The following is a 134,395-nucleotide window of genomic DNA, read 5'->3' as shown; positions in this document are numbered from 1 at the left end:
TTACCATTAAAAGAGTTAAGCATACATTAATACAAAGGTAGAATTGTAAAATTTAAAACAACACTACGATTTAGGCTTCAGTATTCAAGTATTTACCAAAAACTCAATATTTTTCGTAGGGGTTAGCCCATAGATTTTGAGAAATTTCAAAAAATATGACAATATTGTTTTAATGCCTAGTTGCATCCTGCACTAACATATGATGTGTTCAAAGAGGTTTGGCCTTTGTCGTCTCCGTTTATCAAGAAATAATAATTTTATAGTGGTTATTCCATCGATTTAGGGATATTATGAAGTTTTATAAAATTATTTGATAAAAACATTGAAAGATGCTCATTTTACCATGAAAAAGAGTTTAGCATACATTAATACAAATTAGAATATGGTATAAATTTTAAAACAACTAAAGATTATAGGCTTCAGTATATAAAGTATTACCAAAAACTCAATATTTTTGTAGGGGTTAGCCCATAGATTTTGAGAAAATTTCAAAATATGACATATTGTTTTAATGCCTAGTTGCATCCTGCACTAACATATGATGATGTTCAAAGAGGTTTGAGCCTTTGTGCGTCTCCGTTTATCAAGAAAATAATAATTTATAGTGGTTATTCCATCGTTTAGGGGTATTATGAAGTTTTTACTAAATTAATTGATAAAACAATTGAAGATGCTCATTTACCATGAAAAGAGTTTAGCATACATTAATACAAATGTAGAATATGGTAGAATTTTAAAACAACACTAAAGATTATAGGCTTCAGTAATAAAGTATTTACCAAAACTCAATATTTTTGTAGGGGTTAGCCCATAGATTTTGAGAAAATTTCAAAAATATGACAATATTGTTTTAATGCCTAGTTGCATCCTGCACTAACATATGATGATTTTCAAGAGGTTGGAGCCTTTGTCGTCTCCGTTTATCAAGAAATAATATTTTATAGTGGTTATTCTCGATTTAGGAGTATTATGAAGTTTACTAATTATTGATAAACATTGAACGATGCTCATTTACCATGAAAAGAGTTTAGCATACATTATACAAATGTAGAATATGGTAGAAATTTTTAAAACACACTAAGATTATAGGCTTCAGTATATAAAGTATTTACCAAAACTCAATATTTTTGTAGCCCATAGATTTTGAGAAAATTTCAAAAATATGACAATATTTTTTAATGCCTAGTTGCATCCTGCACTAACATATGATGATGTTCAAAGAGGTTTGGAGCCTTTGTCGTCTCCGTTTATCAAGAAAATAATAATTTTATAGTGGTTATCCATCGATTTAGGGAGTATTATGAAGTTTTATTAAATTATTGATAAAAACCATTGAAAGATGCTCATTTACCATGAAAAGAGTTTAGCATACATTAATACAAATGTAGAATATGGTAGAAATTTTAAAACAACACTAAAGATTATAGGCTTCAGTATATAAAGTATTTACCAAAACTCAATATTTTTTTAGGGTTAGCCCATAGATTTTGAGAAAATTTCAAAAAATATGACAATATTGTTTTAATGCCTAGTTGCATCCTGCACTAACATATGATGATGTTCAAAGAGGTTTGGAGCCTTTGTCGTCTCCGTTTATCAAGAAAATAATAATTTTATAGTGGTTATTCCATCGATTTTAGGGAGTATTATAAGTTTTTAAATACAATGTCATAATATGGTAGATATTTTAAAACAACACTAAAGATTATAGGCTTCAGTATATAAGTATTTACCAAAAACTCAATATTTTTGTAGGGGTTAGCCCATAGATTTTGAGAAAATTTCAAAAATATGACAATATTGTTTTAATGCCTAGTTGCATCCTGCACTAACATATGATGATGTCAAAGAGGTTTGGAGCCTTTGTGCTCTCCGTTTATCAAGAAAATAATAATTTTATAGTGGTTATTCCATCGATTTAGGGGTATTATGAAGTTTTACTAAATTAATTGATAAAAACCATTGAACGATGCTCATTTACCATGAAAAAGAGTTTAGCATACATTAATACAAATGTAGAATATGGTAGAATTTTAAACAACACTAAAGATTATAGGCTTCAGTATATAAAGTATTTACCAAAAACTCAATATTTTTGTAGGGTTAGCCCATAGATTTTGAGAAATTTCAAAAATATACAATATTGTTTTAATGCCTAGTTGCATCCTGCACTAACATATGATGATGTTCAAGAGGTTTGGAGCCTTTGTGTCTCCGTTTATCAAGAAAATAATTTTTTATAGTTTTATTCCATCGATTTAGGGAGTATTATGAAGTTTACTAAATTAATTGATAAAACAATTGAACGATGCTCATTTACCATGAAAAGAGTTTAGCATACATTAATACAAATGTAGAATATGGTAGAAATTTTAAACAACACAAAGATTATAGGCTTCAGTATATAAAGTATTTACCAAAACTCAATATTTTTGTAGGGGTAGCCCATAGATTTTGAGAAAATTTCAAAAAATATGACAATATTGTTTTAATGCCTAGTTGCATCCTGCACTAACATATGATGATGTTCAAAGAGGTTTGGAGCCTTTGTGCTCTCCGTTTATCAAGAAATAATAATTTTATAGTGGTTATTCCATCGATTTAGGGGGTATTATGAAGTTTTACTAAATTAATTGATAAAAAAATTGAACGATGCTCATTTACCATGAAAAAGAGTTTAGCATACATTAATACAAATGTAGAATATGGTAGAAATTTTAAAACAACACTAAAGATTATAGGCTTCAGTATATAAAGTATTTACCAAAACTCAATATTTTTGTAGGGGTTAGCCATAGATTTTGAGAAAATTTCAAAAAATATGACAATATTGTTTTAATGCCTAGTTGCATCCTGCACTAACATATGATATGTTCAAAGAGGTTTGGAGCCTTTCGTCTCCGTTTATCAAGAAATAATAATTTATAGTGGTTATTCCATCGATTTAGGGAGTATTATGAAGTTTTACTAAATTATTTGATAAAACAATTGAAAGATGCTCATTTACCATGAAAAAGAGTTAGCATACATTAATACAAATGTAGAATATGGTAGAAATTTTAAACAACACTAAAGATTATAGGCTTCAGTATATAAAGTATTTACCAAAACTCAATATTTTTGTAGGGGTTAGCCCATAGATTTTGAGAAATTTCAAAAATATGACAATATTTTTTTAATGCCTAGTTGCATCCTGCACTAACATATGATGATGTTCAAAGAGGTTTGGAGCCTTTGTGCGCTCCGTTTATCAAGAAAATAATAATTTTAGTGGTTATTCCATCGATTTAGGAGTATTATGAAGTTTTACTAAATTAATTGATAAAAAACAATTGAACGATGCTCATTTACCATGAAAAAGAGTTATACATTAATACAAATGTAGAATATGGTATAAATTTTAAAACAACACTAAAGATTATAGGCTTCAGTATATAAAGTATTTACCAAAAACTCAACATTTTTGTAGGGTTTAGCCCATAGATTTTGAGAAATTTTCAAAAATATGACAATATTGTTTTAATGCCTAGTTGCATCTTGCACTAACATATGATGATGTTTAAAGAGGTTTGGAGCCTTTGTCTTCTCCGTTTATCAAGAAAATAATAATTTTATAGTGGTTATTCCATCGATTTAGGGTATTATGAAGTTTTACTAATTAATTGATAAAAACATTGAACGATGCTCATTTACCATGAAAAAGAGTTTAGCATACATTAATACAATGTAGAATATGGTAGAAATTTTAAAACAACACTAAAGATTATAGGCTTCAGTATATAAAGTATTTACCAAAAACTCAATATTTTTGTAGGGGTTAGCCCATAGATTTTGAGAAATTTCAAAAAATATGACAATATTGTTTTAATGCCTAGTTGCATCCTGCACTAACATATGATGATGTTCAAAGAGGTTTGGAGCCTTTGTGCTCTCCGTTTATCAAGAAAATATAATTTTATAGTGGTTATTCCATCGATTTAGGGAGTATTATGAAGTTTTACTAAATTATTGATAAAAACAATTGAACGATGCTCATTTACCATGAAAAAGTTTAGCATACATTAATACAAATGTAGAATATGGTAGAAATTTTAAAACAACACTAAAGATTATAGGCTTCAGTATATAAAGTATTTACCAAAACTCAATATTTTTGTAGGGGCCCATAGATTTTGAGAAAATTCAAAAATTATGACAATATTGTTTTAATGCCTAGTTGCATCCTGCACTAACATATGATGATGTTCAAAGAGGTTTGGAGCCTTGTGCGTCTCCGTTTATCAAGAAAATAATATTTTATAGTGGTTATTCCATCGATTTAGGGAGTATTATGAAGTTTTATTAATTATTTGATAAAAACAATTGAACGATGCTCATTTACCATGAAAAAGAGTTTAGCATACATTAATACAAATGTAGAATATGGTAGAAATTTTAAAACACACTAAAGATTATAGGCTTCAGTATATAAAGTATTTACCAAAAACTCAATATTTTTGTAGGGGTTAGCCCATAGATTTTGAGAAAATTTCAAAAAATATGACAATATTGTTTTAATGCCTAGTTGCATCCTGCACTAACATATGATGATGTTCAAAGGGTTTGGAGCCTTTGTCGTCTCCGTTTATCAAGAAAATAATAATTTTATAGTGGTTATTCCATCGATTTAGGGAGTATTATGAAGTTTTACTAAATTAATTGATAAAACAATTGAACGATGCTCATTTACCATGAAAAAGAGTTAAGCATACATTAATACAAATGTAGAATATGGTAGAAATTTTAAAACAACACTAAAGATTATAGGCTTCAGTATATAAAGTATTTACCAAAACTCAATATTTTTGTAGGGGTTAGCCCATAGATTTTGAGAAAATTTCAAAAATATGACAATATTGTTTTAATGCCTAGTTGCATCCTGCACTAACATATGATGATGTTCAAAGAGGTTTGGAGCCTTTGTGCTCTCCGTTTATCAAGAAATAATAATTTTATATGTGGTTATTCCATCGATTTAGGGGTATTATGAAGTTTTACTAAATTAATTGATAAAACAATTGAACGATGCTCATTTACCATGAAAAAGAGTTTAGCATACATTAATACAAATGTAGAATATGGTAGAAATTTTAAAACAACACTAAAGATTATAGGCTTCAGTATATAAAGTATTTACCAAAAACTCAATATTTTGTAGGGGTTAGCCCATAGATTTTGAGAAATTTCAAAAATATGACAATATTGTTTTAATGCCTAGTTGCATCCTGCACTAACATATGATGATGTTCAAAAGAGGTTTGGAGCCTTTGTCGTCTCCGTTTATCAAGAAAATAATAATTTATAGTGGTTATTCCATCGATTTAGGGAGTATTATGAAGTTTTACTAATTAATTGATAAACAATTGAACGATGCTCATTTACCATGAAAAAGAGTTTAGCATACATTAATACAAATGTAGAATATGGTAGAAATTTTAAAACAACACTAAAGATTATAGGCTTCAGTATATAAAGTATTTACCAAAACTCAATATTTTTGTAGGGGTTAGCCCATAGATTTTGAGAAAATTTCAAAAATATGACAATATTGTTTTAATGCCTAGTTGCATCCTGCACTAACATATGATGATGTTCAAAGAGGTTTGGAGCCTTGTGCTCTCCGTTTATCAAGAAAATATAATTTTATAGTGGTTATTCCATCGATTTAGGGAGTATTATGAAGTTTTACTAAATTAATTGATAAAAACAATTGAACGATGCTCATTTACCATGAAAAGAGTTTAGCATACATTAATACAAATGTAGAATATGGTAGAAATTTTAAACACACTAAAGATTATAGGCTTCAGTATATAAAGTATTTACCAAAAACTCAATATTTTTGTAGGGGTTAGCCCATAGATTTTGAGAAAATTTCAAAAAATATGACAATATTGTTTTAATGCCTAGTTGCATCCTGCACTAACATATGATGATGTTCAAAGAGGTTTGGAGCCTTTGTCGTCTCCGTTTATCAAGAAAATAATAATTTATAGTGGTTATTCCATCGATTTAGGGAGTATTATGAAGTTTTACTAAATTAATTGATAAAAAATTGAACGATGCTCATTTACCATGAAAAAGAGTTTAGCATACATTAATACAAATGTAGAATATGGTAGAAATTTTAAACAACACTAAAGATTATAGGCTTCAGTATATAAAGTATTTACCAAAACTCAATATTTTTGTAGGGTTAGCCCATAGATTTTGAGAAAATTTCAAAAATATGACATATTGTTTTAATGCCTAGTTGCATCCTGCACTAACATATGATGATGTTCAAAGAGGTTTGAGCCTTTGTGTCTCTCCGTTTATCAAAATAATAATTTTATAGTGGTTATTCCATCGATTTAGGAGTATTATGAAGTTTTACTAAATTAATTGATAAAAACAATTGAACGATGCTCATTTACCATGAAAAGAGTTTAGCATACATTAATACAAATGTAGAATATGGTAGAAATTTAAAACAACACTAAAGATTATAGGCTTCAGTATATAAAGTATTTACCAAAAACTCATATTTTTGTAGGGGTTAGCCCATAGATTTTGAAAATTTCAAAAATATGACAATATTGTTTTAATGCCTAGTTGCATCCTGCACTAACATATGATGATGTTCAAAGAGGTTTGGAGCCTTTGTCTCTCCGTTTATCAAGAAAATAATAATTTTATAGTGGTTATTCCATCGATTTAGGGTATTATGAAGTTTTACTAAATTAATTGATAAAACAATTGAACGATGCTCATTTACCATGAAAAAGAGTTTAGCATACATTAATACAAATGTAGAATATGGTAGAAATTTTAAAACAACACTAAAGATTATAGGCTTTAGTATATAAAGTATTTACCAAAAACTCAATATTTTTGTAGGGGTGCCCATAGATTTTGAGAAATTTCAAAAAATATGACAATATTGTTTTAATGCCTAGTTGCATCCTGCACTAACATATGATGATGTTCAAAGAGGTTTGGAGCCTTTGTGCTCTCCGTTTATCAAGAAAATAATAATTTATAGTGGTTATTCCATCGATTTAGGAGTATTATGAAGTTTTACTAAATTAATTGATAAAAACAATTGAACGATGCTCATTTACCATGAAAAAGATTAGCATACATTAATACAAATGTAGAATATGGTAGAAATTTTAAAACAACACTAAAGATTATAGGCTTCAGTATAAAGTATTTACCAAAAACTCAATATTTTTGTAGGGTTAGCCCATAGATTTTGAGAAATTTCAAAAATATGACAATATTGTTTTAATGCCTAGTTGCATCCTGCACTAACATATGATGATGTTCAAAGAGGTTTGGAGCTTTTGTCGTGTCCGTTTATCAAGAAAATAATAATTTTATAGTGGTTATTCCATCGATTTAGGAGGTATTATGAAGTTTTACTAAATTAATTGATAAAAACCATTGAACGATTCTCATTTACCATGAAAAAGAGTTTAGCATACATTAATACAAATGTATAATATGGTATAAATTTTAAAACAACACTAAATATTATAGGCTTCAGTATATAAAGTATTTACCAAAAACTCAATATTTTTGTAGGGGTTGTTAGCCATAGATTTTGAGAAAATTTTTAAAAATATGACAATATTGTTTTAATGCCTAGTTGCATCCTGCACTAACATATGATGATGTTCAAAGAGGTTTGGAGCCTTTGTGCTCTCCGTTTATCAAGAAAATAATAATTTTATAGTGGTTATTCCATCGATTTAGGGGGTATTATGAAGTTTTACTAAAATAATTGATAAAAACAATTGAAAGATGCTCATTTACCATGAAAAAGAGTTTGCCATACATTAATACAAATGTAGAATATGGTGGAAATTTTAAAACAATACTAAAGATAATAGGCTTCAATATATAAAGTATTTACCAAAAACTCAATATTTTTGTAGGGGTTAAGCCCATAGATTTTGAGAAAATTTCAAAAAATATGAAAATATTGTTTTAATGCCTAGTTGCATCCTGCACTAACATATGATGATGTTCAAAGAGGTTTGAAGCTTTTGTTGTGTCCGTTTATCAAGAAAATAATAATTTTATAGTGGTTATTCCATCGATTTAGGAGGTGGTATTATGAAGTTTTACTAAATTAATTGATAAAAACCATTGAACGATGCTCATTTACCATGAAAAAGAGTTTAGCATACATTAATACAAATGTATAATATGGTATAAATTTTAAAACAATACTAAATATTATAGGCTTCAGTATATAAAGTATTTACCAAAAACTCAATATTTTGTAGGGGTTAGCCCATAAATTTTTAGAAAATTTCAAAAAATATGACAATATTGTTTTAATGCCTAGTTGCATCCTGCACTAACATATGATGATGTTCAAAGAGGTTTGGTGTGTTTGTCGTCTCCGTTTATCAAGAAAATAATAATTTTATAGTGGTTATTCCATTGATTTAGGGAGTATTATGAAGTTTTATTGAATTATTTGATAAAGACAATTGAAAGATGTTCATTTACCATGAAAAAGAGTTAAGCATACATTAATACAAATGTAGAATATGGTAGAAATTTTAAAACAACATTAAAGATTATAGGCTTCAGTATACAAAGTATTTACCAAAAACTCAATATTTTTGTAGGGGTGTTAAGCCCATAGATTTTGAGAAATTTTTATAAAATATGATAATATTCTTTTAATGCCTAGTTGGATCCTGCACTAACATATGATGATGTTCAAAGTGGTTTGGAGCCATTGTGCACTCCGTTTATCAAGAAAATAATAATTTTATAGTGGTTATTCCATCGATTTAAGAGGTATTATGAAGTTTTACTAAATTAATTGATAAAAACAATTGAACGATGCTCATTTACCATGAAAAAGAGCTTAGCATACATTAATACAAATATAGAATATGGTATAAATTTTAAAATAACATTAAAGATTATAGGCTTCTGTATATAAAGTATTTACCAAAAACTCAATATTTTTGTAGGGGTTAGACCATAGATTTTGAGAAAATTTTAAAAAATATGACAATATTGTTTTAATGCCTAGTTGCATCATGCACTAACATATGATGATGTTCAAAGAGGTTTGGAGTCTTTGTGCTCTCCGTTTATCAAGAAAATAATAATTTTATAGTGGTTATTCCATCGATTTAGGAGGTATTATGAAGCTTTACTAAATTAATTGATAAAAACCATTGAACGATGCTCATTTACCATGAAAAGTAGTTTACCATACATTAATACAGATGTAGAATATGGTAGAAATTTTAAAGTAACATTAAAGATTATAGGCTTCAGTATATAAAGTATTTACCAAAAACTCAATATTTTTGTAGGGGTTAGACCATAAATTTTGAGAAAATTTCAAAAAATATGACAATATTGTTTTAATGTCTAGTTGCATCCTGCACTGATATATTATGATTTTTAAAGAGGTTTGGAGCCTTTGTTGTCTCCGTTTATCAAGAAAATTGTGATTTATAGTAGTTATTTTATCGATTTAGGGAGTATTATGAAGTTTACTAAATTAATTGATAAAAACAATTAAACGATGCTCATTTACCATGAAAAAGAGTTTAACGTACATTAATACAAATGTAGAATATGGTAGAAATTTTAAAACAACACTAAAGATTATAGGCTTCGGTATATAAAGTATTTACAAAAAACTCAATATTTTTGTAGGGGTTAGACCATAAATTTTGAGAAAAATTCAAAAAATATGACAATATTGTTTTAATGTCTAGTTGCATCCTGCACTAACATATGATGATGTTCAAAGAGGTTTGGAGCCTTTGTGCTCTCCGTTAATCAAGAAAATAATAATTTTATAATGGTTATTCTATCGATTTAGGGGGTATTATGAAGTTTTACTAAATTAATTGATAAAAACAATTGAACGATGCTCATTTACCATGAAAAATAGTTTAGCATACATTAATACAAATGTAGAATATGGTAGAAATTTTAAAACAACACTAAAGATTATAGGCTTCAGTATATAAAGTATTTACCAAAAACTCAATATTTTTGTAGGGGTTAGCCCATAGATTTTGTGAAAATTTCAAAAAATATGACAATATTGTTTTAATGCCTAGTTGCATCCTGCACTAACATATGATGATGTTCAAAGAGGTTTGGAGCCTTTGTCGTGTCCGTTTATCAAGAAAATAATAATTTTATAGTGGTTATTCCATCGATTTAGGGAGTATTATGAAGTCTTATTAAATTATTTGATTAAAACAATTGAAAGATGCTCATTTACCATGAAAAAGAGTTTAGCATACATAAATACAAATGTAGAATATGGTATAAATTTTAAAACAACACTAAAGATTATAGGCTTCAGTATATAAAGTATTTACCAAAAACTCAATATTTTTGTAGGAGTTAGCCCATAGATTTTGAGAAAATTTCAAAAAATATGACAATATTGTTTTAATGCCTAGTTGCATCCTGCACTAACATATGATGATGTTCAAAGAGGTTTGGAGTCTTTGTCGTCTCCGTTTATCAAGAAAATTATAATTTTATAGTGGTTATTCCATTGATTTAAGGAGTATTATGAAGTTTTATTAAATTATTTGATAAAAACAATTGAAAGACGTTCATTTACCATGAAAAAAAGTTAAGCATACATTAATACAAATGTAGAATATGATAGAAATTTTAAAATAACACTAAAGATTATAGGCTTCAGTATACAAAGTATTTACCAAAAACTCAATATTTTTGTAGGTGTGTTAGCCCATAGATTTTGAGAAAAATTCAAAAAATATGACAATATTGTTTTAATGCCTAGTTGCATCCTGCACTAACATATGATGATGTTCAAAGTGGTTTGGAGCCTTTGTGCTCTTTATCAAGAAAATAATAATTTTATAGAGGTTATTCCATTGATTTATGAGGTATTATGAAGTTTTACTAAATTAATTGATAAAAACCATTGAATGATGCTCATTTACCATGAAAAAGAGTTTACCATACATTAATACAAGTGTAGAATATGGTAGAAATTTTAAAATAACATTAAAGATTATAGGCTTCAGTATATAAAGTATTTACCAAAAACTCAATAATTTTGTAGGGTTAGCCCATAGATTTTGAGAAAATTTCAAAAAATACTACAATATTGTTTTAATTACTAGTTGCATCCTGCACTAACATATTATGATTTTTAAGAGGTTTGGAGCCTTTGTTGTCCCCGTTTATCAAGAAAATAGTAATTTTATAGTGGTTTTTCTATCGATTTAGGGAGTATTATGAAGTTTACTAAATTAATTGATAAAAACAATTAAACGATGCTCATTTACCATGAAAAATAGTTTAGCGTACATTAATACAAATGTAGAATATGGTAGAAATTTTAAAACAACACTAAAGATTATAGGCTTCGGTATATAAAGTATTTACCAAAAACTCAATATTTTTGTAGGGGTTGTTAGCCCATAGATTTTGAGAAAATTTTTAAAAATATGACAATATTGTTTTAATGCCTAGTTGCATCCTGCACTAACATATGATGATGTTCAAAGAGGTTTGGAGCCTTTGTGCTCTCCGTTTATCAAGAAAATAATAATTTTATAGTGGTTATTCCATCGATTTAGGGGGTATTATGAAGTTTTACTAAAATAATTGATAAAAACAATTGAAAGATGCTCATTTACCATGAAAAAGAGTTTGCCATACATTAATACAAATGTAGAATATGGTGGAAATTTTAAAACAATACTAAAGATAATAGGCTTCAATATATAAGGTATTTACCAAAAACTCAATATTTTTGTAGGGGTTAAGCCCATAGATTTTGAGAAAATTTCAAAAAATATGACAATATTGTTTTAATGCCTAGTTGCATCCTGCACTAATATATGATGATGTTCAAAGAGGTTTGGAGCTTTTTTCGTCTCTTTTTATCAAGAAAATAATAATTTTATAGTGGTTATTCCCTCGATTTTGAGAGTATTATGAAGTTTTATTAAATTATTTGATAAAAACAATTGAAAGATGCTCATTTACTATCAAAAAGAGTTAAGCATACATTAATACAAATGTAGAATATGATAGAATTTTTAAAACAACACTAAAGATTATAGGCTTCAGTATACAAAGTATTTACCAAAAACTCAATATTTTTGTAGTGGTGTTAGCCCATAGATTTTGAAAAATTTCAAAAAATTTGACAATATTGTTTTAATGCCTATTTGCATCCTGCACTAACATATGATGATGTTCATAGTGGTTTGGAGCCTTTGTGCTCTCCGTTTATCAAGAAAATTATAATATTATAGTGGTTATTCCATCGATTTAGGAGGTATTATGAAGTTTTACTAAATTAATTGATAAAAACCATTGAACGATGCTCATTTACCATGAAAAAGAGTTTAGCATACATTAATACAAATGCAGAATATGGTAGAAATTTTAAAATAACATTAAAGATTATAGGCTTCAGTATATAAAGTATTTACCAAAAACTCAATATTTTTGTAGGGGTTAGCCCATAGATTTTGAGAAAATTTCAAAAAATACTACAATATTGTTTTAATTACTAGTTGCATCATGCACTAACATATTATGATTTTTAAAGAGGTTTGGAGCCTTTGTTGTCTCCGTTTATCAAGAAAATTGTGATTTTATAGTGGTTTTTCTATCGATTTAGGGAGTATTATGAAGTTTACTAAATTAATTGATAAAAACAATTAAATGATGCTCATTTACCATGAAAAATAGTTTAGCGTACATTAATACAAATTTAGAATATGGTAGAAATTTTAAAACAACACTAAAGATTATAGGCTTCGGTATATAAAGTATTTACCAAAAACTCAATATTTTTGTAAGGATTAGCCCATAGATTTTGAGAAATTTTCAAAAAATATGACAATATTGTTTTAATGCCTAGTTGCATTCTGCACTAACATATGATAACGTTCAAAGAGGTTTGGAGCCTTTGTGCTCTCCGTTTATCAAGAAAAAAATAATTTTATAGTGGTTATTCCATCGATTTAGGGGTATTATGAAGTTTTACTAAATTAATTGATAAAAATAATTGAAAGATGCTCATTTACCATGAAAAATAGTTTAGCATACATTAATACAAATGTAAAATATGGTGGAAATTTTAAAACAACACTAAAGATAATAGGCTTCGGTATATAAAGTGTTTACCAAAAACTCAATATTTTTGTAGGGGTTAAGCCCATAGATTTTAAGAAAATTTTAGAAAATATGACAATATTGTTTTAATGCCTAGTTGCATCTTGCACTAACATATGATGATGTTCAAAGAGGTTTGGAGTCTTTGTCGTCTTTGTTTATCAAGAAAATAATAGTTTTATAGTGGTTATCATAAACTCAAAACAACTCTTTTTTTTTTCTTTGGTCGCAGTTTCCAAGTTTTCTTGAGAACTACTATAAGTAATCATGATTGAACGATTTCTATTTTATTCTTAACAAAAGAAGGGGATGGGGGAGCAAATGCGAGTAAGCACATCACATGCAACTGCCTTGTAAATAAGCGACACTGCCAAAAGTATCAACTAATATCATATTCCAAATATGTTTTTGATTTTTCATTTTGCTCTAGTATAATTTACTTTTTGTTGGGCTTATGGGTTGTGAGAGGACAATGTTTAAACCCAGTACATATCCAACTTAGTTAGGCCCCCATATATCCATCTTTATGGTCCATATAATTAGGTTATTTAAAAAATAATAATAATTAAGATGCAGCTATTTTCAACAATCATATAGCTTTATTTTAAATAAATCCATTCATCAAAACTGAAAATAAAAGAACATACATTTTCTACGTACATGTTCTATGAAATAGTTCAAAATCAAATAGAACAATTATAAACTTTATTTTCTTTATGGACCAGTAAAACTATACATCAATTAACTTACAGGTTAGAATAGACTAGTACATCGTTATCAAGAACTGGTTTAACCATCTAAACAATGGATACTTAAGTACTAGACGTCTGAATTTAGGGGACTAACCACTTGGATAATGACACTCGATTTAAAAGAAAAAGAAAAGTTATCAATTATCATCATTCATCAACAGTATGATCCAAGAAAAGTGAGGGTACTTCTGTAAATCCAACTCCATTAACTCCTTTAATTGGGCCCAGAAAGGCCTAGTTTTAAACTTTGCCAACACATAGATCCCAACGACGGCGTTTCCAACCGAAAACTTAATTAATTAGATTCTCTCTCCTTCTTCATCTCAGGCTAATGGGTATCACTGTCAGTGGAACCGTTGAGGAGTCTAATATCCACTGTGACCTACTCTGCTTTTCAGCCTCTTTGGTCATTGATCTTGTTCGAAGACTTTAAAGGACAACCCTCGTAGAACAACAAGAGTAGGTTCGGTACTGATCGTTCATTTTGAGGCTGACGTTTATTTTTCCTTTTTCTTACTCCATTTATTTTGATTTAAAAAAAAAATGTCTGCTTTTGATTTTTGTAGTTAGATCTGGCTACTCGCTCTTGCTCACCATCTTCCATCTCTGATCGCTGATTTTTTTTTTTACCAATTTCCTCAACTTAATTGCTTTCAAAGGTTGAGACTTTTTTTTTTTTGCTTTGGTATCTGTTTTCATCAGAACTTTACCTGCTCTGTTTTTTCTTCTTGATTTGGCTCTGCTTTGTTCAAGATCTCTGCTTTTGTTCCACTTTATTTAATGGGCTTTTCCTAGTTTTGGAATTAATACATGATGAATTGGTTTCAGCCTCTACTGTGTTGTTAATTTGCTGTGTAAGGCTTAGCATGTTACTTTGCTTGTGGAAAGTCACAGACTTTGGCTGGTTCTCTCTCTGCAGGTGTCTATATTTAGCAACTTACTTACTTCAAGTTTAGACGCTTCTTGCTCTCTTAAGACATGGGAAAGACACCTGGTAAATGGATCAAGACTTTGCTTCTCGGGAAGAAGTCGTCACCAAAGTCTAATCTTGTTGTGTCGGCGGTGAAGGATGATTTTTCAAACTTATCCCTTGACCCTCCTGTGGCTTCATCACAACCGGATGCAGCAGCTTCAACTGCTCAACATGTTGTTGCCCCAAGCAACGGTGATGATCTTGAGTCAATGAATGAGTTGGATGAACTCAAGCTTGGACAAGCTGCAAGTAAGATTCAGGCCGTTTTCAGAGCTCGTCAGGTAGTATATTCTTGGCTATTAGCTTATGGTACTGATGAATTGATGATGATGATTGATTGGTGAACTTGTAATGAAGGCACGTAGAGCGATTCGGACCCTCAAAGGTATCATCAGGCTGCAAGCAGTTATCCGTGGTCACCTGGTCAGAAGACAAGCCGTTGCTACTTATTCATGTATTTGGGGTATTGTGAAGCTTCAGGCGCTTGTTCGTGGCCGCATAGCTAGATCTTCTTCAGACAGTGTGATTCAGTGTCACAAACCACCTCTTACGGTAGAATCTCTTCACCACTCCTTAGTGTTACTTAGTTGCATGTTATTTAACTAATCATGTAATGTTCTTTTTCTTCTATTAGGAAGTTAATGATTCCGAAGCTTTGCAAGTGAGCATGTGTAGTTGGATGAATAATCCCTCAAAATTCATCATTGTCAATAAGGTATTTTTAATCCCTAACTATGGCTGCATCACAGCATTGGTTGATTGTTTCCGTGGGTTCTTTCAGCTTCTGGCTTCATCACCAGCTGCATTGCCTCTGAAGATTCAATATGGTGCTGAGGAACCTAACTCAGCTAACGTTTGGCTTGAACGCTGGACACAGTTGCATGTTTGGTCTCCTCCTCCACGAGCAGCTAAGATTCTTGTTCCACAAACTAAGACGAAGAAGCGAAACTATCAAGCAGTGGTTGATTCAGAAAAGGCAAGGCCAAAGCAAGTTGTCAAGAAACAATCCGGCTCAATTAGTGGAAAGGTCTCTAACCGTTCTTCTACAACTGAAAGTGAGAAACCTAAACGAAGTACTGTGAGGAAGGCTTCCGCTCTTAGTAAAGATCCCCTGAGAACTGAGAGTGATAAGGCGAAGCAAAAGTCAAGAAAGAGTAGAAGCGCCGCCTCAAAGGAGGAGGTTAAAGAAGAGAAGCCTAGGCCTAGTCTCAAAAGGACTTCTCTTTCGAACACGTCGTTGAAAGTCACCCGTAAATCTGCTGAGAAGAAGAAGGATACTGTGGATTCTGTTCAGATAGAGCCTGAAGTGAAGGTTTCAGATGTTGTTGAAGTAGGAGACGATGTTGAGTCTGCTGAAAAGGAGAAAGATGCTGCAGATTCTGTTCAGATGGAGCCTGGAGAGAAAGTTTTAGATGTTCTTGAAGGAGGAGGAGACGCTATTGAGTCATCTGTAAAGGAGATAGAAACGGTAGAATCTGTTCAGATAGAGCCTGAAGTGAAGGTTTCAGATGTTCTTGGAGGAGGAGACGCTGTTGAATCAGCTGAAAAGGAGAAAGATTCTGCAGATTCTGTTCAGATGGAGCCTGAAGTGAAGGTTTCAGATGATCTTCAAGGAGGAGAAAAGGAGAAAGATACCACAGATGAAGTTCCTAAGGAGCTTGATGTCGAAGAAGAAGAGAAATCACCGGAGGAAGATGAACTCAGAACTTCAGAGACCATTGATAAAGGTGAAGAAGACCTCAAATGCTCAGATGTGAAGGTAAGCTCTGAGAATGGTAATATTGCTTCTGATAACTCAAAGCCAAGTGAAAGACGAGTGTCACCGCACAATCAAGATGAAGGGCGTACACATAGCGGGAGGAAAATCCCCAGCTACATGGCCCCAACTGCATCTACATTGCGGCGCCATTCTCTGCCTTCTCCAGCCAATGGTAAGCCGGGTGTTACTACTACTATCTCTCCAAGGGCTCACAAGCTTCTCCTAGCCTCGGCCAAAGGATCTATGAACGGCGACAAATGTGCTTCTTCTTTGAAGAACAAAAGTGGTATGCAAGACACACATTTACACAAGTCTCTTTAAAGCTAAAAGTTTACTCACATCAATAACCTTGTCATTTTGTTCTTGATTGTTTCAGACAAGTCAAACAAAACCGAGTGGAAACGGTGAAGGTTCAGGCAAAAGAGATTTCATCTCATTGTCATATACAATCAAGCTTAATTACTTAGTGTGATCTTTCTCTTTCTCTGCGTTTGGTTTGGTTTGGTGAGTTTAGAGAGTGTTTTACTCATTAGTTCATGTTCATTTCATCATTTTCATATGTTACTTCAGTTTACTCTATGTTTGACAGACACATAAAAGGTTTGAGTAAATAGTTCTTCTCTGTATAAATCTTTTCTTTTACATACACTACACATACAATGCAAAGAGTATGAGGTATATACTTTCATCTTACACGTGGAGATTGACTGTAAGAAGGCAAAGGCGACGCACCAGGAGTTACGTTCAGCAGAGGCCGGTCTTGACTATATCTAACCGGAGATTTCTGCATTATAGCAGAGGAATAACGAGCTTTTGGAGATTCCTTGTGTTTGGTTCCAGGTTTAGCAGCGGATTCTAGCTGTTCCAATGTGGATAAAACCACTGACATTTTCGGTCTTAGCTTCGCCTCGGGGTTTAAGCACTGCAACGCGAGGGTAGCAGCTGCATAAGCTCCCTTTTGTGGATACTGCCCGCCTAGTTTGGTGTCCATTATTCGAAAAAGCTTCCGCTTATCGTCAAGGTACGGTTTAGCCCAGTCCACGAGGCTATACTCGACTCCACCATTTGAAATGTCCATGGCACGTCGTCCTGATATTAGTTCCAGTAGTACCACGCCGAAGCTGTACACATCACTCTTTGCCGTCAATCTACCTGTAGATGATGAAAATGAGCTTTCCGAAAATGTCTCAAGGAACAAAAACACTCGGAACAAACCTGTGGCGACATATTCAGGAGCTGCATAGCCCTGAGTACCCATGACATTTGTGGACACATGTGTAGCATCACCAGTAGGACCTGCTTTCGCCAAACCGAAATCCGAAAGCTTGGCATTGAACTCCTGCATTTTAGACACAAAAACGGTCAAGAGAGTCAAAGAGAATCAATCCCAAGAAGTGGTTGAAGAGAGAGTCTTGGTCTATTTACAGCGTCAAGTAGAATGTTAGCAGCTTTGAAGTCTCTATATATCACTTGTGACTTTGCTTCATGAAGGAAAGTTAGTCCTTTAGCTGCACCTACTGCCACTTTCATCCTTATTGCCCATGTAAGTGGCTGCGCACCACCTGCAAGAAACCATTGACCACGACGGATTAAAGCATATATACTTCAAATCAAACTAAAGATTAGTTTATATTACATTAAAAACATACGTCTAAAAAGATGATTCTCCAAGCTTCCTTTAGGCATGAACTCATATACAAGAAGCCGGTTTTCGCCTTCTGAGCAGTATCCAATCAGTAATACAAGATTTGGGTGAATAAGTTGACCAAGATAGTTCACTTCAGTCTGAAAAAAACAGCAACAAAACCTCAACAGTCAGCATGAGAAAAAAACACACATCAATCACAGCAATGGAGAAGATGAACCGGGGCTTACCAACCACTCTTTATGACCTTGAAAGCCTTCAGGCTTAAGCTTCTTAACAGCAACAACGATACCAGAACCAGGTCGTGAAGCAGCGAGAGTTGTTTCATCAATCCATCCTTTGAATACGCAACCAAAACCTCCTTCTCCTAGTAGACTATCAGGACGAAAGTTCTTAGTTGCGTTCTTTAGTTCGTTGAAAGAGAAATCCTTTAGATTTGGCGATGAAAGTATCTCTCCTTCTGTCCTATGCTGCGTTGGTATTGATCCTAAACTACTGTTCCCCGTGCTGTAAGAACTTGTGCTTAAAGGAACTGTGGAACGGCTTGTATTGCTCGAAACTTTTGAGGCTGAGGAAGCTATAACAATGATCGATGAAACATCAATACAAGTCATAACAGAGAAAATCAAAAAGGCTTTAGAGGAAGTATTTACCAGAATTATGGCTGCTGTTATCCACTTTAGCTGATGAATCTAAGCAATTACCCATTTCAGATTTTTCTTTTAGAAAAAAAACTAGTTTAGAGAAATAAAAGCTGCTTGAAATTCTAGGGCAGACAAAGCTCGTGTTCTTGTGGAACAAGGAAACAGATGATTAGGACAAGAACAGAGCGTCAAAGTAGCAATTACAGAGAGTTTCGCCGGTGTAATGTCTGCTAATATAACGAAAATATTAAACAACTATAAAAGGGAGAGAGGAAGGACGAAGGAAGGGGGAAGAAGAATATAGGAGTCATAAGCAAAACAAATCAATAATACAAAGTCTCCGTGTGCTTTTGTTTTATACTCACGATAATAATTTAGTCAAGTTTCTTATTTTCGAATGTGAGTGAGTCCCAGATTCGCTTTTTTAATTTATGACCTAGCAGCCATGGGACAGAAGACTTTATTAGTTCGGGTTGCCTCATGCTCACGCCACTACGTCCACGACCGTTATTAATATTGTATGAAGAATTATTTTCCAGTAACTGAGTGGTAATTATTACAAGAAGAGAAAGTGGCGGTGGTGGTCGCCGGCAAAGAAAAGTCTTGTTCCCATCTCATTATCTAGTTATTTTCTTCCGTTTTTAGCAGTCAGGATTAATTAGAACATGACAACAATGTTTAAAATTGCGCTTGCGAGTGGTGGATATACTAAAAAATGAATTTTGAGATATACATATATATATACTAAATGAAAATACAAAATAAAATCAATAAGCTAAAAACTATTTAAAATATCACTCAGATTTTTCTAACTATTTATTTGAAATTTTATACTACAAGAGGTTATCCTTGACTCATTAAATCGTGTACTACAGTTACATATTGTTCTGTATATGATTTTCATTAATCTCAACTTATAGGAGTTATGGAATAAACAGAAAAGGAAAGTTCTTTTTTTACTTTGTTGACGTAACAAAATCGGAATTTGTCTGTTTTGCTTGTTGTTTATTGTTTTTTCAGCCAAATACGGTCTTCCTTGACGACCAAAATATTATTTTTATTGGGGGACAATAAAGGCGGCGGACTGCCTATATCGTTGAAATTCTGATGGCTAACTTTTTTTAATAATAACTCTAATGGAGATTTTACAATAATACTTACGGTTTGTCACCGTCGATAATCAGTGGGATTCCCCTCTTTAGATTTTATGTTTTCGAAAAACAAATTAATTATGTTTCAGAAGTTTTGACGTACATTTTCAAATCATGAAATATCAAAACAATAAGTGGGTTAGACTTTTGTTGCATGTGTCTCATTTACTAAAGTGTTGTGCATATAGCACAAGATTATCGTCGTCATTATTCAACAAAATAAGAGGTTAGTTTGAGTAGCAATTTATGAGTAATAAAAGAAAAGTTTTTTTTTTTGCCATCTATATTATTAAAAAGGCAAAAGTCCAAACAAACCATACAACATGGCCCAAACCATAAGTTTAAAAGTAAACGGGCCAAACAAAAACAAAACCCTTTAACGACAAGGCCTCCGGCCCAAACTACCAGTCGGATAAAACACACCATAAGACGCGTGTTAATTAACCGAAAACAGGAGAACATGTGTCATCATCTCAACAATAAGGAAAGACATGCATCGCCTGAACATCTAACCGTCACCGATCTTGATCCAAACAGCGAGGTTACCGCCGGCGAAAACAGAAAGAGACCGCGAAATTCGCCGGACCACGCCGGAATCATCACCCCAACACCAGAATTAACCGGGACCTTTAACAGAACCACCGAAACCACCTCCAACAACTGTATTGGAAGTTACATGGATTCAGTTTCTTCAATCGCACACGATGAAGAGAATCAATCGAAAGAATCGAGATCTCATCCAAGCTCAGGTTCCCATCACCATAACGAACCATTGATAGACCTCGGCCACTCCCCAGGAAACCAAACAAACCACCCCATCTCAGATTTCTCGGCGATCTCCGTCAAAGACGATCGCAATACCATCAGAATCTCTTCACCAGATCCAGACGTCGGATGGTTCCGTCGAAGGAGACGCGAACTACTAGAAGCAAGGCGGGCTACACGCCGTCGAGAAGACCGCCGTGTACCAGAAACGATAATCATAACACGGTGAAGGAACCACCACAACTTTCATCTCTCAAAATTCTCGGAGAGAGAAGAGAGAGAAAGTCTACCATTCTCTTTGTATGGATAACAAAAGAAGTTATCTCGTATAAAGAAATATCATATTATCATCAACGCATGAATAACCAAACTCGCAGTTAACGGTCTTGCAAAAATTACTAGTGTTTTCTTAAATCTTAAATGTGGATATCCATGGCCATGCATTGACCCAAGAAACGACTCGATCTATATTCACATTACTGTTGACCGGAAAACTGAAAGACGTGTGAATATTGAATATTCTTAATTTATCAGGCGCATGTGGACATCACCAATTTGACATTTTTTTCCAGAATTCGCTATAGAAAGTAACCTTGTAAAGTTGACAAAAGTAACCATGTAAAATATCATATTATCATCAACGCATGAATAACCAAACTCGCAGTTAACGGGTCTTGCAAAAATTACTAGTGTTTTTTTAAATCTTAAATGTGGATATCCATGGCCATGCATTGACCCAAGAAACTACTCGATCTATATTCACATTGTTGACCGGAGAACTGAAAGACGTGTGAATATTGAATATTGTTAATTTATTAGACGCAATGTGGACATCACCAATTTGACATTTTTTTTTTCAGAATTCGCTATATAAAGTAACCTTGTAAAGTTGACAAAAGTAACCATGTAATTTTCTTATTATAGTACTCCATCGGGAATGTTGTTATATTTGATATATTAGAGAATGTGACCAAGATACTTGTATCCAGTAATATCACGAAATCTCTTATATCCGCTCAATAGAAGTCAGCTTATACTATACATGTGTAAAATGAGTAATAATCACTCTTTTGACTTTTCAACCAGAAGTGGTTTCCGAAAGGATTATGTTTATCATATAAATTAATTCTTATCCTCCTCCTTTATGAGTTCACTAGATTCTAACCCGCACACTCGTGCGGGTAACATTTCATTTATAGATATAAAATTTTATATTATTTTGTATCTAATAATTTATAATAATATATTACTGTCATTTTAAAAATAACTTAATAGATTATATATAGTTCTAAATATTAAAATTTAACATATGTTAACAATTTTATTTTTTGTAAAAACTATTACTTAATTTATGAATATTAATCATTTTAAAAGGTGAATGATATTTTAGTCACTTTAAACGGTGAATGATATTTTATTTATATATCTTAATGAAAGTATTTTTCAAAATATATTGGTTTACCAATTCAACATAATTTTAATATTTTTGCACAAAAAACATAATTTTAATATGTAATTCATTAATTACTTCTATTTTAATATAATGTAGAATATACTTATAAAATTTATAAAATTAGCATATAATTTCATTATTTTGTTTATAATAAATTTTTTTAATTAATATTAACTTATAATAATATTATACTACTAATTGCAAAATTAATCAGTGCATTAGTGAAAAGAATATTTAAATTTTTAAAAAGATTTTGTTAGATTTTTTCTCAACAGATTTGGTTATTCCTAAAACTAAAATTTAAATTTATAGTTAAAATGAGAATTTGTTATTAATATCTTTATAATTATTTAGAAATGTTATACATTAAATTAACTAATGTAAACAATTAAAAAATTATTTGAATATATGGACCTAGACTTTTAGTATGACTATTTTGTAGTAGATAAAAATTGTACTTCTCTTTTAATATAGAAGATTATGTATATTTCGAGATCTAGTTTTCGAGATCATATTTGGTGTAGTAAAACTTGTAGATTATGTATAAACTTTGAAATAAATATACTAATGAAGACAAGAGTAATAATAGAAGTGCTTTTCGGAGAAATATCTCGCCAAATCTAGATTTATTTGGCAAGATACTTACTATGTTCACAGATCAAGAGTTATTTGGAATAATTTTGCAAGTATATTTTCGTATGTCATTTTCTTATGTTTTGTACTATATCTCTTTGATGGTATGTAAAAGAATACCGTATGACAATATGAACTTTCTTATGTTTTCTAATATATGTCTTTTTGAAATGTCTATCAAACTCCAAATCACATGTTGTAGTTAATAATATAAAAATAAAACAGATTCCACTAAGGATGTATATAGCAATTGGTGAATAAGATAAATGTAAATGTTTTTTAATATGTTATGGTACCAAACATGTGGTTAGTAAATTAAAATGTAAATCCTTTTAATAAGTGAATCATTCACGTGAATGTGACAAAAACAAAATATAAATCATGCGGAGGATAAATGTTTAAATATGTTGTTACCAAATGGTTAGTAAATGAAAGGGTTAATTAAAAGGTTTAATTAGATGATCTTACTATGATTTTTTTATGGTAAATAAAAGTGGTACTTCTATTTTAACAGAGAAGATGACTTCTATGTTAATTAATTTTACTAGCATTCATAGTATACAAGAATTAAATTACTCAATAGCTTAGGGTATTTATTCAACCAAGTGTTTGGAATCATTTGATTTTTAATGAGCTTTAGATGAATTTACATAAATTTGATATGATTTGTTCAACTATTCTAGAATCTTATATAAAATCATGAGATTTATATTATTTTTTATAACTATGAAACTCTCTTTTTTTTAGTGAATAAATTTAACATTCTTCAAAAAAAAAAAAAAAATATGAAACTCTCAAACACTCTAGAATCAGATTTGTAATTGAAACTTTTACCTCTATTTTAGGTCGATTTTATAAAACTTGAATTTAAAATATAAAAAAAGGAGTTATGGAATAAACAAAACGAAGATTTTATTTTTATTTTGTTGACATATGAAAACCAGGAGTTTCTTGGTTTTGTTTGTTGTTTATTCCCTTTTCAACCCATTATGGTCTTCTTTGTTGAAACTGTGATGGCTAATTTTTCTTGATGATAAATTTGATGGAGATTTTACAATAGTCCATATATATAATGTCTGAGTCACGATACGATCGATAACCAGTGGGATTCCCTTCTATTCAAAATTCGAAAATGTTTATTATTTACTCTAAGAAGGCAAAAAGGGAATGCACAAGGAGTTATGACAGCAGAAGTCGATCTTGAGTTGACTATATCTTACAGGAGATTCTGTATAGCAGAGGAAAGACGAGCTCATAGAGATTCCGTTTCAGTGTACTTTGTTCCAGGTTTAGCAGCGGATTCTAGCTTTTCTAATGTGACTAAAACCGCTGACATTTTAGGCCTGACCTTTGCCTCGGGGTTTAAGCACAGCAAAGCGAGGGTAGCAACTGTGTAAGCTCCCTTCTGTGGATATTGCCCGCCTAGTTTCGTGTCCATTATGCTAAAAAGTTTCCGCTTATTGCCAAGGTACGGTTTAGCCCAGTCCACAAGACTACATCTGACTCCATTATTTGAATAGTAGTCCATGGCACGTCGTCCTGATATTAGTTCCAGCAGTACCACGCCGAAACTGTACACATCACTCTTTGCCGTCAGTTCACCTGTGGATGATGAAAAATGAGATTTCAGAAAGTGATAGAAAACTAGAGATTTGGGTTCTTGGTTTAGTCTAGTTTAGTACCATGTAAAGTGAGTTTACAGGAACAAACCTGTGGAGATATATTCAGGAGCTGCATATCCCTGACCACCCATGAAAACTGTAGCTACATGTGTATCATCATCTCGAGTAGGACCTGCATTCGCCAGACCGATATACGAAAGCTTGGCATTGTAGTCCTGCATTCAGACACAATCTCAAACTGTTAAGAGTCAAAGAGAACCAATCCCAAAAAAAGTGGTTGAATAGAGAGTCTGGTCTAATTACAGCGTCGAGTAGAATCTTAGCAGATCTGAAGTCTCCATATATGACTTGTGACTTTGCTTCTTGAAGAAAAGTAAGCCCTTTAGCTGCACCTACTGCCACTTTCATCCTTATTTCCCATGTAAGTGCCTGCGGACCACCTGCAAGAAACCATTGACCCGAATCATATTGAACAGTCCATATGCTTCAAAACACAAACTAAATATTTGTTATATTACACAGAACATACGTCTAAAAAGATGGCTCTCCAAGCTTCCTCTAGGCATGAACTCATGTACAAGAAACCGGTTTTCGCCTTCGGTGCAGTATCCAATTAGTAATACAAGATTCGGGTGACTAAGTTGACCAAGATTGTTTACTTCAGTCTGAAAATAAATAAAAAATCTCAACGTCAGCAAGCAAAAAAGACACATTAATCAATCAGGGCAAGGGAGAATATGAACCGGGGCTTACTTACCAACCAATCTTTACGACCTTGAAAACCGTCAGGCTTAAGATTCTTAATAGCAACAGCGATACCTGAACCAGGTCGTGAAGCAGTGAGAGTTTTTTCATCAATCCATCCTTTGAATACGCAACCAAAATCTCCTTCTCCTAGTAGACTATCAGGACGAAAGTTCTTAGTTGCGTTCTTTAGTTCGTTGAAAGAGAAAACCTTTAGATTTGGAGATGAAAGTATCTCTCCTTCTGTCCTATGGTGCGTTGGTAATGATCCTAAACTACTGATCCCTGAAGGAACTGTGGAATGGGTTGTGTTGCTCCAAACGTTCGACGCCAAGGAAGCTATATATAATAAATGATCGGTCAAACTCAAACAGAGAGTTGCTAAGAACATCAATACAAGTAAATATAACAGAGCAAATTGAAAGGCTTGAGAGGAAGTATATACCTGAATTAGCATGTCGGGTGTTATCCACTTTAGATGATGAATCTAAGCAATTACCCATTTCAGATTTTTATAAAAAGAAGCTAATTTGGAGAGATAATGCAGACAAAAGCTCGTGCTTCTTGTGGAACAAGCAAACAGATGATCAGGACAGGAACAGAGCTGCAGAGTAATGTCTGCTTAGCCAAATATAGACGCTAATATAATGAAATGGTTAAACAGTAAGAACCGAGGATTATAAGCAAAACAAATCAATTAAACAAAGACGCCGTGTGCTTTTTTTTGTCAGTGAGTCTTTTTAAAAATATTTTTTTGTCAGCGAGTCTTTTTTTAAAAAGAATTTTTGTCGGTGAGTCTTTTTTTACATTTTATAATCTTTTTTTTTTTCCCTTTTCACTGAAGTTTATTAAAGGAACTTAGCCCAACAAAACTAAGTCCACATGCTATACAAACCAAGGTCAAACGAAAGACTAAAGAAAAGGCCATCAGGCCAAACGAAAGAGCCTAAAACAAACGGACCAAACAACATTTTGTTAACTATGGGCCTGACCCATAGGAGAAACCCGTTGTAGAAGGAAGCACACGTAACCCACCAGATGTCTGATCATCTCGCGATCGAAGAACACGTGTGAAGTCACGAATCCCTTCCTTCCACCGGAACCAGAGAGAAAAACGGCAGAACTCCGCCGACGGTGAAAACGAACCACAAGAACCAACAGAATGGTCTTCAAAGAGGCTCGAATCAAGGAATCTATCTGGCGGATCTACGAACCGACGAAAGATAATCAACCACCTACAATCGATCTTACATCTCCGACTACCATGCAAAACCAAACAGACATCTTTAAAGATAAAGATAAGCGTAAAGATGCAAAAACCCAAAAACGATTGGAAAGAAGAATCGTCAAAGTTTCAGAAAGAGAGGCAGTGAGAAGAAAAAGAACAGAGTCGTAGATCAAACGGATCCGGAAAAACCCGGACTTGAGCCGACGATAGCGATGCTAGAAGGAGCCATCACCTCCCGGAGACAAAAGCCAGCCGTCCACGCCGGAGAAGAAGGCGAAGACGCCGGAGACAGAGACCGGTCGGATGAAACCGAAACCGGGAACAAAAAACAAAGGTCTCTCTCACTCTCAAAACAAAATCTAACCTCTCTGAAAGATTTTTTAGAAGATAAGAGAGGAAGAGTGTCCGAGAGAGAACTCTCTCTCTAGGAAAGGAGAGAGAAGCCTTACATTTTATGATCTAGCAGCCTAGGACAGGAGACTTGTGGAAATTCGAGTTATATCCGGTTGCGTCATGCTCACGCAAGTACATCCACAGGAAGGGACGGTGGTGGATAAAAAGTCGTCTTCCCATCTCATTTTTCCTTTTGTAGCAGTCAGATTTAATTAGAACAATCAAACGTTCAAAATTTTGCATGCGAATGAGTTCTTGAGTAAATACTAAATACTAGATTCAAAATAAATATAAATTAAATCAATAAGCTAAAAACTATATTTAGATATCTAAGAGACTAAGAAAAAGCATTCATGGCCTTTTTACCATTTGTTTTCGTTTTAATTAGAATATTTTATATTCACAATTGTGACGTGAGGGAACAAGATGGTTTCGATTGCTCACGTTATACAATTATGTAAAATATATTATAGCTTATTGGTCTGAATACTTTGATATACAATTATGTAAATAACCTTTTAAATTATTATATTACTTACTCCATTGCGAATGTTAGGGAATGAGACCAAGTGACTTGTATCCAGTAATTACTCAAGAGAAGGGAAGCTTATACGTAATGTACTATACATGTGTAAAATGAGTAACAATCACTCGTTTCACTCTTCAAATCAGAAATGGTTCTCTCAAAGGATTGTGAGTATTGTTTATCATATAACTTAGTTCTTATTCTCCTCCTACTCTATGAGTTCATGACTTCGATGTTCATTAATTTTATTAGCATTCATAGTATACAGAAATCAAATTACTCAACAACTTAATTTGAGTAACATGGTTAAATATATACTCCCTCCGTTCCTTAAAGATACATATTCTAGAGAAAAATTTTGTTTCGAAAAGATTTATTTTTTTACATTTTTAATGCATGTTTTATTAATTAATTGTAAACTTCAAAAATTTTAATTGTACTAATTGATTTTTTATTGGCTTAAAATTGTGGAAAGAAGATAAACACAAAAAAATATGCAAATTTAATGTATTTTATTAAAATGTGTGAAAAAACTAGAATATTGATTTTTCAGGAACAGATGGAGTATTAATTAATAGTTACACCAGTATGGTTTACAAAAAAAAAAAAACATGCATTAGGCATTGTACATGCATTAGGCATGGGTACAAAAAAAAAAAAAAAAAAAAAAAAATGGTTTACAAAAAAAAACATGTTTTTACTGCATGGAGGGAGTTTCATTAGGCATGGGTACTACGAGCTAACTGCGTGATGTTTTTTTGGGTAGAGAAACACGTCACGTAGTTCAAGCTTTTATCGCAGATACGGAATACAAGTGTGTGACCTGAGTCACCACGTCAGTTTATCCATCCAATGAAATAATCACACGTGGAAGATCTACGTGTTTCTCGCGCCACCGATACTAATAACTTCCCGTTTTCACTTTAGATTAATCTCAAATTAAACCGAAACTACGATTCGTCGCCGGAGTATAACCGGAGAATAAAAAAAAACGATGGAAGCTCACGGTTCCGGTCTCCGGCGAGTTCTCTTGTTGTCATTCTGCGTCGCCGGGATCTGGGCTGCGTACATTTACCAAGGCGTTCTTCAGGAAACCTTGTAAGTAAAATTTCTCAAAAATTCGAATCGATCACGGTGGTGATGCGTTTCTGTGATTGGATTTGGAACTTGTTCTTTGATCCAAAGGACTCAAAACTTTAATGGTTTGTTTGTTAGGTCGACGAAGAAGTTTGGTGAAGATGGGAAGAGATTCGAGCACCTTGCGTTTCTGAACTTGGCTCAGAATGTTGTTTGCTTGGTTTGGTCTTATATAAGTTAGTTTTAACCAAATGCTTCTACTTTTGTTGTGTATATAGCTAAAGAATTGGATGATGAAGCTGAAGTATTTATTTTTATGAGTAGTGATTAAGCTGTGGTCCAATGGAGGTAGTGGTGGAGCTCCATGGTGGACTTACTGGAGTGCTGGTATTACTAATACCATTGGTCCTGCCATGGGCATTGAAGCTTTGAAGTATATTAGCTACCCGGCTCAGGTAACTTTATTCCTCTTTAGGTTTATATTTTGATTCTCTGGGGAAATTATATTTGATGGCGACCTTGCTTTACGTAGGTTCTGGCAAAATCTTCTAAAATGATTCCAGGTGACGTGTCTATAAAGAGTGTCAAATACCATTTAATACTTTTAAACATAATTGCTCCTCGACAGCTGTTTAGAGTCGGGACTTGTTTTTTTCTTTCATGTAGTTATGCTTATGGGTTCCTTAGTTTATGGCATAAGATACACTTTGCCTGAGTATCTTTGCACCTTTCTCGTTGCGGGAGGAGTCTCCATGTTTGCTCTGCTTAAGGTAAGCAGCTCTATAATTAGGATCATTTGTTATGATTTGTCTCAGGAACATACTAAGCTGTCTTTTGAATGGCTTTAGACAAGCTCGAAGACCATCAGCAAGCTAGCAAATCCAAACGCCCCTCTTGGTTACGGACTTTGCTTCTTGAACCTCGCCTTTGACGGATTCACAAACGCCACCCAGGATTCCATTACCGCAAGGTTTGATTCCTGACATGATGTTATAACTCTCTTTCTATTTTTCAAACTCAATGTAAATGTCGCCGTACATGGATACAGGTACCCCAAAACCAACGCATGGGACATAATGCTGGGAATGAATTTGTGGGGAACCATATACAACATGGTCTACATGTTTGGATTGCCACACGGGAGCGGATTCGAAGCTGTGCAGTTCTGCAAGCAACACCCTGAGGCAGCATGGGACATTCTCATGTACTGTCTATGCGGCGCAGTGGGACAAAACTTCATCTTCTTGACAATTAGCAGATTCGGGTCTCTAGCTAACACGACCATCACCACAACCCGGAAGTTCGTAAGCATCGTGGTATCCTCTGTTCTCAGCGGGAACCCATTATCCTCAAAACAATGGGGATGTGTCTCAATGGTGTTTGGTGGTTTGTCTTACCAAATTTACCTGAAATGGAGGAAGCTGCAGAGAGTGCAGAAGAAGAAAAAGACTTGATGCAAAAAACTAGAATTTTCTTCAAAATTTTGTTGTTGGTTTGAGAACTTTTTACTTAAATATATAACACAAAAGAGGTAGTCAGTCACATTAGCAATATGTAAACCAGTGCACTAGAAGAAACTTATATATATGTCAATCCAAAATCAAAGCATGATTCCACTCATTATATGTCTTTACAATAAGTTTTAACATTCTATTCTCTTCTTTCACAGCTGTGAGAGAACAACAACAGAGACAAACAGGTAATAACACTCTGAAAGACTTCTTTTATATCATATGTTGATAGAGAGATTATGTACAGAGATGATGAAGAAAACAAATCAAGAAATCATGGGAAACTGCCTCAGATGATGTATCTGAGTATGACCCTTAAGAGACAAACCAAAGAATTTTTTTTTCTTAGGACAAACTGGTGGTGCCTTCCTTTGTGGATATGGCTTCCTTATGTTTTTAGTAAGAGAAGAAAAAAAAGAAATCTGAAGAATCTGAGTATATGGCAGATTCTTGAGAGCCTTTCTTTGTTGGGGGTTAGAAATGTTACCGTTAACATTCTAGGAACCAACAAAGAAATTTATATAAATAAAAAACCGTTGAGGAGGAAGGAATGCAGATCATGGCATGCCCGCTTCACAAAAAACTTCCAGGCCGATATGGCTGCAGACACCTAAAGCAAAAGTGAGAAAGAAAAAACTACGTCTTCATAGAGACAAAACCGCGGTTTTAGGGATGATGATGGATCAGAGAGATGGTTGGTTGGTTGGTTCTACAAGCTATGTAGAAGGACTCTTTTGCAAGGGGGTGGTTGTGAAGGATTAGCACTTGGACATGGAGATGAGGACTCAATCCCAAGTGTTTTTAGCAGGAAGCTCCTCTCCTGCAAAAGCAATCAATCTTTTAAGACTCAAAATGTCTGATCATATCCTACGTACTCTTTGAATGATGAATGTGTGTGTGTGAGGCTTACACTTTCAGAGAACTGTGGACTTGGGATGCCATCTGCTAGAGACCTGAACAATGGTGTGACCTGAATAGGGGAGCTGAAGTTTTCTTCTTCGCCCGAGGTGGGCATATTCTCTTCAGGATTTTTCAGGACATCACACGTTGAGAGAAACTCCTCTCCACTTTCCTTATGTTCTGTCTGAGGAGGATCAGGCAATGATGGTTGTGTTTTGTCACCAGACTGGTCCAGCATGATGGTTGATCCTGAACTATACTCAGAGCTAGCTGGTGAATCATGGAGATCAGGTTGCCTAAACAAACATCAAAATGAAAATGTTACACAATCAAAACCTTGAGTATGAACATAAACATGATGTGGTAATTGAAAGCTAATATTCACCTCAAAGATGGGTCATTGTCTTCATAACTACTCCTCAAATCCCCTATAAGGTCCCTAAACTCCTCCAGTTGAAAATCAATGTCAGGGAATCCATATCTCAACAGATCATTTTCCTTGCCTTTATTCAGAAAATCCTGAAGGACCTAAACATATATAACAAGAGCTATCAGAACATTTAGCTATTTTCATATTTGTTGAGAAGTTGTGGTTTCTTGGTTTTACCTTCCAAGCATTCTCCATGCTTTGTTCTGTGTTGTCTGCATTCACTTTCTGCGCCAAGGAGCTTAAGAGTTCAGCTTGTTGCATCAAAGCTGTGACTTTAGGATCATCTTTCTTAAGAAACATCCCTTCACCATCACTCTCCTTCACATTGCTTGTTTGATACTGTTCTTCCAAGCTATCAATACCAGTGGCATTGCATGCCAATACCGAGAATGGAGATCTTGTCTGCTGATTCAGACAAGCCTCAACGTTTCCGTAGTTATTCATCTCTGTAAGCTCTAGAATGTGACTTCTCCTGTATAGAGTAGCCAACAAGAACATGAATTTGTGATTGAAAACACTTATGTTTTACTAGATCAAATAGGAAACAAACTTACCTTGTTCTCTTGGCAATAGGGGCTTCATTGTCGGCTTTTTGGGGTGTACTAATACCGTCTAAGAACAACATTCTCTTGTTGTTTGAGTTGTTCGAGTTGGCCATAGCTTCATGTTTGGCTCTCTTCTTACAAAGTGTTGTAAACCTGTTCTTGACAGCATTATCCGTTCTACAAACACACAGAAGTACATAACATTAAATGAATCACTCTGGTCTTATTATGATGACTTCAAGCACCATTTGAGCGGTTATTCTACCTGCCTGAAACCACCTTTGCTATCTCAGTCCATCTATTCCCAAACACTCTTTGTGCCTAAAAAAAAAAAACACAAGAGCATCAAGATCAGATATAAAAAACCAAACACCAAATCTGGAATATTATCCATGTAAAAATGAAGTTTGTAAGTGAATCCTACCTCACACAAAAGCATATCTTCTTCAGGAGACCAGCCTCCTCTCTTGAAATCAGAGTTTAAGTATGTATACCATCTGCAAACAAAAGATCCATAGCTGTATTTTAAAACGTAAAAAAAAAAACTCTTGTGTTTCTAACACTAAAGGAAACAGATTATATTTTTTTTTTTGATAAATAAAAAAGAAGTTAAGCAGACTATAATCTTTTTCACCAACCTTCTTCTGCATTGTCTTGTGCTTTTATCCTTAAACTTTGATGCGATGATCGCCCAACTAATATCATTAAAAACACAATGGAAGCAACAACCCAACATCAGTTACAAAAAAAAAAACAATAACAACAACAACCCAACATTCTTTTTTAGAATCTCTCTTTTTAAAAACCAAAACTTTCTCAGGGAAAAAAAACAGAGGAGTCAAGTGAATAAAAGAGAAAGCTCTCACTTTTCAGTTCCATGAAGAGTAATCTGGTCTCTTAGTATAACATCCTCCTGCAACTCCAGAAACCCATTTCAGAAAACAGAGCAAAAAACAGAGAGATTCAAGACAGACATGTATGTATATATGTATTCATCACACACCTCTGGTGTCCAAGTAACAATATGACGTTCCTTCTTCTTTGAATCTTCGTTATTAATATTCTTCTTCTTTTTCTTCTTCGTATCTTCCATTTTTCTTCTCCTCTTTCTCTCTGTAAGTTTAGTGTTTTCTTCGACGCTCCGTTGCCTTTTTATAAAAATCCAAGTCCTTCTTCCAATCACACACCCACAAAGACTTTTTCCTTAGAAAAATAAAAAAAATAAAAAGAAAGAAAAAAACAAAACCTAATGAAAGACAAACTCTGAAAAGGAACTCACTCAAAGACTCTCTCTACTATATATCTGCTTTATTTATTATTCTCCACTGGTGAATCTGTGACTAAACTCCTCTGATGCGAAATGTTTTACAGAGATGGAGGTACGTTAAAAAGGAAAATGGGTTCTTCCTATATATATAAGAAAACAAAAATCCCAAGACATGGGTTTGTTTGAAAAATATTTTTTTTCTTTTCTTTTGAAGTCATTCACGGTCCATGAACACATGGGTTTTACGTTTTATCAAATTCAAAATGCTAGTAAAAACAAAATATATTAAATTAAAAGAAGTCTTGGTTTTAAGATATTTAAAGAAAAGACTTAAAATAAAAATAAAAATGAAAACCAACGGATGGGTGAGTAAGTGCGCGGGTATGAAGGAAAGTTTGAAAAAAATGAACGCTGAAACCCATGACCTTGTTCTCCATTACTGCCACCCCCTCTTCACCATTTATGATCCATTGTCTCTCTTTTGATTACACTATTTGTTTAAATTTTCTTTAAAAATATTTAAATTTGTAGGCAGCTATGCATTTTCTGAAGTACTATAAAACAAAGAAACACTTGCCATTATGTTACGGTAGTAGTGTCTAGAGTTTTGTGGAGAACATGATTGCTTTATGGGTTTTCCTACATTGAATTATGATGTTATGTGGTTCAATATGATTGATTTTAAATCATAGGTGTAAACAAAATTATGTATACCAGGAAGGACATTATATGTTTTAATAAAAGTATGTTAACGTTCTGTAAAAAGAAAAATGGGATGTATGATAACGTTTTAGTTTCAAGTACGATTCTTTGGAAAGTAATCTTTAAGTTGCTTGAAGGCCTTTACTCTAATGCTTTCTCGTAATTTCATCAAAAAACTATGTTTATTGTACATTTTTTATTTATAAAAATTAGATTCCAGTTAGTAGAAGAAAAAGCTTTTGACAATAGAAATTAGTCAAGTGGATAGTAACACGAAATACTATATATACAGAATATACATTTTTAGTTTAAGCTGTGAAAACTATGAGTATGGGTTTGGGGAAAAGAGACAATAACATGTAAGAAAAGAAAATATTTTGGATTTGGAAAAGAAATACTATAAATCATGATCGAGATTGGCAACACGTCGTTGGTGTTTTGTTAAAAAAGGGTACATGACAACTTACGTGACTCAACGGCCATTATTCATTTGGATCGATTCTTATAATTTCAAATTTTTAAAATTTCAGAATTAATTTCTGTTTAATCTCAATGCATAAAAAGTCATGTACAATGAGCTGTTTCAATTTAATTTAGACCCCAAACAGAAGCGCCCACCAGTCACGACGAATGCAATTAATTTTGGTAACTACTTGCTACTCTCTAGTCTTTGGTCATTTAGTGTGTGTGTGTCTGTGTATAATTGAAATAAATAAATATAATTCAAATGATTATTCTTTCAGTCACCCCTTTCTCCTGGATTTATCATTATATCTACTCTTTCGAGAAAATAGATTAATTTTTTTTTTTTGATAATTCTGGTATCTGGGCAGCCACATTCCCAACTATTCCCCGAAAGGGGTCCAGCGCTCCAACGAAAGGGATGTTAAATCCGTTGTGGCCAAGACTCGAACCCGGATGACGGACAGTACAGCTGTACCTCCTTTACCACCAAGCTACGAGCACTTGGTTAAAAAATAGATTAATTTATTTTAATAGAAATAGATTAATTATAATATAGTGAGCATATTTCATAATTTTATTAGTATATATACAATAGTATAAAGGAAATCGATTATCACAGTTTCGCTAACTGTTCCAGTAGTACTTTAACGAAGATGATCTCTTCCAGTATTTTTTCGAAAAATCATTTGTTGACAGTGAACAATATACTTAATGATTTATGAACTGTCGATATTTAATTGGAAAATGAGGGCCAAGCAACACCGTCGGCGCGTGGTGCCTATTTGAATCAGACAGCGAAGCATTTCTGACATATCACATTTTATGAACAGTGGCTGTAAGAAAAATGTATATATTTTTCTTACTGTTGCTTAAATTCTCTTTTGTCCACACCCTTTGTGTATTTATATTCGCATTTAGTCGATTCTCCAAACTCTATAGTTTATGGTATCTTCTCAGTGTCTGTTTTGTATTTTACTTTAACAACCAGTGCAATTAAACGACGATAGTATCGACATACGAGATAAAAAGAGGGGACTTCTTAAAAAGTGTTTATCCAAAGTTAAACATTCTCTTTTGCTGTTAATGGAAATCACTTTTTATAAGATTGATGTGGGTTTTTCTTGTCATAATATATAGTACAGACGTTTAATTTTGGCAAGGGTTATGCTCTTTTTCCACTCCACCTAGTGTATTTTTTTGGGCTAAAAGAAGCTGAAAATATTGACAATTTTTTTAAGGGCTGCTCTTCTTCCTTCCAAGGTGGCTCTGTGTAATCCATGCTGTATATTTAGATGTTTGTCTGTGCATGTATATGTACGAACGTACGTACGCGTTGTATCATTCGGCCATGTAAACAGATCAACGTACGTCTGTAGAATATAAATATTTCTTTTTTTAGAATATAAATATTTCATTAAAATGAATTACATTTAAAATTAACGTAACTATATCAACGGGACCTATTTATATTAATTAGTTGTTTTAAATCACTACATAGGACATACATAGTATTTGTTATAGAATATGACAGTGAATGATGATAATGTATCGTATATATGTGTATTATAGAGACGGTTGTAACAAATAAATACACATGTCAATTATATGTCCATTCTCCAAGATTGAATCACATGAGCATTTTTCTCGGTAATTGACATTGCATATCAAGGAAAATTCTTAGGTTTAAATTTTAGAACATAATAAAAGTATGTCTACAATTAGCTTAAAAGAAGTGTTGTTTTAGCTTATAATACTATTATATCCAAATTTGTAGCATATATTTGGAGAAATTACTAATTATTTAACGTCCGGAGGTCATCATTTCTGAGCTCGACGTCTGTTTCCAGTATGTGGGTTATACTTTCATCTGCCTGCTTGCTCTAATAAATTAAAAGATTTGTCAATGGATCATGCAAATCGCTTTGAAAAAAAATCCTTATTTTATTTTTATTCACATGTAAATGTTTTCAAAACATATTATATTAAGGGTAATTGCACCCAGTAGACAAAAAAAAAACCAAATTCATTAACTAACTAAAAACACCTCATCTCTCCTACTTTCTCTTCCTATCTCTTTCTACTCTCTCTCTCTCTAAAAATCTAATTTCTCTTTTTTTTTTGGCTATTTAGCAAATAAGCTCTTATATTAATCTTAAATTACTGCAAGCCAAATGCAAAGACATTTCTAACTACGACAGTCATTCATCTTGAAAATCACTTCACTCTAGTGACTGACTGCTTCATCCTGTTCACTCCACTACTATGATAATGACTTGATGTACATGCATCATCCACCACATTTCTCAATGCATAATCATAATCATCATCACCATCATACCAATCAAATAAAATTATGTTTACGCGTAAAGGTGGATGACTAGTTAGTTGCATAAAATCGTCAAATATTTTGAAAATGAGGGATAAACATTGATGCATGTCAACGAATACACAACGTACCTTACGTATAAGTTTGCTCGTGATATCGAGATAAAACATTATATATTGTTGAATCCATACGACGATGTATAATTTGTTATTATATTCATGGAGATCATCATTTACGTTGCGTGCGTAATGCATGCAACTAATTAGGTTAACAATGTTTGTAGAACGTAGTTTGAACATCCTGTAAAAATCAGCAAAAAAACTAGTCTCAAATAAATATTGCTGTATACATAAATGTTATGGAAAATGGGTCGGTGGTGTGAGAAATGCACACAAGTACACAAACGATAAGAGTTACAAGAAGCCAGAAAAGGACTAAAGTCTATGATAAATAATGGAACCCTATGCAAAAGCTTCCCTTTCTATTTCACATTTTACACTACAAACCCCAGTCACGGTTTTCCCTTTATATTAATCCTACAAAGTTTAAGTCTTTATAATATTCGATGACTTTTTAATTTTCTTTTACTGTTGATCTTTTTGTAATATTTTTTTTTTTGGTAAAAGTCTTTTTGTAATATTTATATTTTAAAAAAAAAAGACGAAACACATTAATTAATCGGATGCTGATTTTGTATTTGTTTGAATGTGTCTTGATTCTAAGGTGTAACGCGTCATTTGTTCTTTCGTGTTTACAGTATTTTTTCTTTTGTAATAAATATTCTATATCAAATCAAAGTTTATGTGACAACGTTTGACATGATGGAAATAAAAATAATAAGTTTTTTTGGTAACAATAAAAATAATAAGTTAAACCAAGAACTTAACGTTAAAGACTCAGTAAGGAGTTTCAATAATGTAAACCTAACGAAACAAACTGCATCGATTAAAATAAAAAGTGCTTGTACATAAAATCAAGATAGTCATGTTGTAAGTTTGTGTGAAATACTCATATGATAAATGTATACATTATGATGTTAGTAATATGAAAGTCGAGATCAGCTTAAATGTTGTAATTATCAGCTTAAATGTTGTAATTAATGTATACATTATATATCTATTAAGGTTTGATTTGTCTTGAATATATTCAAATATATGGTTTTTAAAAGGGGATAAAGAAAAGTATTCCCTCCACAACACGGGTCGTTCTCAGTTCTTTATGCCATTTTGTGTGGCTTTTTGGATCTACTGTGATTGCGAGTGAACATACATCTTCCATCAGCATCTACAGTCTTATTGGATCAACACCTAATGATTTTGTGTACCACCTATTATCTCTAATATATATAGCTCAGTGACTGTTATATACCCAAGCTAATGCAACTTGACCAAATCTTTCATGTAGCCACATATATAAATATAGCTTGGCATCTCTTTTACTTTTTATTTTCCTTCTTCAATGTTTAATTAATGTACTTAAAATAAAAGTCAGTTATATTTCTTACATCATATATTTATTAGTTGTTTGAAAAGACAAGACAAAGTCACAAAGTTTTTAGTGTGGCATGTGTACCGGTCTAGAACCGAATCGGACTTGCCAACACTTCTCTCAACTTTGTAATTTACAATAAATCGCTGAATCATTTCGTTTTATTGTAACCTCCCAAAATTTATGTATCTGATTAACATATACGCCTTTGTATCACGAGCATAAGCATCACTAAGAAGTTAAATTTGAATTTCATATTCTAAACAGTTATATAAGAAAAAGAGAGATAACTTTCTAATACATACAAACCTTTAAAGTACGTTCACATAAGTGATTGATCACTTATGGGTCCATTATAGTACAATAATACAATTAAATGAGCTAGATACATTGAAATTAATAAAATAATATAAACACATTATCGCTTCCAAATTATAGTATATTTATATTGAAGGTATTTTATACTCTATTGGAAAGATTTTATCAAAATTTTATTTAAAATTTTTATCAAAAAAAAAGAGTATGGAAATGGGTCCAGTTAGAAAAAACGAGATTGAATGAAAGAAAATTTTCAAGGCTATGGCCAACCCTATGCGGACTTTGCAGCAAATATTTTTGACTAAGTCCCTGACAATATCGCCAGTGGAAAAGATATATTTACAGATACAAGATATCTATCATATAAGTATACACAGTAGGTTCACATATATTATTTAGCTTTGTTTCCAAAGAGTAGTTCCATCCTTATCCCCATCATGAAAGCAACATTACAATGTATGGTCTACTTAGCATGCATCAAAAGAAAAAGAATTGAGCAGTGGTATCTCATTTTCCAAGTTCTTACTAGCTTAAATATAAAGTTATTTATTTTTGCTTCTTTACATGAATTAGGCCATTGTGTCTTGGTACCATCGACTTGTTAAGGCAGTTTTACTAGCTAATGTATTACGTAATTATTTAAACGTTAGTTTCTTTTTCCTCAAACATTGTATATTCTATATAAAACGTGAAAGTGTTACAAAAAAAAACGTGAAATTTTCGCTAGCAGATAGGCCACAAAATTGGCTTCTCTTTTTTTTGGGGTCAAAGCCACAACATTGGCTTTATATTTCTAATTGTGTAAGATATATTGAATGAGTCTATAGCTCTCTATGCAAAGCTACTCAACCTCGAAGAAGACCTTTATACGCTATTATTCTCTGTGTTGACACAAAACTAATGATCTTAGCTTAGGGTATGGTTTAAATTACTTGGTTCAACTTCCGTTTCATAAGTTTCTTACCTGGAAGGTTGTGTACACGTGCCTCTTATTAGTTACAATTAGGGGTGGACACTTTACTTGATATCCGAATTGGCATCCGAACCCGATCCGAAAAACCCAAACCGAAATCCGAACCGAAGTAGCAAAATACCCGAACGGGTATTGAATAAGGAGAGATTGGATATCCGAACCCGAATGGATATCCGAAGATAACCAAACATATGTATAATTAACCTTATATTTCTAGTTTACATTTCTCATTTTATATAAAATATTTATTTGATACTACACATACTTTAAGTTTACGGAAAAAATTATTTGATACTACACATACTTTAAGTTTACGGAAAAAATGATTTGCTACTCACTTAAATGCATGTCAAGTTTTTTATTTCAAAAATTAACAAAAAGTTACATCCAAAATTTTTTTAAAAAATAACTAAATTAATGCCTTTTTAGTTTTAAAATGTTATGTCACAATCTATTAACCATTCAATCTATTAAAAATAAAAAATTAGTTAACTGAAAGTTATATTTTTAAATACAAAAAACTTGAGAAATGAAAATTTTAATTTTTTTTTCAAAATCTAAATATCCGAACCCGATCCGAAATAACCGAATCCGAACTAAAAATACCCGAACCCGACCCGAAGTACAGAAATACCCGAACGGGTTCTACACCTCTATACCGAAATACCCAAAAATCTGAAATACCCGATCCGAATCCGAACGGATACCCGAACGCCCACCCCTAGTTACAATTTTGCAATTTAATGGAAAACAGGATATAAACTATCTTCAATATATATATAAACAAAAAAAACTATCTTCAATATATTTTACTGTATTCTTTTTTTTGTAAAAAAAAATTCATATTTAATGCATAAAAAATACATATACGAAATTTCACTCATAAGTTTTTAGAAAGTTTGGAACAAGAAAGAGAGTAAACACAACTCTAACGAATGATTCAGTTAAGAATCATAATCATCAAGAAATTTGAAGACATTAATCAGTGGTTGTGGTTTCCTCGGCCACGATGGCCTTTACCTCTTCCACCAACCTTCGTTTATCCCATATCTTGAATATTTTGTGTAGGTTTTATTGATCTTCCTTCTCTAGTCAAGTAACTATAAGTCTTTCTAACCATATCATAACCAGTCTCTTTCCCATAAGAAACCGGAAGCTCCGGCTCAGTGTGAATTTGTTGATAGTTATGAGCGAGAGGAGTGTAAGGACCAATAGGTTGCTCCTTTTTAGAAGTGTAAAAACTTTCCAAAATGATAATTTGTGATAGAATTTCTTCCATAATCTGAGACTGAGATGACGCAACATTTGCCGCTACCAACATAGGAAAAATATTTTAATTCTTTGAGCAAGGGACAATATTTACCTCATGCGAATGTGTGAGTGAACCAGCGAAAGCAACCTCGGACGGTGTAGTGTCATGAGACTCAGTAGGAGGCTCTTGTATAATTGGAGGGTGGGGGAGACTGCAATCCTGGTTCGAGACGGTCAATACGTGCACTTGGAGTGTTTTTGCAACACTTTATCTATGTCTACGATTGGGATCTCTTCATTGGCAACCTCAGTTTCTTTTGCAGTATGATCTTCTAGTGGGTTAGGAGGAAGTAAACATCTCTTCTCCTTATGGCCAAGAGCTCCACATCTTCCACAAGCACTAGGGATCTAAGAATACTCCACATCGACGAAGAAGATATTGCATTGCTTATCATCAAGCACAATCATGAGCTTCAGGAACAGTTTGTCTAACTCAACTTCAACTAGTTTTTTTGTTTCTCCCATATTTTTGGGTCTAATTGAGGCTTGTGTGTAAGCATTACCTCTCCCAAACCTGAAGCTATACGATTGATGCCTAATCTACAGAAGCAAGAATTCAGTATATTCTTAAGGGTCATCCAAACCGGTATTGTAGATATCTCAAGATTTTTTAAAGAATTGATGGGACTCCAAGGGGCCACAAAAAAGAGACAGTCATCGACATGCCACACACCCTGTTGAACAACCCATTTACGAGTATTTTCATGAGAGATATAGAATAAAAGCGATGAATCTCCTAATTTTCAGCAAAATATCTTACATTCCCGTCCCATAACCTATTCAAGACATACTAAATAAGATCCCACATGCCGACTTGAGCACCTATGGAACTGTCCTATTATGTATTGCTCATTATTCTCCGGTTTTAGGTTAAAAACCTTAGAAGGAATAGTCACCTGAGGAGTGTCATATAGTTGGTAGGTTGGTTCAGCCGCACGATAGAAGTTTCTCGAGGATTGATTCATCCGGACAGCCCATGGAAACCGAAGGCTTCCATCATCTTTGAGAGTCGGAGGTAGAATTTTTTCTACAGGCAGTTGAGGCGCTGCTTGAACGGAAAACAACTTCCCCTTCTGTTGCTTCTGGCCAATTTTAATTGTTTCACCTAGCGAAGGCCAGAAGGAAGCAATTTGGATTTTTACAGCTTCAGAGATTCCGAGCCTTGGAGTGGCTGGTTCAGAAGGAGTATGTGGGGGTGTGAAGCGTAGTGGCTTCGATCAAGCACCTATGGAACATACAAAGGTGGTATCTTTTTTCGGATTCAACATCATTGTCTTCTTTTTCACAAATCACATCGATAACAAAATCTATTGTGGTAATGTTTTCTCGGAAACTACATTGAGCTTTTGGGTGAAAGAACCAGAAGGAAGATGAAATTTGGTGGTTGCAACGACTAATATTGCAGGAGGTTGAAAAGGTGATGGTTTGAGGAGGAGGGATGGTAGTTGTAGAAGCAGGAGGAGTGGGGGTGGTTTCAGTAGCAAGAGGGAGTACGGCAGTGGTATCAGTAACATGAGGAGGAGCAGTGTCAGAAACCGGTGGAACATCAGATTATGTTTCTTTCACCAACGAAGGTGGAATAGCAGGAATGATGGGTTTCAGACTTGCTAACCAGCGTCCTAGATATGGCCATCGAAGGTCCGGGTTAGGAGTCTGTGGCAGCGCAGCTTCGCCTTCAGCGGCTACACCGAAGGACTTTGGTTGAGCTTCAATAATCAGATAGGGAGGGTCTTGCGGGTTCTCGTTGTTTGAATCCATCCGAGAACGATAGAGAGGACTATGCAGAAGAGGATAGGTGACTCTGGTATCCAGAGAGACCCAGTAGCGGCGACTCTCGACGGAGAACGCCGATGAAACGAGCAGGTCTGAATTTTTAGGTTTTTTCTTTGTGAGTTGCGGGTTGGGAGCGCGTACAAGGCGCATGTTATCCGATCGCTGGTTGGGGGCGCCGATGAATCTATATTACTGTATTCTCTAAAATAAATAATTCCTTAATAGTTAATAGAGTTATAATCTATTCTTTTTTTAGCAACAGTTAGAATCTATTCTGATTTCTTTTAAATAAAATTTAACAAATTTTGGAATAAAAATAAAGAAATTGTATATAATATAAAGATTTATTTTAGAAAAAAGAAATAAAGATTGAATGAAATAGATTTACTTCTATATACTATTATAAAATTAATATAGAGATGCGTTGAAATTTTTCTAAAGATAAATTAAATTTCACTCTCATAAGTTTTTCAGATTTATATTTTTGGTATTTTTTCTTGATTTATATTTTGTTCTTACTTCTACAAAAATTTCGATTATGTACAAGCATAAGTGCAATATAGTAAGTGAATATGGTGACTACAAATATGTAACTAACTCGATTGTGTGGAAAACAATACTAGCATGTATCTTGATTAAAAACACATAATAAAAAGATTAATCCACCATATATTACTAATTTAGAAACTAAACTAAACTAAGAATAAAGTGGGCATTGATGGTGTTAGTTGTTGGAGGGAATGGCTCAAGTTCCCAAAGAGATTAATTATACTTCTAATGAGATGAACGTTCGTGGGGCTTTTCTTTTTATGATCTCATCATGCCAAGTGGGAGCGACCTCCAAATCACATACCATTATACCACTAAGGCAATAACCTCCACGTGGCTACCAACATATATTTACATGTAAAACAGATTTACGAGGACAGAAATAAAATTATTAAAACTCAGGGAAACCTACCAACTTTTATACTCTTCCTATCCACTTGATCAAGTTTTTACTTGTTAGTGTGAATTGGTTTAAGCTAAGCAACTTCTAAGTCTAAGGCTAAGGCTAAGGCTGCAACTGGTTATTCTTAATAGGAATGCTATGAATAAAAAGAATGGATATTTGTGGAATAAGAAAAAATGGAATGATAAGTAAAATGGAATAGAAACTGAAATTAATAATGGAATTGTTGATTCCATTCATTCCATCTTTCACGAAGGTTTATATTATGGAACAAAAAGAATGGATTTTACAAAGGATTTTTGTTTTTGATTCATTCCAAAAATGGGATGTGTGGAATTGTTTTGGAAAGTTATTCATTGTGACTGGTAAATATTTTTTGGAATCTCATGGAATGATGCATTCCAAACAAATCTATTCCACAAAATATATTAGTATATTTGAGTGTAAAACAAATGTCATAAACTAGACTTTGTTATTTTTGTCTTGTTTTTTTTTCTGCTTTATACAGCCACTCGTTCCTATTTATATAATTAAGTTAGTCATCATCTCCCCTATTTAATAAGGAAAAAGAGCTTTGCTCTAAGCATATAAAATTATTTCAGCATATATATGTGTGTTGATTGGTAACTAAGAATATATATAATTGATATCTGGATGTGAGATTTCAAAGTCGGGAAATGATAATTCGTACTCTATAGCTAGTAGTGTGGTTCGATTGTGACGGTTGAGGACTGACATATCGACATAAAATTGTGTCGTAATTGTATAGTAGATAAAAGTATGAAATTTGGTACTAGCTAAAAATTTAATAAAAGGAAATAAATATTACTTGTATACTAATATATCAATTTGAATATATCTATACCATTATATGTGGAGCCATTTTAAATTTTCAATTTTCACGTTAAAAATTAGAGTGGTTAAATTATTTGCTATAAATGATTGTAAGTTAATATAATCAAATTAGCCAAAAAATATTTTAAATTTTATTAGATTAGATAATTAATATAAAACTAATATAAGAAAAGTTTGACAAAAACTTAAAAAACATATTTCAAATAATAAAAGATAACTTATGTATATACTTTGTTGTTATCTGAAAAAAAATCAAAATTAAGTAATATAAATATGCATAAATAAATATAATTAAATAAAATGCATTTTATATAAACAAAATAGAATATTGAGCGGTTTTAAATATTTAATTATTATTAATAAAAGTATATTTACTTATTATTAATAATAAAAAATAAAATATCTATAAATATTCAGTTTAAACGTTTTGAGAATATGAAAACAATTTATCATGTTGATCTTTTAATTAATAATGTATATATTAATAAATATCTGTAAAGAAGTATGATTTTATGTACGAACGAAATACTTGGTAAGTATTACAAAGGACGCAGAAGTTTGATACAAGTAATATCTATTCTGTTAAAATAGAGTCCTACTTTTTATCTACTTAAAAAGTTGTCATTTAAGTTTTGGATCTATTTACCATTCATTAGAAATTAATTAAAATTAACATCTCTTATAATTTGATTATACAATATTTATCTCAAACAGTTTCCTAACATTAAACTAATAATGTTAACAAAAACAGAAATGATTCTTTGATATCTTTCCAAAGTTTAAAAAACTTTCGAATAATAATATGACAAGATAACATTCTTTTGTTTCGTACACAAACAATATTACAAAATAAAAATATATATCTAACATATGCTTAACCCTAAATTATTTACTGAATATATTTTAATAATATAAAACACAGTAATCAATTATTTCAATTAAATGAACAAAAAAAAAGAAAAAAAACATTTCCACCATATCTTAATTAAGCGGGATATATTACAATTATACTATAATATCTAACCAAACATAACTTAATCTAATTTATTCAAAATAGCAAAATTTATAAAATACCATTGAATCATGAATTCTTAAGTTAAAAGTAACTCATCTAAATGCTTTTATTTACTCAAAAACAACAAAATTTTACCTTAAAATTTATAAAATACCTTTAAATAATAAAATATTAATTTAAGAACATAAAACATGAATATAAATGTATATAAATCCGCGCATAGCACGGATTAAAATCTAGTTTGTTATAATTATTTCAAGGCTCTTAAATTTGATACAAGTAATATCGATATTATAATTACAAGGTTCTTATCTACTGCACATATCAGTGAGCACAAAATAGGTCATATTTTCTCTAATAACAATGTTCTAACTTTTTTTTTGTGCGTGCAAAAACAATGTTCTAACTTTTGACCAATTCCAAGTCTAACAATTAATATTTGTTAATTTAATCTCTAAACACCAGCTTCTATATACTACGATTAGGTCGTGCTCGTGGTATTGGGTATCATGCCGCTCCATTGTCATCATTACGCTGCCTTTAATCTTTAACTCGCCACATCGTATCGTATGGAACTCGTGTTTTACTTAACAAAATAAAACTTAAGAAAAAAATCATACCAAAAAACTTTTAAAGAATCTCGGTATGAAAGAAGACGAAGACTTACACTTTTGAAGACTAATATCAAAAAAAAAACTTTTGAAGACAAATGCTTTACGTGAATCTTTATTGCGTACACCATTAATGGGAGTATGGGACTTACCTAGATTACTATCATAAACTTAGTAATAAATCTATGGGGCTTTTTTGGTGGAAACACAAAAATATTAATGCGTTTGTCTATTTTCATTAATGTGAACTTGTATTTATCCCCATATGTAAACATGAGAGATAAATAATCATATAAATTCGCCACACGTGTGCAAGCAAAAAGCGATTGAGATTTTTTGGGAGGTTTTATTCGGAATTACTGTTAACATATGTAGTTGAAAATATTTACGTTTAGTAGAGGTTAAGTTGCATGGGATTCCTACAATCGCATGGGGCCTCACTTCATAAATTTGAACCAGCTTTTCTAGAACCCTAAAACTACTCCTCTTGTTCTTTTAAAATATTTTATTCATGTGTCTACAAGGCTACAACGAAAAGCTTCAAGGAATCCGATGTCCATTTTAAATTCTACTTAGGTCTCCGTAATTTAATTTAATTATACTTAGGCTTTAATAATATACTAATGTTTCTTATTTTCATATGTTACTCTAGCTCCATTGCCTCTCCTAAATTATCTTTGTTTTTACTGCCATGTATCTATTTTCTTCTTATTTAGCTAAGAGCTAGCATATACGTAGACCGATAGACTCCTTCCGAAATTCGTTAGAGATCTACTATGTAAACCGCTATAGATATCAATTTTTTTAATTTTATACTGGGAAAATAAACTATAGAAAACAAGACATTCTTGCACACTTTAAGGATGCCTGTTAGGATGAGATTTGACTAAAATTCTACTATGCGCCGGCCATTTTCTGTTTACTTTTTCAAAAGACTGACCAATTCAGATTTAACCACTTTCCTTTTCTGGATAAAGTTTTCTTTGATTTGGTTAAAGTTTAACCAGTTACATGGTATGTGCATTCAACGTAAATGAAAAAGATACAGATGTGCACGTATATGTATGTGCAGGCTATTCCCATGCATGTGAAAAAAATGTGACTTAAAAGCTTCGGGAGAAACTAGAAAGAGAGGAATCTTGCGTCTTTATTGAAAGTTGAAAGTTGATACAGCCATCTATTTTATAGTGTATTCATAATGCAATACACAATTTCCAACTTTCCATAAACTCACATTGTGACCAGCTTTGAAGAATTTTATTGGTGCGCTGTCCCGTATTTGAACTTGGATCTAGCTAGTCAGATTCAAGCATTTCTGCCCATTGTTTGAATAGAGAGTGGTGAATTTAATCTATTGAAGTTAATCATGATATTAGCAAACACTGAAGCACTTGAAGAAAATAATATGATTGTTATTTCAACAGATTACTTGAAATATTTGAATTGCATCCCGTTATTAGACATGAATAACTTGTTTCTTATATTTAATATTTCATGGAATGTACGTAAAATAATTTATCTTATTACTGAGCTTCACCATATCAATGATACACATAATTAAATATCTCAATGTAAATCGTCATAATTAAGGAGTTACTGGAAATAATGTATATATGAATTAACCAATAAAATAAAGTATAAACAAGTATTCCATTTGTTTCATAATAAACGTCATTTTAACAATTTTTTCTTGTTACACAAAAAGTGTTATTTTAGAATTACAATGTAAATTAAATTTTTTTTTTCATTTTGAAATTAATTGTAAATTGAATAAATAATTTATTTATTTCAAATATTATTGATCAAATAAATGTAATTAATAACAACATAAATACATTTCAATTATTTTTTAGTTTATAAAAAAAATCAAATGACACTTATTAAAAAATGGAGTGAAGAATCAAAAATAAGAATGATACGGTCAAAGTTGGAAATTGTGTACGACTACCTAAGATTTGATGAGAATGTGTCAGACATCAAAGTGAAGGTAAAGTTCTAACTCATCTCTATCAACCAGCTCATCCACTCACAAACCTATTTAGTATAATCCATTTATTTCTCCAATGTAGGAGTATACTTTAATTACTAACAAATTTAATTGGAATCTAATGGTGATAATATATGGTCAAAGAGACTGCATCTGGATTCTCATGTTATGTAAAAACAATTCGCGTGATATTGCCATACAACGAGCAACTGGTCCGACTCATCTCGGTAAGTTCATCAAGATAAATTGATCCGGTTACTGGTGAGAAATAAGGATGAGAATGTTTGAACAAAAAAAAAAAAAGGAGAAAACAGTCATAAAAACCTTAAACTTTTAAACTAAAGCCAAAAAACTTTGAATTCATGTTTGAACCAAAAAATACTTCAATTTTTAAATATTGGTCATTTTAACTCTTATTTTTGTTGAATAGACCATTTTAGAAACTTAAAAAGTCAACAGTTAAACTTGTAAATGTCTGTTAATTTGCTAAACGACGTTGTTTTAAGAACTGATTAAACATTAATGAAATGATGTGGTTTTACATCATCCTCTCTTTCGCGAAACCTAAATTTTCTAATTTTTTAATCTGTCAATTTTCTAATCTCTAAAATCCAGAACCATTGATAATGAAAAGGATGGCTAGGACGATAGAATTACTTTGGTACGTCGTAGTGAAAAATCTTAAGTAGAAAGTGTTTGGAAAACTACGATTGAACAACATAACCAAGTCGGTACTAATGAGAATGATAATGAGGTTGATAATAATGATATTGGTGTCAAAGAATTTTTTTTTTAAGTAGTATTTAAAACGACATTGTTTAGTAAGTTAACAGACTTTTGCCGTTTAATAGTTGACTTTACGAATTTCTAAAATGGCCGAGCTAACAAAAAATGAGAGTTAAAAGTTTTTTGGTCTTAATTTGAAAGTTTGGGATTTTATAGGCAATTTTCTCAAAAGAAAAAAAGGATGGGAACGTAGAATCAGATCAGCCAATGGATACACGACTAATATAGTATAAATATGAATTAGTTACACGATCTTAATAGTTTGACTAGCTTTTGCTCAAAAAAAAAAAAGTTGCTAGCTTCATTATGCGTGTATACTCCTATAGATTCTTAAAATGCACGGCAGTAAGAAATATCCATGCCGTTTCTCTTTACCCAAACGAAAACTACTCGCTGTTTCAATATAAAGTAAAAGCGCGCTTATATCGTAAACACGTAGTTCTCCCACATAGAGATAACTATGATAGAAAGATACAGAGAACATGAAAACGGCTCGAATTCTACTGAACAATCAAATCACAAAAGATTTAAAACTTTATCATTTTGCCAAACATTTTTCAGAAGCCTTTAGCACCAGATTCTTTGACAACGGCAGGTTGATCAGCCATGGATAAGCAGTACTTAGCGATCTCTCTGAACTTAGGAACGCTTCTCAGATCCACCTTCGTCCCGTCTCTCAGCGTGATGATGATGTCACCCCATTCTCCTATGAACCTCGGCACAACCTGGACGTCCTTGATCACCTTGTACGAGAAGTCGCTCCGGTCTTCCCCGGTGAGCCCCGATATCACCGTCACGCGGAGGTTGGTGAACCTGTAACGGAGGTTAAACGCTCGAGACACGGCTGCTAGCGTTAGTGGGAGCCAGAGGATGGTTAGGCCTAAGACGAGGTTGGCCAGTAGATCCCCGTAGTGTGCTCCGCCGTCGAAATAGACAGTTTCTTTCTTCGCTGCCGGTTTGGAGTCGGAAGGAACGGCGGCGGAGGAGGAGGAAGCTAGGAGAAGTCTTCTGTGAGTGTGTTTTTGAGGTAATTTGATGGAGGGAAACAAGGAAGAAGCGGGGAAGGAGAAAGTGGTGGTGGAGAGGAGGAGCGATTTGCGAACGATGATGGTTGACGGCGGAATTGAGGAAGCAGCCATGATAAAAGCCTTCTTGTTCGAGTGGAGTGAGCGAGAGAGAGGATAAGTTCTGTGTTTTTTGCATCCTATCATTGGTACATATTGCGCCACGTGGCCAAAGCTCTATCGAAAGACATAATCCATCCGTATGAGTCCACGTGGCACGTCTTTGTCTATAGTATTCGTTTTGATACACAGTTTATAATCAAGCCAGTAAGTTTATTCATTATCACCTTTGCATCACATGCATATTCACAGATGAATACGGTTCTGATCAGTTCGTCGGGTCTATTCACTGCCTTGGTCCGCGGCTACCGAGATCAGACGCAGCCTTAGCCGCCCGCTCCAACGCACCGGACAGCCAAAGAGCTCCGCTGGAGAAGTAACTGCTATTGACAACGCTACTTGCAGCTGCAGCAGCGGTTCTTCCCGTGGCAGAGACGGCTGATTTGGCTTTGTCTGAAACATGGTACTTCTGGTCGGTCAATCTGACAGCTTCAACCCCAGCGAAGATTTTGTCAGCGAGACCGAACCTCTGGTCTAGTTGAGATACCCTAGCAGCTGCCGCAGCTGATACACCGTGGGATTCGTCAAAGGCTTTGGCTTTGGTTAAAGCGTCTTTGCCTAACACGAAGCCAGTGGCCAGCATTGTTTTCACCACTTCTTGAGCTTTTGTCACTGCTTCTCCGGCGTTGAACTCACCTCGTTGAGGATGAGGAGGCTACATGATTCAAGAACAAATATGAACATGAATTGTTTAGAGGAAAAATGTAAAAAGAGATTGATCATACATGTGAGTTAGCTTCATCTTCAAAGCTCCGCGGAGTCGCGTTCCAGAAGTCGAACTCCTGGTGATGCTGTCCCCAACGAGTGATGCAAACGCGCTGATCCAATATCGTTGCTCCCTAAAGGTATCCAAAGAAATGAGTCCAAAAACAAACAAAAAGTGAATCAAATTCTAAACAACACTCACAGTGAGTAAAACAGCAGTTTCTTGAGAATAAGAATCCTTGAACATCACATAAGCAGTGCACGCTTGCTCACCAGACCTTATAACAAACACAACAGAGATTCATCGTTCTGAATCAAGAAACCAAAAAAATAGAATATCAAATTCGACTCACTTGACAATATCAATATGTTCAATTGCACCAGAGAAGGAGAAGAATTCCACGAGATCTTTCTCAGTGACAGCTGGTGATAAACCAGTAACTTCCACACCGTATCCATTTTGATGATCCATCTCCTTCTTCACTATCCTGCAACTAAAAGCCCTAAAAATTCATACATAATCCAAGACTTCTACAGATTCATCAAACCTAGGGAGCTAGAAGAAATCGAAACGAGTGATAACCACACATAACGACTAAGCTTTTACATGATTTGAAATTTTCAATTCGGTATTGCAAATTCGCATCGAGAACATGAAATCGTTGATTCCAACATCGTATTACTATAGATCTAGAGAAGAACGACGAACTTACCTGTTGTTTGACCAACTCGCACGCAGAGAAGCTTGAAAGAGAGAGAGTGACGATAGTGATGAGCTAACTGATTGATGATGGGAGGGACTAAAAGTGTGAACGCGGTTTGAAATGTTCGAGAGATCTTAATGGGCCGTATTATCTTCTATGGGCTTAGATTATAAACTAGTTTTAATGTATACAGTTACATGTACGGTAGGCCCAAAAAGGGTTGAGATTATTTCCCGAGTCCAGTCCCGCAGTAACCAATCAGCTCATCATCACGAATTGTTAAGTTAACACCCATAATCACAAATTGTTATTAGAAAATTTTAAATGTTAAAATATTCTTTGGTGATATTAATCATACTATAGTCCATATTCTAGCACATAAAAAGAATTCATGAATAAGAGGGCAATGTTCTTATAGCCACTTTTAAGTTTTTATCACAAAAATATTCATAAAAAAAATTAAAATAGTCATTTTTTATTTTGAATTTTTTTATTTTTTTTTTCATTTGAAACCATATCCCCAAAACTCTACCATTTAACTCTAAAGCCTAAATATAGATTAGTTAAACCAAAGATAAAAATTTTAAAAGATATATCATAGAAAATTTATCGTAATAATAAGAGATAATACATTGTAGATGATTGGTTGAACTGTAGATGTAGGAATGTAGTTGTAAGATTTAGGTTGTAGTTTTTATTGTTGTAGCTTTGTATTTTTTGTTGTAAAAGAATACTACAGTTCTTAAAGCATTTTAAGAGTTGTTTTAATAAAAAAAAAAGTAAAACATGAACAAAAAAAAAGATTGTAAATGCTGTATCTTACATCATGATTGGTCAGAATTAGTATTTTAAAAATAAATAAAGCTAAAGTCTTAAGTTAAATTTCAACCAATCATCACGATTGTTAGTTTCTACTTATTCTTCTTGAAACTTTGCTTTTCATGTACATGATGGATAAACCTTGGATGTTATCCTTCCAACCGTCCAAACATGTAAAAGTTTTCTCGTGATAATGTTCTTTTTGTATATTGACTTATGTAGCCTACAGATAATTATAAAATTATTCATGTATGTGAGAATTACAAAGGAAAAGAAAGTTCACTAAAGGAGAACGAAATCAAAAAGGAAAGGACGTCCGCCTAACATTTGTCTCTGATGTATTGGTAAAAAAACGCAAAGAACATTATTATTCTTGCGTATGGTATGAGCCGTTGGCTAAATCGATACTTACGTCTCTCTTTCTCCATCTCTCGTTGTTCTCTCCATGGCCACGTGTGTCATATACTTAGCTAGTAAACATTTAAGATTAACTTGAATATATATATACTCAGAAACATTCTTTACGTATGGACCGGATCGTAGATGATTCACGGTTGTATCTTTTGACCAAGCTGTTATGTAGTTTCATGCAAAACAAAAGTTCATGGTTAGAAATACAAAATTATAGTTTGAAAAATTGGAAAGAAACCTGAAGAAGGCCAGACTACAAGAAATAGGTGAATATATATGAGTCCAGTAACCATTATCCATCCTTACCATATTTGGTTAAGAACAGAAAATAAAAAGGTTTGACTATACATGGTCAATATACTGATGTATATCCATTCTATTGCTTAGTTTTTTTTTTTTTTGGTCTAAATGTTAATTCTATTGCTTAGTTTTCGGTGGAATTTTAATTTCATAGTGAGGATCGTCAAATAAAGATTTTGATATTGAGTTGACGTCAATTCGGAGTTCTACAACGTGTTTTATCAATCCTACCTAATTTTCTTAAGTCGTAATTTTAGTTTTGTCCTTAATTGACTCCGTTTAAATTGGTCTATTCAAAGAATCCCAATTCGAGTTGATATCTCCCCTCTTTCCTCAACCATGATTAATATTATAACTTAGTTATACTGTTATCTTGAATGTGATTCTCAGTTCTTTTAAGCTTAGTCGTTGATAACACTTGCCATGTTTCACTAATGTATTTATAACATAAATGTATTTATTGGGGTTAATTTTCTGAATATTAGTTTGTCTGTACATGTTTTCTGGCCGAAACAAGAACAAAATATTATTGTATGTTAATCATGTATTGTTTTTACACGTCTTAACCAAATGGCCACAGATTTAGAGTTAACCAAGAGTACTGCAACTTACAATAACGACAATAAGTGTTTTCTTATGGCGATCCAAAAAATTGACTACGTTGATCAAAGCGCGTTTACTATATAAGAGTCATAAGACATACTATTATTTTACATTATCCAAATAAATGGCATAAATAGAAAAATAGAAGACTATTAAATTACTCGGTTGCATTCATTCTTGCATAAACTTTGGTTTTACGAACAGCTAGCACGTGTTGGAATTATACTTTGATTTGGATGATAAGGCATTTGCAAATGAGGAGAAAATAAAGGTATTAGAAGCTGCCACGTCATATTATACGAAACGAAATCATTCTAAAATAAATTGCTAATACTACTTTTAGATTTTTTTCTTCCTTTGGCAAATGAGAAGAAACGATATATTTGTTAGCCTAAAATCGTTGGCAATTTTGTCTTTTTTTCCTATAATAGTGATTACAGATGTAGCGTGGGCTGTCCTTGGGATGGCACTCATCAAGTAATTAAATGAGAAAGTAAGTAAATTATTCAATTTTTTTAGTGATTCTCTTTAACGATGTTATATTTATACCCTAACGAAACACAATACTCAGAATTTGGATAACACTTTAATTTCACATACATAATTTAGGAATGTTATGTAATCCATCGATTAAGACTTAAATCTTTTCCTCTGTAACATTAAGAATCTTAATACTAATGTGGAAGTGAAAGGAATGTGAACACACGATACAAACAGGTCACGTGGACAGCTCTTCGAACTTCACTTTCAGACGCAAGTCACCGAAGATACGCCCAAAAATACAGTCACCTATTTGATCATTTTTGCAAGAAAATTAAAAAGCAACAAATATCCTTTTTCCAACCAATGTTCATTTTTTTTTTTTTTCGAACCTCCATTAATTTAAGAAAACCAATCAACCAGAGTTAGGAAGCCTTCGCAGAGCGGCCTTAGCTAAGGCATCTACTTCAGCATTGTTTTCCCTTGGGATGTAACGAAACGAAACAGAAGAAAACGCATTACACAGGTGATAAATATCAAACATAACTCCTTGAGCTTCTACTATCCTCTCGTGTGATGTGATGGCCATGATCAGGGACCTGGAATCCGATCGAATGATCAGATTGCTCAGACCCATAGACCGAGCTGCCTTCAGGCCAGCTTTAACCGCAAGAGCTTCTGCAACTAAGGCAGAGCCGACATTGCTACGGTTTGATGAAACTTGATGGAGAAACCTGTCATTGCGGTCCTTAAAGATGCAGCCAAATCCTCCGCCACTGGTGCCAGCATTCCACGCTGCATCTACAAAGCCTTGCACCTCCTGGATGACATAGGCCTCCGGAGCTCTAACACGTCCCTCCTTAGTGGACCCCTCTCTCTCTCTCTCTGAGCTGCTTGCCATATTCTGGCTTCTTTAATTGCAGTACTAACCACCTCCTGCTCTGAGACTTCTCTGTTTTCAAACACAAATTTATTCCTGCCAACCCAAAGGTACCAGAAAATCCAAGGGTATAGAGCAACCTCACTGAGTCCAGTTGGTGGTAGGTTGATAATTCGTCTACTTGCTTGCAGCAGAGAGTCCGCAGACGTGATGAGGTTTGGATCAGGTATATATAATGCAGGAACTAGGTCCCAAACTCGAGTAGCAAAAGGGCATTGCAGGAGAACGTGACGTTCAGTTTCCATAAGGCCGCACCTTTTGCATCTCCCTTGAACCTCCATTCCTCTCCTGAGTAGATTAGCCCCTACCGGAAGAGCATTACTTTTTATTTTCCAGAGGAAGTGCTTTAACTTTGGGGAGGTTTTAACTTGCCAAATACAGGGATACCAGTTGAAATCCTCTTGCTCTTGGTCTTGATTAACCTTACACAGAGCATAACCCGATTTGGTCGAATAATTCCCGGACCTTTCTGGTAGCCAGACCATCTCATCCTCCATTTGATATTCACTAGGAATCATTTTCTTGATCAGTTCCTCATACTGAGGCAAATGCAATCTAATTGCATCCAAGTCCCATTCCATAGAGTTAGCTTCTAAGAGATCAGCAACTCTTAGATCTTTGTTTGCTTCCGTCGGGGGTCCTATGGGGCAAAGTGGGTAGGAGGTTGAGAGCCAAGGATCCGACCTTACCTTGATGTTTTCCCCCGTACCCACAATCCAGCCCAAACCTTTCAGGAGGACTTCCTTTCCTGCCAAAACACCTCTCCATCCATGCGAGGCTGAGTTGGGAGCTGCTGCGGTTAGGAAGTGGTCAGTGTGGCAATATTTACCAATCAGCGTTTGGGACAGCAGGGAGGTTGGGGACATTAGAACTCTCCAAGCCAGCTTTGCAAGCAAGGCATCATTGAACTTTTCAATTTCCCTAAAACCTAAGCCTCCTGCTCGCTTCGGTAGAGTGAGTGTACTCCAAGAGACCCACGACATCTTTTTAACATCCGGTTTGTCGTCCCACCAGAAGCGGGTGAGGATCATTTGTATTTGCTTGCAGAGGGATATGGGTAACTTGAAGCACGACATGGCGTATGACGGCATAGCCGCTAGGATAGCTTTCAGCAAGACTTGCTTCCCTGCGCCATTAAGATATCTCGATGTCCAACTGTGGGACTTTTGCCAACCAATGTTCATTAAAAACGGAAAGAGAACAGAAAAGCTATGTGAAGATAGATATGATTCATTATGTATCATACAATTTCACTTTTAAGCTAGGTTGCATGGAAATTCGGATGAAAATCTGTTTCACGTTTTAGAAATGTTTTGAAATCAGAATCTCTCGGAAACTTGTGAAAACTCATTAGATATTTGTTTTTTGAAAATCTCATTTTGGAAACTCAATGGAAACTTGTGATTCTGTTTTAGAAACGTGAAGAAAATTTTTAAAAATAAGTTTTGTAACTTATATCTTTATTTTGAGTTAAACTACTTAATATTTAAGTATTGAATTTTAAATTTTTTTATTGTGATTTATGTGTTTAATTATTACTTATTTTATTTTCGTGTACTTCGCATAAAATTGTTATTTGTTGATTTATATTATTAGATAGACTAAACAGAAGAAAATAATTGTACTCGCATGTTAATCATTTATATATATACATATATGTATGTGTATACATATGTATATATTTATAAACGTTTTCAAAACGTTTCCATTTCTTAGAGTTTTAAAAATCATGTTTCCACGTTTCGAAACGTTTCGTTTCCGCATATCCTTTTCTGCAACCTATAGCTTTTAAGGTTAAATGCATTTCTGCGATATTGGTTGACCAGATCGAAATATTAAAACTCATAGTTATTGACCTGTGATTCTCACACTTGGTCAACTTTTGAAATTTCAATAGAAAACACGTCCACAAAATTTATGGAATTAGTGCCTATTCTACATCTTAAATGTCTCTAGACTAGTGATGACAAAAAAAAATGTCTCTAGAGTACTTTTTATTGTGTTTATTAAATCACATAATTCTAAGTGGGTTTCATGAGATTTGTGTAAACACCCAAAAAATTATTTTTTATCACAACCCAAACACATTCTTATTTCATTTTTGGTCAGTAAAGTTCATGCATTTGAACCCTTGGCCTTATGAAACAAACAAAAGAGCATGGACAATAAACACATAATCAGTAGAAGAAGAAATTAAGAGGAAAAGAGGTTCGATTAGATTAGTCATAAGACATGAGTACTCTTTAGTCTATACTCTTTAGTCTTTACCAAGTGATAAAGCACTTTTGCTACCGTCCAAATAATGTTTTAAGATGGCTGCTCACACACGTGGTAGTTAATGAGTGGATTAAAGCTGGCAAGATCCACAAAGTCACAGCTCAGAATAAATTATACTCAATAATCCTTTAGTTGCACGCTATAATCTTTCGGCGCGACTCAAGGTTTGATTTATAAAAAATATATAATAAGTGGGTAAAAATATGAAATATATGCGTCGTACCATATGAGCTTCTAGTAATAATAACAAATGGAATATTTGGTACAATTTGCTGGTCCGTACTCCGTGTTTAACGAAGGTGATAAAAATGATCGACTCTTCATTTATAAAATCCTCAGCCCAATTCTAGGAAACTGTTGGTGCAATTTTTGAAACGTCACTAAAGATCATGCAGAATAGTCCACTGTTAATCCGGGAAAATCATCGTCATTGTTGACGTAATTAATTCTGATGATAAATACTAGTATATCATTTCTCAACTTGAGGCTAATCTATATCTCTATAATATGCTTTGGAAAATACCTTGTTTTCAACGATGAAATAAGACGTGTAGCTGAAGAACATAAGATAAAACACATGTCAAAGAATAGGGACGACGCATAATATAAGATAAAAGAGCCCACCATATAAGTTTTTCATAGGGGTCAATGGATTAACGCCCACCACATAAGTTAAAGTAACGGCAGTAAATCTCGGTAATATTTGTAATAATAAATAGATAAGTATTAAATTAAACAAGACACTAATTTCATGGTTTATGCGCAAAAACATACGCCCACGTGCTCCGTGAACCTAGATTTACTTTGTCGACAGCTTTCTCGTATTCCTAATTTCTCTGTTCAGCTCTTCTGTTATACTATTACATACTTTCTCGTACAGTTTTTATTTTAATATATACTATTATTCTTTTATTTTTAACGTACTGAAGCTATATACTCGAAAACATAAAAAAGATTATTATATTCGGTGAAAAAGAAGCATTATATTCCTAACAAAAAAACTGTTCGGAATGCATATAATAAAGTCCTTTATTTGCCCTCCAATTCAAGTTGATAAAAAAAGTTTTCCTTCAATTCATATACCACTACTATATTCCACTGAAAATAAAATCAGACGAAACTAAATATATCTGGCCTAGAATAGTGTGGGTGAGATAGTTCAAATGCCTTTTTGTTTTCTGTGATAGTACAAATGGAATTGTTTGAAAGAGAATTTAAGTGTAGAGTACAGTGGTACTCTGTTAGGATGGAAAATTGAAAATGTACCTTATATAAACAAATCATATATAAAAATTGTGAGATGACAATAAAGTATTTATTTGAAATAATATAAAACTGAGCATCTCTTTATTTGTAGAGAAACAGAATATGGAGAAGCCTATGCAAATTTATATTACAATTTTTTTAAAAAATATGACGTGCATATTACAAAGCAATTTAACATCCTTTGACCAGATGAAAAAAAACAGGTAAAGTACTGAAACTTTTAGAACATTTATACCGAACACTACAAAACAAAACTAGAAACAGTTTCGATTTATTGATTTTAATACGTTAACAAGTGTGAAAAAGAGAGAGATAAAAGTTTATCTAAAATTATTTGAACTAGGTCCAAATCCGCACTACGCGCAAATAGTATTTTGATTTTTTTTTTCATATTTTTGTACTATTATGTCAATTGTTTAGTTTTATAAAATGTTATATTTTTACTGTAAATTTGGAATTAAAATTCTATTTTTTCCTTACTGTAAAGTAAGTTAATTGAATCTTACCACAACACATTATACACGAAGATAATATAGTTGGTCTTTATATTCTTATTTGGTGTAATATTGAAAATTTTGATGGTTTGTTTAAATAGTTTTTTTAAATTATATATTTTAGGATTGATTTTCGTGACTATATTCTATAATTGTCTAAAAAAAATTGTTTGTCCCATATAGACATCTACATAAATATGGATTTCTGATAAATTTGTTCATTGGGATATTTAGTTTCACTTTCAACTTTATTCTCTTTTTTGACACCCTCATGCTAGCTTGTGGGGTTAGCCAACTTGGTGCAAAAGGGTTTACAAAAGCAGATCGAGATGCGCGTGATCGGACACCTTTTGCTAGGCTATTCGTACGGAATTTTAAAGATCTAGGAATATAAGCAATAAAAAGTTCAAAAAATTCTTTGGATACAGCCTGTATTTCGTCGAGCTCCGAGTCCAACGCAGGCTAATCTTCCTCCTTTTGAATGAGTATAACCAGTTGTTCACAGTCGATTGAAAGACCATCTCTCTGTGTCCAAACTTCATTATCACTTGCATTCCCATAGAAAACCTTCAGCTTCCGCTTGCAGTGGTGATTTGGTGCATGTATATCGGTCCTTGCTTCAAACAGCATTGGAAAGTCACCATCCATTAACACAAAGCCAAGTCCAGATATGTCTATTTCATTTATCCAGGATGTCTAGCAGGAGCGTTTCTTTACGGAGGAACAGTTGTGTCCGTTACCTCAACTCTCATATCAATCTCCATAATCTCGTCTATACGTTGAGCTATCCTCCAACACTCTGCTTCAATTTTATTCGCTAATGGGAAAGACATAATTCCTACGATACTATTAATGACTGTTTTTTTTGTAACACCGATACGGTAAACTTATGTTTTATTTAACAAAACTCTTATTTTAATTTTGTATTTAAGAATCAATCATATTTTATATTATCCATAATTTTAGTAAATTTGCTTATTTGTCATGTTTTTATTAGGTTTTAGCTAAATTATTGATTTATTATTTATTTTTAGCTAAGTCACTAATTTATTAATTTAAAAAATACCCTTAGTTAATATTATATATATTAAAAATAAATTTTATTTTAGTAATATTAAATTTCTATTTTATATTAAAATTTAGTTAGTTTTTCTTATTTTTCATATTTTATTAGGTTTTAGACTTTTAAATAGGTTATTGATTTATTATTAATTTCTAACTGATTCGCTAATGTGTTAATTAAAATAATACCCTTAATAAATTTTATATATAGCTAAAAACGAATTTTATTTTAATCATATAAAATTTATATGTTATATTAATATTAAATATTTGATTCTAAAATAATATAATAAAATTATAAAAAAAATTTAAAAATAAGATAATTCTTATATATATTTTGTTGCTATCTGAAAACAATATTTTTATTATAAAAGTTAAAAAGATACAAAAAATTATAATTAAATATTATTCAATAAAAAAATATTTATATAAATATATTTTCTAAACTATTTCTAAGATATGAGTGTTTTAAAAAATTTACCACGGGATGTTTAGAATACGGGATTATGCTTATGAGAGAGTGGCTTGGGAGTGGGCTAGGAGATGGGTCTAATGGGCTGCGAATTGTTGAATTTTTTTTTATTGCAAGCCCACTTCGTGATGACCTGGCATATTGATTGGTCTTGAATATTTGTACACATGTGGATAGGCTTAAGAAGCAATGATTTAGCTCCTTTTAAATAGTTTTTATTTTAATCATATAAAATTTATATGTTATATTAATATTAAATATTTGATTCTAAAATAATATAATAAAATTATAAATTTTTTTAAAAATAAGATAATTCTTATATATATTTTGTTGCTATCTGAAAACAATATTTTTATTATAAAAGTTAAAAAGATACAAAAAATTATAATTAAATATTATTCAAGAAAAAAATATTTATATAAATATATTTTCTAAACTATTTCTAAGATATGAGTGTTTTAAAAAATTTAACACGGGATGTTTAGAATATGAGATTATGCTTATGAGAGAGTGGCTCGGGAGTGGGCTAGGAGATGGGTCTAATGGGCTGCGAATTGTTGAATTTTTTTTTAATTGCAAGCCCACTTCGTGATGACCTGACATATTGATTGGTCCTGAATATTTGTACACATGTGGATAAGCTTAAGAAGCAATGATTTAGCTCCTTTTATATTGTAGGACTATATAACGCCATGTAGAAAGAAAAAAGTTTTTTTCTTTTACATGGGAAAAAACTTTATTTAAATTAGTGAATTAACTAATACATTTTCATCACTTTAACCCAAAGAATAATTTAAACAAAGAGGAGAGAGTAGGGCTGGCAAAAAATCCGGATCCGAAAAACCGAACCAAACCCGATCCGAAAAAGTAGTACCAAACCCGAACCGCAATTAATTAAATATCCGAACGGGTTCAAAATTTTGGTATCTAAAGAACCGAAACCGAACCCGACCCGAACCGAAGTATCTCGGGTACACGAATGTAACCGAAATAGATTTATATATCTAAATATATTACTTATTTTTAAATTTAATATATATTACAAACATCCAAAATATATAAGATATTTTTAAATTGTCTAAAATACTTGAAAATATACATAAATAGTCAAAAGTAAATGTCTAAAATAACTAAAATATATTCAAAACACCAAAATGCTTGAAATATGTATTGATTTTCTATCCAAATATTCAAATCAAACCAATTTATATATTATTTTTAGGTATTTTGACATATATTATACAAATTTATATGTAATATATTATTTTGTTTTTTTAGATTTTGACAAATTTTAAGCATATAATGAATATTAAAATTTTTAAAATAATTTAATTGGGTTATCCAGACCCGAACCGAACCCGCAAAGATCCGAACCGAACCCGAACCGAAATTTAGAAATACCCGAATGGAGCTGAAATCTTTAAACCCAAAAATCCGAAACTCGATTAGATCCGAACCGAACCCGAATGGGTACCCGAACGCCCACCCCTAGGAGAGAGAGAGAGAGAGAGAGAAACGTTAAACAGAGAGATAAAGAGAGAAAGTTGAATTTGAGCTCCAAAAAGACTCATACCGCTTCTTCACTCTGATTCGCCGAGAGAGAGACGACAGAAACGGAAACAGAAAATTTATAAACTTTCTTCTTTCGTTAATCCAATCAAATTCAATCCGTAAGTACCTTTCCCTTGTTAATATATAATAATCTCTTCCTTTTTTTTTCTCTCTTCTTCTCCGCTGAGGAATCTTACCCAGATCGAGATCAGCCATCCCCACGGTTTGATTTATTTTTTTTCATTTCTGGGTGAATTGGGTTTCGAAATTGAAAAAATCTGACTATTGAAAGCTGACATTTTTATCTCTGGGTTTGTTATTTGGTGGTTGGATCGGTGTTTCTGAATCCATTTAATCGTTATTTATCGAAAATGAGAACACTTTGAATCGAATCTGATTACTCTGTTTCTCTCTGCATTGGTGTGATTGAAGATGGTGGAAGATCGGACGTATCTGTTAGCGAGAGTTTTCTCATCTTCTCGTCTCTCAGAATCCAAGTGGCTTTACATGCATCCATCTGAAGAACAAGACTCCTCTGAATCTAACCTCAGAAACGGCAAAAGAGCTTTCGATGATGATGATGATAAGCTCAGACAAAGCAAATCTCTCAAACTCACGAGATTGTCAATTCACGGAAACGCTTCAGACCAACAACAACATGGCGATGGTGATTCGCTAATCAACGACATCGGCAGGGACAACTCCATAAGCTGTCTGCTCCGTTGCTCCCGGTCTGATTACTCCTCAATCGCTTCCCTAAACCGGAGTTTCCGGTCTCTGGTTAAGTCCGGAGACATATACCGACTCAGGAGACAGAACATGATAGTTGAGCACTGGGTTTACTTCTCCTGCCAGCTCTTGGAGTGGGTCGCTTTCGACCCCGTCGAAAGACGTTGGATGAATCTCCCGACGATGCCTTCGGGTGTCACTTTCATGTGTGCGGACAAAGAGTCACTCGCTGTCGGAACAGACTTGCTCGTCTTAGGCAAAGATGATGACTCTTCCCACGTTGTGTATAGATACAGTCTCTTGACCAACTCTTGGTCTCCCGGTGAGAGGATGAACTCTCCGAGGTGTTTGTTTGGCTCGGCGAGTCTAGGAGAGATCGCTATCTTCGCTGGTGGGTGTGACTCTTTAGGAAAGATCAGTGACGTTGCGGAGATGTATAACTCCGAGCTTCAGACGTGGACTACGCTTCCTAAGATGAACAAGCCGAGGAAGATGTGTTCCGGTGTCTTCATGGATGGGAAGTTCTATGTGATTGGAGGGGTCGGCGGCGGTGAGGAGTACGATTTAGCGACCAAGAAATGGACTGAGATACCGGAGATGTCGCCTCCGAGGAGCAGGGAGACGCCGGCGTCGGCGGAAGCGCCGCCTCTTGTCGCGGTTGTGAACAACCAGCTGTATGCTGCGGATCATGCTGGTATGGAAGTGAGGAAGTATGATAAAGAGAGTAAGAGATGGTTTACGTTAGGGAGGTTGCCTGAGAGAGCTGGTTCGGTTAACGGCTGGGGTTTAGCGTTTAGGGCGTGCGGCGAGAGGTTGATAGTGATTGGTGGACCTAGGAGTTCAGGTGGAGGGTTCATTGAGCTGAACTCTTGGGTTCCAAGTAACGATAGAAGCCCTCCTGTGTGGACATTGCTTGATAGGAAACATTCATCGAACTTTGTTTACAATTGTGCAGTGATGGGTTGCTGACAAAGTTGAGGTTATTTTTTTGGTTTTGCAAAGTGGAATCAAGATTCTTGGCTGCTTAGGGAGGTTGGAAGTTGCAGTCTTTTCTTATTCATATGGCTATAAAAGATTTAATTCAAGTTCAATACAAGTGTCTTGGTTTGGTGGTTAAACAGGTTTTACAATAACTTGGTGGAGAAAGTTCAGAATCTTAGAGTCTTTCAATTTTGTTAATGTTATCGAATTTGTGTTTCTAAATACAATGTATCTTTATTGAATTTCTCGAAATATCGATTATACAACATTCATTTTTTTGGGCGAGAGAAATTGTATCCTGTATTTTTTCTTGCAAGTAATACCTTAAACTCATCCAAAAAGGTTTTTTTTTTTAGTTTGATGGAAATTGGTGAAATAACCAAAATAAAAATCAAATTTAAATTATAGAAAGAAGGTAGAGAGAGATAGAAAGGGAGAGAAGAGAGTTTTGGTTAGTTGTTTAATTTGAGTTTTTTTTTTGGTTATAGGATGCAATTTTTTTTTTGTAAACTTATAGGATGCAAATTCTCTATTTTGATTCTCTGTTTTGTAAGTTCTGGACCTCTTATTGGTTCTTTCTTCAAAAAAATGGTGCTCATGAAAATGGCAGTTTGAATCGACTTTGACATGTAGAGGGACGGGGCTTCTATTAATCTCTATTGGATTACTTGGCTTAATATAACTAGTGAGATATTCCTTATATATTAATTGAAAAACATTATAATATTCTTTTGTAGCCATGTATTATTACTAGAATAATTTTTACAATTTTTATAGAAATAAGTTGGTCGATCTAAACATATAATAAACTTTTTATTAAACTAACCATGTTGAATTTTTTTTTAAACAAACCATAAATTCACTATTAGTGTTCTTCATTATTTTCTTAAATAAAAGTTACCGAATTGTTTAATGTTGGTAAAGTATATATGACAATTAATGATTTTGAATAATAAAAAATTTACAAAAATTAGTGTATATTTTCTCATATTTGTTTAATTTTAAACTATTAAAATAAATTGAGCAACCATATTAACTATATAATAAAATTTTAGATTTTTCTGTTTATGGTATATTTTGAATTTTTTTAAAATGACTATAAATTACTAAAAAAATTAAAAGTCTCACATTCAAATTTTGTGATCCATGGTCTAAATTTTTGTTATGACAAGATACAAATGATTACAAAATCATATAAGTAGAAAATCACATTTAATGAGTATTAAAATTAAAAGATATATATATATATATATCCTTTTTAATTAAACTATATACCATATAAAAATATTTTAATTTAAAAATTTACTTTGAACAATTTTTTTATAAAAATTTTAAATAAATATTGACAACTTAATTTTAAATTACTAAAACTATTAATCCCACTATGCAAAATTTGTTATCAGTAATTTAAAGTTTTTGCTATAAAAGATACAAAATAATTAAAAAAACCATATGAATAAAAAACATCATTTAATAAATATTAATATAAAAATATACTATATATATGTAAATATCATTTAAATTTAATTATATACCATATCAAATAGAAAAATATATTGTTTGGTTTAATAAAATTTATTTATATGTTCACACTAGTTACTTATATATGTAATAATTAATAATTTTTTAATTATTCAATATATATTTTTATTTCATAATATGTAAAAAATATATAATACATAAAATGATTTTTATATATAATGTTCATTCCCCGTACGCGGATTATAACTTAGTTATATCATAAATGTTAAAACTGACATCCACCTAGCATTAGGCGTAGGCGTGGCTAAGCTTTACTAATTTAAAATCCAGGCTAGTTAAAGAGATATCAAAAGAAACATGTTATAAATGAAATAACATTCCAATCACCTATCTCTGTTAGAAGTTGTAATGTGTATATCTATTTTTTTTTTTTGTACATCTTTTACTTAGAAAATGAATAAACTGAACAACAAATTAAATCTTCAAGAATCAAACAATGTTTTACAATTAGAAAATTACTGTTGAGAAACATACATTCCAGCTTATTTGACCAATTTAAGTTCTCAAATCCTTTGATCTCGTTAGTTCTGCGGTAAGTAAGAATCAAAGGTTTTCGCTATGAGATTAAAACTTGCAAAAGAAGGAAATTGGCCAACATAGAAAGAACAGTATCATTACATAAGGGTTCAGAATACTGAATGTGTCCAAGTAAAAACTCTTTTAAGACAATGCTTTCAAGGATAAGCAAGAAGTTTTAAGGATGAGCAGACAACAGTTCTGAAACTTCAATAGGTTGCTGGCAAAAATGCAATTCCTGGCTGACGGTTAGCCAAAGGTCAATGGCATGAGAGGAACTGCAAAAAAAGAGCAAAGACATTGTCAAAACTCAAAAACAAAAGACGTTACGATAGTCAAAGAATCAAAGAGTGGTAATAGTTTCAAGCATCAGTAAGATACCTTAGCATTGACACCATTGGGAACAACACGCTTCTCTTGCCTCAACTTCGTGAAGTCTGCTCTGTTAAACTTCGTGAAATCCCTGGAACAAAAAGTGAAAAACTTGATGAGCTTAGTCACAAGATTCTCAAAAACGAATGTGAAAGGATCCATGCATATACCATTTCCTGCTGACAATAATCTTTTGCTAACAAAATTAAGATTATTTTTGTTTTCCAAAGTAGAATCAAGATTCTTGGCTGCTTAGGGAGGTTGAAAGTTGCAGTCTTTTCTAATTCATTTGGATATAAAAGATTTAATTCAAGTTCAATACAAGTGTCGTGGTGGTAAACAGGTTTTACAATAACTTGGTGGAGAAAGTTCAGAGTCTAGAGTCTTTCAGTTTTGTTAATGTTGTCGAATTTGTGCTTCTAAATACAATGTATCTTTTTGGATTTCTCGAAATATTGATTATATAACATTCATTTTTTTTTGGGCGAAAGAAATTATCCTGTGTTTTCTTCTTGCAAGTATTACCCTAAACTCATTCAAAAAGGTCTCCTTTATTTTGATTCTCTATTTTGTAATTTCTGGACCTGTTGTTGGTTCTTTCTTGTAAAAAATGTAGCTCACCAATCATCCACATTGGTCCGTAGTCCGTAGATGCCAGCCACAAGAGATAGCCTCAAGAGCTAAGCCTCTGGAAACCCTTTTTTGTAAGACAAACCTGGAGACCATATAAAATGTGGATTCGACATATCAGGACATTATGTTACTACACTAAACATTTATCACCGTAACTAAATAATTATCAGATAGCTATTGTAGTTGGCTATAAATAGTACGAGGACGAATATATAATTCTTCGTCATCATGCATTTACTGGGACCGCACTAATAATAAAACAAGCGCAAAACATTTTTTCCATAGATATAAAACCCAACATGAGGGTAACAAGCACAGAATAACAGGGATTCTCAGAACAAAAATCGAGCAAAGAGTTAAAATAAAACAATTATATAAGCGATAGTCTTTGCCAAACTCACATGAAATGGTATTCTTAATCGTTTCGAATACAAACTTATCTGATGAGCATAACAACTGTTTTACACCGTCTTTTCTTTTGTTGCTAAAAACTATTTTACACTGTAGCCTGTAGGGTAGCTTTGCAGATCTTTGTGAATCTGTTGCAACTGATGGTTATGGCCTTTTAATTGAGAACATTTCTTTGCCAACAGTAACATGGACACTGCGCCATGACTCGGCCATGGAAGATTTCTCTTATTTAATGCATATTAAACTTATTAACAAAAAAAAAAGATGAAATATTGTCATAACTTGGTGATGAGTTTGTTGCAGTTCTTTTATTGGTCAGTGATTTGATTAAATGTATACACTTGTACACCAAAAATATAGTACTAATTTTAGATCAAAAAGTTGATTCCCCTTTGTCCAAAAAAGATGATTCCATAATTTTTTTTTTTGGAAACACATTTCAATAAACAAAAAAGTTTCTATCATAGTGTGCAAACAAAACTATTACTCGTGGATGTTCATGGTTTTCGGTGAAACAAGTTAAACCGACATACATAAATTTCATACTGCAATTATAATTGTCGATTTTTACAATAATAATTCATTCTTAGAGGAATGGTCTATTAATCTAAATAAAATATACTGAGAAATATACTGAGAATGTACACAAATTTTTAAACCACTACTAGTTTTAACGCCTCAATTATTAATTGCATGCCAAAACAAAAAAAAATTATTCATTGGATTCTTCGGGATTTGATGTCGCATTATTATTTTTTTTTTCTCGTCTGATGTCGCATTATTTAACTAGCTCGTGATACGGATGGTGACACAAATCATTAACTCCTACTCTATTACTCTCTCCGTTTCAAAAAAATACATGTTCTAAAAAAACAACTTGTTTGAAAAAGATATATATTTTTTATTTTTAATACAGTTTTTATCAACTAATAATACAAAATTGTAAAATTCAAAAACATTAATTGCATTTTAAAGTCCTATTAGTTTAAAGTATATGAAATATAAAATTATAAAATTATGTATTTATAACTAAGTTTTACTCTTTCCGTTCCACAAAAATATACTTTTTAATATTTTCTCACATATTAAGAAAACACATTAAACTACCATAATAAATATATCGTTTTCTGTAATTTTTAATAACTTTTAACCAATAGTAATTCAATAAAATTAATTTTTTTTTTTTAAATTTACAATTTTTCATAGAAAACACAAAAATACATCTTTCTGAAACAAATTTTTTTTCTAAAAAGTCTATCATTAAGGAACGGAGGCAGTAATATGTTTTATTAAAAAGTGTAAAAATTCTAAAACATGTACTACCTCCGTATCACTTTAAGTGGTGTTTAAAGAAAAAAATATTTAAAAATAATTGATGTTCTCACTATTTTAGATAGAATAATGTCAATTGAATTTTGTAACCAGTTACGAAATACTGTCCTTTTTTCTTATTGGTTAAACTACTTTCATCTAATGATATTTTTTGTAACCAATGTAAATTGTTTAAAAGTTTGTATTTTCTTAATTTATGTACAAAAACCTTAAAAACCACTTATATTAATACAAATAGAGTATTATTTTGAATCAGAGGGAATAATTAATAAGAACTGCAAAACTAACATGCAATCGATAACCAGCCAAATGCCATATGCTACTCCCTCCGTTTCATATTAAGTGTCGTTGTAGATAATTTTTTTTGTTGCAAAATAAGTGTCGTTTTAGCATTTCAATACATAATTTATTAACTTTATCGGTTGAAATATGGTTAAGTCTATCGGTAATGATGTTTTTATATTAAAAAAATATGCAAAATTAAATATATTTTTAATCTGTATGCACAAATCTAAAGTGACACTTAATATGAAACATATGGAGTATAATTTAGTAACGAAATACACATAGTTTTATAAAAAAAATCTCATTAAGTTATTTACTCCCTCTGTATCAATATAAGTCATTTTTAAGATTTTTACACTTAGATTAAGAAAATATAAATTTTTATACAATTTACATTGGTTACATAAAAATATCTTTAAATGAAACTAGTTTAACCAATAAAAAAAGACAGTATTTTATAATTAGTTATATAATTCAAATGCTATTAAATTCTATATAAAATAGTGAGAACCTCAATTATTTTGAAACAAAATTTTTTTTAAACACCATTTAAAGTGATACACATGGAGTATACAGGTTCTCATTCTATCAACTGAGAAAGCAGAGATGGAAATTGTCTCAGAAAAGTTGTTCTTGCCCTTTTGCTTTATCCTATCATGTTTCTTTATTTTTACTACCGCAAGATTCCGACGGAGATCTCCCCGATCTGCCACGCTGCCTCCTGGACCTCCTAGGTTACCGATCATAGGTAACATATATTCACCAAGTCGGTAAACTCCCCCACCGTTCATTCGCGGACCTCTCGAGAACATATGGACCAATCATGCATCTAAAGTTTGGATGTTTAAACACAGTAATCTTAACTTCACCAGAAGCTGCAAGAGAGGTTTTAAGAACACACGATCAAACCTTGTCTGGCCGTAAGTCTCCTAACGCCGTACGGTCCATCAGCCACAACAAAGTTTCTGTTGCATGGATTCATCCATCGTTGGCTCGTTGGAGGTACTTACTGTCGAATATTTTCTATGTTTTTTTTCTTCTTCTTAAGTTTGGCTGCTAAAGATTTGGATTGTTTCGATCAAATGTATATTAGTTCTATTTGTCGTTGGCTTTTAGTAGTTAGATTATTTTATTTACATTTTAAGAAAATAGACTATAGTTATGGTGTTCCAACAAAAAAAACTATTGTTATAAGTTTTAACTTACAAACGCAAACTAAAGACCATATAATGTTTAGTTGTTGCTGGTATTTGCATTTGTTTTTGCTGAATAAAATACTTTCTTTATATTTCATGTAAAAATAGTTATAGGTAAAAACATTAATATTAGAAAGATTATTTTTTGAAAAGTATTATTTAATATATAGGTTCAACCAATTATTAGAAAAACTACATAATTTCATCTGTCACACAATATTCAATAAATACAAAAGTTGCATTGAAATATAAAGGGAACTACTTATATTTTGAAACAAAAAAACTACTTTTATCTATTACAATAAAGTTACATTTTGTCACTTCTTATGATTCCACCTCATCATTCTTATGTTTAAAATTGGACACTTGTCCCTTTTACTATCTCCTCATCCTTTCTATTTAGGCTCTCATCACTCTTTCTTATTTATGTGTTTATAAGCCTTTACAAAATGTAACTCATATGGTCCGTTTTCGTTTAGGGTTTTTTTCTATTCCCCGACACTCAAGCAATCACCGATGTTCCTCTTTTGATCTTCGTCTCACGCCGGCCATGTCTTCTCGAGTTTTTTATCTTTCCTTTTGTTTGCCACTCATGGACATTTTATTACAAAAAGCCCAACCACAGATTTTTAAGCCCTCTTCTTTCTTTACCTCTGTACTCAAACCGAAAAAGACACACTGCGCTTCGTTTTTTTTGTTCTTTCGACAATCGACGGCGAGTAACACATTTCCTTTGCATTCAATAGTTGTAATGATCGCAATAATAATCATTAAACCAGTGTCTCCACTCCCTCGCATCGATTTCTCATACACCCTTTCATGATAACATATGAAACTTTAGGATTATAAATACGGACGGAGGAAGGACATGATAATCATATCTCCCAACAAAACATTCCATACTTTCCCTTTGAAGCTTATCTATCATTAAATCTGACGTTGAGAGGCTTGGAGTAGAGCTTAACCAAAGAAACCATGCCATCTCTGCACGTGACGCCATTAAAGGTACACAAGTTCTTTGCTGGCAGACCAATATGGGGGTTGATTCTCAAATCTTATAAGCTGATGTATTTCTATGTACACATACTGAGATGGTGATGCTTGAAGTGAAAGAGAGAAGATAGATAAGAAGGAGAGAGTTGTTACAAATCGATATTTAGAAAAGTTTACAGACTCTCTTTGTTTTTGAGCGAAGGGTGTGGAAGTAAAAAAATATGAACGGAAAATCTAGAATTTTAGATCGGCCATTAGACTGGAAGTGTTAGTTCAAGAAATATATTGATAAGCAAAGGACAGAGAAAATAAAGTCAAAACACACAGACGGCTATGTACTCACGTTCCATGTTACCTCTTCTGGTTTTTTGTTATATTATCAAAAACTTTTAACGTCAATATTAGTAACATATACAAACAAATAATATTTTTTTGAGAAAACAAACAAATAATGTTCCTTAATTATCGTATGTATTACAAACAAAAATTAAATAACAGACACAATCAATTAATAAAATAATAGTATAAGAAAATCCTTAATTTTAAAGGAACCTTTTTCTAATGGAATGTTAAAAAATGAGAGATTTGTTACTATATGATAGGTGTCTAATAGGTGAGATTAAGAGATGTGATTAAGTCTTTGATGCAGAGAGAATATTTAGAATAAATATCTTATTTATTTAGTGTTTTGTTTAGAATTTATTTATTATTAAGATCATTATCTCTAAGGTTTTAGGATTTTTATGTTTTATTATATATAGTCTTTGAAGCTATGGTTTTATGTAGTTTATGAGTTGATTGATTATTAATAAAATTGAGAGTTCTCTCTTTGTTCCTTGTTTTCGGTAGATCATTGGTGATCTCAACGAATTTAATAAGACATTGATCTTAGGCATTCTTAGACTAAATAAGATCCTTGTGTTATCCTAGTTTTCCGGGTATTCTCAGAATCAATGGATCTCTAGTTCTATCCTATAAAGCTTCCGCTACATCAGTTGATATCAGAACTGTGTTTCTTTGATTTTTTAATCGAAGAACGATTCTGGAATCATGTTGAAGGGGAACATTTATTTTTCGCAAAAGAAAACTTGTTTTCTGAAAGCGAAGAAACGGTTTACGTACATATTGTTGGTGATACAATTTTTGATACCTATGATGAAGATAATTGCAACTTCATCAGAGATCAGCTATCAAAAGACGTCATCATGCATACAACTCAACGCACGATACCTATTGAAGATGTCCACATATGCGGCCACTTCAATCTCCTAAAAAACGGCATGTTTACGAGAAGTGTGGGAACTCACGAGAACAATTGGATAGTGGAGATTTGGTCTGATTATATAAAGGATCACATCAAGACAAAAATTTAGTTCCATGTGAGGTGTTACGCTAAGGTTGTTTTGAAGATTAAGGTGATGGTGCGAATGAATTATATTCTTTTATTTGAAAAATATTATTTATGGAAAAGTCGCAAAAGATTGAAAGTTCTCATGAAGATTTCAAGTCTGGAAAGTTTTGAACTAGAAGATCACGATTAAGATTTGAGGACGAATCTTAACCGTGATCTTCTAGATAGGGCTACACTAACACATTTACAAATACATGTTATCTCTACTGTATCCAACTTCACCGCATTTGACAGTACGTCATCAAGTATAAATATAGAGCTAAAGAGACTTTACATCATAATATTTTCTTTTCGACATTCTCTTTAGGATCTAATCTTTCTCCGAAACACCGACTCTCACAAATAACCAATTCCAAGCTTCTAGAAGACTTCAGAGGTTAAGGCTGCTGAAGTTAGTCAAAATTCATTTTTAATACATTAGAAATTCTATAAATTAATACTCAATAAATTAATATAAAGTTCTGCTCCCAAGTTGGACCGATTCAAAGACATAAATCGATAAAATGATAAAATAATATTTTTTTAAAAAAATCTTATGTAAATATATGGCCCCCTTTAAATCATAATTAATAATTTATGTATATATTACATTTTATATAAGTACAAACAAACAATTGTATTGTTTGCTTTGTAATAGAATTATCTCTATATTTTACTAACACTTCAATATATTTCACTAATATTTAGTAAAATTATATCTAAACATGTTTTCTATACACCAAATAGTATAATAAAAATAATGTGAAAGTTAAATTTTAAAAATTTAATTAATATATATACAGTAAAATCAATTATTTTCTCTTTTATAAAAAATATATTCTAAAATAATAAAATCCAGAAAATAAAACTTTTTTATAAATAAATAAATATCATAATCCCACCATTAATAATTTATAGAGTTTTTACTATATATGATGTAAGACTAGAGAAAGAAGATGAAAGAAAACATAAATCATTCTTTAACTCGACATAGGCGATTTTGCTGTTTCTCACTAACAATCATATGCTATACTATCAATATAAGCTCCATTGACATAACTTAAAGCAAACATCAGCTGGGAAAGGCAAAATTGTGATCGTCCAGAATCCATGTCACCCCACAACTGTTGAGAACTCGAGATCTAAGTCGTCCATTCCCCAAATGCGATCAACTTCCAAATGTCACCACACAACTGTTGACACATTGCAGGGACCACCACTGAAAATATGCATATATTTTCAGTGGTGGTCCCCGCAATGTGTCAATGATTTGCATGTGGTAAAGAAGGTCACCAAAGTCTTCATGTTCATGTGAGAAATATCTCCGCCCATAAACATACACTATGTCTAATCAAGCATGCAAATATGACAAAAAAAAGTATAGGACATCTTAGATTCACAAAATGATTTAAACTAATGTTTTAACTACTGTTATGAGTTCTTATTGTTAATGATTTGTTTCTAATATAAACATCCACTAGGATAAGACCCGCGCCTTGCGCGAGATTAAGTTATTCTTTTTATTATATTTTGGAGAATGAAACAATAGTTTGACTTCATTTGGATTAGGGGTGTTCAATCCGAATATCGGGTTGGTTTCGGTTCGGTTCGGTTTTTTTCGGTATTTCGGTTAGTAAAATATAATTACTATTCTAAAACCATATTTACTTTGACTTTAGTCTTTCACATACTTTTGAAAGATTTCAACTCGACGACTAAATTGATCAGCCAATCTTGTTGCTTTATATCATTAGTATTTATATATATATATATATATATATATTATTTAGTTTGAATATTTATTAAATAAAAATTCATATGCGTTATATTTTATGATCATTTGTAACTTATTATAACAAAAAAAAAATCTATTGATCAAAAAATTTTCAGAGTGGGAATATTCAAAATTTTAATAATATATAAACGTTTTGAAAAATTCAAAATATAAAATATAAGAAAAAATATAAATTTTTTATTATATATTTAATGTGATTTTTTAATATCTTTCAATAATATAAAATTAAAAAAAAACTAAGATATCAAAATTGTTATCAAATATTTATTATTCATAATAATTAATTTTCATATATACGTTAATCATATTAGGTAATTTCGTAGTTTTTAATTAAGGAAAGTGCAAAAACAAATTTGGTAGATTATTTATCAATTCGATAGTTAGTTTAATAAAAAATATAATGTAAGTTAAGATAGTTCAACCTATTTTTCTAAGAATAGTATATTTTATATAGTCATTTATTAAATGAGAATTTATAATCATACAGTTCTATGATCATTCATATCATTTTGTAACTGAATATTTAAATCATCGATAACAAAATTTTCAATGTGAAATCTTTAATAAGTTTATAATTTATAAATATTTTTGAAAATTCATTGAAAGTTTTAATATTAAAATATTTATGTAATCTTATGGTATATAGTATAATCTATATATATATATATATATGTGTTTTATTTTTAAATGATATTTTTTACTCATATGGTTTTAAAATCATGTGTATCTTCTTATAATATTAAATAAAAGTTCATATTAATACAATTTTATGATCATTTGTAACTTATTATGACAAAAAAATAATCTATTGATCACAAAATTTTCAGAGTGGGGATCTTCAAATTTCTAATAATTTATAGACGTTTTGAAAAATTCAAAATATAACATATAAGAAAAAATATAAATGTTTTTATTATATATTTAATGTGATTTTTAAATATATTTTAATAATATAAAATTAAAAAAAGAACTAAGATACAAAAATTGTTATCAAATATTTATTATTCATAATAATTAATTTTCACATATACGTTAATCATATTAGGTAATTTCGTAGCTTTTATTTAAGGAAAGTGCAAAACATTTTTTGGTACGTTATTTATCAATTCGATAGTTAGTTTTATAAAAAGTGTAATATAAGTTAAGATGGACCAACCGATTTTTCTAAGAATAGTATATTTTGTATAGTTATTTATTAAATAAGAATTTATAATCATACGGTTCTATGATCATTCATATCGTTTTATAACAAAATATTTAAATCACCGATAACAAAATTTTCAATCTGAAATCTTTAATAATTTTATAATTTATAAATGTTCTTGAAAATTCATTGAAAGTTTTAATATTAAAATATTTATGTAATCTTATGGTATATAGTGTTTAATCTATATATATATTTATTTATTATTAAATGAAATTTTTTACTCATATGGTTTTAAAATCATGTGTATCTTCTTATAATAAAAATGTTAAACCATTGATCATTAATTTTTAACATAATAATTTTATTAGTTTTAGTCATTTATTGTCGTTTTTAAAAATTCAAAATATAACATATACGAAAAAATCTAAATTTTATTTTTATAGCTAATTTGATTGTTTAATTTATTTTAATAATATAAAATTAAACAAAAAATGATGGAGGAGATATAAATTGTTATCAAATCTTTATTATTAAAAGCATTAATTGTCATATATATATTAGTCATTTATGGTAATTCCGTAGGTTTTATTTAAGGAAAGAAAATAACATATCATATCATTATATCATATAGTTTGACCAACTTATGTATCTAACAACATATAAAAATCGAATGTGGACCTACTTATTTTTCAATTGAATGTAATTGACTACCTAATTGAGTGCCACCTATGCATTGGGGCCTCTTTTAATTAATACAAAATTGAGGTTACATCTTTTCAAATGTTCCTCAATTAATATATAGGGGATATTATTTTACCTCTAGAATCATTTATAAGTTTTTTAGGAAATAAAATATTGGAAACATCTATGTTAGAAAGTGATTCTTAAAAATATTACAAGTTGCACGCAGATAATAAATGGCTTTATCAAATTTGAGTTTCATATATTTTGCATGGATTTATTAGAGGTAGAAAACTTCCGAATGAAAAAGAAAGTAACATGTGAGACAACAACAAAATAATATACCTATCGACTTACAGTTTGAAACTTACAAGGAATTCAAAAACCACATTTGAAACTTTCAAACATTATCAACGAGACAACGACCATTAGTTGTATGTGGGCAAATCAAAAATCATACAAACAAAAACAAAATATTCAGTTTAGTCTTAGTTCTACGCAAGGCCAGAAAATGATTTAGTTATTTTTTTGTCGCAACAATACAAGCCAACCAAAGACATTTTGAGACAACAAAAACATCTTAAAAGAGGAATTTTTTTGCATATTTGACACTTTTTCTAAACACAACTTAGAAGTTGTTAAAAAATCTTCACAGAAAATAACAATTACGCGTAAGCACACAAAACACAACTTAGAAGTTGCAAAATAACTTCCATATTGTAATATAAATTTTTTAAATAGTATAGACCAACTTGATATAGTTTTTAACACAAGAAAATTGAATTACATTTAAAAATAAAATAAAATACGACACATAAATAATTGAAACAACATCCTTCCCGGGCAAACCATTAGTATATTATAAAACAGAGAAATTATTTAATATATATAATATACACAATAATTATCGTAACTCAAATTCAAATTTAGTCAGTTGTAGACGATACATAAATATGATAGAAAACCGAACTTTTTGTTAGCAAAGGCATATAGAAAATTAAATGATTATTTTGCTTTTCGTGATTACTTTTACAATCTTCAAATGTGTTTATACTGAAATCTTGTCAGCATAATAATCAAGCTGGTAATTTATTACTAATATGCAAGCATTCAAATCAAACGCAACAACGACGACCCCGAAGACAGTAATCAATTGTTGTTATGTTTTGTTTTGTTTCAGACTGTTGAGAAAACTGTCAGTGACACACGTGTTCTCGCCGCTGCGTATTGAGGCCACTAAAGCTCTGCGGATGAAAAAGGTGCAAGAGCTTGTGAGCTTCATGGATGAAAACAGCAAGAGAGAAGAGGCTGTTGATATTTCTCGTGCATCTTTCATCACAACTCTTAATATCATATCGAACATTCTATTTTCGGTTGATCTCGGTAGCTACGACTCGGAAAAATCCAATGGATTTCATGACTCAGTTATTGGAGCCATGGAAGCTGCTGGGAGTCCAGACCTTGCTAACTTCTTTCCGTTTCTTGAGTTTCTTAATCTGCAAGGTAATACCAAGAGGTTTCAGTTCTGTACAGATAATTTGTTTAAGGTTTTCCGAGAGTTCATCGATATTAAAACTGCGGAAAAGTCATTGAGGAATGATCCAAAATATGCTTCCAACCGCGATTTTTTGGATGCGCTTCTCGATCTCACCGTAGGGGATGAAGCAGAACTCGACTATAACGATATTGAACACCTTCTCTTGGTAAGTCAATTATTATGAAATGAAAAAATTTAGACCATCGAGAATGGTTTAGCTAATTTTTTAATTAGAAACTTAAAAATAATATAGAAAAGTTTTGTTCCGATGATTATCTCAATTGTTTTATTTTATATTTTAAAAGAACATTCAAATATATATGTGTTCTCCATATATTTATTATTTTGTACAACTCTTAACTTTTAAATTTTGAAGTTTGACCATTTTATCTTTGAGTTGGAATCGCATAATTTGTTTTTTAATATCTGAAATGTAGAGATTACTGATATAGATTACATGTCAGGATATGTTTGTAGGAGGCACAGACACAAATTCTAGTACCCTAGAATGGGCAATGGCAGAGTTACTAACTAACCCTACAACGATGGCGAAAGCTCAGGCCGAGATCGAACAAATGATAGGCCTAAACGGGTTTAGTCAAGAGCCTGATATCTCAGAATTGCCATATATACAAGCGGTTGTTAAAGAAACTTTTCGTTTGCACCCACCTGTTCCTTTTCTTCTCCCACGGGAAGCAGAAACGGATGTAGAGATTTTTGGATACCTTGTTCCTAAAGATGCTCAGGTTTTGGTGAACGTGTGGGCCATAGGACGAGATCCAGGGGTGTGGGAGAACCCGACCCGGTTCGAGCCAGAGAGGTTTTTGGGGAAAGAAATTGATGTGAAAGGTAAAGATTATGAGTTAACACCCTTTGGAGCTGGACGAAGAATCTGTCCAGGACTGCCTTTGGCTGTGAAGATGGTATCTCTTATGCTTGTTTCTCTTATTTATTCCTTTGACTGGAAGCTTCCAAATGCTGTCGACATGGATGAAACCTTTGGTATTACCTTGCACAAGTCCAACCCATTACATGCGATTCCGGTTAGAAGAATTCGCCACTAGTTAAACATTATTTATAGTCTCCCTTTATATTTTCTTTAAAAATAAAATGGTTTTAATTCGAATGTATATTCATATAATATATGAGTGTTGCTCCTTTAAAAAAAACTCAGCATAATGCTTTTATTTGTTAATTGTTTGAGTACAAACTTGGCTTTCGGGAAAGCAGCTGTTTACACTACAGTTTTGTGTATGTTAATAGATCGTTGTCGTATATGTTGTTTGTTATATATCAGTAGGCTTTTAATTGAAAAATAATTTGAAGTCAAAGAAATATAATTGAAAACTATTCGAAGTCAAGAAACTATATAATTGAAAAACATCATGTTGTTTTTTATATTATACAAACTATAACTTAAAGCTCCAAACGGCGTGATCAACTTAGATTTAGTGGTCTAGTGGTTTCCACTAGAGAAGGAGTTAGAACATTTTTAATGCAGATACTTAATGGAGTGCTTAGTGGTGGAGTCCATCATAAAAGAAGAAGAAGGGGTGTTAAAAATGCCAGATTTAGGGTCGATGTTTGCACTGTTTTGCGGGCTCTACTGATACATGACAATTCGCGATTGTTCGTTTTAAATATTTTTTTTAATCAAAAAAAAAACCAGAAAAAAAAAATTAAGCACCCCATTTGAGGTGCTAGGGTTAATGGTGCTCTTATCCTGTTGGTCCAAGCCATTGATCGATTCTCTTCTAGTGCGAAATTATTAGCTCTAATAGCCCAATTGAATACCCGAAAAATGATCTATCCGTGTACTGCACCTCCCATCAGGAGATTAGAGATTAGATCTGTGTTTTTAATAGATCCGGATTTAACCATTTTACGTTAAAAAAGAACTTAGGTCTTACCAAGGGAGATGTTAACTAAATGATCTTCAACTAATGAATTTTACAATACGCGTGGATGTTAATAGTTTTGGGTGAGACAAGTGAAGCTACAGTTTTACTGTTACGAAATATGCATTCCACATTATTTAACCAAATAATAGTTCTCAACCCTTTAATTTTAGTAGTTCTGCAGTAAACAAGAAACAAAGGTTTTGGCAATGAGAAAAAAACTTGCAAAAGAAGGAAATTGGCCAACATAGAAAGAGTAATACCATTCCACAAAGTTCAGAATAGTGAATGTGTCCAATTAAAAACTTTTAAGACAATGCTTTTAAGAATATAAATAAGAAGTTTAAAGGATGAGCAGACAACAGTTCTGAAACTTCAATAGGTGGCTGGCAAAAATGCAGTTCCTGGCTGACGGAGAGCCAAAGGTCCATGGCATGAGAAGAACTGCAAAAAAAATAACAAAGACATTGTCAAAACTCAAAAACAAAAGATGTTACGATACTCAAATAATCATTAATGTGACAATAATTTCATGCATCAGTGAGATACCTTAGCATTAACACCATCAGGAACAACACGCTTCTCTTGCCTCCACTTCGTGAAGTCTGCTCTGTTAAACTTCGTGAAACCCCTGAAAACAAAAAAAGTCACAATACTCTCAAACACAAATGTGAAATGATCAATCTACATACCATTTCCTGCTGACAATAATCTTCTGACGACCAGGGAACTTAAACTTAGCCCTCCTCAGAGCCTCCTGAGCATGGTGACCATGAGCATCCTTACACCTCACAGACAAAAGCACCTGCCCAATCGCAACCCTAGCACACGTCCCCAAAGCCTTCCCGAAAGCGCCTCTCATACCGGTCTGAAGCCTATCAGCTCCAGCACACGAAAGCATCTTGTTGATCCTCAGAACATGGAACGGGTGCACCCTAATCCTCAAATGAAAAGCATCTTTCCCCGCGGACTTCACCATGTACTTGTTGCAAGCGATACGCGCAGCTTCGAGAGCTTCGCTGGAGACGTTCTCCTTCTCCCACGAGACCAAGTGGACGCAGAACGGGAACTCGTCGACACCTTTCTTCTTCATGCCGACATCGTAGATCCTGATCTTGGGATCGGGGACACCACGGCAGTAGCGTGATTTAGGGTAGGGTTTGCCCTTGATCTGACGGTAACACCTTGCCGGTCCTACAACGGTTCAACATTTTAATCAGCTACAATGTTTGTCGGAATTACGACAGGACGTAAACAATCAACTCGTGTCGGAAGAAATATCTATTAAGCTAATTAGGTGTTCGGAGACGTTGGCTTGATAAACAATTAACGTAGCTGAAATGAATAGACAGACACTTTAACATGAATGAATGAGAGAGATTGATAAACTTACTTCTTCCCATGGCGACTCTCCTCAACTTGAACACAGTGGCTGGCTGGCTGCTGCTCTCGGGAAAATGGCTTTTGATTTATACCATCTGGTATTTTCTAGGTCAACTAGAAGGTTTTATTTTGGGCTTCATGGAAAGCCCATATAAAATATAATAGAGACTTTTACGGCCCATATAACGAAGTTATACTGGAAAGCCCATATATGATTTTTTTTATCCCTCTCTCAGAAAGAATCAAACGTGGTTTTACTGGATTGAACATTTTACTTGATTGGTGGAAATCTGAAAGAAAATTATGACATTTTTTTATGAAATAAAAACTAGTTTGACGCTTCTTTAGTCTCGTACAATTTGTTCTCCCTGGGATAATTGTAATAATAACTATTAGTTTTTATTTCATAAAAAACTTTTGTCTGTGACACTTTCCAGAGTGTCAAATTGATGTTTTGAGTTGTTATGAAATTGTATTGAGACTAAAGAAGCGTATTGATGTTTTTGAGTTGTTATAAAAGTGTTCTGTTCCCCCCCTGGGATAATTGTATTGTAACATGCGATTGTAAAGACGGTGGGAACATGATTTGGTTTTGGTTTGAATACTAATCAAGACGGACGATGTTTTTCTTTTTATTATCCCATTACATTATCAATGCCTAAAATGCACAAGTTTCCTAAGGTGGGTAACTAAAAATACTTTCATGGCAGGACCAATCGCATTAGTAATGCCAGACACTCCATTGGACCAGAGCTAAACAACAATGGGCATAGGCTCTTTGAAGCTTAGTGTTCTGAAACCAAAATTCGATCTTGTATGTCTGAAAATGTCTGCACATCTTTTCCCCATAACCTGATTATAAAAAGAAAATATAAATCATGAAGGATTTAAAAATCACCTAGAAGAACAAGAACTTGAAAAGGTATTTGTCCCGTACCAACAATCAATTCCAACAGCGTTTGCACCGCCTTTATCTGCTCCCTCGTCATCTCCAACATGCACTGCTCTGTTTGCATCTACGCTGATTTGCTCTGCGACATGACACATAATATTCAATGTAAGTGTACAAGACAACTCAAAGGAAACAACACTTTCAGTTTAGGATACCGAACCTAAAGCGCATTTGAAGATTCGGTCATCAGGCTTCTCGTATCCGACTTCTGAGGACACAATCACAGCGTCAAACCTGTAACAGTACAACAATCACCATTGTATGGTGTTTTACTATAGCATTCTCAGTTTTCAGGTTTAAGAAACAGAAGATGGCAAGGCTTTACATGTCTATGACATTAAGATCCTTCAATAGCTTTCTAAGGCGGGTATCGAAATTGGAGACAACAGCCATCTTAACTGCAACCACCTTAGCCCCAAATTATCAGAAATAAGAAAAAAAGAAACAAGGAGAGAGTTCTACTTCTTCAATGTAAATAATATAACCTCCAGCATTTTTCAGTAGTGACATTGTCTCATAAGCTCCTTGTGGGAGATGCCACGCCTCACCATTCGCGTAATACTAAGGAAACAACATAAGCCAAAGAAAGCAACTGTTAATGGAAGATGAAGCCTATTTAGAAAGTGTAGAGCTCAGCTTCGATAATACTCACTTGGTAGACTTCTTCAAAGTAGTCATTATCAGAACAACCAGTAGCTTCCGAAACAACGAGCTTCCAAAACGGTCTCCCATCTCCCTGGTAACGCAACTTCTCAGGCCAAGGAGAAGCAAAAGCTCTCTTGAAACCTTGCTTGATCTCAGCTGGAGTTGTCTTGAGACCTGAACTAGTAGATACAACAACTCAGAGATCATCCGAGACAGCAAAGAAGAAACGAACAAGTCTAAAGAAAGTGACCGTATTTTAGGCCCAAGGAAGCGTAAGTTTCATGGACAGGTTCCGACAACTGCAAAAGGGTTCCTCCAGCGTCAAGTAACAAACCATCATAAGCTCTTTTGACCGGCTTGTCTTCTTCACAGAGACCCAATTTAAAAAAAAATAAAAAAATCAGTTTTTGTGCATCAAGTTCACATTTTTATCATCGTTTATAAGAACCCTTATTGACATAATACACAATCTCAAATTCAGTTGAATCAAAATGCATCTTACGGAAACAGAGGATAGTCAGGAAACTAACCGGTGCTGAAAGAGATAGAGGAAGAAGAAGACCGGAGAGAACTGGAGAATTTGCTGATTGGTCTCAACGCTTCAATTAGATTGCTTCCTCCTCGTGAACATCTCAAACAAGCTTCCATCTTTTCTTCAAATCCCAAATGTGAAAGATTTATTTCTTACAGAGATGTGTCTATGGGAGAGGTAAAGCACGGTCTGTGTTTGGTTAGCGATCTCGGTTTAATATTTGGACCGGTTTACATTTTTGTTTTTTTCCTTTTCGGTTCTAGGAACTTTCTGGCTCAGTTAGGGGTGTTTGTATTCGTCACAGAAACAAAAACCCTGAGGATTTTTCGCGTTCGCCGGCGGAGACATTACGCGCAAAGAAGCTTGTGGAGTCACACGTGAACACACTCTTTACGGCGAAACTCTTCCTCGTAGACGAGAGATATGGCGACGGAGCTAGAAGAGCTTGTGGAGTTTCTGTCGTCTCCTTCTCCTCCTGTAAGCTCCTTTTTCTTATAACTTCTGTTTCTAAGAGGCACCGACAACTTTAGATTCTAGGGTTTTGTGTTGAGTTCTGATTCTATGAAGAAACAACTTGTAGGTGAAGAAAGCTGCGGTGGAGATTGTTAGTGGATTAACTGGCTCAGAGGAAGGTTTACAATCTCTATCCAAGTATTCAGAGATTCTTCTTCCATCACTATCTCGTCTCCTTAGTGAAAGCAAGGTCCTTTGATTATATAACACTAATTTTTGTAGATTTGGATTAGTATTATTGATAAAGGTTGAAACTTTTTTGAAAACAGGAGGTCTCAGAGCCATCAGCTCAGGCTCTTGTAAACCTTTCCCAGAACTCTGAATTGGCTGGGAAGATGATTCAGATGGGGTTGATCAGAGTGGCCATGGACATGTTGTACAAGCCTGAGTCTTGTATCACCAGATTGCTTGTTATGCTTCTAGTGAATCTCACTCAATTGGATGATGGCGTTGCGTCCTTGCTTCAGGTTATTCATTTATCTTTGTGGTTTATCATCAGATCTTATTTGCATCATTAAGCGAACTTTGTGTAAGAGTGTGTGGGGTTTTGTCTTTTGGTAGTTTAACGGAGAGGTAGCTAATTATGTTAAAACGTTATGACTTTTGTTAGATTGAGGATGAGAAGATGCGTGGACTACATATCATGAAGCTTGTTAGGTCGTTTTGCAGGTCTTCTGGAGAAACTGCTGGTATGCTCTGAGCTCTTTAGTCTTTCAGTTTGTTCTGGAGTTCTCTCTTTTTGTTTAATATTGATATATCTAATCCCCAGTAAGACCCAAAGGTCTACAAGTCCAATAGTTTACTAATTATAAGTTAGTCCACTTATATTTGTGATTCTGACTCATTTATATTTTGCACTTAAAGCATTTAAGTAGTTTCCAAAGCTCATGAGGAAAGGTTATGTTAGTTGCTTACTCTTAATGTTTAGTGCCACATTGTTTAGGAACAATTTGGTGTTTTATTTTTTTTTCTTTTTTTTTATGCACCAGATGATCAGTTTGAGCATGTTGGCTCAATCCTAGTGAACATATCGAAAACAGAAGATGGGCGGAAAATGTTACTGGAGCCCAAGAGAGGACTACTAAAACAGATCATTAGGCAGTTTGATTCAACAAACCAATTGCGTAAGAAAGGGGTACGTTTATAAAAGAGTTTGTCCTCTTTGATGAACATGTTGCTTAGCCTACACTTTGGACAATTTAAACAAGGCTTGTTATGCTTAATGGTTTTCAGGTTGCTGGGACTATCCGTAACTGCTCTTTTGAAGCCAAGAACCAGCTGGAGAATATTCTCCTGATATCAGAGTTTCTCTGGCCTGCTCTGCTCCTACCAGTTGCAGGCAGTAAGGTTTGTTGATTTCGTTTTATAGCTATCTTCTTTATGCAAGGCAACAGCTTCTGACTATTCGGTTTTTACCCTTGCTTAGATATACAGTGAGGAAGACATTTCAAAAATGCCACCTGAGCTTGGAAGTGCGCTTGCCATTGAGCGAGAGCCAGTTACTGATGCTGACATTCGTGTTCAGACACTCGAAGCTATATATTTGATCATCTTACAGGTATAACAATTCTCTACCTCGCCTTCTTTTTTTTTTCTAAAGAAATGTCCGCTGATATTGTCAAAACTTCTTTGGGTTGATGTTGCAGGAGGCAGGACGAAGGGCATTTTGGTCAGTGAACGGGCCACGGATCCTACAAGTGGGATATGAATACGAGGAAGATTCAAAAGTGATGAGAGCCTATGAGCAAGTCGGTTCTTTGGTATGTTCCACTCTTTACCTCTCTATTTCACTCGATCACTGGCTGACTCTACTCGACTTAAGAAAAATAACATTGCTTGTTCTTGGCTGTCTAATCTTAAACCAGCTTGTTGAAGAATCTGGAGGTCCGGAAGAATCACCATCGGAGCCAACAAAAGCAGATTCTTAAAGGTTAGACTACATGTGTTGTCTCTTTGTTCTTGTCCCCATTGTTTTTGGCTCTCGCAAAGGAAGTGACTTTGTCATGTTTTGCTAACAAAGTTGCCTTCTTTGCTGTGGCACATGAGTCATGACAAGTTCATCTTGTGCACTAGGCTTGTTGTACCCAACAGATTCGTTATTTACTTGTTTTATTTAGTGTTTCATTTTCTCTTGTTTTTGGTGTGATTTTATTTGGTATTAGACATTATATCTTACTTTCGTAAGACTATTTGTTGGTAGTATTATTATTCAACATTTTGCTATATTTTTTTTTACTATTTAATCAATAATATACTCTAATTAAAATATTCAATTTAGAAACTGTAAGTACTCCTTGACAAAAAAAAAAGAAAGAAAAGAAACTGTAAGTACTAAATAAACTAAAATTAAAAAAAAAAAACAAATTATTACCACCCCACGAGACGAGGGCACGAGGGAGCCACCGAATTAGACAGAGAGGCAAGTCAATGATTATGTTCTTCTTTTAGACTTTTATACATAAATCAATATCGTATCTTATAATTTTAATCAGATTATTTATTAATATTAAGATGAGCGCGCATTAAACTCAAAACCAGTTGGCACCTTGACCATTCCTCTTGGGCCACGTGGACAATCCAGAATAGACGGGTCCCACAAATTGAAAAGTCATAATAATATTAGATCTTCCGAGTCTTCTTCCTTCGTCTTCCTTCCTCTCGACGCAGGCAGAAAGAAGAGAGATAAAGAAAAAACACCGTGCGGCGGACGAAGAAGATTCCTGAATCTCTTCGTGTTAGTTTTAGCTGGGAGGAATAATTAGCGAAGACTGATTCGGTTTTCTTCTTCAGGCGGTGTTATCGATTTGTTTAGGAGAACATATATACATAGATGACGATGGGTTTCGAGATTTCGGATGAGTTTCTGGGCACGTTCGTGCCGATTCTGGTGTATTGGGTGTATTCAGGGATGTACATTTGCTTAGGATCTTTGGAGAGGTATCGATTGCATTCCAAGGTGGACGAGGACGAGAAGAATCTCGTTACCAAATCCGCCGTCGTCAAGGGCGTTCTTCTTCAGCAGACTCTTCAGGCCATCATCTCCGTTATCCTCTTCAAGGTCTCTCTCTCTCTCTCTTTACCTGTGCCTCTCTTTAATGAAAGGTTGAAACTTTATGGATGGGTTAGGGATCTATTTATTGAATTGTCCAGAAGCTTATGAATCGTCGTTTTAGATGATCTGATGAATCAGAACTCAGATCTCTTGTTTCTTGCTGTTTTAGATTAAGATCGTTTTGTTATCATTTTTTTCTTTTGTTCATGACCTTGTGAATGATGTTTCTCTTTATTGGAAATACTATTTGAGGTTTATGATTCTCTTGTTATGGTACAATTTAGACATGTACATGTTCCTATATTAGCATTCTTTTTACCTGTTTTTTTACCTGCATTTTTTTTTTTTGGTCTTTAGATAACAGGAAGTGATGATCCAGATGCTTCCACGACGCAGCAATTCTCCCTTCTACTCCTCGCTAGGCAGTTAATCATCGCCATGTTCGTAATCGACACTTGGCAGTACTTCATTCACCGCTACATGCACATCAACAAGTTCTTATACAAGCACATCCATTCCCAACACCACCGCCTCATCGTGCCGTATTCGTATGGAGCTTTATACAACCATCCTTTAGAAGGCCTTCTCTTGGACACCATCGGCGGTGCTTTGTCTTTCCTCTTCTCCGGTATGTCCCCAAGAACGGCTATCTTTTTCTTCTCCTTCGCTACCATCAAGACGGTGGATGATCACTGTGGACTATGGCTCCCCGGGAACCCGTTTCACATCTTCTTCAGTAACAACTCTGCTTACCATGATGTTCATCATCAGCTCTATGGGAGTAAATACAATTTCTCGCAGCCGTTCTTTGTCTTGTGGGATAGGATTCTCGGTACTTACTTGCCTTATTCGCTTGAGAAGAGAGCCACTGGTGGATTTGAGACACGGCCTATCAAAGCGTCCAAAGATGAGTAACTTTTCTTTTTCTTTTTGGGGTTTCTTTATCACTGCTACGTTACTTCATCATTTGCTCGCTAGAGAACTACTGTAACCTCTCTGTGTACTTGTAACTGTGTACATACGATTCCAATCTCTCATTTTCCATCTGCGGATGTATGTCTCTGTGTAAGCTAGCACTAAAATTCATTTTGTAATATCCAAAACTTCAGATATTCTCTATTGAATCTGCTTACAGTTTCAGATTATGAGACTTGTCTCATTTATCTCCTTTATTAGTTAACTTCATACGCACACAGTCATTGCTTCTTGCTGTTGTTCTTCTTATCCCTTATACATGAATACTTGGTGACTTTTCTCTATCTGGTTGGTTTCATAGACCAATGAGGTGGTTGTTCAATAATTGATAAAATGTGGACCTTTGAAAACGATACAATACTTATCTTCAGGATCCAATAATACTTTAGGACAGGGTTGAATGTTTTCTTGACAAATCTGAGTTCATCTATGTATGCCAATCAAGTACCTTGTTGTGTTCACTGTGTTGGTTTAAAGATCAAAAGTTTGTTTCATGGTGAGATCTGAATCGTGGATTTGAACTTTAAGCTGTGTTACAATCAATCATCTTCCCAAAACCTAACATTCCCCATGAGTAGGTTACCGAGACATATCATCATCAATGATACAGTTAAGGTTTCTTGTCTTCTTCTTACTTTATCTCATTATCAACCACATGGTCTTGAGATGAGTTCTGGACCAGAAGATTCTGGATTGGCGTCTAAGACATGTTAGGTGAAATGGACACTGTCATTGATTAATTGAGACTCCTCATTATTGGCTCTTTTAGGCAAACTCGTACGGAGTTTCATTAAACCGTTAAATCTAAACCCCTAATCAGGTATATTTCTATTCTTGAGACGGGCACATGAAAATGAGGTGGACCATTGTGTGTTTGTGACCAGTCTCTGTGCTGCATTAAGACATGTCTCTTGAGTCAACAAAAGGCTATAGCTACACATTCAAAGGTCACATGGGATTGCATTCTTTGGTTATGTCTTTTTTTGCAGATTAGAAACAAGTGTCTAGTGTTCACATGGTGCAAGCGATAATTGATGAGTTCTTGGACTCATTTGTTGTCAGTAAAACTTGTGTGTATTTGATTTGAAGTTCTCTATTGATTGAAGATAAATGAGTTCTTGGATCACAAGACAATAAATTTAAATATGGTATTAACAAAACAAATCTTTTTTCACTCGATAAACATTACATGTAAAGAAAAAGGACCTCAGGTTTTTTAGGGCGTCACTAAATATACAGAAAAGGCGATTGCGTGCGAGAAACGGAACTACTGCTTGCTCTCCTCCTTGTCTCGATACTTGTTGGATTAGCTTCTGCAGGGAACCTTGGAACATAACTCGGTGTTCTGTTCATGTTTGTGTACGAATCACCTGAAACTCTGACAGCTTTATGACTCTTGCATCCCAACAATAAACCACCACCACTTCTCGGTTTCTGTCTATGAGGCTCGTTCTCTCGGTTTGATTTGGCGGTTATAGGGATTCGAGGAATCTGGAATGACCGGTGCTTGACAGGACTCGTAGCACATTCAGACATAACAGAGTAATCCGCAACACTAGCCGTTACTACACTCCAAGCTATGCTTACCTCACTTGGCGCATAACAATCCGGTGACTCTGCATCGCTGCTTTCTTGCCTCGCAAGATAGGGTTTGTTCTTCCCTGTTACACTCTCAATCTCAAAGAGATCTGAGCTTAAATCACTCACACTCCCATCTTCTCCTTCTTCTTCTTGCTTAGCAGAGGTTGAGTATTCCCATGGTAAGTTCTTTGAAATGATTCTCTTCTCAATAAGAGGAGATCCAAATATTTCAAGAGTCTTCCTCTGCTCTAACATTGCTTCTTGATGTTGCTTATGAAGCTTCATCTCCGCGCTTAGATCTCCAGAGAAACTCAATTGCGTCTTGATCTTCTTCAGACCAGAGGTTCTTCTCTTCTCGTCGACGTCGACGACATCCACTGCGTTCCAGTTAGAACAAACACCTTTGCAGCCAAGATTCAGGAGAAAGCTCTTCTTGTTACTCACCTTTTGGTTGCTAGTACTAGCATCCTTGTCCTGCAAGTAACTGTTGCAGCTAGGGCTGTTGTTGTGGTTCTTCTTTTTCTTGTTCTGAAGCAACAAGCTCTGGCTATTCCAGCTGGATTCAGACCGAAGACTCGGAGTTTCGGAGGATTTCTTGGAGCTTTTCTTCGGACCCGCGAAGATTCTCTCGATTGAAGGAGACACAAGTGAAGAACTGTGTTCGGAATCCATATCTCCGTTGAAGTACTTCTCAGCTCCAAACACACCAATCTCAATATCTTCAGAAGCTTTCTTGCTAACTCCAAGAACATCTTGATCCTCCTCTGGATTGGTGTCCATGTTCATACCAATCTTTAGATTCTTCTGCGTGAGAGCATCTTCCTTGCTTGTCAAGTAGGAGAAAGAAGTAGAAGAGGAAGAGAAAGGACCGTGGAGAGTGTTACTATTATTGCTCCTCGTGAAATCAGAAGATGTGTTTGGTGTTGAAGAAGAAGATGAGCTTAAAGTAACCATTTCTCTTTTTTTTCTTTTTTCTATTGTTATTTTGTATTACTATTTCTTGTGGATGATTTAGATTTGAGTATAAATAGAGGAAACATGATGAAGTTACTGGCTGTCTCTAAAGCTAAGTGTCATTTGTTCAATGGATGTGGGTCAACAACATTAACCATGACAATAGGGCCAATTTGCAAGTGATTTTGTACTAATGTTTGAAATAATATTAAGTATTCTTTTGTCTTGGTTATAAATTAAATTTGAATTTTTTATTAAATGAATAGAAAAATGAGTGGATATCATTCTCCTAAAGAACAAAATTACAAATTAGAAATCACGAGGGATGTATCTATTTCGCTACATACTGACAAAGAAAAAAGAAACATACTGACAAAGAAGCTTTGGAGTTGGTCGTGTAAGCGTTTGGGCCTATATTGACATAATGGGCTTAGGCCCATATTTACATACGGGTTTTTACTACCCGACTTATTTAATCGGACCTTATCCTCTTCCTGATCACTCTTACCAATCTTAGTTGCTTTGGTCGGAAAAAAACAAAAGTTTCGATCAAACAATTCAGATGGTTTCGCAGATGATCTCGTGTTTATCTAAATCTTCGTCTCTTTTCTGCATCTCCGGTTCCCGGAGTTTAATCCCGCCGAAGACTTACAACCGCGGCGGTTTGTGCCGGTTTTCTCCGGGGTTCGCTAGCCGCCGGTTATCTACGGTTTACCGTAGGAAATGGAGATCAGCGTGCATTTCCAACTCTGGGAAAGAAACTGGAGGAGAGGGAAAGGTAGCTATTTCTCCGACAAGCTTCCTGTCTGGTTTCAGAAAATATAATAAAAAGTTTGTTGCTTTGTTAGTTACAAGGAGAGTGGCGGATACTTGAGAGATGGGAAGTGCCATGGGAATGGCAAACAGTTTCGTTAACTTCGCTTGCTTGTGGTTTAAGGTACTCTCCCATCAAAACCTTACCTTTGATAAAAAAAAAAAACATACAACTCGACAAGTATGGTTGAGTATGAACAACAGATCATCATCTCAGTTTATTAACTATTATCCCAGGCAGTTTTGTGTTGACAGGGTTAACTGAGATGGTAGCCTTACCGTATCTAGGGATCGACGTTCAGAAGCTGAGCTTGGACGACAAGGCGGAGATCTTATTCCTGGATCAAGGGTATTTTTGCCAACAAGCTACTCTTTTGTTTTAAGATAATGTCAACATGAATATGCTTTTATGCTGAAGAACTTTATTTTTAAATACTTTTGTAGTTTAACAACTCTAGCAGTACTTGCTGTTATATTCACCGTTGCTAAAACATTCGAGCCGCTTCCTGAAGACATTTTGCGCTATGGTACTTTCCTTCTTCACTGTTTTCACTTTTTATTTGGCCTTTGATTTTTTTTTTTGTTTTTGTTTTGATATTCAGATTTGAAACAGCCCTTTAACTTGCAAAAAGGATGGCTGGTGTGGAGTGGGATAGGTCTGGTTGGAGCTGTTGGGGCTATTGCGTTAACAGGTGTTGCTTTATCCTTGTTTAGGACAGAGACACCAGAAAGAGAGGTTAGGAGAATTTTCACTATCATAGTTTCTTTCTTCTTTATGAAAATGTCTGATGGATAATTAATAGTAATGAGGTTTTCAGGTGGACTCTTTGATGAAGCTTCTCCCATTAATCGGATCCTCAAACATAAGGTATATTCCGCAAAAGAAACAGCATTTGCGATGTTGTATCAATACTAGAGTTTGATCACAGTTGCATGTAATGAGTGTGCAGCACGTTAAGCTTAGTGGGGATAACTGGAGTCCTTGCTCCACTTCTTGAGGAGACGGTGTTTCGCGGATTCTTCATGGTCTCTCTTACCAAATGGTAAAAAGGTCTTTGTCTTCTTGTCGTTTTGCTTCTGAACAAAAAAAAAAAAAGCTAACTACATTGTTTTGTTGCTCATTTTTTTAGGGTGCCGACTCCAATAGCGATCATCATCAGCTCAGCTGCGTTTGCGCTTGCGCACCTCACACCCGGTGAATTCCCGCAGCTGTTTATACTAGGTGAAAACACACAACTAAAAACAATAGCACTAGCATCTTTCTCGTGTTTATAAAACACCTCTCTGACTGCAAATTTTTCTCTGGTTTAGGATCGGTTTTGGGGTTATCGTATGCGCAAACCCGCAATCTTATTACCCCGATGGTCATACACGGTTTCTGGAACTCGGGAGTTATCTTGCTGCTCACTTTCCTTCAGGTAGAGAACACATTACTATGATGATCACTACAATGTTAAAAGAACAGATCAACTCTTTAAACTTATGTTTTGATTTGTCTTTTGTTTTTGTCAGGTCCAAGGGTATGACATTAAGGAACTGTTATTGCAGGGAAACTAGCTTTGCTCTTCCTTTCTGTCCGCAGTTAACATGTAAAAGCTTCTTGTACGATGCTCGATCTTAGTAAGTTTTGTTTGTATTCGACCAAAGAATTCAAAAATTGATGCAAGAGTTTGAGTATTGAGCAACAGAATGTCACTGAAAAGCTCAATGCTAAAATTACAAAAGAAAAGAAGCAAAAAAAAAATGACATTTACAGTTTGTACATTGCACAAGATCCGAAACTCTGAACTATACTTACACATAATGTTTATTAGATTCGTTTACTTAAGAAAAGAAGAAGCTCTGCACTAAGCTAGGACACTCCTTCCTTGAGCTTTTAACTTGTGATAAAGCCGATTCAGAAGGAACTTCATGTAGACCTAGTGGTTGTCTTGTAGTTAACAAAGTTTGAATTCAATAGTTTCCATCAAAAAGTTAATCAAGGCTCCATGGACAAGTAATTAATCATGGCTCTAGGCTGACGTGAGCTGAGCACCAATGCAAACCTGGTTGCCAAAGCCACTGCTTCCTGTTCAATCAATTTTTGTTTAAAGTAAACCATTGGCTCTGATTGGTAACTTTGCGGAATGGCAATGCGGTTCCGCAAGTATTTGCTAATCAACAAAAAAAAATTGGGAAATGGAAAAAAAAACATGATAACGCAAATTTACTTTTTTGCTTACCAAAAAAAAATCCTGTGTCGAAATGATAAGAAAAGTTTTGTTGCAAGTGTGTCTAAAAAGCTAACCTGTCTTTGCCTTCGCCGATGTAAGATACTAATGGCTGATGCCATGATGTAGCAAGGAAGAAGAAAAGTGGCAGCTCGGAGTAAGAAAAGCTACAAAGAGATTTTTAGTTTTGTGGTTTTGGAGTTGAAACTTGCATAGTCTACTATAGAAACTTGAGATTCAACTTACAGAAAGTATTGAAGAAGTGTCCTCATCTTCACCATCTGCATAATCTGGTATAGTCAATGCGCACCGTAATAGAAGAGTCATCAACTGCAAAAAAAAAAAAAAAAAGCAAGAAAGGGATGTTATTATAGAGTTTACAAGTCAGTAAATAATTGAAACTTGTGGAGAAGGCTTACAATTAGGGCAGATATGCGGAAAAATGCAGCAAGACTGGTATCAGGAGCTGTATGATCATCATACTCAGACTCTAAAATCTGACGTTCAGCTTCTGCTATTGCCATGAGGTGTGGATCATCTAAATCCAAACCTGAGATTGTCCATCCTCCACTACAAACAAACACATTATGTAGTCAGACCAATTATAAGACATATACAATAGTGTTATGAGACTGATCATTACCCAATGTCAATAGTAGTCTCTTCAGACCTGAGTGGAGGTGGAGGAGAGGTATATCCAGCTTGGTATGACTGGATAATACAAAGTTAAAAGGGCGTTAGATTTTAAACTTTACATAGTATCTTTCCAGTTAATGCATTAATTTTGAGTTGAATTCAGGTTTAAAAAAAAACTAAAGAAAAATAGTTGTAATCTGAATATATCTGCAATGTCCTATCTAATGTACCTAAGATTTATTTTCTGGTATAGATTCATCAGGTCTCAGTCTACTCCTCAAAGATAAAAACAGAGGAGAAAATCGTATAAAATACCTGATTACAAATCTCGCATATAGTGTTTCCCTTTTCATTGCACCAACGTTGAACACATTTTCTGTGAGCATACTGTTAAAAACCTACATTCTTTTTAGCTCTTTCATGGATAATCATAGTTTCATAGTAAGGTCTCTCCAACCCAAACTAATTCTCTCTAAAATAGCGTAATTCTATTATACAGTAATTTTTATAGAATATTTTTGCTCCAATGGATTATCTTATAATGGAGTTACTTATAGAAACAAAAGTAGGTTTAAGTTGGAGATGGTCTAAGAACATGAACAAAAGAAAGTGAACAAAGTACCTTGAGGCTGCCATTACAAGCACACGGGCTCTCGAGATTCATAATAGCGGATTCCTCCTGGCAAATACGACACTCCGCCGACCACATCTCCGTAGCAAAAGTATCTCCATCGTAGACATAAACTGCATTATCCTCCTTCACCGTGAGGCTAGACGGCTCCGCGAGAACTGGCCGCATCACTCGATCGACATATACCAACATGTGTTCACTCATATCTTAGTTTTTTTTACAACAAATAAACTGGACAAAAATCGGGAAAAGGTGTGTTTATAGCGTGAAGGGTAAGCTATCTCGTCCTTGATTTAAGAGCAGAAAAATCGGGAGGAAAGTTAGCAGAGACGCCAAGGACTTGTGGGGAAGACAGAATGTTTTATAAAGATTTTTCCCATGAAATAAGCAAATGGAGAACAGCTTTTTTTTATAGCAAGACATGGAGAAGGACAGAAAGAGAGATCACGATGTCTGAACGGCTCATAGACCTTAGTTTTTGTTTAATGAATCATTAACAGTATATATCACGATTTAGGTAGGAAATAGAGAATATACAAGAACATACATACAAATACAAGTTGTTTTATTCAAAGTAGAAAAAACTCAGTCAAATAACTCGAAGCATACATCATATAATCATTTTCTTATTTTAATCCGAAGATGAGTTCATAACAAAACCTTTCACTGTCATCATTTTATGTCTTTTCGATTTTATTTTGCTTGAACAAAATGCATTTTTAAAATATAATTTAGAACTTTTGTTTGATTAGCTATTTTTTACATTGTGTTCATCTTTTTTTCTTTTTATTTAAAAGTATACATGTTGAATATTATTTTAGTAGAATAATAATCTGTTGTTTCAGTAGTCTAGTAAACATTTTTAAATGATAGCTGTATTAGAATGGATAAGGTTAAAGGCAAGATACAAGTTCAACTCAACTACCAAGAATAAGTATTAGATGATTCATTAAAATAAGTAAAACATTTTTTGTTTTACTAAGTAACACTTGGTTTGAAGAATATTATAAAACTCGCATCTTTCTTTTTTAAAACATATTAACGTCCGTGACTGTAAATGTTCAGCTACAAACTTGTCGAGTATATTTATTGTATAGTCCTACTTGCATGTTTTGAAAATTATTGAATGTTTTGTTATAGAAATAGTCAAGTCTTCAATCAGGAAAGATTCAATAAGGTAAAGACATGGTCACGTCTACTATTTCTACATATTATAATCTGACACGGTCCACAAGGATGCTGAATGAAAACAGACGCTCTTAACGTAAAAGCTTTGAAAATCCCATACACAATTATAAGGAGTAGCTAAACTTATTTCACAAAAAGAAACAACAACAAACAGCTTAACGTTAAATACACATAACTTGCATGTTTTATTGGAACACATGAAAATATCTTACATAGTATTATGTATTTGATATACGTAACTTCAGCCAAGCATTTTTCTAGATCTACCATTGTAAGCAGAAATGGTTGTGTCAGTGTTTAGTATAAATGCTCCCAATGCCCAATCTAGTGCTATTCCTTTTTCTCCTGCTTTATTGGCAAACTCGATTCTGCACACAAAACAAACATAGTTTTTGATGATCAAAACCAGAATGATCTAACTGTTCTTGATGAGTTTGTGCAGTTACATATAGTACCTTTCATCATCAAGAGCAAAACCAAGGCTGTCGTGAAGCAATGAGATGATATATGCAGATGAGAAGCAATATCCATCCAAATATTTTTCTTTAGTTGTTGGGTACTTCTCTTTCAACTTCGACCATTCTTCTCCACAGAAACTCTTTCCAGCTGAAATCATTTCAGACAGCCAATCCTTCTCGTCCAACCCAAAGAACTGTTTCAGATAGAAACATAATGTCTTTATGTTCAAATATATTCTCCACAAATTTTGATGTGGACCAATATGAATTTAGGGGATAATATCATTACCTTGGAGGTGTGATAGAAATTTTCTGTAGCTAAAAACTTTCCTTGGAGATCAGGTGTGAATGTTGAGCCAATGGAACAATGCGCATAAGCACAATTCTCTGTACACAACAAAAAAAAACACAGACACGGCAAAGGTGAATCCGTAAGAGATGAAGAAGACAGTTGACACCGAGCAGCAATATGTAGCTATATATATAATGCTCTTACCCTTTCCGTCTTGCAACTTTACCAATGTAGCGGATCTACATGCTGAGTAATTACCAGCAGCTTGAACTGAGTTGTTGTCGTAAATGTATCCTTTTGGAGTACAAGGATCAGTAACTATTCCATCTTTGCTTGCAGCTGCAAAGGATTGAAACAATGTATTGAGTTTTGGGGGGGGGGGGGGGGGGGGGGGGGGGGGGGAAGAAGCTTACTTAACAAAATCTTCAAGTTCTGTAGACAACTCATCACTTTTAGGTTTATCAACAACTAACCTGAGTTCTGGAGTGATTTCAATATCTCTTCCTGTGCTTCATCCTGAAAAGGCAACAAAACTTTTAACTTTTTTTTTTGATATGCCATGTCGGTTGATTCGTTGGCCCTAGGAAAAACGCACTTATTGCTACAGAGTGCACTATCTCAAAAGCACTACACTGCCTGATCCGAGTTTGGAATACCTTCCGACTAATACCAGAGGTGGACCGATAAGCCCACGCCCACCAAGTAGTGATAACTTCTTGAAAATTAATAAAGGAAAGGATACTAATCCTTTTTCTTATAGATACCCTTATCAACAAGTTGTAATATTCTCGGCTCTCAGAAGCTACCTGTCCATAGTGGAGGAAGCTGTGACTGTAGATTTTGTAAGAAACGCCTCCATAGGATATCGTACGCGAGAACCCAGGAGGTGCAGTCTCACTTGACACAAATGTCACCTAAACAAATGCACAAACAATTATCATTGTTGACCATTTACCACACATATGATTGATGTCTCACTAATACCAAATCTGAGAGGGCAGAGAATAAACCTGAGCAGAAGCCCCACCGAGTTCAACGATCCCCGTTGTATGCAACGGATCACCTCCTAGAGAACCGAGTGCATAGTTCGCAACCACCCAAGCATACATCCCTTCATCAAATCCTGCATAAATTTTCCAATATATATCGATTAACTAAGCTAATATATTAAAAAAAAAACCTCAAAACATAGATCTAAACAATACCAACAACAACAGTTACACTCTCCTATATTCCAAAAACACTAACCGGAGATAACCGAAGCCCATTCGTCTTGAAACTTAAACCCAGAGGATCTAAGAACACATCTCGTAACTTCAAGAATCTGTTCCTGAACGCTAACATCAAGCAATCTCATTCCAGCCGTAGCCATCAACCTAATCTCACTCTTCTTCAACACATCTTTAGGAACTCTCCCTTTCGCGAACTCCACAAGCTCCTTCACCGACACGCTCGCTCCTTGCGGGTTATCAGCGTACGAAGACAAACCAGGACTCAGCTTCAAGCTTGCGTAGTTCTCCTCACCAAAGTCGAAAACCGGTTTACCAGATTCGAACCAGTACCGGAACACATGAGCTCGTGACCCGGAGCTCCCGGCGTCGATGACTACGCTGTAACGGAACGAGCTTCTCAGATTCCATCCGGAGAAGACAATCATATAAAGAACAAATAGAAACGCCAGCGTGATGGCGACGGAAAGGAAGAGGCCGAGGACTAGCAGGAGAATCGGTTTCGTGGGCTTTGACTCGGACTTAGTGGTGAAAACGTAGGTCGTCGAAGATTTGTGGTGGACAGGTAGCATCTGAACCCTGAGAGTATCCTTGATCTCCTTTATCTCCGGTTTCATTATTTTTTGTTTTCGAACCTGAAAACGGTAATGAGATTGTTTTGTAACAACGTTTAAAGTAGTCGTAACGAAAACTGATGAGCTGATAATGAGATCTTAGCGTATGCAAAAAAACGTAACGCAATAAGCATAATTCGTTTTTTTTCTTTTTCTTTTGTGAATACGACTTTTCTTCGTGCTAGATTTTATAACCTGAGTTAATTATAATCGGTGAGAAACCGGAGTTCGAAAACGGCCGTTTGAAGACAGCCGCCGATGAAGCTCGTCTCGTAGCTACTCTCAGTCTACAGTTTTTTTTTGTCGTAGTGGAGAAGAAGTTGGTCATTGGAGCTACTATTTAAAAACTCTCAAAAAGTACAACTAACATTACTTACTCAGGTCGGGTTAGCTTGTCGGGTCATTTAAAAAAAAAAACGTGAGTAAACACCGAACCGCATACGTCTACATTCACACGTGGTCCAGATCTATTTCTAACGAACAAATGCCTATTTCCATTTTGGCTTTATTTACAGGAAATACCTATGGACAAACTCTGGTATAGAGGAAATATCTATTACAACTTACAAGATAGGGCATGAATGGACGATATTAGTTATCACGTTTCATTGATTACAGTAACACATCAAGATTATTTGTAGACACTTATCTGCAGAGTACTGATTCACCATTTTTCTTCATGTGTTTAGTTATGAATCTGTTCACAGATGTGTTTTTAGTGAGATCTACCTTGAAAGGAAATGAGTTGTCATTTATGTAAAAAATGTTGAAAACTCATACAATACATTGAAAAAAACCTCCCACTCTGAATCAACTTGGTTTCCAATATTTTAACATGTACCTAACTTAAAAAGAGAACAATGAAGACTTGTAATGTTAAAAGACGAGTAAACGTGAATACAAATATATGATTATCATTTACTTTTGAAACAATATTTTTCATTGTAACTAATATCATATATTTTGTATTTGGCTACGTTACTCAAGAAGAATTTTTCTAGATTTACCACTGTTATCAGAAATGGCTGTTGCAGTGTTTAGTATAAACGCTCCTAATGCCCAATCTAGTGGTATGCCTTTCTCTCCTGCTTCACTTGCAAACTCGACTCTGCAGACAAAAAAACATAACATAGTTTATTTAACGAAACCCAAAGCCAAAATAATTGTGTAGTAAGTTTTTTAACCTTTGATCATCAAGAGCAACACCAAGACTGTCGTGAAGCATTGAGACTATATATGCTGATGAGAAACAATACCGAAGCAAACTCTCGTCTTTGAATGTTGGATGCTTCACTTTCAACTTCGACCAATCATCTCCACAAAAACTCTCTCCAGCTGAAATCATTGCAGATAGCCAATCTTTTTCTCTCAACCCAAAAAACTGATTCAGCCAAGAAAAATATTATCAACATTAAATAAATCTCCACAAACACAGATAAAATATTGACGTTCACAAACAATTGTATATACCTTTGAGGTGTGGAAGAAATTCTCTGTAGCCAAAAAACTTCCTCGAAGATTAGGTGTGAATGTTGATCCAATAGAGCAATGCTTATAATGACATTTCTCTGTACTCAAAAGTAAACTCGTTAGATATAAAGAAAACTGACACGAGGAATGATATTCAGCTGTGCCAATAACGCTCTTTACCTTTTCCTTCCTGTAAGATGTTGAATGCAGCTGATCGGCACTTTGAGAAATTACCAGCAGCTTGAAGTGAGTCTGTAAATTTGCTTTCTTCAGGTAAGACTATTCCTTCCACAGTAGAGTTTTTGTCGAGGATGTATCCTTTTGGAGTACAAGGATCAGTCACTATTCCTTTTTCTGTAGAGTTTGCAGCTGCAATGATTCAAACACTGTATGAACTTAGAGGGGGAAAGAAGCCTATTTCAATATGCCTAAATTCAAAGCTGCAACTATTAACTCTACAAAAATTTCAAGTGCAGTCAACCAGTGATTACTTTACAGAATTATCAACAACCAACCTAAGCTGTTGAGTGACTCCCATAGTTTTTCATGAGCTGCATCCTACAAGGCAACACAAGTTAACAGCACCGTCAACATTCAAATTTCAAAAGGGATAAAATCATTTGTTTAATGTTGCATGTTCTACAAGAGGAAATGTATACTCTTAGATCAACAAGCAGCAAACAGGGACACAGTTACATACTGTTCCCAAACACAAAACTCTAAAAAGGATGTAAAGTGCTCAAAAGACAAACGGTCTGCTCTAAGAAGTTACCTGTCCAAGGTTGAGGAAGCTGTGGCTGTAGATTCTGTATGAAACGTTACCATAAGTTATCGTACGCAAGAACTCAGAAGGCACATGCTCACTTGACACAAATGTCACCTAAACGAATGCACAAAACAGTCATAGCTTACGATCAATTACTCTTTCGGTTTCATTAAGTTAGATGTTTTAGAAAGAAAAAAAATAATTTCATAAGGATAGACTTTTTGTATTTTCTATGGAAAAATTGTGATCTTTAAAAAATTTAATTGATTATATTAAATTACTATCTGTTAAAAATTATTGAAAATTAAAAACTACAGAAAATAATATATTCATTATAGTGATCTAATGTGTTTTATTATATGTAAAAAAACACTAACAAAAATCTATCTTTATGAAACGGAGAGAATATCTTACAACACAGTTGTTCTCTATTCTAAGTCTAACAAATCTGAAGGGAAGGAGACCAAAACCTGAGTAGAAGCCCCACCAAGTTCAACAATCCCCGTTGTTTGCAACGGATCACCTCCTAGAGAACCAAGTGCATGATTCGCAACAACCCAAGCATATATACCTTCATCAGATCCTACAAAAAAAAATATTCCCAGCATCAGCACTTATTCAAACAAGTCCAATACTAATAACAACAACATCTCAACCAAACACTCGAACAGTGCAGCATATTGTCAATGACACTGATCAATCTAGCTCTAATCTTAAGCATCAAAACCAGAACCAGTCAGCTCTGGTGGTAAAGGGGTCGCGGCTGTAACTTCCACCACCGGGATTCCATTCGTGCTGGGAGAGACTATTTACAAGGTTTAGGTTCCCTTCAAATAAGTGAAAAACACCCTTTTTTTTTTTTTTAATCTTAAGCATCAAAACACTAACCGGAGATAACCGAGGCCAATTCGTCACGGAACTTAAACCCAGAAGATCTAAGAACTCTTCTGGCAACTTCAAGAATCCGTTCCTGAACACTAACGTCAAGCAACCTCATCCCAGCGGTAGCCATCAACCTAATCTCACACTCCTTCAACTTCCCCTTGGGAACTCTACCTTTCGCGAACTCCACAAGCTCCGCCACCGACACGCTCGCTCCCTCCGGATCACCAGCGTACGAAGACAAACCAGGACTCAGCTTCAAGCTAGCGTAACCGTCATCTCCGATAAAATCGAAAACCGGGTTTCCGGAGTCAATCCGGTACCCGAACACGTGGACTCGGGTCCCCGAGCTCCCGCCGTCGATCACGACGCTGTAACGGAGCGAAACTCTCCGATTCCTCCCGGAGAGTAAAAATGTATAGCAAACGAAGAATATAATTAAAGCGATTGCGGCTGAACCGACGGTTATGAGGATAATCGATTTCTTCGGTTTACACTTGGATTTGGCGAGCGATGGTCGTTGGCCAGGTTGAGTATGAAGGCGGAGAGGATCCATATCGGATTTGATTTTCAACCTGGAACGAGCATGAGGTCGTTGCATCAAGGTTTACGGAACCGCCACGAGATCGGACGATGAATCATGAGATCTGGACGTGATGGTTGAAGAAAGACCCAAGAAGTTTGGAAACACACACGATAGCGATTTTTGGATTTTCGAAGATTTTTCTTATTATTGTAGATTCGAGTTTGGCAATCGGAGATCGATAGGGCCGTTGAAGATCGCCGCCGATGCCCTTCGTCTCCGTTTTCGAACTGTGAGAGAAGAAAAAAATGGTCAGTGGGGCGCCTTTTTTATGAAAATTTACACTTTGGGATTAGGTGAGCCTTTAGAAAATCATTACACCTTTTTTTATCACCCAATCAGTTTTTTTTTCCTTAGGAAAAACTTAGAATTGGAAAAGAAATTAGAAACCTTTATAACATTAACTTTTAAAATATCTAAAACTTTTAAATGATTGTAAAATGTATTAGATTGTTTAATAATATAAATATTAAGTGCATATGCTAAAATAAATTTCACTTTCTTAAATTAAGATTTACAGTTAATTAAAAACTACTAAATATAATTATATACAAAGAAATATTTTCACCACAAATATGAAAATTATTCAAAGAATATAAATTATAAACATAAAAGTTTTAGTCCAAGAAGTAGATTTTTTTTTGGATAACACACTTGTTAATATCAAGTTTTGAACATAACTTAATTAAGAAGGATTCGATTTCCTCACCCATTGGAAATTAGAGAAACATCACACACACTCTCATTCATTAAAATATAGGAACAGACAGAAGCGTTGGAAACTACATGTTTGAGGAACAAAATCATCCCAGCACTTTAATCCCAATGAATAAGTAGGAGACATAAGAGACAAAGAATCATAGATTAGATTAGTTGAAGATCTTCAAATTGGAGTAAAGCCAAAATTGTTTTTCTTTCGCTATGCTACGTATAGGATGAGCACGTTCTATACATTTCTAAATTGTTTTCAGAAAAACCTTCCAGTATCCAAATATATTTTCCCTCCCTCACGAGTCATGCAAGATAAATGTATGGTTCACTTTTAAGTAGACAATGTAAAGTTTTACTAAAATAACAGTTTCATTTTTTAACCAACTAGATATGCGATTTTGAAATTGTTTCACATGGTGTAAGTTTATTTCCAAGAAATATATATATAAATCAAACCTGAAGCAGTCGTCCAAAAGTCGACATACAAACTGGACTCAACCAAAATTATCTAGATCACATGTTTACAAACTAGCTTCGTATCAACTACCCATCCGGTGTGTTCCGCTAGCTTACTCGAAACTACCAAGTACCGTTCTCAACTGTCGACTCAATATACATATATATGTTGAGTCGACCGTCGACAAACATCGTTCTCTGTGACGTACACTCAAAATATATATATATTATTTTTGACTAAAGATTTACATTCAATATATTTCTTCCCAGATTTTATGATTAATTAAGCATATTAGAAATATCCCTAAGAAATATTTTAAGTTTAATATTGTTTACTCTTCAATTGGATCGACTTCCCACCATGGACAAGTACTGCTGTCATTTACAGTAAATCACTAAAAACAATGACCAGAATCATCGGTAAACACGTATCAACGGGAAGTCGGTTGGTAGTGGTTTGATCTCATTATAGTTCCTCGTGCATTTTGATAAACTTTATATGTTCGGCATGTTGCTTTCTTTTCTTTAAGGGTTTTAATTGTATTAGGACAAAATTAATTGTATGACACGTTTAACGCTGATCGTGGCCAGATCCTCAGTTACTAATTAATTATGATCAACACTTTTGAGTCTTTGACCCTTTCTTACAAAGCATTCATTAGCGAATTATTAAATGTTAGTATGTACATTAGTAGCTAGATATATATACCTGTGAATTGTTTGAACTTGGTTCGCATGTGCTTGATATTGTTCCTTTCCAACTTTTTATTAAGTAGCATACTAGAAATGAATTTTGTTATAATATTGTACATTGTTAAATATATAAATAGCGGCAATTGCATGCATAATGAAAGGGATACATGTTTTTTTTTTTTAAATAGCTCGTTCCTAATTTATACCAAGAGATATATTATGTTACAAACCTAAATATTTTTGCATTCTTTTTCAAAACAATAATAAGATGATTAAAGATAGAACGTGCGAGAATTTTAATAGATCATGACGGCACTAATAAACACCTAATTAATGAAAATGTATTAAGAGCATCTCCGTCCCCACTCCATAATTTACTGCAAAATGGAGTGGAAAATAGAATAGTGAAGTAACAAAAAAGTGATTACTCTATAAATGGAGAGATTTTTTATTTTTTGTTCATACTCCATTTTCCACTCCATTTTTGGAGTAAATTATGGAGTGGGAAAGGAGAAGCTATTTGTCTTTATTAATTTGAAGCCAAAATGTTTCATGTGTGCATTATTACAAAAACGAAGAGTACACAAAATGGGAGTAAAAAGTTGGTTTACCCTCAAGTTTCTAATGTTTTCATGTTACCTCCTCAAGCTGCAGACTTTGATTTCTTCTACTTAGCTCTTCAGATACGTACTCTGCTTTATCTCAAGTCTATGCCAAGATAGTACGTTAGCTTACCTAGATCTGACATCTCGAACTTCTTAGACATCTCCTCCTTGAATTGCCTAATCACCTTAAGCGAAGTTCCTGTCACAAATAGATCATCAACGTAGATGGCTATGATCAAGACGTCTCCTCCTTGAGTCTTGCAGTACACTAATGGTTCCTTCGTGCACTTCTCAAATCTCATCTCCTTGAGAACCTGATCAAGTTTCACACTCCATGCTCTGGGTGCCTGGCGTAACACATGCAACGTCTTGTGTAACACACAAACTCGATCATCTTCTCCTTTCTTCTCAGAACCAGTCGATCTATCTACAAGCTCCCATATCTTGTTTCTTGTGATAGACTCCAACTCGTCTTCCATAGCTTCAACCCAATCTTCTTCACAAGATAGGTTGAACTCATCTGAGGCAATCTCTCCTCCTCTATCAGTGCATCCTAGATTGAACACATCTGAGGCAACCTCTCCTCCTCTATCGGTGCAACCTAGATTGAACATAGCTGAGGCACGCTCTCCTCCTCTATCGGTATGAAATCTTTTGAACCGATAGAATGCCTCACCATTATCTGCTGGCGTTGGTGGTGCACTTATTCCACACAAATCTCCAAGCAATAATCCTAATGGCTTTGATGTACAAACCATGGCCTTAGTCGGGAATGAATCTCTGATTTGCTTCCCTGCGAAACATGTGTCACACACGCCTTCTTCGTGTGTTACACTTGGGAATGAGTGTATCGTTTGCTTCCTTGTGAGACATGTGTCACACACGCCTTCTTCGTGTGTTACACTCTGCATTCCTACGACCATCTCCTTTCTTACCATGTTCATCACTCCATTGCATATATGTCCTTGTCGAGCATGCCACCTCCATGTAGCATCATCGTCCCTGACATGTAAACATTCCGGGTAGCTTATCTCCATAGGGGTCTTGTAGAGACGGTTTGGAGATCTTGTCACACGAACTAGCAACCTTCCATGCGAATCTGTGAGCGTTAAGTAGACATCTTTCATGTTAACCTCACATCCGTTCTCTGTTGCTTGCCCAAGACTCAATATATTGTGCTTCAGATCGGGTATGTAGTATATGTCCTTGAGTGCCTTCTTCTCTCCAGTCTTGCACACAAAAGTAACCACACCCTTTCCTACAATGCCAACACACGATCCATCACCAAACTTCACCTTCCCTTTGGTGTTGAGATTCAAACTCGAAAAGAACTCCTTATTCCCTGTCATGTGATTGCTCGCTCCATTATCCAAATACCAGACACTTGTATCGCCTTTGTTGATATCAAGATTCTTCGGAATCACCTTATCTTCGTTCAAAAATACCACCTCGTGTACATAGAGTGCATCGGCCTCTTCTGTCTCGTTTAGGTTGGTTTCTTGATCCTTCTCTGACTTCTCGGGACAGACAGTTGCGTAGTGACCAGGCTTGTCACATCTCCAACATATCAGCTTTGAGCGATTCTTTTCCGAGTTGTTATCTTCGGTGTGTGACGCACGGTTTTGGTTGTGTGACCTACCTCGACCTCTGCCTCTACCGTTCCGTCCTCTTCCTCTACCACGGGAATTCTCATAGCCCCTCTGACTATGCTCTTCATTGTTCGAAAACATCAGCTTCCCTTGGTCTTCTTTCTGAGTTTCTTCTCCTACACGCTCCTCGTACGCCTTAAGCCTTCCAACTATGTCTTCAAACCCCGTCGAGTTGAGATCTAGGACTTGCTCAAGTGATGCTACGATCTGGATATACTTGTGTCTTGGAAGACCCTTCAAGAACTTCTTGACCATCTTGGATTCTTCTATGTTTTCTCCCAATGAGGTTGCTTTGGATGATAGGCCCGATATCTTCCCCGCGAAGTCATCGACCGTATCTGCATCATCCATCTTCAACCTATCAAACTCTGTCATCAACGTCTGAAGTCTCGCCTCCCTTACACGATCAGCTCCTAGGTGTCGTGACTTGATGGCGTTCTAGATCTCTTTTGATGCGGTTTGTTCTCCCACCTGGAGAATCAAAGTCTCTGGAACAGATTGAAACAAAAGAGCTATCGCAACATCGTTCTTCTTTTGATCATCTGAACCGGGTTCGATTGTGTCCCACACTTCATGAACACGTAGTAGAACCTTCATCCTCATCGACCAAACTGTGTAGTTTGTCGATGACAACATCGGACATTGGATGGATGTAGATCCAAAGTCCTTCGTGCGTGGAGCCCTAGTCACGTCAGCCATCTTGCCGTCGCGATCTCTTGTTCACAAGCACCAGGATCTTAAGCTACAACTTAAGCTTAGATCGAGTCTCCAACCTGAGGCTCTGATACCAATTCAGATCTCTTAGAAACACAAAGAGTTATAAGAACAACTTTTCTTATTAGCTTTAGAAACTACTCAAAACTAAAGCTCTCAATATGTTTCACTTAGATCATATGGAACACCTCTCCATTAGACCTATATTTATATGAAAGACAATTCCCTTTAACATGTGGGATATGGAAAACACAAACCTAACCTAAATAGAAACTTCCTTTTCCTATTTCTAGGTTTCCTTATTGTGTTTATCTTAACATATTAAACATCTAATAATATGTTAAGTTTCCACAAACTTGGAATTATCCAACAATCTCAAGTTCATCACTGTTTTTTACAAATATGTACCCCATGAAATTCTAATTTTGATGTTAATATAAGTCAGAAATAAACAGCCAAAGTTCATTTGTTTTGAAAACATTTGCGTAGTGGGCAGGTTACAATGATGGTTCGCATCCATCAAACTGCAATCCCGACAGTGAATTTGACTCTATATATAATTTTCCTTTTTTTCTGAATGTGTGGTGTAACTATAGGAATCATACCAGACGAGGGATTCTATGATCTTCGAGAGTTAAAAGACGCGAAAAAGATGCCATTGGGTTTACTCCAGGCAATCGAATGTAACAAATATTCGGAGCTTAATAATCAACTTCACCAGATCTGCCTTTGCATCGATACATCAGGAACTGAGTTTATTCAATTATGACCATATTTGAGTGATTTGTTGTATTATTTTCTAATTTATCTTCTCTTTCCAAACTCCAAATTCATGTGGAGAGTACAATGGAGTAATGTTTTACATGCTACTTAATTTACTTAAAATTTGATAGGATGAGCTATGATATAATAATTGTATGCCTATAAATTACGGTATTATATTCTAAAGCAATATATGTTTCATGAAACCTAATTCAGATTACAGAACAACTTTTGACAGTTAATTGTCAAAAGAGAGCTACCTCCTGAACCGGTCTCTATAGTTTTATAAAATTGTAAGCGTTGAAAGTTAATGAGATGATCCGGATGTTGGTATTATACTCTCTTTTGACAGTTACCTACTTCCTGCTCCTCCAATTTCAGGTATTCGGACTCTCCACTTGGAAATTGCCTCTTGCTTCAGTGACAAACGGTTTAAAGGACGCATCTGAGAAAAGGGTCCAAAATTGTGAAGGAACACAAAGGACGATAACATGGAAGAAGAATAGAGTAAGAAGAACGATACCATTTACTCACTATTCGAATTGGAAAGAGGGCACAAGGTTTTAGACGAGTTCCAAGACACTGAACTGAAGTAAAGAGATAAAAGTCAACGCAACCATGCAAGATACCAATTCGAGAAGTATCGAAAGTCAAACAGCTGTGCAGAGATATGAAACTTTAGTACATATATTAAACACTTATAGAAAATGGAAAATTGGGAAATTTATGGGCAAATTTTAAAATAGCACTTTTAAAAATAATCTAAAAATATCTAAATACTGTATTATTTTTTCAAAATAAGACTAATTTGATTTAAGAAAAAAGCCAAGTTACTTTAATTCTTAAATTCTATTACATTTTCACTTTTAAATTACCAAGCCACAAACACAAATCATTAAAACTCGAAATCCAAATATAAACTTTTTTTGAGTAAATGTTATTATTATATTTTGAGTTGATTATAAAGTGGCTTAGAGAGTAAAAAATTCTTTAATTATATATTAGTTTTGTCATAAGATATGATTTAGTGATATGTAAAAGTATTCCTCTAAGTTTTATTATTCCCAGCGAATTTATGTTGACCAAACTTGCAACGTAGATGAGAGCCGTTGTAAAAATATCTAGTCTTTGTTTCGTGTCCCTGTAATGAAATTGGATAAGATTTGGGATAAAAAAATATATTAAATATTTAAACACTGACTGATTGAACAAAAGTGGTTTCTAGATTCTTCTGTAACCTTCGTATATTTCCTTTTTGCCAGCTTCCTCGTGAACACGGTAAAACCTTTCGCTAACATATATAAATCTCCTAGCCTTTCTTCGTCTGTTTGCATCTAAATTTTTTCAACTTCCTTCTCTTTCGTCTTCTTCTCAGTTAAGGATCCTTCGTTTCACTCTTACGATCTTTGTTTAGGTGTTTACGTGATGTCTTCGGAGGCGGAGGAGTTTGCAGAGTTTTCGGCTTTGTTCGAGAGGATGATCCGACGAGGCGAAGGTCTCTCTCGATTCTTACCTCTGATCTTAGCTCTAGCCGGTGAAGCCGACGAGGATACCGATCAGACGGCGACACACAGAGAGATCGTCATCGATCCGGTGAACAGGAGAGTGGTGATGATCAGATCAGCTTTAGGGGAGTTCTTGAACGGCGACTTTTCGGAGAAACAAGGGAGGTCGCCGGCGTCGAAATCGTCGGTGGAGAGCTTGCCACGTGTCGTGATCGGGAAATATGAGGAGGAGAGAAGAGGCTCGTGTCCGATCTGTCTCGACGAGTGGTCGGAAGGTGACGTGGCGGCGGAGATGCCGTGTAAGCACAGGTTCCACTCGAAGTGCGTGGAGGAGTGGCTAGGGAGACAGGCCACGTGTCCGCTGTGTAGGTACGAGATGCCTGTTGAAGAAGTGGAGGAAGAGAAGAAAGTAGGGGTTTGGATTGGGTTCTCTGTTGGTGCCGGCGGAAGGAGAAACGGAGAAGAAGACGGAGGAGGAAGAAGCGAGGGTGGCTCGAACACTCGAGATGAAACAGAGGCTTAGGTTTTAGTTTTAGAAAGGAACTTGTGTATATTCTTTTCGTTTTTTTATGTCTTTCCAATTTCAATAAAATGATTGGTTGATGAACTTGAATATCCAAGCGTATGATTCGTTTCAAGAAACTTGATTCATTGCGACAAAGAAACAAAACAAAACAGAGATTGCATTCAATGTATAGGCTTAGATGTTGGTTGCTTTTCTTGGGAAGCATCATTATTGGGGTTCTTAGAATCAAGTTACTATTTCTTAATTTTTAACTAAAAAGTTAAAAAACTGTTTTTTAAATTAATACTAATGATGCTCTAAGAAGATTCTTTGATATGTTTCCAGCATTAAAACCGTAGCTTGTAGGCTTTGTTCCTTGCGATTCTTTAAACGTTGAGCTATCCACAGCTCTTCACCGCTTCACGCCATTCACTTTATAATCCTCATCCAAGACAGATCCCACAACGCAACCCCCCATAACAATGATTATAAGTTCTTCCGTTGAATTTACAGAAGCTGCAGGCTTTGTTCCTTGCTTTTAAAGTAATTAAATTTGACTGAAGGATTCTCTCTAGGATTAATGATGTTGAGCTTGAGCCTCCCTTTGGATTTAGGGAACACTGAGATCCTTGTTGTGGTACTGTTAGTTGGAATAACATAACAGTACTTTTAGTTTCCTCAATATAACAGTAATCTAAATTACTATTTTGTCTATCTAGTTGACTTTGCTCCACCTTTCATTTTCACATTTATTTTCATTTTTCCAATAATTTATTTTGAACAACTAATTTTATCCTAACTTGATTATAGTATAGTGTTTACAAAAGAGAGATATTTTTTTTACGATATTAGAGAAAAAAACTACTCCCTCCGTTTCATAATAGATGAAGTTTTAGTACTTTGCACACATATTAAGAAATTATATTTTCTAAACATAAAATCATTAAAATATAATTTTAAACTAATTTATTTAATTATAAATAAAAATAATAAAAACACAATTGGTTACACAGTTTTTGATAAAGTTAAAATTACATAGATATGTGAAAACATCATCTATTATGAAACAAAAATAATCACCTAAAACATCATCTATATTGAAACAGATGGAGTATTAAGTTTATTCAAGTCACAAAATAACATTTTCATTCATGAAATCAATTACTTTGTTTATGGTTTTGATGTTCCTCATTCTGCACCATATGAAAGGTAATTTTAATCTTCATCAGTTAATTTATCAAAATTTATTTCGCTACAATTGTTGACAAAAAAAAATCCACTACAATTTAACAATCTCTTGCGGTCGGTATACACAGCAATAGAGTTGGATGCTGGTCCGGAAAGGGGAGGAGTGTGATTTTACCGGTCAATTCCTCGGAAAATGTGGCAATGACGAACCCAATATGTGCGTAAAAAGGATGAACACATATGCACATGTCGATATGATTTGCTAGGAAACTGTAACCACCACAGTCGAGTTTACCCAGCTGTCTAAATATATTGGTTTGGCAAAATCCTACACAGCTGTGCATACAAACCGTATTAAAGAAACTTAACGATTGGATAATAAACCGGTTAATTAAGATGGTCGCCACTAGCCAGCAAGTAGATGATTACAAGAAACAAAACAATCAAAGCTCTAAACAAATTTGCTTACAGTTCTCCAAAATGAATACTTTACAATCCTTTTGTGATGATACTTGTCAAAAGGTCAAAGAATCAACCTTTTGATTTCTCTGCTTCTTTTGCCAGCTACCATTAAACCTTCTCTTTCCCTCTAGAATGCACAAACGAAACTTGATTAGTAAAATTTTCCATAAATGAGCCCCTTCTCTTGACTTTTCTCGGAGAATCTTTGCTCGAGCTTCCTCTCAACGAGAGGCTTTTCCTCATCCTGTTCCTGTTTATCATTATCATGGTGTTTCTAGGCGGCACATTAACAGCACTTTCAACACAGTCACCAACTTGAGCACAGGCCCACTGTCTTGTAGATGATGGCCCATCTTCACAAAACGGTTTAAGCCTAAACACAACGTTGTGTGACTTGTCCTGCTCTCCTTCCTGTTTGGTGCATACTGGACAAGGTGGATCATTCCGGTGAGCCTTTGGAGTTGATTGGTCAAGACATTCAGCGTGAAAGACGTGTTGACACGGAAGCACTCCTGTGACTGGCATGTCTTGGTTTCTTACGATGGACCGTGAACCACAAGGAGGTTTCTGCGAGATGTATCTGTTACACAAACCGCATACAAATGTACTTGAAGCTGCTCGTTGCGCTTTGGTAGAGTTATGATTATCCCAAGCAAGAACAACATCCATAGAATCAATGCTGCTTGTTCTCCCGCTGCTCCAACTGCAAGCATCCGCAGAGTCAGATGTTGTTCCTCTAGCATTACCAGAATGTATAGGATGAACCGGTTTAGACAAGAAAAATCGCCGGTTTGAGAAGTTGCGGTTAGGTTCAGAGTCACCAATGTCAGAACAAGACGGTAGTTGCTTAAGAGCTTGATCTGCAGAGATAAATTAGAAGCAAAAAGTTAACAAAAAAGATACACATAACGTGAGTTTTAGTGAAGCAAAAAACGAACCTCTTCTTGTAGCAGACTCAAAATCATTCCAATGAAGAGTCTGAGAAAGGTTGGGAGTAGGAAGAAGATTAGCGTTTGATGATGTGGAAGAAGAAGAACCATATAAGCTAATACCATCGGTTAAGCCAGGGACATCCCATCTCGATGAAGGTGGGGAGAAACTTGTATTAGTCCTCCAATAAGGCTCATGAGCGCCAAAAGAAACGTCACGACTTGCAGAAGAATCTGACTTATCTGATTTGGCAGCCACACAACAGAGCGAACCCATCTTAACCAAACGCCTCTAACTCCATAAACTAAGAGACTGTTTTATGCTGACTCAGATTTTTGTTTCTTGTCCTTTAGCTTAGCACAGCTCTGAAATCAAATAGCACCAAAAGTTTCAAACTTTCAATCATCAAAACAAAAACTCTAACAGAGAATGAATCTACCAAACCTTGCAATCTCTCAATCATCCTAGGACTAGTAAAGATCTGGTCTTTAGTATTCGAGTGACAGTAAATAAAAGGGCTTACTGCTTCGAAACTCGGAGAGACATATCTGGAAAGAAGACCACTGTTGTCGGAAGAAAATGAGGCTACTTGCCGCGAATTCGATCGAAAAAACCCTGATTCTTGGAAAGGGGGAGATTTTTGATACTGCTTCTTCTTTACTGTACTGTTTGTAACTTTTTAGTTTTACCTTTTTTTTTGTTTTATCTATTTAAATTCAATTATGAAGCAAATGTTAAAATGAAATAAAAGTCTCCCAGCTGTATATATAGCAAATCAGTAATTAATGTGATTCAAAAGTTGAATGCATTTTGGTTGACATAGGAAAATTCGGAATGTAATTAATTTTTGGAGGAAAAAATGAATTCGTTGGCGTTTTAGTCAAGGAAAAATTAATACTTCTTCTACATTTAAATACGCATATGGTATTGAAATAACATATTCTTATAATTATCGAGGGACATGCATGCATTTCAAATGGTCAGCCAATTTTCTGACTGGAATTGATGAAATAAGGATAAGAGAGATTCACATTGCAGCTTGTTTGATTCTCTTTGACTAAAAAAAATTAGGTAAATTAGGCCTAGCTTTAGTCTCTCTCGATATTTTGAACAGCCACTTTTACATTATTTCTCAGCCGGTTATATATTTTGAAGATATTTGGACGAGACTACCTATATGTAGTATGTGTGATGTTTATGTTCTGTAAATGCATTACTATAATCTTTTAAAATTTTATAAAAGCTTTCGTATAACAACATACACTTTATAAGTTTTTTTTTTTCTGAGAAAGGGTTTACACTTTATACGTTTATAAGATGTTTAAAGAAAACTTATAAGTTGATATTTAAAAAAAAAAGATTCAAAATTTAAGGAATTATTTAGATGGTTTCAAGAAAATATTTAAGTGTTTAAGAGACTAAAAAAGCCGTCAACTTGATGAATAGTAAGGAATGAACATTTTTTTTACCCCAGAACAATAATTGAGATGTCGAATATTTAGCAAATTGTGAAAGACCACAACAAGTACTACACATCTCTCTAACTACCTTTACACCAAAAAAACCACAAGAAGTAGTAAGTAACCTCTCTCTAACTCTCTGAAAGTCCGTCTCGATACATGCATAGGCTGCTTCAGAAAGTATGATGGGGCCTGTTGCCTGTATGGAGTGAACGTCGATTCCATTACGTGACGTTGACTATCAAATTTCTACGCATATTTGGTCCCACTAGTTTATACAGCCTATCAACTGGATTACAGAATAATTTAGATACACTAGCTAGTTTGTCTCTATTTGTATATAAACAGATATATGTTATACTGTTATTCTTTATAATTAGATATGAAAATATTCAATCTAGCACATGCTCAACAAAGACTAATTCAAACTAGCTGGAAATTATATTTCGAGAAATATATAATACACATTACACAATAATCCTGTGGAAAGTGGAATAAGCAAACTATGTCATAATAATTTAGTTATTTAAATGGTTGATTAATATTTAGTGGTACTTGATCAAACAAGTGTTCATATAAATCGACAATGATATGTGCAAGACCAGAAAAGCTAGTTTACGCAAAAAAGGCCAGAAAAGCTAAAATAAAAAAATTACTACGTTAATGTCGTCGCTAGCAATGCAAAAGCAAACTATAATGCAAGTTGGACATTAAAGTCCAATGTAGTTGGTGATAATAATAGTTTCGTTAGGAAATACACTTATGTATCAACCTAATCAGTAGTACCATCACTAACCTTTGAAGAACAAATAAAAGATTAAAAATATCATATTGTTTTATAAAACTCATACTAATAATCAACCTAATCAGTAGTACCATCACCAATGAGTATGAGCTGGTTTAGTATTAAGTCCGGTTCTAAATATCGGACGTTTAGCCGCCTAAAACGTCATTTATCCGTCTTGATTTATACCAAATCAGTCAAAAAAAATCGGTTGTCCGATTTTTATCCGCCTAGACCGCCTAACCGCATAGGCGGCCACCTAATCTATTTTTTTTTTATTTTTAATAATATTTTGTATCTATTTATTTGATTTAAATTTTGATAAATATAATTTATATTCATAATTTTGATGAAATTGCACTATATTAAGTTTATATATTCTATTTGTGTGTTTATACAGTCCTAAACATAAAAATGTATTATGTTATACACAATTAAAGATTAACATGTTTTATAACATATTAAACAATCTAAAAATTCTGCCGCGTATAATTTCCGCTTAATCTCCGATTTTCTTTTTAGGCGATAGGTCCAACCGGCCGCCCGACTAGCGTTCCCGAACAAGGGTATTAAGCAATGTAATTGTACTTGGTACGGTTAACAGTAATATATTAATACTATGTTTTATATTGTTAGACTATGAATATATACGTGCCGTCACGTCCCGAAGAAGGGTTAAAAGAGATTAAAGTAAAAAAAAAAAGGGAAATCTGTTTTTTTAGAGCAAAAAAAAGGTAACTATGTCCCTTTAGACTAATCTGTACTACTTTATGTCCTATTAGACTAATTTTTTCGAAAATGGCAGTAATGCCCTTAAAATTGTAATTTTTTGAAAAAGATAAATAATGAGTTCGACAAGCGGGATCGATCGATCCAGATTTACAAGTTACAGTGGATCGCTCGATCCCGATAATTATTCAGAACAAAAAAAAACGCGAAATATATACTGATCGACCTGGTCCATTTCACTCGATCGGCGAAGGTCGATTCCTTACAGATCGACCGATCCACTAAGAATAGATCGATCGATCCCGTGCCCAGGAAAGAATCCCAAATCGATTTTTTTGGTTTTGTATGATTATATCCGGGTTGATTCCCACTTGATTTGAACCGACCAAGCATGATTTCAACTTTTTAAGCTCGATTTCTCTGGGACAAAACCCTTAATTTCCCATTCACGAACAAAGGGAGAGAAAATCAAATTCTCACCCAAAGTTCATTAACCCTAACTCACTCAATTCTCTGATTTGGACGATTATTTGGCCTAACTCATACAATTTCGTGAGCTTTTTACGAATCTATCACTCTTTAGTTCGTTCTGCAAAGGTATGAAACTCTATCTCCACTTCTTTTTAGAGTTTGAAATTAGAAAGGTAAAAGGTAGATTTTTGAGTTAGTTAAGATATTTAGACTTCAATCATGTGTTAAGGTGATGATTAGAGAAGATTTTGTACACAATCATGGTTTAAATCATATTTTCGGGATAGATTTAGGGATTTTAGGTTTTTGTTATTAATAGATATATGTTGTATTGTTTTCAAATTTCAGGTATGGAGTTGGAGTTGCCTAATCGTTTATACGGTGAGGGATTGGAACCTCAGGTTAAGAAGATTAATAACAGTTGCCGACTAAAACTTCTCGAGTTGCTAAAAGAAAAAATGGAACCAGAATTCGATGAAGTTATGAAAGATCCCATTTTTTCACAGATTATGGTTATCCAGAAGAATGATCTGAAGTTTTCGGCGAGGTTGGTACACTCTTTTTTGTGTAAGGAGTTGATGACAAGCAAGAGACATGAGAAGTGGTTCACTTTCGCTAGGAGACCTCTGCGTTTTGGATTGCAAGAGTATCATGCTGTCACTGGTCTGAAAGTGAAGCGAGAGAATAACAGTGGGCTAGTGACATGGAAAGACGATAATGGTTTTTGGAGCAAGCAGATAAAGACAAATGGAAAAATAAATTTGCAGATCATAAAAAAGAAGCATTTGGAAGAGAGCAATACCTGGACTTGGGTTGATAGGGTGAGACTGATATATCTTTGCGTTATTATGGGTGTGGTGATGGGAAAGGATGAGAAGGTGAATATCCCGCATCTGTACATGAAGTTGGCGATGGATTTGGAGAAGCTTCGGAATTATCCATGGGGTCTGTATTCGTTTGATTTCCTTCTGAAGCAAATTGATAAAACAAGGCATAAATTAGAGCAGAAAGAGGGGTATCTGATGGAAGGATTCTTGTTTGGTTTCCAAATTTGGATAATGGAAGCTGTTCCTGCTTTAGGAGAGATTTGTGGCACAAAAGTCAGTAAAGATTTTACAGGTCCACTGTGTGGTAATTGGAGAGGATGTGCAAAATGTTCTTATGAAGATATCATTGGCGTTGAGAACTTATTCCCAGAAAACGTATGCAAATTTATTCAACAAATGATATCACATTATTCAACAAATGATGAATACAGATACCGTGTCTCGCTAGGGGATACACTTTCTCCACTGCCTTCGCTATTGACACTTGTCTATCCGAAATAAAAGCCAAACCATTATCATCAGCAACAACAACTTTTAATTCTCTCATAAACCATTCCCAAGACTGCTCATTCTCAGAGTCTACTATCCCAAATGCAATAGGATATAAATTTGAATTTCCATCTATAGCAGTTGCAACCAGTAGCACCCCTTTGAATTTACTCTTCAAGAATGTTCCATCGACAACAATGACACGCCTCATGACTGTGTTAAAGCCTCTGATCGATTGACCAAACGCTATAAACAGATATCGAAATCTACCATCGACGTCAGTCTTGTAAGAGGAATGTGTACCCGGATTGGCCTCTCGCAGCATGTGCAAATATTTTGGTATTTTCCCATAACTTTCCTCTGGAATACCTCTAACAGCGTTGACTGCATATTCACGGGAATCCCATGCTAAAGATTCAGAGATCTCACATCCATAATCATTGCGCATAATCTGAACAATATCTTTCGCTTTAGGCCCTTCCTTGATACCTTCATATTTATGCATTATCAGATTGCCTATCGTTTTCGCTGAAGCTGTCCTTCCGGCACTGGTTTTGTTTGAAGGTGCGCAGGAATGTACACCGACATACTTCTTAATAATAAAATATGTGGAGCCCTTCAAACACTCAGCTCGAGCACCCCAAAAGCACACCTTATCAGCGCATCTAATACACCAAACTGATTTATTGGAGTTGGTAACTGTGTAGTGAAAGTTATGCTTCATTGCACATAACTCAAACCTCGCTTTCAAAACTGTTTTGTTGAGGAAAAGATCTCCCGTCTTAACCAATTCGACCACCTGACTCTTTGCCAATTTTTCTCTGTTTTCTTTTTCAGCATTGATCTTCTCAGCATCATCATCATCTCTTTCAACCTCGTCTTGCTTCATTTTTCCTTTCTTCTTCTCGTTATGCTTGTCAGCATCATAATCATCTCCATCAACTTCACTTTGCTTCATCTTCCCTTTCTTCTTCTCGTTATGCTTAGCCCCCTTAACAGTATTTGAAGCGGTCCCAATGTCACAAGGATTTCGCTTGTTCTCTTCACTAGTGCTTGCATCAGTTGGCATCTTATTAAGATCAATGTCGATCTTATTTGGATTTCCTTGCTTTGCTTTATAGCTGACACACAATTGAGTTGACTGATGCTTCTTACAAAACCCTAGAAAATTTTGAACTTGCCTTGAGTTTCCAATGATCACTGGTGGACAATTTGATGAATTGATCAATCCAATAGGAAGGTAACTCAACTCCAAATCAGCATCTGTTTCTTCAAAACCAAAATCCTCTATAACAATTTTCTGTAACTCTTCCAGAGAAGACTTCAATTCCAAAGCAAGTAACCTTCCCCCTTTCTTTTTATCAACATTAAAACTCCAACCTGAAGATACAACCAATTCCCAAACACCACATGAAGCATAGACATGAATCATGGTAGAAATAATGTGAAAATTTTGTGAAAATTTTGTGAACAATCAATGGAATATAGAAGACGGCTAAGAAGGTTGCCAAGGTATTTTTTGTCGTTTTTTTTTTGTTCTTTTTCGTTTTTTTTTTTTTTTTTTTTAAAAATCGATTTTTTTTAAAAAAATAAAAGTGAATATTCTCAAATATTTTGTTTCCATATTTTTAGGAACTGATTTCTTATCCGTAGAATACAACTAATATGTAGAAATCAATTTCTACAGTTTTTTAGAATTATAGTAATGTTTAGAATTTGATTTCTACATGTTTTAGATTTATAGTAAATCTGTAGAAGTCGGTTTCTACATGTTTTAGAATTAGATTAATGTGTAGATTTTGATTTCTAAGAATTGTAGAATGCTAGGTTAAGCGCGGAATGTGTATTCTACATATTTGTAGAATACTCCTATTTACGTAGATCACGTATTCTAAATATTGTAGATTCAATGAAAAAAGTAGATTTCGTTTTCTACTTCGTAGAATGTCATTTCTACTTTTTTTAGAACATAATCTGAAATTTATAATTATAACTTTTTTATAACTGGAAAATATACCATTAAGTTCATATATGTATTTTAACAAATGTTACTATTTTTCCAAATTTTTTTGTTTGTAAAACTATTTATTAAAATTATTTTCATAAATATTAAAGGGTATTATAGGAAAATATGACACAAAATATAGATTAGTCTAAAGGGACATAGTTACTATTTTTTTGCTCTAAAAAAACAGTTTTCCCAAAAAAAAACAACCTGTTACGCTTAGCCTTCCAGATGTTTATATTAATAGACGTTAGCCCCAGTTCTTGTACCTCTCAGCTTTCAAACCCCAAGAACCACCATAGAATCACAAGAGAGAATCAGCTACATTCTCCGGCGAGTTGGACGGATAGATCGCCGATCACTGACCAATTCTTCTGCGGTAAGTATCTGCATGTTCAAATTTATTCTCATTCGGATGAATGTCGGTAGAATCGAATTCATCATGTAAACTGGTTAGTTTTGGTCTGGTGATGTGTCATGGATCTTCATCTGTTGGGTTCGTAATGGTTCTCGTGAGCTCAATTCTCGTAAAAAACTAGTTTCTTGGTATAGATTCAATCTAATGCTATGTTTTGTGAGTTCTTGCATAGTTGACCGCCAAAAGTCAAGCTGTTGTCTTAATCTAAATATACTTGAGTGGCCAAGATCTGATCAATTATACGTCTCTCTTCTTGTATTAATATGAACATTGATAGCATCGATTCTTTTTTTTTCAGTTTCCTGTCACTTGTTGAAATGGCTAGTAGTACTGTAAGGAACGTGCATGGTAAGAGATCTAGTTTCCAATCTGAGTTTAACGGAAACGGAGCAAGCAAGAGAAGAAACCTTCACGATGAGACAGATCGCAATGTCATTGGTTCTGAAGACACCGTGTACCGTTACTTGTGCCCTGTTAAGAAAACTGGGAGCATTATCGGCAAGGGCGGTGAGATCGCGAAGCAGATAAGGTCCGAGACGAAGTCAAACATGAGGATCAACGAGGCTTTGCCAGGTTGCGAGGAGCGCGTTGTTACCATTTATTCCACTAGTGATGAGTTGAATCATTTTGGGGACGATGGGGAGATCGTTTGTCCTGCTTTGGATGCTCTTTTCAAGGTTCATGACATGATTGTAGCCGAGGTTAATGAAGAAGAAGATGATGATGATCTTGGCGATAAACAAACGGTTACTGTGAGGATGCTTGTGCCTTCGGACCAGATAGGTTGTGTTATAGGGAAAGGAGGGCAAGTGATTCAGAATCTTCGTAACGAAACCAATGCTCAGATTCGTGTTATTAAAGATAATCTACCTGCTTGTGCTTTGACTTTGAGCCATGATGAGCTTCTTCAGGTGATAGATACACTCTCACAAGTATTTTTTATTTTATTTTAATTATAATATCAGCTCATGTATTTGTTGGTTATTTTTTCAGATAATTGGAGAACCTTTGATTGTAAGAGAGGCTCTTTATCAAGTTGCTTCACTGCTTCATGATAATCCGTCACGGTTTCAGCACTCTCTTCTTTCTTCTCCAAGCACATTAATGCATCAGCCATTAATAAGCTCTCACAGAAACCATGCTGCTGCACGTAGAGATTTAGCGGATGCAACGGAGTTTTGTGTTTGTTTCATCTGTCCAGCTGAAAACGTCGGAGGTGTGATAGGAAAAGGAGGTGGTTTCATCAATCAGATCAGGCAAGAAACTGGTGCAACCATTAGAGTCACTACCTCAGAAAGTGAAGAAGATGATAGCATCATTTTCATATCATCAAAAGAGGTAACCAAAATCTCTTTGCATATATCTCATACAAATATCTCATTACTGACTTTTTGTTGTGTGTGGTATAGTTCTACGAAGATCAGTCTCCAACGGTGAATGCAGCCATACTTTTACAAGAGCGTTGCAGTGAGAAAGTTGGTAAAGATACAAATGATTCAACAATCTCCACTCGTCTACTTGTGTCGAGTTCCAATATCGGATGCCTCATTGGGAAAGGTGGTGCTGTTATATCCGAGATGAGGAGTGTGACACGCGCTAATATCCGTATTCTTCAAAAGGAAAATGTACCAAAGATTGCTCGTCAAGATGAGGAGATGGTTCAGGTAACTAAACACACACACACAATCCCTTATATATTAATTGAGGAACATTTGAAAAGATGTAACCTCAATTTTGTATTAATTAAAAGAGGCCCCAATGCATAGGTGGCACTCAATTAGGTAGTCAATTACATTCAATTGAAAAATAAGTAGGTCCACATTCGATTTTTATATGTTGTTAGATACATAATTTGGTCAAACTATATGATATAATGATATGATATGATATTTTCTTGCCTTAAATAAAACCTACGGAATTACCATAAATGACTAATATATATATGACAATTAATGAGTTTAATAATAAAGATTTGATAACAATGAATATCTCCTCCATCATTTTTTGTTTAATTTTATATTATTAAAATAAATTAAACAATCAAATTAGCTATAAAAATAAAATTTAGTTTTTTTCGTATATGTTATATTTTGAATTTTTAAAAACGACAATAAATGACTAAAACTATTAAAATTATTATGTTAAAAATTAATGATCAATGGTTTAACATTTTTATTATAAGAAGATACACATGATTTTAAAACCATATGAATAAAAAATATCATTTAATAATAAAATAAATATATATATTAAACACTATATACCATAAGATTACATAAATATTTTAATATTAAAACTTTCAATGAATTTTCAAGAACATTTATAAATTATAAACTTATTAAAGATTTCAGATTGAAAATTTTGTTATCGATGATTTAAATATTTTGTTATAAAACGATATGAACGATCATAGAACCGTATGATTATAAATTCTGATTTAATAAATAACTATACAAAATATACTATTCCTAGAAAAATAGGTTGGTCCATCTTAACTTATATTACACTTTTTATTAAACTAACTATCGAATTGATAAATAACGTACCAAAAAATGTTTTGCACTTTCCTTAAATAAAAGCTACGAAATTACCTAATATGATTAACGTATATGTGAAAATTAATTATAATGAATAATAAATATTTGATAACAATTTTTGTATCTTAGTTCTTTTTTTAATTTTATATTATTAAAATATATTTAAAAATCACATTAAATATATAATAAAAACATTTATAATTTTTCTTATATGTTATATTTTGAATTTTTCAAAACGTCTATAAATTATTAGAAATTTGAAGATCCCCACTCTGAAAATTTTGTGATCAATAGATTATTTTTTTGTCATAATAAGTTACAAATGATCATAAAATTATATTAATATGAACTTTTATTTAATATTATAAGAAGATACACATTATTTTAAAACCATATGAGTAAAAAATATCATTTAAAAATAATAATATATATATATACACACTAATGATTTAAAGCAACAAGATTGGCTGATCAATTTAGTCATCCAGTTAAAATCTTTCAAAAGTATGTGAAAGACTAAAGTCAAAGTAAATATGGATTTATAATAGTAGTTATATTTTACTAACCAAATACCGAAAAAAACCGAACTGAACCGAAACCAACCCGATATCCGGGTTGAACACCCGTAATCCAAATGAATCCAAACTATTGTTTCATTCTCTAAAATATAATAAAAATAATAACTTAATCCCGCGCAAGGCGCGGGTCTTATTCTAGTTCATATTAAATGTAAAGCTAAGCCATTAATAGTCCATTTGTTGGTGGTCAGATTACAGGAAATCCTGATGCAGCTATGAAAGCTCTTACGCAAGTAATCTTACGGTTAAGAGCTAACGCTTTCGATATGAATCATGGACTTGTCTTGCTACCCACATCTTTTCCATACATCTCTCAAGTATCCGGAAGTTCAAAAAAAACCCAAATACGCAAGGGGGGATGGTTCCAAAGATCAAGACTACAGTAGACTGGTATTTAGTGGTAACAAATGTTATGCATTGATCCATATATCAAGATATTCTACTTAAAATTGTATATGATATGTTGTTGCAGAATTTGAATTCCAAGAGAAGAAACCATGTTTCTTAAATCAAGAAAACCCATCTTAGAAAGGTAATGCTTTGGAGATTATTCAGAAGACAAAAGAAGACTGAGAGGGTTACACAGTTTCAGGGAACTTATACGTTGATGCAATTTTTTATTACTTGTTATAATAAAAAGTAAAAAATGGTTGTCTATTGAAATAAAATAAAAAATGTAAACACATCTTTTCGTTTCCTTTTTCTTGTTTACTTTGTTATACTATTCGAGTGTTTTTCATTTCTCTTGTTTGCAAACAAACATTTAACACTTAAACGTAGTCTATAGCTTATATTAAAGGGCTACGGATATGCATATATATAAGGGAATTGCATCCTATATACAACAACAAAAACATAAATACACTTACTAACTAAAAAATCCTCTCCTCCATCATTTCTACTTTTTCTTTCTATCTCTTACTACTTTTTCTCCCAAAATTTAATTTTTCATCTTTTTGGGTTATTTAGCAAATAAACCCTATATATAATGCCAAGCAGAGAATTTTCTATTGGGTGATGTTTTTTTTTGGTAAAAAAAAGATTAAATCTATTGGGTGATGTTGGGTGTACAAAATTACAAATTCATCCTTCCTCATTGTATGTCCTCAGCAAAAAGCTAATTTATGTGTCTTTATATGAATATACTACACTTTTGCTTTACAATTTTATTATACACTATTCAAAGTCCTAAACCGCTTCTTCAGTTTCTTCACGCTTATATATAATGTACTGTAGTATAACGTAATGTAATGAGTACAGAGATTTCATGTGAAGAGAGAGATATACAATACACATACAATTAAGCAAGAAGCTCCACCACGTCGTCTATCGATTTCAATGTCTTCTCGTAGTAGAGATACGACTCGTACACCTTTGGCGTCCGTACGTAAAAATCCAACTAAAACATTTTACAAAACTATTATTGATAACAAAAATATGAAATATCATATGCTTTTAAGTTTGATTTCCACTTGCTTGTTTAGTATTGAATCAATTTTTGTAAATCAACGTTAAATGTGAAACTATTAGTATATCGTTTGATTTACAATTATATAGCTAGTCAATATTATTAAATTTTCAGAAGAAATAATATTTTGTCAACGTTGAACATTATATAAAACGCATTAATCATTAATTAATTAACTTATACCTCACTCATGTTTTCGACTAGCTGGTTTGCCGCTTGAACGTAATCATTCCGGCGACTCTCCGACAAGATGTTCATGGCGTTGGTCAGATCCTGAGACAGATAAGCCTGTTTTAATCTTATGTAGAAGATGACGTACCTCCACGACATATGGTCCAACATCTCCCTCATGTCTCTTAATCCTTCAGCCGTCTGTTTTATACGAGCCGCCGCGTCCTCCGGCGATAAACCTGGCTGGAAATATTTCTCCTTTATGAATGACCTCGTCCCCCATTTCTCCTGTGCTAATGCTGATGAAGTGGGGACGATGACCGTGAGTGTTATAAGCGATGTCAGGGTTCTCCGGCGAGTAAAGCTGTCTTGTTGGGATTCTCCGAGGCAACAAATGACAGGGAATAATGGGTTAACGCGGCGATGGTGATTTGGCCGGCGTAGATAAGGTGGCGGAGTTTTGGTGGTGAAGGAGCTCATTTGTTTTTTCTCTTGTTTTTTTTTTAAAAAAAATATGTAAGGATAGGAAATGGACGGAGCTAAAAATGTTATTTACAACATTGCATGCTATCCCTATATTTTTATTTTTTCAAAATGAGTGAACATGAGCACGTGAAGACTAAAAGCTCAGCTAGGTTGCCTCATGCGTTTTAGTAATGAAACAGCACCGTTAAATATTTCAACACTTAAGAAGTTGGATATTTCAAATACATTTTAAGAACTTTGTGGATTTTGCATATATATGTATGTATGTTAAATGGAATAGTATCTACATTTTGTGTATATTTAAGATTTATTAGGACGTAAAACATACATATACTATTGAGTAACCCCCATGTGTTAACCAGAAAAGAAAATGAATTTCACATCAGGTTATATCCAGCTAGACTTGGATACCGAATTCATGCATTTTGAAGATTTTTATAGAACTAGTTGCTCAAGAAAAGAAAGAAGATTTCTTTAGAACTAGGTGCGTGAAAATCGTTCTTTGTTTTATTGTACGCGTGGAGACATCGGTTACTAACTTTCATTCTTCTAAAGTTGTATAAAGAAGAAAGTCACATTGAGACGTAACTGATGGTTTACCCAAAATAAATCAAAATCATATTGTGTTTTATTTCTTTCAGCCTAATTCATTACTGAGTTTTCTTCAGTTTCAGACATAACTGATGATGTGTAATTAGAAGTAGCAAAAGGGATACGTGTTGTTTATTTAGCCTTATCGTAACGCAAATTGATGTTCAGCTGTCAGAATCGTCACGTTTTAGATCATTAGTCAGTTGAAGATTATGAAAAAAGCCTTTTCTTCTGATTCATTGCACTTGTTTATCGAATTCAGACTACTTTAGTGATTTGATCAAAAAAAATATCTTTTGGTAAAATAATTATCTAATTATTTTCTTTATATAAACACTAGACCTTCGGTTGGTGTTGGGTAGAGAAAATACATCTTTTCAAATTCTCCATATTGAAGAGAATGATGGCGGAGACCGGTGGAGTTATTCCGACGATAGACTTGGAAGAGGTCGTTTCAGATAAGATCCTGAATCAGAAAATCCGTGAAGCGAGCGAGAGATGGGGATGCTTTAGGGTGATGAACCATGGAGTTTCATTGTCTTTGATGTCTGATATGAAGAAGACCATTATGGATCTCTTCGAACGTCCACACGAGGTGAAAGTGCGCAACACTGACGTGTTACTAGGGATTGGTTACAGGGCTCCATATGATATCAATCCTTACTATGAAACATTTGGTCTCTATGACATGGCTTCTCCTCAAGCTGTCAACACTTTTTGTGACCAGCTTGACGCTTCCGCGGATCAAAGGTTTCTCTTTATTTTGCTGGTCTTAAAAGGGTTCATGTATCAACTCGTAGTTGACCTAGATTATTTAGTAAGTGTTTAAAGGGGTTATAGGTTCGAGTCTCGTTGGAAAGGGTTTGTTCTTCTAAATTTATTTACTGATGGGATTTGAGGTTTCAGGGAGATTATGGTGAAGTATGCCAAATCTACTGATATACTTGCAAAGGATTTAGCAAGGAGGTTAGCAGAGAGTTACGGTTTGGCTGAGACTGACTTCTTCAAAGGATGGCCGAGCCAGTTGCGGATTAACAAATATCATTTTAAACCCGAAGCAGTCGGGAAACTGGGGTTTCACCTACACACAGATTCTGGTTTCTTGACGATTCTTCAAGCCGATGAGAATGTTGGTGGACTTGAAGCCATGGACAATGCTTCAGGAAAGTTCTTTCCCATAAGCCCGATGCCAAACACGCTTGCTATCATCCTTGGGGACATGGCTACAATCTGGAGCAACGGACGATTGTGTAATGTGAAGCATAGAGTGCAATGCAATGAAGCAACCGAGAGGTTTTCTATCGCCTCGTTTTTATTAGGACCAACGACTGATTTGGAACCACCAAGTGAGTTTGTGGATGCTGAACATCCGCGACTATACAAGCCTATTAGTCACGAAGGGATACGAAACATTAGAACGATCAAGAAGTTGGTTGATGGAGAAGCTCTCAAGCTTATAACCTATGAATGATAAAAACTTAAATGACAGATTATGATGGTTGTGATAACCGGAAAACTTGAGTATTCTTGTTATGTTTACCTAAGATTGAGAAATAAAAATGTATCTTTGCCCTATCGATTTTCGTAATATATAAAAATGAATAAGTTCACATTGGTATCTTTGTGGACGCAATGTAATACAGCCAATACTTCTATTGATTCTCTGTTTTTGGTCTACTCATTCTTTCCAATTAGACGCTACATGTATTATTAACCCATGCATTGTCCATTATTTCAACGTATCGCATGGCATTAACAAGACAACGCTTTTTATAATTTATATATTCAGGATGGTGGAAGTGTTTCAAATATGATGTTAAGTTTGTATATACTAATATTTTTTGATAATATAACAAATTATACGTATATCAAATGGCCCGTCAAAATCAAGAAAATCTTTGACTCTCTATTGATGATTTTGGTGAAAACGAAATGCGTGTATTGTTTCAGACCCTTTCCAGAAAAATGATTATATAAATTAGAGTGAGTTACTCTCAAAGACACATTTGTCTTTTTTCTTTCATAAAAGGACACATTATGTCTGAAGCACACAATTCATGAAACTAAGATCTTTTTTTGACCATTATGCCCTTTAGCTTTACGTGTAGTTAGCAAAAAAAAAAAGAATTAGTTACTTTCTTCTAGTTAGTTAAGTTAGGAAAATAGTTGGATTATTAATGTTTTTTTCCAAACTGAAATATCTTCTGTCTCTGTCGCAAGCTTCACTTGATTCATTTTCTTCGTGGATCTTCTCACCTTCGACTGCAACTCGTGGCAACCAAGCTTGGCGGCTTCTCTCCCATTACAATCTCCAGCCACTGTACTCCAACCAACAGTTCTCAACCGCAAACCTCCTTTGTTGCGTATGCTTCATATCCTCCGTGATTCACCTGTCTTGAGCTCTCTCTTTTCCGCCGCAGCTCGTCGCGTCTGTCTCAGGCCACCAGACCATCTCCGTCGTCTTGCTCTGCCGACGGTGTCATGCTCGGATTCAAGCCTCGTCGTGCTCATCATCGCTGTCTCTGTCTCGTCACATAAGAGATCAAGCAACAATGGTGGATTTTCAATAATTTTCAGATTTGGTCCTTCACTTTTTGATTTCTTTCGATTGTTTTGCAGAAATGTCCTCTTAAATTAACACCAAACTTTCAGTTGTGCAGTTTAGACCCCAATAAATTTTATTTCTCTACTTCTGCTTCACAATCCTCAAATTATAGTTTTCTACCAATAAAAGGACAACAACTATGTTCTTATACTTGATGTCTCTCTCTTTTATCAATCATGAATAAAATAAAGAAGTTGTAGCATGGATTGGAGACAGGTTTTTGTAACATTTTTTTATGGATACGTCTTTGTGGACGAGTGTTATGTGGACAGATGAATTGTGGACGAGTGTTATATGGATAGACGAATTGTGGACGAGTGTTAACATTGTGGACAGTTTTCTGGTGGATATATATGTTGTGGACAAGAGTCATGTGAATGTGTTCTTATAAACAAGTTTGTAGTGGACCTGTTCTTATGGACAAGCTCTTACAATTATAGTTGTGTAACTATGACTGTTTGTGAACATGTTATTGTAGACAAAGATCGTGTTTGAAGTTTAATCTATCTAGGGTTTGTGTTGTTTGTTTGAAGATAATCCATCTAGAGAACATATTGTATTGTGACGTTTTGAAAGAGAGAAAGGGATTAAGCTTTTTGTGTGGACGCAATTCAATGGACGCAATTTATGTAGACAAGCTTCTGTGGACAAGCTTCTGTGGACATAATTTATGTGGACACAAAAATGTTATAATGTTTTTGTGGACAAGTTTCTATGGACAAAATATATTTGTATCCATATATATATTTTTGATATTTTATAAATTTTTATTTTATTAAATAATATTTAATGGACATAGCAAGTGTGGATATGAGTTGATAAGAAAATTATTCTTACGTAAAGTACATAATTAAAAGTTTGAGACGAAATCAAGAGGATCTATAAGTAAATTAAAGAATGTTGGGGTCAAATTGCAAAAATCCAAAAATGGGAGGACTATATGTGTAAAATAGAGTAATTTGACCATTGTTTCTTTTAGAGCTTTCTCTCTGCAACAGAAGCCACCATGAAGAGATAAAAAACTTAGATCCAAGGCAACTACCTCGAGTTCATCCACGTCGAATCCCAAGTTCATCCACGGAAAATCACGAGCTAATCCACTGAAAAGGATGAGCGACATGTGAATCAAACTTAGATCCAAGACAGCTTTGTGGATAGTTCATTTGTGGACAAGGAAATTGATGGACATGAAAAGGATGGGCGACATGTGAATCAAATGTTGCAGGAGATACATCGGTTTTGCTGTCTGCTTAAGAAGAAAATCAAAACTTTATTTATTTCTTATCTTCTTGTATATCAATTAGAAACAAGGATGAAAGAGAAAAAAAATTTGTAGATGAAATTCTCATAGTTCAATTAGAAGCAAACCTTGGATGTATTCGTCGGCGAAGATCTAGAATCACCCAAGCTGAAATTTCAGAATCGACTTTCCTTAGCTCCCAATCTGAGGTTTCCATGAATTCGAGATTTAAAAAATAAAGTGGTGAAAGATAAAGATTCGACAACAAAAATTAGTAATTTAGAATTATAAAAAAAAAAAATCTACAAATTTAGTAAAGTAGAAGAATATTTAGAAGGATACGAAAGATGAGAGATGAAGATGATGATAGATGGAGGCATGATTAAGTTTAGGGAATTAAAAAATATGAAACTAAAAGGTGAAAGTTAAATGGAATTATATTGAAAATAATTTTGACACATGTTATGACATCTTCTTTTTAGTTGAAGGGCAATTCAGACAAATGAACATAAGAAAGTGTTCTCTTAACTCAATATGTCTTTATGTGTAATTGATAACTCATAATGTGTCTTGGAGGGTAAATGTTTCTATAAATTATTCCTCTATGATGTGTTGATGACTCCCATTTTTAATTCTTTGAACCATTTCACGCGATTCACGTTTAGATCATTAGCCACGTAGACTTCAAGCCACGGATAGTTCTTCGAGAATGCTCTTTCCCATTAACACATATTGAAACACAGCTGCTATCAAACAACTACAATGTAAAGCATTGGGAGGCTGTGCAACGTGAGGAATAATTGCAATGCAAAGAAACAACAACGAGGACGTGGATGCTAGCTGAACACCCGCGGTTATACAAGCCTGTCACAGCAGAACCGTGCTTATAGGCTTTTGAAAAAAGCACTTGCCTACGGCCTCCAAATTTTGTAAAAAATTTAGGGCTCTAAATTACAAAAAAATACTTTTACATGGTAGTTAACATATTTTCTTAGTTGGATTTTTATTTTTATTTGAATTTAAATTGGACTTCTGTTCAAAGTAACTAGGTTTGTGATCATTTTTGCTATATTAAAAAAAACTATAAAAATTCTACTTCTAAAAAAATTGTAAATATTTGATTACATTGCTCTTTTCTTTTATATGCTATGAGCTAGATTTATTTTATATATTTATGAGAATTTGGTAAAGAAAATATAATATTTTCAATATATAGTTTATTATAGTTATTTTTTTTTGACAGCAACAACCTACAGACTCATATAGACTCTGTAAATCAAGGCGGCAACTCTGCATCCATGTATATGACGAAAGACGACTGAATCCGAGCACTACGTGCCAAACGATCCGCCTTTGTGTTTTCCGTCCTGGGGACATGAACGATGCTTGAGTTGGTGAACCTTCTTTTCAGAAGCATAATATCTTCTAAGTAGTTTATTATAGTTAATTTAAATGCTAAGATTTACATTTTTTTTTGACAGCTACCAATATTTCAATCAAAAAATTTATATCTTTGTATTTATATTACAAATTCATACTTTTTGTTCATGATTTAAAAATTTTATTTTATAAAATTTTGGTGAAAAAAATTTAGAAAACGTTTATGTAATAATTCAAAACTTTTGAGTGTTATATATATATATTATTGAAAATATATCATGTAAAATATATTTTTGAACTCGTCTCGGGCCTCCGAAAACCTTCGCACGGCACTGCTGTCACCTATGAAAAAACTAAGAAAGCTTAGGATCACTTTGAAGTTGCATAATGAAGAAGCTCTCAAGCTTACATAGCTCATGAAAGACTGAAATGACCTAACGACAGTATGTTAGGATTTCTCAAAGAATGTAAAACAAAGATGTGTCTTTTTCTCAGCACAAGTGCATGTCTATTCGATTTTTGTAATATATATGTGTGAATAATATTGCATTTGAGTTCTTTGTGGACACGATACTTATCCTGGGTGTCTCCCTTACAGGCTCGTTTTCGAACTCTTTGACTTAGTTAATTGGTTTACTTGGACTCCATAGGCTTTTGCTTTTCTCTTATAAGTTACAAACTAGACGGAATTAGGGACGTTGATCGAGTTTATTATTACAATTTTAATTATTATTCATATATTTTATATTATTTCAAAATTTAAATATTAATAAAAGTTAGATTATAAAATATATACCATTATTTTAAAAATATAAGGTCACATTTGAAAACATGCTTTAATAAAGCCACTAAATTAAATAGGACGGTGGCACTCACCTACCAACCACATGCGATTATGTTAAATGATAGTAACTCTGTGTTGACCAACACGAATGTGCCAACTCGTGCACTTAACATCGATGATGGGTTATTGGCTTCGAACGGTGATCATCGTTCCGCCCCGCCCTGCAGTTAACAGTAATAAAAATCTCTATATATATTATATATTTATACATTTTTATAACTGTTAAAACCGCACCGCAGTTGAACCGCTTGTCCCGCACCACTCAAACTGCAGTCACCATTATCTGTCCAAGTCACGTGAACCACGTTCTTCCTTTTTTGGACACTTCATCATTTAGTTACGATCATAAAGTTTTATAAACATTTTCCCTCTGATTTGCTGAAAGTCCCATCACGAATCCAACTACCTCATTGATTTGATTAGGGAAAAGATCAGTCAGAAAAATCTTTTTGGTGCAGAAGGCAAATCCTGTACATCATTAGTTACGTCATTCTCGCGGAGGATGGTCTTCTATATAAGTTTGTGCAATGGTTGTCCTGAAGACAAAGAAAACAAAACCTATCATATACTTACTGAGAGAAAACATAATGGCTGATCTCAACGAAGTCATTCCGACAATAGACTTGAAAGGGGTTCCGGATGAGAAGCTGAACCAGCAGATACGTGAGGCGAGTGAGAGATGGGGATGTTTCAAGGTGATCAACCATGGAGTTTCTTCGTCTTTGTTGTCTGAGATGAAGAAGACTGTCACAGATCTCCATGAACGTCCACACGAGGTGAAAATACGAAACACTGATGTGATACTAGCAAGTGGTTACAAGCCTAGAAGTGAGTTAAATCCTCTTTATGAATCATTTGGTCTTTTTGACGTCGCCTCTCCACAAGCGATTAACACTTTTTGTGACAAACTTGAGGCCTCTGCTGAACAAAGGTTCGTTTGCTTTTCACTCTTAATTATATGACTGTCGTTTAGAACATTTCTAGTGCATCTCTATATTTAACTATATAATAAATCTACTTCAAACCATTTTTTTACAAAATTTCTCTATATTTAAATAGCAAATAATATTTCTCTATTTTTCAATTTAAATATTAAAATATATTAATACACTATATATAATATATGTTAGAGATCTCTATTATAAAATTACTTTGTTTATATATATATATATATATGAGATGGTCTTAGTCTCTGTTCTTGTTTGTTTGTTTTTATTCTTTTTGCCTCCAAGAATTCTTGTAATCTGTACCTAATCCGCTTTTCGGTTCAATGGTTTTGTTAAATAAATATCCGCGGTTTATGATGGATCATTGATCCTATATGTCTTGATGGTTCTCGGATTTTTGTTTTCTTTTTTTTTTTTGGTTGTAGAGAGATCATGGTGAAGTATGGCAATGCTATGGATGGTCTTGCAAAATATTTAACAAGGATGTTAGCAAAGAGTTATGAATTAGCGGATCACGATATATGCAAAGAATGGCCGAGCCAGTTTCGGATTAGCAAATATCATTTCAATCCTGAAACAGTTGGTAAAAATGGTTTGATAACACACACGGATCCTGGATTTTTAACAATTGTTCACGGTGATGACAATGTTGGTGGACTTGAGGCCATGGACCATTCTTCAGGAACCTATTTTCCTATAAACACTTCGCCAAACACACTTACTGTCAACCTTGGTGACATGGCTAAGGTAAGAGAGAAAAAAATCATCACTAATAGTTCAATAATGTTTTGACTTTAAACCACAAAAACTCGGTTTTTAATGTTTGTTTTTGAAACTTTCTTAAAAGATATGGAGCAATGGGAGGCTGTGCAATGTGAAGCATAGAGTGCAATGCAAAGAAGCAAAAATGAGGATTACCATCTCCACCTTCCTATTAATACCAATGGATGAAGTTGTTGAGCCTCCAAGTGAATTTGTGGATGCTGAACATCCACGTCTATACAAGCCTATCAGCGATGGAGAACTAAGGAAGATTAGGCTAAGCAACAACATGCATGACGGCGAATCTTTCCAGTTTATAACCCTCAAATAATTATAAGACCTTTATACAGTAAGGCGGTTGTCATTCAAATCAAAATCTATATGGGTGGTGGCTCCAAGAACATGTGTCATACAAATCCAAATCACGAAGATGTTTTGTTTTCCCCTAATAAGAGTTTTTTTTTATCAGAGTTTTTTTTTGTTTGCCAAATTGTATTCCCCTAATAAGAGTTACAAATAAAGATCGATGAATCTCTTATGATTATTATTGTATAATATAATGATTGTATGAGATATCTTTTTAAAAAATTGGAAGCAATATTTTGAGTCTGCATTTTTTTTTAAATAAAAGGTTAAACCCGAGTTTATTAAAGACACAGAGCTAACTCCCGGATGGAGGTACAGCCAACAGATAGACCCTTTTTTAGGCATTTAAATGAGCCGAAAGCAAAGCAATAGTCCATATCCGTGTGGCCAGCGGGATTCTAACCATGGTTTGCCGTATTGGATTTATTTCTCTCAAACACCACTGGACTACCACCGCTGGTTATTCTGAGTCTGCATTTTTTCTTTTAAATGTGAGTCTGTCAAATTTCAGAACGTTGTCAAGTATCATGCATAAACATAGACAAATCGCAAAATATAAGATTTTAATTACAACTAGATTCTTAACCCGCACTAAGCGCGGATTTAAAAGAAGTTAGTGTTTTTGAATGGTTATGCTTCTTATTTTTGGTCTACTATACCTACCATATATGAGTCTTGTTTTTCTTGAGGTTTACTGAATTCTAAATCATCTATTTCTAATGTTTGATTTCTCAACAAAAACAAAATTGAAGGTTTGTATAAACTTTCCTCCAGATTATTATTATTGTTTATTTACTCATTTAAACTCATAAAATACATGATTCAAGTTTATAGATTCATCTTTTTTTTCTTAATAATGTAAAGAGTGTGAGTTTCAAATATCGTTTTAATTAGACCAGTAATCAAGATTGAGTTCATAGTTACATCATTTTCTCTTAGTAATGTAAAAAGTGTGAGCTTCAAATTTTTTTGGTCAACTATGGCCAAGAAAATATGAATTAACAGTGTGCAATAATGGATTAGAGATGCCATGTCCCACACGAGCAAATAAATTAAATATAAATAAAAATGTTTTTAGGAAACACTATTGCTAAAACATTTTGTTAAAAGAATGCATTATCTTAATTAAAAAATATATTCAGATTTGGAACCAAGTTTCAAAGAATATATAGGGAGAATATTCTAATAAATTATTATTTGTCAACCAAAAATATTTTC

At 33.9% G+C, this 134,395-nt stretch overlaps 24 protein-coding genes, 1 long non-coding RNA gene and 2 pseudogenes across 41 annotated transcripts; 11 read left to right on the top strand and 16 right to left on the bottom strand.

Annotated features, from left to right (window-relative positions):
• The first annotated feature begins 14,195 nt into the window (after nt 1-14,195).
• On the top strand, nt 14,196-17,308 carry LOC106346469 (protein IQ-DOMAIN 28). Of its 7 annotated transcripts, none has more exons than XM_048782275.1 (7): nt 14,233-14,414; nt 14,513-14,605; nt 14,866-15,200; nt 15,277-15,471; nt 15,554-15,634; nt 15,701-16,964; nt 17,055-17,308. In XM_048782275.1, exons 3-7 carry the CDS (start codon nt 14,925-14,927, stop codon nt 17,084-17,086), a joined length of 1,848 nt encoding a protein of 615 aa, XP_048638232.1. In that variant the 5' UTR covers nt 14,233-14,414; nt 14,513-14,605; nt 14,866-14,924; the 3' UTR covers nt 17,087-17,308. The 7 variants fall into 7 exon arrangements, with proteins under 7 accessions (XP_048638235.1, XP_013641262.2, XP_013641261.2 ...); XM_048782279.1 differs by having other exon boundaries at nt 14,238-14,409; XM_048782278.1 differs by lacking the exon at nt 14,513-14,605 and having other exon boundaries at nt 14,196-14,405.
• On the bottom strand, nt 17,280-19,363 carry LOC106346470 (probable serine/threonine-protein kinase PBL2). Of its 2 annotated transcripts, none has more exons than XM_013785811.3 (6): nt 18,977-19,363; nt 18,554-18,891; nt 18,328-18,463; nt 18,104-18,240; nt 17,894-18,017; nt 17,280-17,830 (listed from the first exon to the last, which is right to left on the bottom strand). In XM_013785811.3, the coding sequence occupies exons 1-6, from the start codon at nt 19,029-19,031 to the stop codon at nt 17,364-17,366; spliced, it is 1,257 nt and encodes a 418-aa protein (XP_013641265.2). In that variant the 5' UTR covers nt 19,032-19,363; the 3' UTR covers nt 17,280-17,363. The 2 variants fall into 2 exon arrangements, with proteins under 2 accessions (XP_013641265.2, XP_022576436.2); XM_022720715.2 differs by having other exon boundaries at nt 18,554-18,900; nt 18,977-19,357.
• Nucleotides 19,364-23,503: 4,140 nt separating this feature from the next.
• On the bottom strand, nt 23,504-26,023 carry LOC106346471 (probable serine/threonine-protein kinase PBL2). The gene is made up of 5 exons (XM_048782280.1): nt 25,349-26,023; nt 25,121-25,256; nt 24,895-25,031; nt 24,680-24,806; nt 23,504-24,571 (listed from the first exon to the last, which is right to left on the bottom strand). The coding sequence occupies exons 1-5, from the start codon at nt 25,790-25,792 to the stop codon at nt 24,222-24,224; spliced, it is 1,194 nt and encodes a 397-aa protein (XP_048638237.1). The 5' UTR covers nt 25,793-26,023; the 3' UTR covers nt 23,504-24,221.
• Nucleotides 26,024-28,396: 2,373 nt separating this feature from the next.
• Nucleotides 28,397-30,179, top strand: LOC106346472 (UDP-galactose/UDP-glucose transporter 3). The gene is made up of 7 exons (XM_013785813.3): nt 28,397-28,580; nt 28,698-28,795; nt 28,884-29,014; nt 29,092-29,122; nt 29,226-29,329; nt 29,408-29,529; nt 29,608-30,179. The coding sequence occupies exons 1-7, from the start codon at nt 28,477-28,479 to the stop codon at nt 30,011-30,013; spliced, it is 996 nt and encodes a 331-aa protein (XP_013641267.2). The 5' UTR covers nt 28,397-28,476; the 3' UTR covers nt 30,014-30,179.
• LOC106346473 (transcription factor MYB124) lies at nt 30,123-33,322 on the bottom strand. The gene is made up of 11 exons (XM_048782274.1): nt 33,225-33,322; nt 32,949-33,114; nt 32,812-32,858; nt 32,584-32,640; nt 32,370-32,442; nt 32,211-32,266; nt 31,955-32,122; nt 31,578-31,872; nt 31,356-31,498; nt 30,981-31,266; nt 30,123-30,890 (listed from the first exon to the last, which is right to left on the bottom strand). Exons 2-11 carry the CDS (start codon nt 33,036-33,038, stop codon nt 30,780-30,782), a joined length of 1,326 nt encoding a protein of 441 aa, XP_048638231.1. The 5' UTR covers nt 33,039-33,114; nt 33,225-33,322; the 3' UTR covers nt 30,123-30,779.
• A 15,856-nt stretch (nt 33,323-49,178) lies between these two features.
• LOC106346476 lies at nt 49,179-49,985 on the bottom strand. Its single transcript, XM_013785817.3, has one exon. The coding sequence runs from the start codon at nt 49,983-49,985 to the stop codon at nt 49,332-49,334; it is 654 nt and encodes a 217-aa protein (XP_013641271.2). The 3' UTR covers nt 49,179-49,331.
• LOC106346475 (binding partner of ACD11 1) lies at nt 49,179-51,509 on the bottom strand. 2 transcript variants are annotated; one of them, XM_013785815.3, is made up of 5 exons: nt 51,377-51,509; nt 51,017-51,157; nt 50,866-50,941; nt 50,684-50,797; nt 49,179-50,613 (listed from the first exon to the last, which is right to left on the bottom strand). In XM_013785815.3, exons 2-5 carry the CDS (start codon nt 51,133-51,135, stop codon nt 50,185-50,187), a joined length of 738 nt encoding a protein of 245 aa, XP_013641269.2. In that variant the 5' UTR covers nt 51,136-51,157; nt 51,377-51,509; the 3' UTR covers nt 49,179-50,184. The 2 variants fall into 2 exon arrangements, with proteins under 2 accessions (XP_013641269.2, XP_013641270.2); XM_013785816.3 differs by having other exon boundaries at nt 51,017-51,151; nt 51,377-51,473.
• Nucleotides 51,510-54,395: 2,886 nt separating this feature from the next.
• LOC125575842 lies at nt 54,396-54,881 on the bottom strand. The gene has a single exon (XM_048734968.1). It carries the CDS (start codon nt 54,879-54,881, stop codon nt 54,396-54,398), a length of 486 nt encoding a protein of 161 aa, XP_048590925.1.
• Nucleotides 54,882-61,989: 7,108 nt separating this feature from the next.
• On the top strand, nt 61,990-63,935 carry LOC106346478 (F-box/kelch-repeat protein SKIP11-like). Of its 2 annotated transcripts, none has more exons than XM_013785822.3 (2): nt 61,990-62,161; nt 62,475-63,935. In XM_013785822.3, exon 2 carries the CDS (start codon nt 62,475-62,477, stop codon nt 63,738-63,740), a length of 1,266 nt encoding a protein of 421 aa, XP_013641276.2. In that variant the 5' UTR covers nt 61,990-62,161; the 3' UTR covers nt 63,741-63,935. The 2 variants fall into 2 exon arrangements, with proteins under 2 accessions (XP_013641276.2, XP_013641277.2); XM_013785823.3 differs by having other exon boundaries at nt 61,991-62,265.
• Nucleotides 63,936-65,436: 1,501 nt separating this feature from the next.
• On the top strand, nt 65,437-78,646 carry LOC125610203 (annotated as a pseudogene).
• A 1,056-nt stretch (nt 78,647-79,702) lies between these two features.
• On the bottom strand, nt 79,703-80,967 carry LOC106346479 (60S ribosomal protein L10-1-like). The gene is made up of 4 exons (XM_048782272.1): nt 80,874-80,967; nt 80,173-80,674; nt 80,030-80,111; nt 79,703-79,924 (listed from the first exon to the last, which is right to left on the bottom strand). Exons 1-4 carry the CDS (start codon nt 80,881-80,883, stop codon nt 79,856-79,858), a joined length of 663 nt encoding a protein of 220 aa, XP_048638229.1. The 5' UTR covers nt 80,884-80,967; the 3' UTR covers nt 79,703-79,855.
• A 371-nt stretch (nt 80,968-81,338) lies between these two features.
• On the bottom strand, nt 81,339-83,148 carry LOC106351254 (haloacid dehalogenase-like hydrolase domain-containing protein 3). Of its 2 annotated transcripts, none has more exons than XM_013791070.3 (8): nt 82,991-83,148; nt 82,711-82,824; nt 82,468-82,634; nt 82,301-82,376; nt 82,141-82,213; nt 81,976-82,049; nt 81,801-81,894; nt 81,339-81,715 (listed from the first exon to the last, which is right to left on the bottom strand). In XM_013791070.3, the coding sequence occupies exons 1-8, from the start codon at nt 83,106-83,108 to the stop codon at nt 81,649-81,651; spliced, it is 783 nt and encodes a 260-aa protein (XP_013646524.2). In that variant the 5' UTR covers nt 83,109-83,148; the 3' UTR covers nt 81,339-81,648. The 2 variants fall into 2 exon arrangements, with proteins under 2 accessions (XP_013646524.2, XP_013646525.2); XM_013791071.3 differs by having other exon boundaries at nt 82,711-82,821; nt 82,991-83,146.
• A 142-nt stretch (nt 83,149-83,290) lies between these two features.
• Nucleotides 83,291-85,728, top strand: LOC106346480 (protein HGH1 homolog). The gene is made up of 9 exons (XM_013785825.3): nt 83,291-83,469; nt 83,573-83,695; nt 83,775-83,972; nt 84,116-84,194; nt 84,495-84,640; nt 84,739-84,852; nt 84,932-85,063; nt 85,152-85,265; nt 85,371-85,728. Exons 1-9 carry the CDS (start codon nt 83,416-83,418, stop codon nt 85,431-85,433), a joined length of 1,023 nt encoding a protein of 340 aa, XP_013641279.2. The 5' UTR covers nt 83,291-83,415; the 3' UTR covers nt 85,434-85,728.
• A 411-nt stretch (nt 85,729-86,139) lies between these two features.
• LOC106346482 (sphinganine C4-monooxygenase 2-like) lies at nt 86,140-87,702 on the top strand. Its single transcript, XM_013785826.3, has 2 exons — nt 86,140-86,563; nt 86,915-87,702. The coding sequence occupies exons 1-2, from the start codon at nt 86,336-86,338 to the stop codon at nt 87,470-87,472; spliced, it is 786 nt and encodes a 261-aa protein (XP_013641280.2). The 5' UTR covers nt 86,140-86,335; the 3' UTR covers nt 87,473-87,702.
• A 981-nt stretch (nt 87,703-88,683) lies between these two features.
• LOC106346484 (protein PHYTOCHROME KINASE SUBSTRATE 2-like) lies at nt 88,684-90,298 on the bottom strand. Its single transcript, XM_013785827.3, has one exon. It carries the CDS (start codon nt 90,065-90,067, stop codon nt 88,760-88,762), a length of 1,308 nt encoding a protein of 435 aa, XP_013641281.2. The 5' UTR covers nt 90,068-90,298; the 3' UTR covers nt 88,684-88,759.
• Nucleotides 90,299-90,557: 259 nt separating this feature from the next.
• On the top strand, nt 90,558-92,583 carry LOC106346485 (membrane-embedded CAAX protease MroQ-like). Of its 2 annotated transcripts, none has more exons than XM_013785828.3 (10): nt 90,558-90,845; nt 90,916-91,004; nt 91,122-91,229; nt 91,325-91,407; nt 91,483-91,616; nt 91,699-91,748; nt 91,831-91,923; nt 92,011-92,102; nt 92,192-92,298; nt 92,393-92,583. In XM_013785828.3, the coding sequence occupies exons 1-10, from the start codon at nt 90,630-90,632 to the stop codon at nt 92,435-92,437; spliced, it is 1,017 nt and encodes a 338-aa protein (XP_013641282.2). In that variant the 5' UTR covers nt 90,558-90,629; the 3' UTR covers nt 92,438-92,583. The 2 variants fall into 2 exon arrangements, with proteins under 2 accessions (XP_013641282.2, XP_013641283.2); XM_013785829.3 differs by having other exon boundaries at nt 90,693-90,845; nt 91,118-91,229.
• A 109-nt stretch (nt 92,584-92,692) lies between these two features.
• BNAA06G09040D lies at nt 92,693-95,406 on the bottom strand. Its single transcript, XM_013785831.3, has 7 exons — nt 94,349-95,406; nt 94,042-94,113; nt 93,734-93,801; nt 93,510-93,660; nt 93,337-93,420; nt 93,168-93,257; nt 92,693-92,948 (listed from the first exon to the last, which is right to left on the bottom strand). The coding sequence occupies exons 1-7, from the start codon at nt 94,559-94,561 to the stop codon at nt 92,859-92,861; spliced, it is 768 nt and encodes a 255-aa protein (XP_013641285.2). The 5' UTR covers nt 94,562-95,406; the 3' UTR covers nt 92,693-92,858.
• Nucleotides 95,407-95,597: 191 nt separating this feature from the next.
• LOC106346487 (probable apyrase 5) lies at nt 95,598-98,498 on the bottom strand. 3 transcript variants are annotated; one of them, XM_013785833.3, is made up of 9 exons: nt 98,334-98,498; nt 97,544-98,159; nt 97,306-97,418; nt 97,102-97,209; nt 96,769-96,811; nt 96,500-96,634; nt 96,293-96,390; nt 96,001-96,197; nt 95,598-95,913 (listed from the first exon to the last, which is right to left on the bottom strand). In XM_013785833.3, the coding sequence occupies exons 2-9, from the start codon at nt 98,139-98,141 to the stop codon at nt 95,787-95,789; spliced, it is 1,419 nt and encodes a 472-aa protein (XP_013641287.2). In that variant the 5' UTR covers nt 98,142-98,159; nt 98,334-98,498; the 3' UTR covers nt 95,598-95,786. The 3 variants fall into 3 exon arrangements, with proteins under 3 accessions (XP_013641287.2, XP_048638227.1, XP_022576435.2); XM_048782270.1 differs by lacking the exon at nt 98,334-98,498 and adding an exon at nt 98,262-98,328; XM_022720714.2 differs by lacking the exon at nt 98,334-98,498 and having other exon boundaries at nt 97,544-98,326.
• A 370-nt stretch (nt 98,499-98,868) lies between these two features.
• Nucleotides 98,869-102,117, bottom strand: LOC106346488 (probable apyrase 4). Its single transcript, XM_013785834.3, has 8 exons — nt 101,263-102,117; nt 100,845-100,957; nt 100,381-100,488; nt 100,124-100,166; nt 99,789-99,977; nt 99,609-99,706; nt 99,323-99,519; nt 98,869-99,246 (listed from the first exon to the last, which is right to left on the bottom strand). Exons 1-8 carry the CDS (start codon nt 101,855-101,857, stop codon nt 99,117-99,119), a joined length of 1,473 nt encoding a protein of 490 aa, XP_013641288.2. The 5' UTR covers nt 101,858-102,117; the 3' UTR covers nt 98,869-99,116.
• A 6,533-nt stretch (nt 102,118-108,650) lies between these two features.
• On the top strand, nt 108,651-109,541 carry LOC106346489 (E3 ubiquitin-protein ligase MPSR1). The gene has a single exon (XM_022720713.2). It carries the CDS (start codon nt 108,855-108,857, stop codon nt 109,455-109,457), a length of 603 nt encoding a protein of 200 aa, XP_022576434.2. The 5' UTR covers nt 108,651-108,854; the 3' UTR covers nt 109,458-109,541.
• Nucleotides 109,542-110,917: 1,376 nt separating this feature from the next.
• Nucleotides 110,918-112,806, bottom strand: LOC106397640. Of its 4 annotated transcripts, none has more exons than XM_013838257.3 (3): nt 112,543-112,806; nt 112,028-112,384; nt 110,982-111,949 (listed from the first exon to the last, which is right to left on the bottom strand). In XM_013838257.3, exons 2-3 carry the CDS (start codon nt 112,293-112,295, stop codon nt 111,198-111,200), a joined length of 1,020 nt encoding a protein of 339 aa, XP_013693711.2. In that variant the 5' UTR covers nt 112,296-112,384; nt 112,543-112,806; the 3' UTR covers nt 110,982-111,197. The 4 variants fall into 4 exon arrangements, with proteins under 4 accessions (XP_048638223.1, XP_013693711.2, XP_013693712.2 ...); XM_013838258.3 differs by having other exon boundaries at nt 112,464-112,734; XM_022703153.2 differs by lacking the exon at nt 112,543-112,806 and having other exon boundaries at nt 112,028-112,067; nt 112,142-112,369.
• A 3,869-nt stretch (nt 112,807-116,675) lies between these two features.
• LOC125575841 lies at nt 116,676-117,668 on the bottom strand. The gene has a single exon (XM_048734967.1). The coding sequence runs from the start codon at nt 117,666-117,668 to the stop codon at nt 116,676-116,678; it is 993 nt and encodes a 330-aa protein (XP_048590924.1).
• Nucleotides 117,669-118,993: 1,325 nt separating this feature from the next.
• On the top strand, nt 118,994-123,058 carry LOC106401703 (annotated as a pseudogene).
• A 438-nt stretch (nt 123,059-123,496) lies between these two features.
• Nucleotides 123,497-124,662, bottom strand: LOC106401704 (photosynthetic NDH subunit of lumenal location 2, chloroplastic-like). The gene is made up of 2 exons (XM_013842264.3): nt 123,969-124,662; nt 123,497-123,716 (listed from the first exon to the last, which is right to left on the bottom strand). The coding sequence occupies exons 1-2, from the start codon at nt 124,434-124,436 to the stop codon at nt 123,618-123,620; spliced, it is 567 nt and encodes a 188-aa protein (XP_013697718.2). The 5' UTR covers nt 124,437-124,662; the 3' UTR covers nt 123,497-123,617.
• A 717-nt stretch (nt 124,663-125,379) lies between these two features.
• LOC106399859 (2-oxoglutarate-dependent dioxygenase DAO-like) lies at nt 125,380-126,645 on the top strand. Its single transcript, XM_013840300.3, has 2 exons — nt 125,380-125,783; nt 125,940-126,645. The coding sequence occupies exons 1-2, from the start codon at nt 125,434-125,436 to the stop codon at nt 126,502-126,504; spliced, it is 915 nt and encodes a 304-aa protein (XP_013695754.2). The 5' UTR covers nt 125,380-125,433; the 3' UTR covers nt 126,505-126,645.
• A 529-nt stretch (nt 126,646-127,174) lies between these two features.
• Nucleotides 127,175-129,576, bottom strand: LOC125610202. Its single transcript, XR_007340229.1, has 2 exons — nt 129,007-129,576; nt 127,175-128,884 (listed from the first exon to the last, which is right to left on the bottom strand). It is a non-coding gene; the product is annotated as an uncharacterized LOC125610202 (long non-coding RNA).
• Nucleotides 129,577-131,614: 2,038 nt separating this feature from the next.
• On the top strand, nt 131,615-133,424 carry LOC106397198 (2-oxoglutarate-dependent dioxygenase DAO). Its single transcript, XM_013837775.3, has 3 exons — nt 131,615-132,033; nt 132,475-132,796; nt 132,897-133,424. Exons 1-3 carry the CDS (start codon nt 131,630-131,632, stop codon nt 133,140-133,142), a joined length of 972 nt encoding a protein of 323 aa, XP_013693229.2. The 5' UTR covers nt 131,615-131,629; the 3' UTR covers nt 133,143-133,424.
• Nucleotides 133,425-134,395: the final 971 nt, after the last annotated feature.

Source organism: Brassica napus, chromosome A6 (assembly GCF_020379485.1).
Source record: "Brassica napus cultivar Da-Ae chromosome A6, Da-Ae, whole genome shotgun sequence".
Lineage (NCBI taxonomy): Eukaryota > Viridiplantae > Streptophyta > Magnoliopsida > Brassicales > Brassicaceae > Brassica > Brassica napus.
This window is presented reverse-complemented; position numbering and strand designations above follow the sequence as displayed.

Bases quoted from the DNA above. Each gene is read 5' to 3' on its own strand.
- BNAA06G09040D (XM_013785831.3), bottom strand. From the start codon at position 94,561: ATGAGTGAACACATGTTGGTATATGTCGATCGAGTGATGCGGCCAGTT. The intron at 94,114-94,348 runs GTACTTTGTTCA...GGTTTTTAACAG, and splicing joins CTTGTAATGGCAGCCTCAAG to TATGCTCACAGAAAATGTGT. The intron at 93,661-93,733 runs GTAATGATCAGT...GTTTGTTTGTAG, and splicing joins GAGACTACTATTGACATTGG to TGGAGGATGGACAATCTCAG.
- LOC106351254 (XM_013791070.3), bottom strand. From the start codon at position 83,108: ATGGAAGCTTGTTTGAGATGTTCACGAGGAGGAAGCAATCTAATTGAA. The intron at 82,377-82,467 runs GTGAGTATTATC...TTGTTTCCTTAG, and splicing joins ACTTTGAAGAAGTCTACCAA to TATTACGCGAATGGTGAGGC. The intron at 81,716-81,800 runs GTACGGGACAAA...TTTTATAATCAG, and splicing joins GCTGTTGGAATTGATTGTTG to GTTATGGGGAAAAGATGTGC.
- LOC125575841 (XM_048734967.1), bottom strand. From the start codon at position 117,668: ATGAAGCAAGACGAGGTTGAAAGAGATGATGATGATGCTGAGAAGATC.
- LOC106346485 (XM_013785828.3), top strand. From the start codon at position 90,630: ATGGTTTCGCAGATGATCTCGTGTTTATCTAAATCTTCGTCTCTTTTC. The intron at 91,230-91,324 runs GTATTTTTGCCA...ATACTTTTGTAG, and splicing joins ATCTTATTCCTGGATCAAGG to TTTAACAACTCTAGCAGTAC. The intron at 91,924-92,010 runs GTAAAAAGGTCT...TCATTTTTTTAG, and splicing joins ATGGTCTCTCTTACCAAATG to GGTGCCGACTCCAATAGCGA.
- LOC106397640 (XM_013838257.3), bottom strand. From the start codon at position 112,295: ATGGGTTCGCTCTGTTGTGTGGCTGCCAAATCAGATAAGTCAGATTCT. The intron at 111,950-112,027 runs GTTCGTTTTTTG...TTATCTCTGCAG, and splicing joins TGAGTCTGCTACAAGAAGAG to ATCAAGCTCTTAAGCAACTA.
- LOC106346472 (XM_013785813.3), top strand. From the start codon at position 28,477: ATGGAAGCTCACGGTTCCGGTCTCCGGCGAGTTCTCTTGTTGTCATTC. The intron at 28,796-28,883 runs GTTAGTTTTAAC...TTTTATGAGTAG, and splicing joins CTTGGTTTGGTCTTATATAA to TGATTAAGCTGTGGTCCAAT. The intron at 29,530-29,607 runs GTTTGATTCCTG...ACATGGATACAG, and splicing joins CAGGATTCCATTACCGCAAG to GTACCCCAAAACCAACGCAT.
- LOC106346489 (XM_022720713.2), top strand. From the start codon at position 108,855: ATGTCTTCGGAGGCGGAGGAGTTTGCAGAGTTTTCGGCTTTGTTCGAG.
- LOC106401704 (XM_013842264.3), bottom strand. From the start codon at position 124,436: ATGAGCTCCTTCACCACCAAAACTCCGCCACCTTATCTACGCCGGCCA. The intron at 123,717-123,968 runs GTATAAGTTAAT...AAAATGTTTTAG, and splicing joins TAGTCGAAAACATGAGTGAG to TTGGATTTTTACGTACGGAC.
- LOC106346478 (XM_013785822.3), top strand. From the start codon at position 62,475: ATGGTGGAAGATCGGACGTATCTGTTAGCGAGAGTTTTCTCATCTTCT.
- LOC106346475 (XM_013785815.3), bottom strand. From the start codon at position 51,135: ATGGATCATCAAAATGGATACGGTGTGGAAGTTACTGGTTTATCACCA. The intron at 50,942-51,016 runs GTGAGTCGAATT...GTTTGTTATAAG, and splicing joins GAACATATTGATATTGTCAA to GTCTGGTGAGCAAGCGTGCA. The intron at 50,798-50,865 runs GTGAGTGTTGTT...GGATACCTTTAG, and splicing joins AAACTGCTGTTTTACTCACT to GGAGCAACGATATTGGATCA.
- LOC106346471 (XM_048782280.1), bottom strand. From the start codon at position 25,792: ATGCTAATTCAGGTATATACTTCCTCTCAAGCCTTTCAATTTGCTCTG. The intron at 25,032-25,120 runs GTATGTTCTGTG...GGTTTCTTGCAG, and splicing joins GGAGAGCCATCTTTTTAGAC to GTGGTCCGCAGGCACTTACA. The intron at 24,572-24,679 runs GTTTGTTCCTGT...CATCATCCACAG, and splicing joins TCCTGAATATATCTCCACAG to GTGAACTGACGGCAAAGAGT.
- LOC106346476 (XM_013785817.3), bottom strand. From the start codon at position 49,985: ATGATAGGATGCAAAAAACACAGAACTTATCCTCTCTCTCGCTCACTC.
- LOC106346473 (XM_048782274.1), bottom strand. From the start codon at position 33,038: ATGGAAGATACGAAGAAGAAAAAGAAGAAGAATATTAATAACGAAGAT. The intron at 32,267-32,369 runs GTAGGATTCACT...TTTTTTTTTTAG, and splicing joins AAGATATGCTTTTGTGTGAG to GCACAAAGAGTGTTTGGGAA. The intron at 31,873-31,954 runs GTAAGTTTGTTT...TACTCTATACAG, and splicing joins CCTATTGCCAAGAGAACAAG to GAGAAGTCACATTCTAGAGC.
- LOC106397198 (XM_013837775.3), top strand. From the start codon at position 131,630: ATGGTTGTCCTGAAGACAAAGAAAACAAAACCTATCATATACTTACTG. The intron at 132,034-132,474 runs GTTCGTTTGCTT...TTTTGGTTGTAG, and splicing joins GAGGCCTCTGCTGAACAAAG to AGAGATCATGGTGAAGTATG. The intron at 132,797-132,896 runs GTAAGAGAGAAA...CTTTCTTAAAAG, and splicing joins ACCTTGGTGACATGGCTAAG to ATATGGAGCAATGGGAGGCT.
- LOC106346487 (XM_013785833.3), bottom strand. From the start codon at position 98,141: ATGAAACCGGAGATAAAGGAGATCAAGGATACTCTCAGGGTTCAGATG. The intron at 96,635-96,768 runs GTTAGTTGTTGA...AATCCTTTGCAG, and splicing joins GAAATCACTCCAGAACTCAG to CTGCAAGCAAAGATGGAATA. The intron at 96,391-96,499 runs GTAAGAGCATTA...TGTTGTGTACAG, and splicing joins AAAGTTGCAAGACGGAAAGG to AGAATTGTGCTTATGCGCAT.
- LOC106399859 (XM_013840300.3), top strand. From the start codon at position 125,434: ATGATGGCGGAGACCGGTGGAGTTATTCCGACGATAGACTTGGAAGAG. The intron at 125,784-125,939 runs GTTTCTCTTTAT...TTGAGGTTTCAG, and splicing joins GACGCTTCCGCGGATCAAAG to GGAGATTATGGTGAAGTATG.
- LOC125575842 (XM_048734968.1), bottom strand. From the start codon at position 54,881: ATGGCAAGCAGCTCAGAGAGAGAGAGAGAGGGGTCCACTAAGGAGGGA.
- LOC106346469 (XM_048782278.1), top strand. From the start codon at position 14,925: ATGGGAAAGACACCTGGTAAATGGATCAAGACTTTGCTTCTCGGGAAG. The intron at 15,201-15,276 runs GTAGTATATTCT...CTTGTAATGAAG, and splicing joins CCGTTTTCAGAGCTCGTCAG to GCACGTAGAGCGATTCGGAC. The intron at 16,965-17,054 runs GTATGCAAGACA...TGATTGTTTCAG, and splicing joins TTCTTTGAAGAACAAAAGTG to ACAAGTCAAACAAAACCGAG.
- LOC106346470 (XM_022720715.2), bottom strand. From the start codon at position 19,031: ATGGGTAATTGCTTAGATTCATCAGCTAAAGTGGATAACAGCAGCCAT. The intron at 18,901-18,976 runs GTAAATACTTCC...TCATTGTTATAG, and splicing joins TAACAGCAGCCATAATTCTG to CTTCCTCAGCCTCAAAAGTT. The intron at 18,241-18,327 runs GTATGTTTTTAA...GGTTTCTTGCAG, and splicing joins GGAGAATCATCTTTTTAGAC to GTGGTGCGCAGCCACTTACA.
- LOC106346484 (XM_013785827.3), bottom strand. From the start codon at position 90,067: ATGGTTACTTTAAGCTCATCTTCTTCTTCAACACCAAACACATCTTCT.
- LOC106346488 (XM_013785834.3), bottom strand. From the start codon at position 101,857: ATGCAACGACCTCATGCTCGTTCCAGGTTGAAAATCAAATCCGATATG. The intron at 100,489-100,844 runs GTTTTGGTCTCC...GCATTCGTTTAG, and splicing joins TTGGTGGGGCTTCTACTCAG to GTGACATTTGTGTCAAGTGA. The intron at 99,978-100,123 runs GTTGGTTGTTGA...GAATCATTGCAG, and splicing joins GGAGTCACTCAACAGCTTAG to CTGCAAACTCTACAGAAAAA.
- LOC106346479 (XM_048782272.1), bottom strand. The intron at 80,112-80,172 runs GTATGTAGATTG...TTTTGTTTTCAG, and splicing joins ATTATTGTCAGCAGGAAATG to GGGTTTCACGAAGTTTAACA. The intron at 79,925-80,029 runs GTATCTCACTGA...TTTTTTTTGCAG, and splicing joins CTGATGGTGTTAATGCTAAG to TTCTTCTCATGCCATGGACC.
- LOC106346480 (XM_013785825.3), top strand. From the start codon at position 83,416: ATGGCGACGGAGCTAGAAGAGCTTGTGGAGTTTCTGTCGTCTCCTTCT. The intron at 83,470-83,572 runs GTAAGCTCCTTT...AACAACTTGTAG, and splicing joins TGTCGTCTCCTTCTCCTCCT to GTGAAGAAAGCTGCGGTGGA. The intron at 84,195-84,494 runs GTATGCTCTGAG...TTTATGCACCAG, and splicing joins GTCTTCTGGAGAAACTGCTG to ATGATCAGTTTGAGCATGTT.
- LOC106346482 (XM_013785826.3), top strand. From the start codon at position 86,336: ATGACGATGGGTTTCGAGATTTCGGATGAGTTTCTGGGCACGTTCGTG. The intron at 86,564-86,914 runs GTCTCTCTCTCT...TTTGGTCTTTAG, and splicing joins TCTCCGTTATCCTCTTCAAG to ATAACAGGAAGTGATGATCC.